The 144,179-nt window shown below is 48.2% G+C and overlaps 1 protein-coding gene across 1 annotated transcript; it reads left to right on the top strand.

Moving 5' to 3' along the window:
- The first annotated feature begins 51,832 nt into the window (after positions 1-51,832).
- GCHFR (GTP cyclohydrolase I feedback regulator) lies at positions 51,833-117,603 on the top strand. Its single transcript, XM_068130163.2, has 5 exons — positions 51,833-52,713; positions 57,727-57,821; positions 82,869-83,038; positions 83,178-83,226; positions 116,974-117,603. Exons 1-4 carry the CDS (start codon positions 52,678-52,680, stop codon positions 83,195-83,197), a joined length of 321 nt encoding a protein of 106 aa, XP_067986264.1. The 5' UTR covers positions 51,833-52,677; the 3' UTR covers positions 83,198-83,226; positions 116,974-117,603.
- Positions 117,604-144,179: the final 26,576 nt, after the last annotated feature.

The raw sequence follows: 144,179 nt of genomic DNA, 5'->3' as shown, positions 1-144,179 counted from the left end.
CTTCTGGACTTGGTTATGACTAACTTCCCTGAAAATGTCTGCTGCTCTTCTTCTGCTCCGATCGGATCATCTGATCATGTCCTTGTTAAAGTGGACATCTCTCTGACCATCCTCAGGGAGCCTGCTCAGCGTCGACGAGTCTGGCATTTCACTCAGGCCAACTGGCACGGTCTTCAAGCAGCCATCAATCATCTGGACTGGTCTCCCATCTCTACCACCTCTGACATCAACTCATCCTGGGAATTCTTCCAAAGTAAATTGCTCTCTCTCATGCACAGATTTATCCCATCTCGTCTTCAGTTGTCATACCCTTCCTCCCGTCCATGGTACACGGAATCTTGTGGTGAGGCTGTTGCCCAGAAACAACTTGCCTTCGTCTCCTGGAAAGCAAATCCAACGGAAGGAAATCTCATTTCCTTTCACAAAGCCCGAAACAAGTGTGTGTCCACCCTCAGGAGAGCCAGGAAACAATATCTCTCCGTTCTCAAGACCGAACTCTCTTATCTGTCTCCCTCTTCCAAATCCTGGTGGCGTCTGGTCAAATCCGTTTCTGGTGTTTGTTCCCCGTCCATCCCCTCCCTTACCTCAAACGGCTACACAGCTGACTCCGCACGTGAAAAAGCTGATGCCTCAACTCTGTGTTTGCCTCTAAATCTTGTGTCCCAAACCCATCCCTCTCTGTACCCACCATACCCAGTCGTACCCTGCTGCTCCTGGACTCCGTGTCCTTTCCTCCTGACAAGGTGGAAAAGTTTCTGTCAACCCTCGACTCTGATTCTGCAACTGTACCCGACGGCATCAGCCCACGGGTCCTAAAATCCTGCTCTGCTGCTCTATCTCACCCTCTCTCTGTTCTCTTCACCCTCTCTTTTGCTCAAGGTCAACTGCCATCTGCTTGGAAATCAGCCAACATCACCGCTTTGCACAAAAAAGGTGCAAAAACAGATCCTAGCAACTACAGACCAATCAGCCTTCTCCCAATTATCAGCAAAGTCATGGAATCCATCATTGCTTCGGATATGAAATCTTTCCTCTTCTCCAATGGCTTGATCTCTGATCATCAATTTGGTTTCAGACCAGGTCACTCTACTCTGGACATGCTGCTTCTGCTGTCTCAACAATGGATGGAGGTCCTCAATGCCAAACAGGAAATTAGAGCTGTCTCCCTCGACATATCACGTGCCTTCGACACGGTCTGGCACCCCGCTCTGCTCACCAAACTCTCCTCCTTTGGTATCCATGGAAATCTCCACGCATGGCTGGCGGACTTCCTCTCTAGTCGTCGTCAACGTGTGGCCCTGAATGGGTTTCTCTCATCTCCTCTTCCTGTTCAGGCTGGAGTTCCCCAAGGCAGTGTTCTGGGCCCCGTGCTTTTTCTGGTCTTCATCAATGATCTCTCTGACTCTCTCGAAAATCCTCTCTATCTCTTTGCTGATGACTCCACTCTCTGCCGCTCCATTCCTCTTCCCTCAGATCGGCAGTCTGCTGCCTCCTCACTCTCTGAAGACCTGGACAAAATCACAGACTGGTCAAACAAGTGGAACATGTCTTTCAATCCTGACAAATCTCACACTCTTACTATGTCTCTCCGAAAAGATCGACTGGACAACCCTCCCATCTACTTTCTCAACAATCCTCTCCAAGAAGTTCTGTCGCTCAAGATTTTGGGTCTCACTATCTGCCATGATCTTTCTTGGGAAAACCACATTTCCAAGCTGGCCTCCAAAGCCAGTCGCCGACTGGGCATCCTCCGTCGTGCGAAGTCCTTCCTCGGCACACCTGAGCTCCTCACCACATACAAGGCTTTCATCCGCAGCTCAATGGAATACTGTTCTCCCCTATGGGCCGGTGCTCCTGCCTCACACCTAGCTCGGCTTCACGCTGTTGAAACCAAAGCTTTCAGAATTATTGGAATCTCCCGTGATGAAGCTATCTCTGAGGGCCTTTCACTCACTCACCGCAGGCAGGTAGGTGGTCTTTCTGTCTTCTACCGACTCCTCTCCGGCCTTGCACCCCCAGCTCTCTCTGTGCTCTGTCCCCCAAATATTCCTACAGGTCGCACAAGATCTGCCAGCAACCCTCTGATGGTTAAACTGCCGAAATCTCGGCTCTCTGCTCACCTTCACTCTTTCATTCCTCTTTTCTCCCGCCTCTGGAACAAACTCCCTCACTCCCTTCAATCCCACTCCTCCCTCCAGGTCTTTAAAACAGCTGTTCACCACCATCTCTTATCTTCCCCCATCCAAAACCTTGATCTTTTCTACCCCCGCTAATTCACCCCAGATCCACCTTGTTTGAAATTCCAACTTCTTTCCTGGAAGTCCTGGCAGTGTCCATATGTTTTATACCTCTCCCACTGCCCCCTTCCCATGCCCCCCCCCCCCCCCAAAGCCCTCGCCCTCTCTCAGATCTCTCGATGTCTCCATGTCTCTCGGTCCCTGCTCTCAAATGTTGTGTTTGTGTCCTTCCCCCTCTCTCCCCATCTTGTCTACCGCTCCCGATGTTATATGTTTTATGTGTCGGTTTGTCTTTCTGTGTGATTAATGTTCGCTCTTTCACGAGCCTCGATCTTGTATACAAAAAAAACAAAAAAAAACAAAAAAAAACTAGGGTGCGACCTTTGACCTTTGGAAAACGGGGATATTTACAGGGAATTATTTACAAGTGATGGTTCTGAAAACCATAACAATACATATATATATATATATATAGATAGATATATATATTGTTACGGTCCGCGGATTAGGATGTTATTTTTACCGAGCGGAGGTATAACCGCGGCCGAACAGTTCTTCCCCGATTTACCCAAATGTTGGCCGTATCGCGCCACAGCTACTCAATGTGGGAAAACTCTAAAGCGACCGAATGCAAAGAGGAAGAAGACGTACAGAAGCGTAACGGGATTTATTACTATTTACACACATAAGCAAAAAGAGCAGTCACGATTATGTACAGGGACATGAGACGCAGGTGACACAGTGAATTCCTTATACAAGCTTAATTACCTACCCAGGACAGAACAAACAAAGACGACTCACACGGGGAATTGCAGAGTGGATTGGCTGGAAGGAGGTGTGTGGCTGGAGGGGGAGGACGGCACGGAGCTGGCTGGAGCTTGATCCCGCACGGGACGTCGGGCTGGACCTCGACGGCCGCTGATGCCACCGATCCTGTCGTGTGCGCGGGATCACGGGTTGGATCACGGTCGGAGCCGACGCGCTGGTGGGGGGTCTGGCGTGACGGGTTCTCTCCTCTCTCTTTCTTTTGTCCAACCACTCTTTCTCCAACGCAACCACTCAACGCAACCACTGACCACCCCTGACGACCAACTTAGCTCTTGTCATGGACCTCTCTTTTCAGACTCATCTCCTTGTCTCAGTAAAAGCGCATCTCTCTTGGGGGCGTCTTTCATGGGTTATATATAGCCCCACCCTTGAACCTTTGCGAACCTCCCCGATCGCTCTTCCTCCGCCCTCTCAAACCAAACCCCACATGCTCGGTTGGTTGTTCGGGGCTGGCTCACTCCTCCCCTCTATGACGAGGTGGAGACACGCCTTTCTTCCCCAACCCTGCCTCGTGGCCAATGGTGGTTGAAGAAAACCGCCCAAAATGCAGTTGGCCATTGAAATGAAATGAAAGGGGATCTACTCTTATTTCACTTGGTACAATGGAGTATTTAAATTAATGGGAGACACGGCCTTACCCTAAGACACATAATAAGATATAAGCTACTGAACAAGGGTTTTATCGGGTCCTGCAATGTGGTGTTTATGGAATAACTACCGAGACGCCCTTTGACCTTCACACTACGGAGGTATTTACAAGGAATCATTACATTTTACAGAGGGTGATATTTACAACAATTTACTATACAATACAACACAATAAAAAAAACCACAATCCTCATATCCGTAACACTGCACCCTCCTCCTCTTAGGCACGTCCCGGGCCTACAACTTAAATTTAGTGTGACACGTAGGTGTAGTTCCCTCTACTTTTAACCTGACCCTGAGTGCGACAGTTTTAAAACATAAATAAATGTGTCCCGCTGCTCCATTGCACCCTGCCTGACAGACTTACGCCCACAGCTAACCGAATTGCGGAATGGTCTTCAAACTATACATTGACGGTGGGGAGCATTATTTACAATTGACGCTACTTTTATTTACAAGACTAACCCAGGACCTGTAATTGTTCTTTCTGGGGGGGAGACAGTCTGCTCTGCATCAATGCACCATGAAAGCACCTATAACGCACCAACACACCCTCAAGCACCAATCGGTGCAGTCACCACAGTTCATCAGTGTTCATGAATAACCAAAATAAACGAACAACCCCTAACCCTGCAGGTGATCTCTTGCTCTTCGGCTCCCTCTGCTGGCTATTATTATTTCTTCCAGTTGTTGTCATTTTCTTTGCTGGCGGCCTATTTGCAATAAAACTTGCCCAAACGTGTCCATTTTATTTATTTTATTTATGGCCCACAGGGCCGACTAGTGTGGTTCACCTGTGCGGCATCGGTGCCCTGTGGCCAAGGTCCGCCAGCAAGATTTCGGGCCTTCATGGCCGGTTCCAGCAGAGGGGCCATGCCCCAACCCATGGGGTCCACCAGTGGTGCTCGGCCACAGACATGTGGTCCATAATGTGGTGCATCGATGCAGACAGCTGGTTCTGGGAGTTCCGGGCGCACAATGGAGGACTCACGCACGCTCCCCTCGTCGCCCAATGGCGCACAGGTCATGTGGGAGACAAAAGGGGGAAGACAAATGAGCGAGGGGTAAGGTCACAAGGGTACACATCAATAAGGCAATGCAAGGCGAAATGCGTACGGAGAGCAAAGTGAGAAAAGCTCGTCCCTACCGTACGTCACCCCCCCTGTCACCTACACTACCCTTGCCCTGACCCCATATGTACAAAATCTACACATTACAAATTCATCGCTACTGTCACGTCTTCCCCATATTTCCCCTACACCAAATTCGTCTCCACAATCCCTCTATCCAAAATTTGCTATCACCAAATTCATCATCAATCCTCATAAGGAGGAAGAGATGGAACATCAAGCACAATGTCACACCCACGTCATGATGCATCTCACAATCCAAAACATTTGCACATAAAAAATAATCAAACATGGCATGGTGTGGAGGTACCTGTCACCTCAGGTGAGTGGATGTAGATGGTGCGAGGAGACTCCAATCCTAACTATCCTCTAAATGACTTTAACACACTTTACTCTACCCGGGGTCTTTCCCTGCCAATCCATTGGCCACTTACACTATGGGTTCTAAAAACCAATTCCCATTGACCAAACTGTGGTGCTTCTCAATTTGGGGTCTCACTCCCCCGTTTCATCTCCCGGTGCCCTTGCACAATTTCTGGGCTGTGACGTGTAGCTCTCCCAGCAGGTCTACCCACCTGCACACCTCCACCACTGCAGTTGCCACCCGAGCTTACCTAGCTCCTCACCCTAACCTAACTAACTGGGGAAGGCCCCTCCTGGCTCTGTCACCCCTTGGTGCCCTCTGGCACTGGGCTACCCGGGTCCGTCCTCCGGATCCTCGGGCCCCATCCACAACAACCGGCTCCCAAAGCCCACCTGCGGCCTCACCTGGCCGACATCCTCACAGTGGCGGAGTGCCCAAACCAACTACACACACTAACAGGCTACACGCCCAGCCATTTCCACAACACTAATGCACCCATCCATATACCATTCTTCCACCCGCACCACAGATGCCAATATCCAACCACAATTTACCTATACCCTCTACCTAACACTTACACTACCCGCCCCGGGTACTCGTGATGGGGGTCCACTCTTCCCCCATTCACACCTTCGCACCATCCACTCCACTCCACAATTTCCATCATACTCACTCCACGACCATCCATTCCAATACTCCATATATTCCACACTCCATGTATTTCACCCAACCATTCTCCATTCACCTGTAGTTGCACACCTGTGCAATCATACCTGGTGCCACCTGCACCCTCCTCCTCTTCCTGGACCATTTGGTCAGCACAATACTCATCACCATCACTATCACTCTTACTCATACACTGCTCCACACACCTGTCCAGTTGCACACCTGTGCAATCATACCTGTTCCTTACACACTTTTCACAATACACTTCCGAATACACCTCCAACACTCACACGGCATCATCTGCACTACCTGTTGCCCTGGTAACTTAGTGCTCCCCGTCTTCCCTTTAAACTAAGCACATACCACGTCATTATCATCCACACTAATCTACCTGCGTCCCCACTACAGGTATCCTTGTCACTAACTAATCTTAACGTTACCTAATGTCATCTTCTCTAGATCCCTACACACTATCCAAACCCTCCTGGGCTAGTTTTCACTGCCATCAACCCCATAAACTAGTGCTCCTTTGCCCCCCCTGTGGTGTGAGATGGCAAGGTTGCCATCCCACCACATCGGGGAGGTCCCACTATAAATTTTGCTCGTCCAAATCCAACAAATCAAAAATTTGCCAATCATCTGCCAATCACTGTACCATTACCAATCATCACTCTGCCAATCCTTTGCCAATCATCAAATTTTGCCTTTTTCTAATTTTGGGTCCAAAATACTAACCTCATCACCCGTCCACTTACTAGATCCTCTCGGTGCGCCAATTCACTTTTAAAGCTCGGCTTCGTACAGCCGAGCAATGAATGCGGGTTGTTTGGTGCCGGCGGCTGGATGCGTCCGGCACTCGGTGCAGGGAAGGGCGCTTACCCGGGCCGAGATCCCACGCACCACCTCGGCACGGAGCCATCCAATTGCCCGATCTCGACCTGCCGGACCGCCTCAACAAAAAGGGGTCGCCATGACGACCCTTCCTATTGGGCTGCCCGCTCCGCCTAGTGGAGCACGGACGCGGCCGTTCAAAGCGAGGCCCAGCGTGGATCGTGCACGGCGGTCCTTTCGAACCCGCCATGGTTCGGATCCCCGCTGGTCCTCGCGGCACGCGAAGCTGCCCGACGCGCACCGAGGGCCCGATTCGGCTATAAGTCGCTCTAACCGCTAACCCGGTTACCGTCGATGCCTCACCTGCATGCTTACACGCATACGCTACCCCTTTCTTGCTCAAACATCCAGCTGTTCCCATGCTCCTCGTCATTGCACCTTCTCTAACACACCCAGGTACACTCATTCCGCTCACAGACTTGGTCACACACCTGACCACCGAACACCTTTGCACACACTCGTCGCTCGCACACCTCACCAACACACCTCTTCGCGCCCCCTTCTCGGTCACCTCCTCTGTGACAATCACAGGTGTGCTCTCACTCGCACACCCAACCACGTGCCTCACTACTAATTCCAGCGTGCATTCCCATACACGCTCTACCATTCCAGGTGTGCTTCCTTCCATTCCAGGTGTACATCCTCTCTCACCTGTCACAACCAACTCATGCTCCGTGTCACTCTCACTACTTTCACCACCACTCTTGACAGCGCACTCACCCTTACTCTCGACAGCGCACTCTTTCCTCATGCACCCGTCCGTTACACACCTTTCTCGCGCACACTCTTGCGCACACTCTCCCGTTACACCCTCTGTAACACTCACCACAGGCATGCATTCTCCCTCACTCTTGACAGCGCACTCTTTCCCCATGCACCCGTCCGTTACACACCTTTCCCGCGCATCCTCTTGCGCACACTCTTTCGTTACTTCCTCTGTAACACTCACCACAGGCGTGCATGCTTCCGTTACATCCTCTGTAACACTTCTCACTACGCGCTTCCATGTGCTCCCTCGCACACGCGCTACGACCGACTCACTCTCGACAGCACACTCACTCCTCGGCGCGCACTTTTTCCTCACACACCCCATTGTCGGACATTCTCGCACACCTCTTTTTTCGCACACCGTACCTGTCGCACACTTCACCAACGGCCTCTCACGAACACCCGGGTCCACATCAACCCCCAAGCCGACTGAAGCTTTCCTCACATCATGTACATTTCCACGTATATCGCCACTCACCTTGGCACCTCGTCTCCGCACCTCCTTCACCACCTGCAAACTCTTTATTGGTTAGTGAGCACACCATTATGAGTTGAGCACCGACCTTGCACATATTCCATCACCTCCTCCTGTACTTCTCTCTTAGTTTCTGTCCGTCTCTTCTTAATTTCACTCACCTCTTCTTCCACTTCCTCTAATTTCTGCTTCACCTCTTTTATTTTCCGGTGCGTCTCCTCAAGTTCGTCCTCTAAGGCTACCTTGACCGTCTCTATGTGCGTCCTCACTTGCTGGTCCTTCGTCTCCATTACCTCTGTCACCTCTTCCAACCTCAGTGTCAGTCCCTCACGTACCATCTGACATTGCCTCTGTGTCGCTATCAAATCATTTTTGATTTCTTTTTGTGTCGCTTTCAACCCTCCTAGTACCGCAGTGTTCTTTTGAACCTGTTCCACTAACTCCGTTTGTCCCTCTGTCAGCTGTTCCACCTCCTCCGTCAGATCTTCTATTCCCCCTTGTAACCTAGCCGTTTCTCACCTCTTTCTCTATACGCTTTTCTCCTCGCTTTACCTCCTCGCGTACCCCCGAGACCTCCTCACTTACACCTCGTCGTATCTCCTCTTTCATCTCCTCCCTCTCTTTTGTAGATGCCGCCCTCATCTGTCCCAATTCATCCCTCTGAGCATCCAGTTTGGTTTCTACCCCGATTTTCACCTCCTCTATCTGCTCTCCCATTTGTTTAATTTCTCGGGCGGATTGCTCCCCTATCTCGCGCAATTTGTCTTCCATCCTATTTTCTAACCCCATTAACCCGTTTTTCACCCCCTCTAACTGATTCTCCTGGGCAGCCATTCTATTTTCCACCCCCGTTAACCCATTCTTTACCTCTTTTATCCCGTTGTCTAACCCCTCAAATTTAGCTTCTAGCCGTTCCCCCATTTCTCCCATTTTGCCCCCCATTTCACCCCCCAATCGCTCACTATCAGCCCTCGCTCCGTCCCTCATTACCCCCATTTGGCCCTCCAATCGCTCACTATCAGCCCTCGCTCCATCCCTCATTACCCCCATTTGGCCCTCCAATCGCTCACTATCAGCCCTCGCTCCGTCCCTCATTACCCCCATTTGGCCCTCCAATCGCTCACTATTAGCCCTCATTTGCTCATTCTGAGCCTCCATCCGGTTCCCCATTTCGCTCCCCTGTAGTTTGAGGGACGCCTGCATTTGCGCCATAAATTGCTCCATGAGGGCCTGCATTTGGGCCATCCCTCCCACTTGTGCAGCGGGTGCGGCCGCCGTAGCCGTGTGCGAGGTGCCATTTTGCGCGCCTGAAGCCTCGTGAGCGAGGACGCCATTTTGCGCGCCTGATACCCCCTCAACCACATTGCCAATGTTCTCCTCCTCTCTTTCATCCACATACATTTCCCCGAGGTCCTGGGTCGGTTCTACCCCGTCTATCTGTATCTCTCCCACCGGCATCCCGTCGCCTTGACCAGCCATGGCACGATTTCAAAATTCGGGTTTTGCTTTACAACACAAATTTCCAGCAGCTCGTAATTTTGAGCGCGTTAAGCGCGCTTCGGGCCTCATATCTCACTCCCCGACACCAATTTGTTGCGGTCCGCGGATTAGGATGTTATTTTTACCGAGCGGAGGTATAACCGCGGCCGAACAGTTCTTCCCCGATTCACCCGATTTACCCAAACGTTGGCCGTATCGCGCCACAGCTACTCAATGTGGGAAAACTCTAAAGCGACCGAATGCAAAGAGGAAGAAGACGTACAGAAGAGTAACGGGATTTATTACTATTTACACACATAAGCAAAAAGAGCAGTCACGATTATGTACAGGGACATGAGACGCAGGTGACACAGTGAATTCCTTATACAAGCTTAATTACCTACCCAGGACTGAACAAACAAAGACGACTCACACGGGGAATTGCAGAGTGGATTGGCTGGAAGGAGGTGTGTGGCTGGAGGGGAAGGACGGCACGGAGCTGGCTGGAGCTTGATCCCGCACGGGACGTCGGGCTGGACCTCGACGGCCGCTGATGCCACCGATCCTGTCGTGTGCGCGGGATCACGGGTCGGATCACGGTCGGAGTCGACGCGCTGGTGGGGGGTCTGGCATGACGGGTTCTCTCCTCTCTCTTTCTTTTGTCCAACCATTCTTTCTCCAACGCAACCACTCAACGCAACCACTGACCACCCCTGACGACCAACTTAGCTCTTGTCATGGACCTCTCTTTTCAGACTCATCTCCTTGTCTCAGTCAAAGCGCATCTCTCTTGGGGGCGTCTCTCATGGGTTATATATAGCCCCACCCTTGAACCTTTGCGAACCTCCCCGATCGCTCTTCCTCCGCCCTCTCAAACCAAACTCCTCGTGCTCGGTTGGTTGTTCGGGGCTGGCTCACTCCTCCCCTCTATGACGAGGTGGAGACACGCCTTTCTTCCCCAACCCTGCCTCGTGGCCAATGGTGGTTGAAGAAAACCGCCCAAAATGCAGTTGGCCATTGAAATGAAATGAAAGGGGATCTACTCTTATTTCACTTGGTACAATGGAGTATTTAAATTAATGGGAGACACGGCCTTACCCTAAGACACATAATAAGATATAAGCTACTGAACAAGGGTTTTATCGGGTCCTGCAATGTGGTGTTTATGGAATAACTACCGAGACGCCCTTTGACCTTCACACTACGGAGGTATTTACAAGGAATCATTACATTTTACAGAGGGTGATATTTACAACAATTTACTATACAATACAACACAATAAAAAAAAAACACAATCCTCATATCCGCAACAATATATATATATATATATATATATATATATATATATATATACACACATATATACATATATATATATATATATATATATATATATATATATATATATATATATATATATATTGTTACGGATCCGGGGGACAGCACTCCCGTTAGCAAGGGGGGTTTAATCCCCTTGTCTTGTTAAGCTGGCCGTCCGACCGGTCCTGGGAGTATGACGTCACGCCCGGTCAGTGCTGAATAGGGTACTAGGCCGATTCGTCCTATGACCTAAGTACCAGCGCCTTCCGGTACGCAAGGAAATACTCCCACCCGGGCCGCAGCGTAATTGATGGATTGCGCCGAGCGAAACGAGCCGCGACGCAGGCCATTAACAAAAGACTAAACCCGATTATAAGCGGTTCGGCCGAAATCGCGCCACAGGTACTCAATGGGGAAATCACTAAAGCGATCGGACGAGAAAGAAGCCAAAGAATAAGAAGGAACAGGGATTTATTAATTACTATACAAAACCAAAGAAACCAAAGGAGAAACGAAAGCAATATACAGAAGAAGAAGAAGACACAGAACAATTCTTAAACACTCTTACTTATACCCAGGGACAAGACAAACAGAACAAACTCACGTACACTAATGGGGTTTTTAGGCAGGAATGGCGGGAAGGATGAGAAGGGCAGACAGTCCACAGAACTGGTGGGCAGGGAGGTTTGGGAATCGCGGCATGCCGTTGGTGGCCCACGTGCACACCCTCGCTCTTTGTTCAGCAGGAACCCGATCGTCAGCGCGTCTCTCTCCAGCGCTCCTTTCTCATGCGTCTCCAACACTTATCTCTCTCCACCTCATCTCGTGCTCCCTTGCTCATCTGCCTCTCACCGTGGCTCTTGAGTCTCCTCCCGCGTCTCTCGTGGGGGCCTCGCGCCAAGGGTTTTATATCAACACCCTTGGAACTATCTCGAACTCACCAGACGTTTCTTGCCACGCCCTATCAAGCCATGCCCACTGAGCCCTGGTTGGTCGTTAATGGCTCTCTGGCTCCACCTTTGATGACAAGGCAGTGCCACGCCCGTGCTCTGGTGGCTCCTCCCCCTTCTCGGCCTCGTGCGTAATGGAGTTTGGCGTCAGGCACCGAACGCTGCTGGGTGAGTAGAGGCAGTGTGATGCCCATGAAAACAGCCCAACTGTTACTGGCAGCGAACGCTGCCTTACCGCTACTGCACTTGAAGAGCGGGAGACGATTGGGGAAAATTGAAAGGGGACTATCTTATTTGATTGATGCAACGTAGAGTCAACTATTGGAAACACAGCCTTACCTGGAACACATAATAATGACATAACTATTGAGATCCTAAAGTGTCCTACGTTTGCTCGTGGACTAACTAAGGTGCAATATTTATTTAACAGTCAATTAAGGGGAAATGTACACAGGGGTAATTTATAAGGGAATTTACTACTAAATTTACATGTGAAGGTTCTAAAAACCGTAACACAGCACCCTCATTCCTCACGGCACGTCTGGGGCTGAAAAAAAACTTCAACTTAATGTGACACGCAAGTGTAATACCCCTCTACTATTAACCTTGCCCTTGAGTGCGACAGTTTTAAAACACAATTAAGTATGTCCCGCCTGCTACGTTGCATCCTGCCTAACAGATTCGCACCCACAATTAACTGAATTGCGGAATTAATTCGCAAACTATACATGTACGGTGGGGAGCATTATGTACAAGACACTATTTGTATATACACTGCAACCCAGGACCTGTCATTTTTGGGAAACAAAAAGAACCCTGTGGGAGGGAGGAAAAAGCATGCACTGCACCGATACACCACCTCTACATGCCCGGGGATGCAGAATTCATATTACAATGCATCCCCAAGCATGCAAGCACCAAAGCACCAATAATCACCATCAAGCACCATCCAGTGCTACATTGCACACAACCAAAAAAACAAACTGATGGTCTTCTTTCTGCTCCCTCTGCTGGCCGACGTTTCTTCCAGATGTTCTCTCTTTTCTTGCTCTTGTGGCTTGCCGCCTATTTGCAATAATAAAAAAGGCACACAATGCGTCCATTTTTTATTTATAGCGCACAGGGGCCCACTATGGGTGGTCCACCTGTAGGGCAAAAGGGGCCACCTCACCATGGTCCGCAAGCAAACTTTCTTGGGCCTTCGTGGCCGGTCCCAGCAGAGGGGCCAGGCCCCAACACGTGGGGTCCATCAGTGGTGCTCGGCCACAGTACCGTGGTCCATAGGGGTGTGGTGCTTAGCCACAAACGTGTGGTCCATAAGGTGGTGCATCGATCCAGGCAGCTGGCAGCGGCGGCTCGGGCACACAGATGCGGCTCCTGCACGCTCTCCCTCAGTGCCCAGAGAGCACGGTCCATGGGTGGGGAGGAAGACAAAGCAGAGTCAGCGATGGGTAAGAGTGCAAGGGTACACATCAAAAAAGGCAATGCAGAGGTGAGGTGCGCCTGGAGATCGAGCGGAGAAAGCTCGTCCCTAACGGACGCCACCCCCCCCCCCCCCTGTCACCGACTCTACCCTTGCCCTTACCCCATATTTACACAACAATTTACAAATTCGTCTCTATCGTCTCGTCTTCCCCATATCTCCCCTAATTCCAAATTCGTCAACAATCCCTCGAATCCAAATTTGCCATCACCCAACTCATCATCAATCCCTCTTAAGGAGGAAGAGATGGAACAACCAGCACAATGTCTCACCCACGTCGTGATGCGTCTCACATCCCAAAACATTTGCAACAAAAAAAAGAACAAACCATGGCATGGCGTGGAGCACTGTCGTCACCTCCGGTGAGTGGGTGTAGATGGTGCGAGGACATTTTAAATCCTAACTACTTTCTAAATGACATTAACACACTTTACACGACCCGGGGTCTTTCCCTGCAAAACCATTGGCCATCTTACTCGATGCGGTTCTAAAAACAAAACTCCCATTGACCAAACTGTGGCGCTCTCCAATTTGGGGTCTCACTCCCCTCGATTCAACTCCCTGTGCCTTTGCACAATTTCAGGAGACTGGATCGTGTGGCTCCCCTAGCAGGTCTACTCACCTGCACACCTCCGCCACCGCAGTTTCCTCCGAGCTTACCTGCTGCTTTACCCTAACCTATCTAACTGGGGAAGGCCCTCCCTGGCACTGGGCTACCCGGGTCCGTCCTCCGGATCCTCGGGCCCCATTCACAACACCACCGGCTCCCAGAGCCCACCTGCGGCCTCACCTGGCCGACATCCTCACAGTGGCGGAGTGTCCATTTAACCATACACACTAACAGGCCACACGCCCAGCAATTTCCACGTCACTAATGCACCCATCCAAACACCATTCTACCACACGCACCACAGATGCCAATATCCACCACAATTTACCTATACCCTCTACCTACTCTTAAACTACCCTCCCCAGGTATTCGTGATAGGGGTCCATCCTCCCCATCCACTCCCTTCGCACCAACCACTCCACTCCACGTTTTCCACCATACTCACTCCACACCATCCATTCCATACTCCATTTACTCCAGACCAATTATTTCATTCAACCATTCTCCATACACCTGTTCACTTGCACACCTGTGCTCACACACACCTGGTGGCTCTTGCACCCTCCTTTCCTCCGAGGCTTCTTGATTCACTACAATGCCATTCACCCACACTTACAATACTCTGCTCAATACTCTTTCTACACACACACACACAGCATCATCTGATCTACCTACCCCCCTTCTAAAACTCGCGCTTCCCAGTCGCCCCTTATATTATTGCGCTCCCTCGTCGTTATCATCCAACTAATCTACCTACGTCCCCTACTACAGGTACAATGTCGCTACTTAACTCTACAGTTACCTATGGTCATTTTTCTAGATCCCGAATCATTATCCTAACCCTCCCTCGGCGAGCTTACACTGCCAAAACCACATAAACTATAGCTCATGCGCCCGGGTGATGTGAGGGATGGCAGAGCTACAATCCCTCCACATCGGGCATCTTCCACGATCACCCCCCAGTCCTCTGACACTACGAGCCCCATTCGCAAGAGGTACTGGGTCCTGCCTCGGCATCTAAAGCCGAGGCAATCTGCGAAGGCGCCTGCTTGCCGGCGTAAGGTCTTATCCGGTCGGCATGGACGATCCGAGGGACGGCTCGTGGCCCCATTTTGATCTTTATGAACACGTCACAGACTTGCGACAGGACGACTCCCGGGCCTTGCCAGGGGGAGGTGAGTTTTGGGCACCTACCCTTCTGCCTCCGGGGATTAAAGAACTAAATCTTCATCCCCAGAGCGTACTGGCTCCCCTGGCTCCGGTGGTCGTACCTGCGCTTCATCTTGGCCCCCGCCAGGTGGAGCTGGCAGCGGGCGAAGGCATGGACCCGCTCCATGCCTTCCTCCAGGTGACGTGCGTAACCCTCCCTCGGCGGTGTATCTGTGGACTCTGGCACGGGACCGCATAGCAAGTCGGCGGCAGCCCGCAACTCCCGCCCATACATAAGCAATGCTGGACTGCATGCGGTGGCCCCGTGCTGGCTGGTTCGGTATGCCATCAACAAGTATGGTAGATGTTCGTCCCAGTCATCCTGACGGGTGGTGGTGAACAATGCTAGTTGTTGGATCAATGTTCTGTTAAATCTTTCCACCATCCCGTCAGACTGTGGCCGCAAGGGCGTTGTCCGTGTTTTCCGAATTGACAGGAGTCTGCACACATCTTTTAGCAATTGGCTTTCAAAATTACGACCCTGATCAGTGTGCAGCTCCTGTGGAATCTCATGCCGACATACAAATCCTTCCACGAATGCCTGCGCTACCACCCTGGCTTCTTGGTTGGGGAGAGCATAGGCCTCCGGCCACTTGGTGAAATAATCCATTACAACGAGGATGTATTTGTTACCTTGGCGGGTGCGGGGCAGCGGTCCTAGAATGTCCATAGCCACCCGCTCAAGGGGGGCCCCCACCTGGTGTAATTGAAGGGGGGCCCTCATCCTCCGTGCTGGTCCCTTTTTGGCAGAACAGGCATCGCATCTCCGACACCAGTCCTGTATGTCGCGCCCCATATTCACCCAATAGAACCTCCGGCGGACCCGAGATGTTGTTTTTGTCCTACCCAAATGGCCGCCGGAGTGGGTACCATGCACCTGTTGTAATATGACGTTCTTAAATTTGTCAGGGACTATCACCAGCCAGGAAGTTCTCTCAGAGGGAACCTCCACCCACTTGCGATACAAGATGTTACTTTTCAATTCTAGGGTCTGCCACTGAGCCCAATACGCCTTTGTTTGTGCCCCGAGGGGGTGACCTCTTCCCCCTTAGGTCTTTGCCCCAATTTGACCCATTTGTACACCGGTCCCAGAACGGGATCCTCCTGCTGGGCCGTGCTCCACGCCATTCCGAATTCTTCATCTGCGGTTAGTGGCAAAATTGGCCCTCTCACCCAGGTTGCCTGGACGACGAGGATCGGGGCAGAATCGCCCAATTGCTCCCTCTCCTCGTGTCTCACACAAAATTTACAGTTTTCCCCCAGACAAGGACGCCGAGAGAATGCAAACGCATTACCATGGGCCTTCCCGGCCCTATGGGTCACATTAAAATCGTACTGCTGCAACCTTTCCAACCACCTTGCAATTTGGCCCTCCGGTTCCTTGAACCGAAGAAGCCATTGCAGGGAGGAATGGTCAGTTCGAACCAAAAATTTCCGCCCGTGGAAATGGTTCATGGCAGCCAGCATAGCCGATAGTTCCTTGCGGGTGACGCAATAATTTCGTTCGGGCCTACTCAAGGCCCGACTATAATAAGCAATCACTCTCTCCACGCCCTCCTGTGTCTGAGACAAAACTGCGCCCAATCCTTCCTGGCTTGCATCTGTGTCCAGGGTAAATGTCCCGTCACTTGTGGGGTAAGCTAGAATGGGTGCGGATGTCAAACACCCCTTCAATTTTAGGAAGGCCTCTTGGCACTCCCTTGTCCATTTAAATCGCGTCCCCTTCTTCGTAAGCTGGTGAAGGGGCCGGGCCAACTCCGCAAATTTCGCCACAAAGCGCCGGTAGTAGGAGCAGAGTCCCAAAAATCCCTGCACCTCCTTGATGGTACGTGGTGCGGGCCACTCCTCTGCCGCCGTAATTTTGCCTGGGTCTGTTTTTACCCCCTCACGACCGATAACATGACCTAGTTAGGCCACCTCTCTTGCAAACAAGGTGCACTTACTCGGACTCAGCTTCAACCCTGCCTGTCTGAGGCACCCGAACACCTGGTCCAAATTAGCTATAGCCTGGGGGAATGTCTTGGCATGTACTAGGACGTCATCCAGGTACACCAGGCATGATTGCCATGGCATGCCACATAGTACATGCTCCATTAATCTCTCAAAGATGGCGGGGGCGTTACACAATCCAAACGGCATCAAAGTGAACTGATACAGCCCCTTACCTGTGGAAAATGCCGTTTTCTCCTTCCCTGCCCAATCCATCTCCACCTGTCAATACCCACTCTTGAGGTCCAAAGTTGAGAACCAATTTGAGCCCGCAACGGCATCGAGGGTGTCATCAATGCTTTGCACGGGATATGAGTCCTTGAGTGTCACGTTGTTTAGCTCGCGATAGTCCACGCAGAAACGCGTGGTCCCATCTTTCTTTTTGACCAGCACAACGGTGACATCCAGGGACTTCCCGAGGGCTCGTTGATGCCTGCATCGAGCAACTTTTCTACCTGCTCGTCAGATTCCTCCCTCTTGCTCCAAGGGAGCCGTCGGGCGGGCTGACGAATAGGCCGGGCCTCACCGATGTGGATCAGATGTTTCACCAGGCCCATATGTCCAATATCCTCGGGGGACAAGGAGAAGAGATCCAAATGGGATCCAATCAGTTTGTGTAAGGCCTCCCTCTGGGTACCTTCCAACTCTACGCTACTTCGATTTACCATCTCGCAAATGGGATCGGGCCAATTCCTAGTATTTATTGAAGGCTCCCCCTGGGGCCGGCTCGGCTGGACGTTCTCGCCCCTCACTAACGCGACTTCTCTAACTGGGGTGCAGACAGCTACCTTCGTGCTCCTCACTATAGTGCGTGGTTCCGTGCTAATATTAATTACACGGACGGCCACCACCGGCCCGTCCGTTTTTACAAGGGTGCGGCCCACGATTTAGCCAGGTATGGATCGCGCTGCCACCGGTTCGACCAGGCCGCAGGACTCCTGCCATGTTGGGCGAGCTAACCATCGGGCCGGCACTATGGCCTCAGCCCCCGGAGGGATGGTCACGGCCTCAGGAGCCTCCAGCTCCACCCTCTCGGCCGTACTCACCCCCTCCAATTGTAGCTCTTCCACTCTCACCTGCAGGATCCCCCGGCACAAGTCGATTTTACAACTGCTGGCAGTCAACAAATCCAACCCTATTAAGCATGAGTCGCACACTTCCGCCACCCAAACCTCTATCTCACTCTTTACCGACCCCAACTTGAGGGTCACAAAACCATGCCCTATGATCGGAGCCGTTGCCCCGGTAGCCAGCTGCAAACTATGATTTTCCAGACGCTGGATTTTATCCCAGCCGTCTGCACTCGAATTAAGGATCACAGGGCTGATGATCGTGGCGCTGGCGCCTGTGTCCACTACGGCGTCTACCCCCACGCCGGCAATTTTGCATCGAATTGTGAGGCTACCTGTACCAATTTGGCCAAAATGAATGACCTGTCGCGTCAATGAGGGCTCTCCTCCATCCCATATTGCCGAACACCGCCCTGCATGCTCGGCACCTTCTAGTTTCCCGGGCTCTTGCGGGGGGGTGTCTGAGGTCGGCTAGGCCGATCTATACGGGACGGAGTTGAGGATATCGGCTGTCAGGGAGCGTCCCGGCGCGGAGCTCGACACTCCCACGCACGGTGACCCAGCCGAGCACAATTATAACACCTCACCTGGTAAGGTGCTTGCCTCCGGTATTCCAAATTCCTCCCCCCCCCCCCCTAAATGTCCGAATTGGTGTACTCTGCCGTGGCCCACCGGGTGCCACCGCCGGGGCTGCCTGCCATGGTCCAGATCCCGCCAGGCGCCGGACCATGCTCTCCAGGTCAGGGCCCCCTTCGTGGGCGGGCCCCCTAGGGGGGCTGCCACCCATCACGGGCCCTACCTGATGCACCGCCACTGCATGGCGCTCGCCTCCCTGGGCCAGGGGCCTCGCTGCCTCCCAACGGGCTGCAGCATCGGCCACCTGGCTCATGGTCTGCGGGCGGCACATGGCGAGCTGTTGTCGGAGCTCCAGATCCGGAAGAGCCTGGATAAAGTGATCCAGCGCCAGGCTTTCCTGGGAACTCGCTGCCATGTCTGCGTGTGCGATTCCCACTGCGCGGCGAATGTCATGGGCAAGTTCCCCGATGGTCTCCTGGGGCTTGCGTTTTCACTGAGCAAGATGAGCTTTAACAAGCTTGCTTTGCTGTTCAATACCAAAACTATTAATTCAGGCCACGCGGAGGGCTGGCAGGGTGAGAGCACCCGGTGGTAAAGCTGTCAGCACCTCCGCCACCGCGCCGCGCAGTGCCGTGCCCCCACAAGGTGTACTCCACCTTCGTCTGGATTCCAACCGTTGCCTCTACATACGTATTCGAACTGCGCCAGATACGCCCTCATATCACTCATGCCATCATACAGCGCGAGTGGGACCTTGTGGGTTCCCGAAGGCCGGACCCAATGCGTCACTCCTTGCGGGGTCAGCGTGGGGCCGAACCGTTCGGGCCCCCACAGTACACTATTCCCAGGGGCTCTCGTGCGTCCCCTGTCCCTCTGAACACTACCCCTGTCGGTGTCGATGCCTGGGTCGCCCCTCCGCAACTCGCTGCCCACTCCATACCCGCACATCCTTGCTCACCAATACCCCTCGCATTCCCCATAATCGGACCTCCTCACACACATCCTATTTCCACACACTCTGCACCTGTTGCACACCTCACCAGCAGCCTCTCACGAATGCCCGGGTCTAGCCCAACACCCAAGCTCACTGAATCTCCCCTCGCACCATATACATTTCCGAGCAGATCGCCACTCAGCTCGGCACCTCTTCTCTTCCGCTCCTCCTCCGCCACCTGCAAACTCTTTATTTGGTCAGTAAGCACATCATCATGCTGTGAGCACAGACCTTGCACCAATTCCATCACCTCCTCCTTTATCTCCTTCTTAGTCTCCCTCCATCTCTTCTTAATTTCACTTACCCCCTCTTCCACTTCCTCTAATTTTTGTCTCACCTCCTTTATTTCCCAGTGTGCCCCTTCAATTTCTCCCTCTAAGGCCACCTTGGTCGTTTCTATGTGCGTCCTGACTTCCCGTTCTTTTGTCTCCATTGTCTCTACCACCTCTTCTAACCTCTTTGTCAGTCCCTCATGTACCATCTGACATTCTTTCTTTGTCGCCATTAACTCTTTTTTTATTTCCTTCTGGGTCGCTTTCAACCCTCCTATCACCGCCGTGTTCTTTTCCACCTGGTCCCCAAGCTCCTTCTGTCCCACTGTCAGCTGCTCTACTCCCCGCGTCAGGTCTTCTATGCCCCCCTGTAACCTAGCCGTACTGTTCCTCACCTCTTTCTCCATGCGCTCCTCACCCCGCTTTACCTCCTCGCGTACCCCCGCGACCTCTTCGCCCACTCCGCGCCTTATATCCTCCCCCATCTCTCCCATCTCTTTGGTAGATGCCGCCCTCATCTGCTCCAAATCATTCCTTTGGGCATCCAATTTGGTTTCTAACCCGATTTTCACCTCCTCTATCTGGTTCCCCATCCGTTTCATTTCCCGGGCGGATTGCTCCCCTATTTCCCTCAATTTGCCTTCCATCTTGTCTTCTCGCCCCAGTAACCCCTTCTTCACCCCTTTTATCCCGTTGTCTAACCCCTCAAATTTGTTGTCTAAACCTCAAATTTGGCTTCTAGCCCCCCGATTTGATTTCCCATCTCCGTTTTTAATCCACTAATTTGGCTTCCCAATTCATTTCTCATTCTGCCTTCCATTTGCTCAATTTGGCTTCCCAGCCCCCTGTTCTTTTCCATCTCCTCACCCGACTTGACCATGAAGGCCTGCATTTGCAGCATGAGTAGGCCCCAGTTCATCGGCGCCGCGGGCGCGGCTGCAGCAGCCACGCGCGAGGCGTCATTTTGTGAGCCTGAAACCTTGTGCGCGAGGCCGCCATCTTGTGCGCCTGCCGCCCCCTCTACCACATCCTCGTCGCTTTCCTCCTCTCTCTCTCCCAATTCCTCCCTGGGGTCCTGGGCTGCCTCTAAACCCTCTTCTTCTACCCCCACCAGCATCCGATCGCCTTGATCATCGATGGCACGATTGAATTTAGATCTTATAATAAAATTTCGGCCGCTCCAAATTTTGACCAAATTTTTTTAAAAAGATGTTTCGAATTTGGTTCGGGTCCAAATCCCACTCCCAGACACCAATTGTTACGGAATCGGGCGACGGCACTCCCCTTTGCAAGGGGGGGGGGTTAACCCCTTGTCTTGTTAAGCTGGCCGTCTCCGTTCCTGGGGGTATGACGTCACGCCTAGTCAGCGCTGAATAGGGTATTAGGCCAATCCTTCCTATGACCTTAGTACCAGCGCCTTCCGGTACGCAAGGAAATACTCCCGCCCGGACCGCAGCGTGATTAATGGATTACGCCGAGCGAAGCGGATTGCGGCGCGGCCCGTTAACAATGACTAACCCGATTCATGAGCGTTGGCCAAATCGTGCCACAGGTATTCAATCAGGGAAATGACAAGGACGATAGGACAAGAATGAAAACCAAAAGAGTACGGAGGAACAGGTATTTATTACTAATTATTTACACAACCATTTACAAGAAAGAGAAACGAACGTAATTTACAGAAAAAGAAACACAGTGCAATTCTTAAACAAGCTTACTTATTCCCACAGGACAATACAAACAGACTCACATGAATAGGGAATTTCAGGCAGGAACGAATGGCTGGAAGGAGAAGGTTCAGGTGGGACACAGGGCAGGAAGGTCCGGGCAAAATGCGCAGCAGAGAGGTCCGCTCCAGGTTCACAGTTCGGAAGCGAGCAGCCGGCGGCTCCACGTACTCGGCTTCACACGGCAGGGCTTTCTGCAGCAGCTCATCTCTCCTTACTCGTCTGCCTCATACCGACTCTCCCTTCCGTCTGCCTCAAAAGCTGCTTGCCAATCTGTTGCGTGGCGGGACGTATCTCTTCTCTCATCTGCGCGCGCGTCTCTGAAGCTCTCTCCTCTCTCAGGTGGGGGCCTCGCGCCAAGGGTTTTATAACCCCGCCCTTGGAACCCTCGTGAACTTGCCAGATCTTTCCTGCCATGCCCTCTCAAGCCATGCCCACCGAGCTCTGGTTGGTTGTAAGGGCTTTGACCCCACCTTTGGTGACGTGGTGGGGCCACGCCTGTGATGTGGTAGCTCCTCCCCCCTTCTTCTCCGAGATGACCTCGTGCGCAATGGGGTTTTGCAGACGCTGAAAACAACCCAAAGCAGTAACGGCCGCCGTACTGGCGCTTTTAGGAGGCCATGGGGATATCGCAAGGGATCCTATCTTATTTGATTTGATGCAATGGAGAGTCAACGATTGGAAACACAGCCTTACCTGGAACACAGAATAATGATATAACTATAGAGAGGTCCTATGGTTCGCTATGTGTTGCAATGTGGACTAACTAAGGTGCAAATTTTTTTTTTTTTTTTTTTTTTTTTTGTTGTATACAAGATCGAGGCTCGTGAAAGAGCGAACATTAATCACACAGAAAGACAAACCGACACATAAAACATATAACATCGGGAGCGGTAGACAAGATGGGGAGAGAGGGGGAAGGACACAAACACAACATTTGAGAGCAGGAACCGAGAGACATGGAGACATCGAGAGATCTGAGAGAGGGCGAGGGCTTTGGGGGGGGGGGCATGGGAAGGGGGCGGTGGGAGAGGTATAAAACATATGGACACTGCCAGGACTTCCAGGAAAGAAGTTGGAATTTCAAACAAGGTGGATCTGGGGTGAATTAGCGGGGGTAGAAAAGATCAAGGTTTTGGATGGGGGAAGATAAGAGATGGTGGTGAACAGCTGTTTTAAAGACCTGGAGGGAGGAGTGGGATTGAAGGGAGTGAGGGAGTTTGTTCCAGAGGCGGGAGAAAAGACGAATGAAAGAGTGAAGGTGAGCAGAGAGCCGAGATTTCGGCAGTTTAACCATCAGAGGGTTGCTGGCAGATCTTGTGCGACCTGTAGGAATATTTGGGGGACAGAGCACAGAGAGAGCTGGGGGTGCAAGGCCGGAGAGGAGTCGGTAGAAGACAGAAAGACCACCTACCTGCCTGCGGTGAGTGAGTGAAAGGCCCTCAGAGATAGCTTCATCGCGGGAGATTCCAATAATTCTGAAAGCTTTGGTTTCAACAGCGTGAAGCCGAGCTAGGTGTGAGGCAGGAGCACCGGCCCATAGGGGAGAACAGTATTCCATTGAGCTGCGGATGAAAGCCTTGTATGTGGTGAGGAGCTCAGGTGTGCCGAGGAAGGACTTCGCACGACGGAGGATGCCCAGTCGGCGACTGGCTTTGGAGGCCAGCTTGGAAATGTGGTTTTCCCAAGAAAGATCATGGCAGATAGTGAGACCCAAAATCTTGAGCGACAGAACTTCTTGGAGAGGATTGTTGAGAAAGTAGATGGGAGGGTTGTCCAGTCGATCTTTTCGGAGAGACATAGTAAGAGTGTGAGATTTGTCAGGATTGAAAGACATGTTCCACTTGTTTGACCAGTCTGTGATTTTGTCCAGGTCTTCAGAAAGTGAGGAGGCAGCAGACTGCCGATCTGAGGGAAGAGGAATGGAGCGGCAGAGAGTGGAGTCATCAGCAAAGAGATAGAGAGGATTTTCGAGAGAGTCAGAGAGATCATTGATGAAGACCAGAAAAAGCACGGGGCCCAGAACACTGCCTTGGGGAACTCCAGCCTGAACAGGAAGAGGAGATGAGAGAAACCCATTCAGGGCCACACGTTGACGACGACTAGAGAGGAAGTCCGCCAGCCATGCGTGGAGATTTCCATGGATACCAAAGGAGGAGAGTTTGGTGAGCAGAGCGGGGTGCCAGACCGTGTCGAAGGCACGTGATATGTCGAGGGAGACAGCTCTAATTTCCTGTTTGGCATTGAGGACCTCCATCCATTGTTGAGACAGCAGAAGCAGCATGTCCAGAGTAGAGTGACCTGGTCTGAAACCAAATTGATGATCAGAGATCAAGCCATTGGAGAAGAGGAAAGATTTCATATCCGAAGCAATGATGGATTCCATGACTTTGCTGATAATTGGGAGAAGGCTGATTGGTCTGTAGTTGCTAGGATCTGTTTTTGCACCTTTTTTGTGCAAAGCGGTGATGTTGGCTGATTTCCAAGCAGATGGCAGTTGACCTTGAGCAAAAGAGAGGGTGAAGAGAACAGAGAGAGGGTGAGATAGAGCAGCAGAGCAGGATTTTAGGACCCGTGGGCTGATGCCGTCGGGTCCAGTTGCAGAATCAGAGTCGAGGGTTGACAGAAACTTTTCCACCTTGTCAGGAGGAAAGGACACGGAGTCCAGGAGCAGCAGGGTACGACTGGGTATGGTGGGTACAGAGAGGGTACAGAGAATTATTTCAATTAACAGCCAATTAAGGGGAAATGTACACAGGGGTTATTTATAAGGGAATTTACTACTAAATTTACATGTGAAGGTTCTAAAAACCGCAACAATATATATATTCCGCAACAACAACAACCGCAACAACAATATAAATATATATATAATCAAATGTGAAACTAGGATGATAGGCTGTGAGAAATACTCAATGGAAATTACCGAAAGCAAAGCTATGGGGAATATCGAGAGAAGAATGAGTTTTTGCTGAATAAACCACGTGGAGATTGTCGGTTGGCATGGAAATAAATTCGGTGATCTGCGGTCAGGCAGTTGGTTCAAAACATCCCTCAATTCGTTTCCCAGCCCAGCTTCCATAATTTTACCCTCACTCGAAAGCAGTACTTCGGAGGTACAGCAAGCAGGGATTGGAAATCTTAGCTTGTGGAATGGAACATGGTTTCAAGGTTACCGGATCCACACACTGCGATGTCTGCTCACTGAATATTTATGCCGATTTCCCATTTCTTCAAATAAACCCTCCAAAAATTGCTCACTTGAGGTGAGACATCTACAAACCCATCGTACAAGGGTACCCTGATAGTCATACTACAATTCAATGTATGTTTACCTCCGCCACCAAAGGTGGATGGAGGTGATGTTTTCACCTCTGTCTGTCTGTTTGTTTGTCCGTTTGTGAAAAAAATATCTCAAAAAGTTGTGGACGGATTCGGATGAAATTTGGAAGAGAGGTCGTGTATGTGACAAGGACAAAATTCTTAGATTTTAGTAAATATCCGGATTCGGATCCAGCTCCTAGAATTTTTAAAGTGATTCTTCACCATTGGGAGATCGGGCCAAAAACGATACATAGCGGGGATATCTCAAAAAGTTGTGGATGGATTTGGACGAAACTTGTTGGACAGGTTGTGTGTGACAAGGAAGAATTGATTCAATTTTGGTGAAGATCTGGATCCGGATCCAGCTAGTAGAATTGTTTAAGTGATTCTTCATGGCCAACCAGGTGGAGGTATGCTTTCTACTGAGTGCTCTTCTCGTTCTTTGTGTGTTTGTTTGACTTGCGTGCACTCCTGAACCACGTGGACAGAGTGAGTTGAAAACTGCTGGTTGTGCTTAGGTTTTCCTGGCAAGGTTTAGGCCATAAAAATAATAAATTGTCTTTGGGGTTCAGTGGAGGAGGGAGTACTTCAATTCTCTCCTTGTAAATATGTATGGCATAGCCCCACTGAGCTTTGTGAAGGCTTAATGGTTAGGGTGGTTATCTTATAGGATCTCATGGTCTTGATCTCAAGCCTCAGCTGTGCCAAAATAACACCAGGTGGGTTGACTCAGCCTGTTATCCTTCCGAGGTTGGAAAAATGAGTACCCAGTTTACTGGAAGTGAGCCAGTTGAGTATGTTGTGTTGGAGGTGCGACCAGTCCACAATTGTGCACCCCAAACAATCAAAATGACTTAGCAGCCTTATGCGCCTAACAGCCCGAGGAGGATCATTCATAGTACTGCTCCTGCTGATAGGGGGTAATATGAGTCAATGAGTCATGCTAAAACATGCCACTTCTGGGGGAATTATCCTGTCAGTAATTCTGGGGGAATAAACCCATCAGTTATTCTGGGGGAAATGAACCTGCCAGTAAAGCTGTGTTCTTCACTAGTTGTGTTAACGAGGTGAAAAATTTCCATCAATGCAGTCCTTTAAAATTTCAATGAACTATTCAATTATTTTCAAGCAACTCAATAAGACATCTTAATTTTTATCATGCTTAAATTGAATCTGTTGCCACAAAAAAAAATCAGAACTTTCAGCAAAAACTGACGTTCGACAAATAACAATCAAACAATTTATGAGTTGTAGGCAAGGCTGCTTATACAAAGGCATTGATTTTGTTTTTAAATGCGAAGCAGCTGAAAAGTGAAGACAAAACATTGAACAGGAAATAGTGCCAAAAGTAATGTTTCGTTCATCGTCATACTACTCCACATGTTTTCGTTTCACACGTAATTCATCCTTTTTTCCAGGCTCGGCATTTACACCTTTTCATTACTTTATTGGTTGTGTTACATTGCTTTACTCCTGGGTGAAATAAGTCCGCATAACTTCCATTTCAGCAATCGCACTCTTTGCTGCGCACACATGTTCGACGTTGACCTGTGGGGTTTGTTTACAGAAGGAGAATGGATTGTGAACCCCGAGCAAAATTCCAGAGTTTCTGTAACCAGATTAGGAGCAGACCTCCCCTTGTTTAAAATGACTGTAATGTGGAACATTAAAATATTACTATATGTCTTTGGGGTAGATTTAAGTACCCACGATACAGTGTGTTATTGTACACCGCTCCTTTCCTATGCCATCTCCAGGCATTGCAAATCGTCATTGCCGGGCACCAAAGGGGGCTCGGCAGTGACGCACGCTGAAAGAGAGTACTCAGTTTTCACTCTGGTTTCTTGTTTGTTTGTTTTCTTGGTTGTCCGGGCGATATCTCAGCCATCCTTTGAGCTAGGAAGCTGAAATTTCGGCACAGTAGTGAGCAAGTCCTTTGTCAAATACGGTATTTTTTGTTTTTTGAATAATCAATTAATTGAGGAGTTATTTAATTATTAGCGTTTAATTAAGTACTTATTTAATTAATTAAATTTCATTTCTCTTCTGACCATTATTAACTCAGGCACCTTTTGAGTTAGGAAGCTGATATTTGGACATGCCAATGACCAGGTGATTTGGCTGCAAAGGATATTTTTGATTTATTAATTAATCAATTAATCGATTAATTATTTAATTATTCGATTAATGACAAAAAAAATTTTTTTTTTAAAGTTACAGATTCTGATGAAATAGTGGTAGTTTATGTGTTCTCTGACCAAATTGATTAATAATTTAATTTTTTTATGATTATTATTTATTTATTTTCATTATTAATCATTTATTTATTTTCTTTCTCATTTGGCCAATATCTCAGGCACCTTTTGAGCTGGGAAGCTAATATTTGGACATGAGTGACCAAGTGATGTGGCTATCAAGGATATTTTTGATTTATTGATTAATCATTTCATCTATTAAGTATTTATTGATTAATCGATTAATTATTTATTGAGTAATCAATTAATTATTTAATTTTTTATAAATGACTTCTTTAATTAAATTTCTAAAAGATACATCTTCGGATGAAGCACTACTGGTTTAGTTATGCGATTAGCCAATTGATTATGAAAATATTTTGTGATAATCTTTTATTGATTTTAATTATACAATTAATCAATCAATTAGTGTACACCTCTCCCTCCCAATGGAGCCTCAATGAGCTGTACTGCGGTATTGCCGGGCGCCAGAGGCGCCCCGGCAATGCCGCGCTGCAGCATATTTAATTATTTGGCATGGGGCGGTGTACTTTGAATGTATGTGTACTTGTCTGAAGTTTAGTCTCTCAAACAATTCTCAGAAATTTGTTTTGCAAGAAAATATTTCTCATTTCCAGCAACAATGCATTGCCAAATTGTTGAAAGAATTACGAAGTATGGAGGATGATTGCTTCGTAACCATTTCTTCTACAACTCCAAGTACTCGGCACCCTGCACGGGATGGCATAATAGAACTGCCTTGTATGGCACATCACCCTCTGCACGGTTCCACTTAAGCAGCCAAGTGGGGATGGAGAGGGAGAGGTAAGTAAGGGCTGGGGTGTATAATCATAAAAAAGGGGGCAGGAATGTGTATACACAAGTTTGTGAGAATGATTTGTAGCTTATAGTCCAGTCATTCTAGCGAACTTTTACCCCTAACCCACCACTAATTGCAAGAGAGAAAAAATGATATTTTTCTGAAACCTGTCGATCCTCTGAACAAATACATAAAATTATACTCAATTATAATGAGTGGATCATACTTTATTTTCAGATTGAACGAGAGCCATGAATGAGAGATGGAGTGACGCTTGCAGTGAGAGATTTGATCAGTGTGCTGAGGACAGTTAAACGCTGTGGTCATTGTGAATGTAAGTCGTATTATATTTAATTTATGCTTGTTTAAGGTTTTATTTTTATTTTTAAAAGCAGTTTTTTAACATTTAATTTTATAATAAACATGTTCAAATTTTGTATTTTTATGAACCTATACATTTATAGTAGGACAACACAGGGAATAAAATGTAATCCTAAGTTCCCTCTCTTTTCAGCAACATGGGTGATATCGACTGTGTCTTCTGTAAGAAACCCCTCTCCAGTGATCCAACCAGTACACTGTTGGATAAAGGTTGTACGAGGATCGAAGAAGCTGGACGTGAGCGTGGTGAAGAAGTCCAAGTCCATCCAGGACAGGCGGCAGTTCATACAGATTGTCGTCGGGTGTTCTGCAATGTGAGAGACATTGAAACTTCTTGGAAGCAAAAACGTGTTTCGTCTGAGGCAGACAACGGGAGGTGCCTTCGTTCAATGGATTCAGCGTTTGACTACAGAACTCAGTGTCTTTTCTGTGGTAATCCTGACAAGTACCAGGGGAGGAAAAAGGACCATATGTTGATCCAGGTTAAGACATTCGACTTCCAAAATCATGTGTCTGCTGACTGTGAAAATCGATCTGACAACTGGTCGGGTACTGTGAGGAGCAGAATGGCATTTGTTGGCGATCTACACGCAGCAGATGCGGTATACCATAAGGTGTGCAGTGTTAACTTTCATACAAAGAAACAGATACCACTCAAATTCCAATCGGAAGAGGCGTCTTCATCAAAAAAGCAGAAGCTTGGTCGACCCAAGGACCAGATCAGACATGAAGCGTTCCTGAAGGTGGCAAAGTACCTTGAGGAAAATGATGAGGAACTAACCACAATTAGTGATTTAATTGGGAAAATGGAGGACTTCCTAGTAGACACTGGCTGTGATGCATATGGTTTTTCATACATGAAAGATAACCTTTTCAATCACTTTGGTGATAAGATCATAATTGCAGACATTAATGGAAAATCAAATGTTGTGACATTTAGGGGTGTGGCATCGTCGATTCTTCATGACTTCTATCGTCAGCAAAAGGAAAGGGACCCTGAAACAGAAAAGTTGCGCCTGATCAAGACAGCTGCTGATCTCATTAGAAGTGACATAAAAGAGGTATCTCAAAATAAGGACATTTACCCGACTACTCTCGATATGTCCACTGTCAATGCTGCAACCAAGTTCCTACCTGAGTCACTAAAGCTCTTGCTCGAAATGCTGTTTGTGGGGAAAGGAAAAGACTTAAAAATCTGCTCACTGGGACAGGCGATCATGCAAGCCGCGAGGCCTAGGATCCTTCAAGCTCCACTGTTGGTGGGTCTTGGAATCCAAATGCACTTCCATTTTGGTTCTCGATTTCTCATAGACACGCTCTTTGCACATGGGTATAGTTGTTCATACATGGAGGTGCAAACGTATGAGCGCAGCGCAGCAGTCACGTGTGGAACAGACATCCCTGGTTTTACCCCTGGACATTTCATCCAATATGTGGCGGACAATGTTGACCATGACATCTGCACATTAAATGGGAGAAACACATTCCATGGTATGGGCATTATTGCGAGTGTGACCCCGAAAACAGTCCGGACACTTCAGATTGCCCGTAGAGCTGTCTCGGCAGAGGACATCGCACAAGTGGGGTGAATCAATATACGACCTTTCACATCAGCATGTGGAGGAATGCAGTCCTTGTTGGCGAAGACACTGACTTGTTGATACTACTGTGCTACTATTTTCGCAAGAATACTGCGCACACTCTCTACTTAATGTCGGAGCCGAAAAAGGGTTCATTGAATCCAAGACAATACTTGGACATTGGCAAAGTCAGAGAGGCTCTCGGTGATACTGTCTGTGAAAACATTCTCTTCATCCATGCGTACCTGGGATGCGACACGACATCAATGGTCTTTGGGATCGGCAAAGGCACTGGACTCAAACTGTTCAAGGACAATGAAATGTTCCAGCAAGAGGCCCTAATTTTCGGCAATAAAGAGTCAACACAGGATGAGGTCATTGCTGCAGGAGACAGAGCAATGGTTTTGTGTACGGAGGCAAACCATCAGACAATTTGAACGAATTGAGGGTAGCAAAATTTCATGCTAAGGTGACAACAAACAAAACATTGTTACACCCACGGGTACTTCCGCCCACGAGCTCAGCTTCCAAATATCACAGCCTACGGGTATTTCAACAGGTTCAGGAGTGGAAAGGACACAAACTCAACCCGCTTGACTGGGGATGGAGGATCATGGACACCAGGATGATCCCTATGCATTCTGACCTCGTTGCAGCACCAGACTATCTCCTAAAGCTGGTTAGGTGTTCTTGCAAGGGTGGTTGCAGTGATAAACGTTGTGGTTGTCGGAAACTTGGGCTGCCTTGCACATTTGCATGTCGGGAGTGCAGAGGTATTTGTGCAAATGCAGACGAATCAGTGGACGTTTTCGAGGATGCTGATGATAGTGACCATGGAGGAGACGAAGTGACGTGTTAAATATTGTGAACGGACAGAAGGACATTGGGTACAAATAGTTGTGGTAGTGTATTCAAACATGGTTAAATAAATAATTTAGAGTTGATTTGGTATATTATTAAGAGTGTTATTGTCATATAATTAATTTCCAAACATTGCGGTAGTCCGAAAAGTTCCCAAATCGGAAAGGAGCTGAAAAACCATGTTCCACTCAATATATTTAAGTATAATTTTGGGCAGATATTGAGTAGACATCAAGGTCTCAGAAAAGTATTACTTCGTTTCTCTTGCAATTAGTGGCGGGTCCATTCACATTTTGACTGGACTATTAATAACAGTCGGTTCAGTAGCGGACTGGGTCTTAAAACCGGCCCGGGCATCCTTCACCTAGGTCGGCCCATTATTCATTTATATGGTGCTTATCTGAGAAAATAGACGAAATGCTTGAAAAAAACAAAAACAAATAAATCCACTAAAAATTACATTTATTTTTAGTAACACAAGCACATGTCATGTCTAAGAGAGTAGGTGCCTGCGCAGTTTGCTGCTTCTGGCAGCCACACCATCAATGACATCCTTAGTTTCAAGTTTGGCCAGGATCCCTTTTTCCACAGACATCAACATGAACGCCTCAAGATGTTCTTGTGTCATTGTACTTCGCAGACGGCTTTTGATTCTCTTCAAAGCAGAGAAAGACCATTCACATGCCACTTGACACAGGCAGCGTTAGCAGCAGCTTGTAGGCCAGCCCAATGCTCTTGTAGGCATCAGTGAAGAGGTTCAACTTGAGGAGCACCTTGTAGCAGCAGAGAGGACAGGCTTTACATGACTTACATGTACTTAGCAGAGTCTTCCTGTCCTGTTCAGACTCACTGTTCTCCTGCACTGTATAGGCATCTGCTGCTGATAGTTTCAGTGTTGACCCTTGTTCTCCAAGGCTTCGCAGTTCTTTTCGTAGTTGTTCCGCAGTGACACCATCATCAAATCTCAGCAAATGTTTATGCAGCTCTTCCATAGCTCCCGATGGCACTTGATCAAAGTTCCTTGGGTGGAGAAGTGAGAGATCAGCATACAATGTTGATGTTGCTGATCTGTCAAACCGCTGCTCAATGCTGCTCACAATAGTGTCCACTATTCGGTTGTTCACTTCAATGCGATACTTCTTTACTGGGTCAGAAGCTGATGTAGCCTCATCTATCACAATAGTGTCCACTATTCGGTTGTACACTTCAATGTGATACTTCTTTACTGGGTCAGAAGCTGATGTAGCCTCATCTATGAACAGTTCGTCTTCAATGCGTTTGTGCCGTCTTTGCCGTTTTATAGGAAGGGACTCTTCCATAACAAGATTTACATCCATTTCATCCAGCTGGTCATTAGCCCATTGAACAAACTTTGCAGCTGCATCATGACAAGCTTGGAAGTCATCCCGTAGCATCTGCATATTCTCTAGCAATTCATCCACCATGCGGTGCACAGTCAGCAGATCCAATTGCACAGTTTGTAGATACCTGGAGAGCGCTGTAGTGTGGGAGAATACTTGCAGATATACTTGTGCAGTCAGAATTGTTTCAAACTGCAGGAGACTGGCAATGTATCCCTGCACCTTGGCCTTAACAGCTGCTTGGATCTGGTCAGCAACTAGTATGGCATTAAGAGTGGTGATAACTTCCATGAAAAGCGCTCCAGTTGGGTTGTTGAATGAACCAAAAACCTTCTTCAAGGCGGCATCCATTGACCACCATCTAGTTTCTCCGATAGTTCCCATTCGTTTCACAGTAGTGGAGTGTCGACTCCAGATGTTCATTCGCTGATAAGATTCCCAAAAGAACACTGCAATGTCATTCATTAGTGAGAACAGTGATGCGCTAGTGACCACAACACTTGTAGCTTCGGTCACAACAAGATTTAACACATGCGCGTGGCACCAAACATGGATCTGCATTGGAGCTTCCTTTGATAGCAGAGTACTGAAACCTTTGTAGCGCCCCTGCATGTTTGCTGGACCATCAGTTGAGTTTCCAACACAGTTCTTGAGGCCAAGATTCAGTCCTAACAAGACTTCAGAAACAAGTTGCACAAAAGCTTCACCAGTAGATTCCTCACATTTCACCACACTCACTAATCTTTCTTGGATAGTGCCAGTGCTATCAACATATCGAAGAACAACAGAGCACTGGTCTTGTGTTGAGATGTCTTGAGTGGTATCAATTTCCACAGCAAACATGTCTGTTACTTCTTCAGAAATCCACTGACTTATCTTATCCCGGATAACTGTGATAACATAATTCACTGTAGTTTTAGACAGCAAAGTTACCAAGGAGCCTCGACCTCGTGAACTCTTTGTCTTCTCATGTTGCTTCTTGCTGTTCTGGACAACGTGAAAGAGATGATCGGCTGTGCAGGATTCGTACTTCCGAAGTAGTTTTACAACTTCCAGAAATGTACCATGGTCGATCTCCTCATTGTCAAGTGTGTATGCTGCTTCTTCATTACTTCCTCTGTAGCTCAGTCCCCTCTTACCAATGTGTTTGACCACATCCACAACTCTTTCCATCACTCGTCGTCTCTTTCTAACCTCATCATGATGGCTACGTGCGAGCAGGTGAGAAACGCTGGACTGTTGTCGATCTACCAGGTATGCTGTAGAGCATCTCAAATGAAAAGAAGAGCGTTCATGTTCTTCAACACGTGTATGTACATGTCGCCAGTCAGTCATTCCCTCGATGAACGTGGACCAGTCTGAGGTGCTGGAAAACGCCAAGCACACTGAACAGTGAAGAGAATGATTGTCCTTGTTGTATGACAACCACCATCTGTTTGTACCATCTTTTCGCATGAAACACCTCTTGACCACTCGGTTGTCAGTTTTTTGATTAGGGTGGTAATTCCAAAACAGCAAACAATCTTCATCTCTACATGGTTTCTTAAAGTAGTTAATCGAGGGGTATCCCTCCTCTGCAAGTGCAACAGCTGCAGCAGGTACATCTCTCTCAGCTGACCGCACCTGTTCGTGTTCACCAATTTGCACAAATTCTGCCGATTCAGCTGCCAATTGGTCATCTACTGATTCAGCTGCCAATTGATCATCTACCAATTCAGCTGCTGATGGTCCAGCTACCGATTCAGTATCCTTATCCCCGTGTTCACTGACTTCACCAGGCCCAGTATTAGTACTCTTGAACAGATCCAAAAGGTTTGTGCACTTTGAAGCACTATCTGACAGTTTCTTTTTCTTTCGATCACACTCCTTCTCAGCACCTCCTTTTCTTCTCTTCTGGTTTGCTTTATCCATTGTTGGTTACAGATGCAGATGCTGAAAAAAAAATAATTAGCATCGTAAGTCAGTTCGTGACATTGTTATCAATACTAGATCAGTAGTCAGTAGACCTATCTAAACTTACTTGGCCTATCGGCTCAAAATCCTTTTTACTGTTGATTTGGTAGTTTTTACAATGAAGGAAACACGTATCGCGAGTACATACGACATAGCGATTGTGAATGTAACAGCTCTGAGGCGTCTTTCGCTTCGCATCGCAGTGACAGTGACAACCAACATGGCGGCTGTAAGACTAAAATCTGGCTTCAAACCCCTCACCTCACAGCCCACAGCCTTCAACCAGACATATTAACACGCTCCTCCCCCTTCATTCCCATTCTTCAAAGCAAAGCGGTATAAATTGTTGTGGCGCGATTTATTTTAACATCCGTTAAATATCACACGCAAATCATCAAAATCTAAACAGTGTTTTTAGAATCTCAATAAAAAAACCACATCACTGTTCATATCGGTAAATATTATTCCATTGTAGCAGTTACCGGACGCATACACAATCACCTTGCACCGGCCGATGACGCAACCGGCGAGCGGATACTTGTCTGGATGCCCGGGCGTGTCCACACTTGCCTTTCCCGGGCGAACACTTGACTTGCATACCATGCCCCGTTGAGAGGCGTGGCTTACCTATTTGCATACCCCGCCTGAGAGGCGTAGCTTTTGTGTGTTGAACTTGACATAAATTGCCGCCCGTTCGATCGGCTGATTCAGTGCTTTGGAGTTCGTTTGAGTGAGCTGGAAATAAATAGCTCAGTGAAACTTCATTCCTGGCGTCGTCCATTTTGTCCGGTTTTATCGTGCGAGCACAGCTGCCACACCATCGTGTTTCAAATCGTGATTAGTGATATCAACTGTACACTTTTCTTTAGGAAAAAAAATTGAATGATTTTGTACGGTACCTCTTCTTCAGCTCAGAACTTCAGGACACACGTCATTGCTGATAAAAGTTCCTTTTCTCTCTTTGAAGTTCTTGGCAAACATTTTGATATTGTCACTGCTGCCAACGCGACGCCATGGCATTATTCATAACATTCATTCATCGAATGATTATTAAACATTATTCTTACGTTCATTAAACGTTCATTAAACGATTACGAAAATAAAAACGAAAAACATTACGAAATTACGTTCACACCGTCACATCAAACACTACCGTGAACACAAAAGTCACAAACATCGTCACAAACGTTACGTTACGTAATTCAAACCGTGAACACATCGAATATTGGAGAGCCCATTGCGCAAACGATTTGTTTCCTCTGGTACGTGTTACTGGGCGGGTACGTTGCTAGTAATTATAATGAGGCGTCAGGGGCGACCTTTTGAACTTTTCATATTTAGCGGGGAATCCCCGGGGATGGAGGCAGAAGTTTTCCGTGACAAATTTTTTTTTCAGCAGTTTTTTTATCCAGCCCAGCAGCCCATTTTTTACCCAGCGGTCCCAGCCCACCGGGCATTGCCCAAATGCACTATGGCCAGTCCGCCCATGAGTCGGTTTCACGCACACAAGTCAAAGCCCTTCACATCAAGAATACAACCAGGACAACTCTTATTCACATAGATATACCACTGGATTTACTCCCACCATTATTATTCCATATTGTCTAAAAATGGAATATGTTCACAAGAGTATCACCTTTTGTGAAGTTTTGACACTGATTGTGATATCCAACTACTTTCAATAACTTGGTTAGAATTCTCAGGGCACCATAGCCAACCAGTACTTTGGCTTTTCCACGCAACGTTCTCTCTAATTCAAATATTAGGGGTTTGTATTGTACACCGCTCCTTTCCTATCCCATCTCCAGGCGCTGCATGACGTCATCACCGGGCACCGAAGGGGGGCGGTGATGACACGGGTTGAATGGGAGTACTCAGTTTTCACTCCGTTTGATTGTTTGTTTTCTTTCTTGTTTGTTTGTTTGTTTGTCCAGGCGATATCTCAGCCATCCTTTGAGCGAGGAAAATGAAATTTGGGCACAATAGTGAGCAAGTGCTTTGGCAAAAACTGTATTCATTGTTTTTTGATTAATCAATCAATTGATTAATTACCTATTTATTTTCTTTCTCATCTGGGCAATATATCGAGCACCTTTTTAGCTCGGAAGCTGATCTTTGGACACGACAATGACCAAGTGATTTGGCTATAAAGGGTAATTTTGATTTATTGATTAATCAATTAATCAATTAATTATTTAATTTTTTGATGAACTACTTAATTTTTTTTTTTAAGTTACAGATTCAGATGAAACGGTGGTGGTTTAGGTATGCCATTAGCAAGTTGATTGTAAGCAAGTTGTAAGAAATTATATCACTCATTGACCACTCTTTTTGGACTTGGCCTACCTACATATCACATCAAGGAATCAATGGAATTGCTGGGAATGCAAATACTTTCTTATACATCAAGTGATTAAGGAGCATGTTTTACAAGGTCTGCTCTGTTGGTTGAAGCATTGTTGACAAATGTGACTTGGGAAAAATATATTGCTGAATCCCACTTCAGACACAAACATTTGAATATTAGAACGTTTGTGAGATTTGTCCCTTGTGATGTAAACTATTATTTACACAGGTAACAGCCATTGATGGAGAATTTGCCTGCTCTGGCTGCACTACCCATTGTCTTGTATATATTTTATCTACATCTGAATATTTTGCACACATGGGGATGCACCATAATACTACAACGACATTCGGTAGAGCGCATTCCTCTGCCAGGTTGAACAGTTTACGTTTTGTATCCCACTGATAGACTGATAGACTGATCTGGATTCTGAACTGAATCAAAATTTAATAACTTGTTCTTGTTACTTACCCAATTCATCCACCAAGTTTTGTCATAAGTCGTCCACAACTTTTTGAAATATCATGCTATATATCGTTTTTGGCCTGATCTCTCAATAGTGAAGAATAACTTAGAAATTCTTGTATCCAGATCTTCACCAAAATCGAATCACTTCGTCCTTGTCATACACCCAACCTGTCCACCAAGTTTCGTCCGAATCTGTCCACAACTTTTTGAGATATCCTGCTATATATCGATTTTAGCCCTACCACTCAATGGTGAAGAATCACTTTTTTTAAATCTCTGATCCGGATCCAGATTCGAATCTTCACCAAAATCGAACCAATTCGTCCTTGTCACATACCCACCCTGTCCACCAAATTTAGTCTGAATCCGTCTGCAACTTTTTGAGATATCGTGTCATATATCGTGTTGGTCCCTATCACTCAATGGTGAAGAATCACTCAAAATCGCACCCATGTCCAAAGGAAGGGGTTCAGTTTGGCATTTTTATATGAAATAGGCAAAGCCTAGAAACGAATGAAACGATTTAGAATTACCCTTCAGAATTAGCCTTTAGAATCCATTAGAATTACCTTTCAGAACCCATTATAATTACCCTTTAGAACCCTTTAGAATTACCGTTTAGAACCCTTTAGAACCTATTAGCATTACCCTTTATATCCCATTAGAATTACCCTTTATAACCCATTAGAATTACCCTTTAGAAGCCATTAGAATTATCCTTCAGAACCCATTATAATTACCCTTTATAACCCATTACAATTAACCGTTATAACCCATTAGAATTACCCTTTATAACCCATTAGCATTACCCTTTAGAAGCCATTAGAATGATGTTTTAGAACCCATTATAATTACCCTTTATAACCCATTACAATTACCTTTTATAATCCATTAGAATTACCCTTTAGAAGCCATTAGAATTACCCTTTATAACCCATTAGCATTACCCTTTAGAAGCCATTAAAATGATATTTTAGAACCCATTATAATTACCCTTTATAACCCATTACAATTACCTTTTATAATCCATTAGAATTACCCTTTAGAAGCCATTAGAATTATCCTTCAGAACCCATTATAATTACCCATTACAACCCATTAGAATTACATTTTAGACCCCATTAGAATTACCCTTTAGAACCTTTTAGAATTACCCTTTAGAACCCTTTATAACCCATTAGAATTACCCTTTATAACCCATTAGAATTACCCTTTATAACCCATTAGAATTACCCTTCAGAACCCACTATAATTATCCTTTAGAACCCATTATAATTACGTTTTAGAACCCTTTAGAATTAACCTTTAGAACCCATTAGAATTACCCTTCAGAACCTTTTAGAATTACCCTTTAGAACCCATTAGAATTACCCTTTAGAACCTTTTAGAATTAAACACGGTGGGATAGAATGGTTCTTCTTTTTAAAAGACGGACAGACATAGCCAAATATTGAAGCGGCTTCACTGCTTTAAAAAATCCCAGATCCGGATCTTCACCAACATCTAATCATTTATTTTGTGTCACATACCCAACATCAGCAAATTTCGTCTGAATCCTTCCCCAATTTTTGAGATATCATGTTCACAAAGAAACAAAGAAACAGACAGACAGACACATGGGTGAGAATTGAACCTCCATCCACCTTCGGTGGCGGGAGTAACATGATAAGTTCCCTAAAAGGGATCTTCAATGCAGGAGGCCATTCGGCCCATCAAAGCCTGCGCTCTGATTGCCTATGGTTGTTTTGTCGATGCTCCATCGTTTTTAAATGTTTAGCATAAAGCAAGCAAGCAACACATACCATTTTCAAAGTATTTTTCTTACTCAACCAGAGTCCGAACCACCGACCTCCCAGATTCAGAGCAGACGCTCTAACCATTACGCCATCGAGTCTGCACTATGATTTATATTTCAAGCCAAGGTTGCTCACTCGAGCCAAAATATCCAGAAATGATACATGTGTTGCATGAATGCAGTGTTGGGATTCGCGCCAGAATGGAACAAACATTCGCTCCCACCAAGCATGTTACGACCATTGCTCGCAGATTCGTTTCAGCTAGGATAGGCCTTGTGGCAGCGTAGGGCATAATGTTATGCCAAATTAAATCTCACAGGAAAACCTAAAAATTTGCTTTGGCAGTGGATCCACAAAAGGACTTCAATGGAGTCAACATTATTTCTTTCAAATTCTATAAATCACCAAAGCAGGGCCAATTACCTGCAACTTTATAATGCAATATTGAACAACTGCTCCATTACTTCGTGGAGCAGAACGAATTTCAAGACGGTGATTAGTAAATTGCACTTAAAACAACAAGCATGTTTCATTTGCTAATGAAACATAAGACACTGAATGACAGGGTAATCAAATATAACTCCACGGGTTTAAACCTGGTGCCTGCGGAAGTATGCACACTCACTTCTGAGATGTCTAGCCTGAGTTTGAATCTTACCCCAGCTATAAACTGCAATCCTCATGCTTCCATCGACATTAAACTCGGTGTCTCATCTGTCAGCACTAGTCATTGGTGAACATTAACGAGCCCATTGTGTGCTTCAATAAAAAGTAGATGAATTAATCAGCGGCAGCCTGAACAATTATTACAAATTCTTGGACAAATAACCTTAAGTTAAATATCAGGTCTGGTGAGCTGGTTCATGAAAGACTCCGCTCAATAACTATCCCCATCCAACCCCACAAGAAGGTAGGAGTAAGTTAAGCTGTTAAATAAAGTAATCATGTGGTGAGGCAGTTGCTTCAAAAAGAAATTGCATTCTCCACCTGGAAGGAAATCTCACATCACACCTGCTACAAAGCCTGCAACAAGTGTGTCTACTCTCAGGAGAGCTAGAACACAACATCTGTCCAATCAAGACAACCTGGTGGCAACTTAAGCAGCTTGTCAAGTTGGTCTCTTGTGTATGCTCCCCTTCCATCCCTTCCCTCACTTCAAATGGAACGGCAGCCGACTCCGCTCGTGAGAAGGCCGAATGCTTCAATTCTGTGTTTGCTTCAAAATCTTGTGCCCCCAACCCCCCTCTCTCTGTGCCCACCCTTCCCAGTCGGATACATCTTCTCCTGGATTCTGTGTCTTTTGCACTTGAGAAGGTGGAAAAGCTTCTGGCAACCCTCGACTCTGACTCTGCAACTGGACCAGACGGCATCAGCTCACATGTCCTAAAAATCTGTTCTGATGCTCTTGCACTTCCTCTCTCTGCCCTTTTCACTTGGGTGTTGTTCTATCTGCTTGGAAATCAGCTAAACAACACAGAATTAAATAATAAGGTGAAAAAACAAATCCCCCTTAACTACAGACCAATTAGCTTACTTCCAATCATCAGCAAGGTCATATAATCCATCATCGCAGTTGACATAACATCATAAAATCATTCTTTTTCTCCAATAACCTCATCTCAGGTCATCATCTCAGATTCAGACCAGGTCACTCTACCTTGGACATGCTGTTTCTACTCTCCCAACAATGGATGGAGGCCCTCAATATCAGACATGAGTCCAGGGCCGTCGACCTGGACATATCAACCTTTTGATACAGTCTGGCATTCTGCCTTGCTCTCCAAACTGTCAACCTATGGAATCCAAGGCCAACTCCTCTCTTGGATTACTGACTTCCTTCACTCTTGTAGCCAATGTGTGGCTCTCAATGGAACCCTTTCTTCTCCTCTCCTTGTCAAGGCTGAAGTACCCCAACATTTCCCCAGCTCTCTCTCTCTCTTCCACAAATATCCAGCTGTCCACAAATATCCTGTTGTTCCCTACTGTTGTTATGCTTCCCTCTCTCGTCCCCTTGTCTCCCACTCCCTTTATTATATGTTCTATGTGTTAGCTCTTATACGCACCTCGACTTAGTATATGGTACAAAACACAATCAAATTGGGAGCATCTGTTGTAAGTATAGACCTAGCTACCTAAAGTATGAGAAGCAAAAACAGCCAGAGACATCAAAACAGAAAGGACAACTTGTTCCCCATGATGGAAAGTGTTCCTATAGATCATTGATGCAGGAAACATGGCTGTTACAATAACTATTTTGAAGTCAGAAAACGCAGCCTGTTGGTATCATGAGAGGTCCTCGTTCTCTGTGCAGGAATTTCCAAATACCCAGCCTCCAGTCCCTTGTGAAAAGCATCAATTATATGGGTGTTTTGGACGAAGAACACTTACATAGCACGCACTTATTTATTTCCAGTGAAGCGCCTTCCCAGCTCTGCACGCACGTACACCAAAAGTGAAAGCATGCTTCATCTTCTACACTGCCACCACACAGTCAACAAACCATGCTATACTTGTACGGATACCCGAGAGCTTAAATACCATGATATCATATCAGATATCAAACTGTCGTCACACTTTCACACTGCCAACAAACCACCTTTACACAACCATCACACCACCAATGCCAAGCCAAGCTCACTTGATGGTGTGCCACCATTCAGTTATCTGTCTTTCGAATCCCTACGGGGTCGGCCCGAAATGACAACTTCCGTTCTGGTGAAGATATAGGAGCAAGCGACAAATTTTGGAGCATGCTGTCCTTCAGATATTGACCTATATACAATCTGGACATAGGTTATAGACGTTAAGGATCCCAAGGGGTCTTTCAAAAAGGGAATGTCATTTGGTGGAAAAATTATGTGCTTGGGGTTAGCTGTATGTACAGTAATTAATGCTATTCACATAAGTCAGGAGTGTTTGGATATGGGATCGAAATGGTATCATGGCATGAGTGGCCAAACAATATGAACCTTGTTATTATAAAACACATCATTAAATTCGCAACTTATTGACACAAAATAATTGCCTTTCATATTGTCTTGAAATTCCCAACAATTCTACTTCACCATCAACACCAGGCCACCCCCACAATGCCATGATATATATATATATACGTATATATATATATATATTGTTGCGGATCTCCCGAAGCCCGTTCCCGTTACAATGGGGGGGGGGTTAAACCCCTTTTTTCCCCCTGGGTCTTCAGGTCCGCGAGGCCGAATAGCCACTTCCGGAGCAAGCGTGAAAAAGGGTATCGGGACAACTTCACACGTACCTTTAACCCACGCTGCCACGAAAGCGGGGACCGAACCTCGCACAAGCCACGCTTAATCGAGTACGCCCGAGCGGTATGCGTATCACGTGACTCGTGCTGTTACTTTTATGGAACCCGATTCGAGCGGTTCTATTCGTACCATGGGAAGCCAATGGATGGAAGGGACGAGAACGGTCAATTCAGAGGAAGAACACAATTTATTATTATTTACAATGATCAGGATGAAGGAAAGGGGACACAGAGCAGAAGCTTAATCGATCTTAACTTATCCCCAGACAGAGGGCCCACTCACACACACCGGGAGAAGAAGAGAAGAAGTTCGCACGCCAAGCGCGCTTTGCCGTCGGTCGCTCCAGGGCAGCTCGCCCGGCGTGGCCCTCGGATGTTCATGGCACGTATACAGGCGAAGGCAGTCAGGAGGAGATCGTGCGTCTGCGGCCCGGCATGGGTCGTCTTCTCGAGCGCGCAATTAATACAGCGCAGAGCGCAGGGCACGGGGCACGGGGAAAGTTCATGTACAATCTCGATCACCGCAATTCAATGCACTCGTTCTGCGGCGCGTTCTCGTGCGTGCTCAACTCAACTCCACTCACTCTCACAGGGAACTTGAACTCGTCTCACAGGGAACTGTAACTCAGCACTTGAACTCACGATACTCTCCGGCTCTGACTGACGTGCACACGACTCTGACTGACCTCTCTTCTCTCGTCTGAACTGAAGTGGGGGGGGGGGGGCTCGGAGCAGGGTTATATGGCTCCGCCCGGCCCTACTCGAATGTTCCAAAACCCAACCTCTCATCGTCGTGGTTAGCCACTCCCCTCGAGCCCTGATTGGCGGCTCGTGCTTACCGACCACTCCCTCCTGCAGCGCCTCCCTTCGGCCTCGCCAGACTTGTTCAGGCCTGCCACGTGGCATGCTATCGCCAAAAGAACCGCCCTACTGACGGGCCTGCTCAACACAAAACTAAACACAGGAAAAGGACTACGCTTACATTCACTAAGAAATAACTGAACTATCGCGAGGCTTCATGTTGTGGGGCGTCTACCTACGAGGGGGAATTATCCTTTATTCCAAAACCACAACAATATATACACATCATACATATATACAGGTTGTTCCAAAAAGACCAAGACAACTTTGGTTGTTAATATATTTAGAACCACAAATGAGACACCAATACCCTTTGGTTTATATGATACAGAAACTCAAAGTTTTGTGCACACCATCGATACACTTCATTGTGAGCTGCGTTTGTTGCATGCAGGACATCAAGTCAGTGCACGTGTTTTTGCCATGTTTGGATCAGCATGTTTGCGTCCAACAATGCACATGTAGCTGTGATTTGAGAACAAAGATCCTGCGGGTTTGCCACCTTGGTATTGTAGACAACATATTTGACAAACACCCACAGAAAAAAATCAAGGGGGTTTATTTCTGGTGATTGTTGGGGCCAGGCAGGCAGTTGGTCCGTCTCGGCCAATCCAGCGACCAGGATATTTTTCATTCAGGAAGGCCCAATGAGGGGGAGGCCCCTCCTGTTGAAAAATGATATAGGGTTGCAGGTCTTCAATCTGTGGGAAGGCAAATCCTTCCAACATGTTTATGTAAATTGTTGAGGTCACTGTATCCTCCAAAAAGGAAACAGAGTCACCAAGCAGTCATGGAGAAGGCCACACCACAATTGACCTTTGGACAGTCGCGTATGTGTTCAATGAGCACGTGATGGCTTTCAGAGCCCCAGATCCTCACAATGTGCCAGTTGACCTTCCCTGATACGTGAAAGGAAGCTTCATGTGTGAACATGACCTTTTTCAGGTAATCTTCGTCATCCTCTATGTATTTCCAAGGCAAACTCCTTGTGTTTGGGTCTGTCATTTGGTTTGAGTTCCTGCAGAATCTGCACCTTATGGTATACAGCTTCAGTCTTTCATGCAAAATCCTGTGTACAGTGGTGGTTGGTAGTCCCAGTTCTCTGGATGCCAGATTCAAGCAGTCGTTAAACGTCTACTGCACTTGTGCTTGTTCGACCGATATTTTTTTATGTTTCGGACAACTTCAGCCTCCTGAAATCTCTTGCACCACTCTCTGATACTAGTCCATGATGGAGGATTCCTTCCATGCCTTGAACGGAAATTACGCTGAACTTGCGTGTCAGATCTCGTCTTGATGAACGATTCAATGCATTGAGCTTTCTCTACCATTTTCTTTGACAGTAAACCACCAGACCTGAAAATGCAGAAAACTTTGTGAGTTTCTGTATCATATACAACAAAGGGTATCGATGTATCACTTGTGGTACTAAATATATTAACAACCAAAGTCGTCCATGTCTTTGTGGAACACCCAGTATGCATGTATATAGAGTACCGGCATCCAGCATTCCTCTATGTACACCCATTCATTTTTTTATTTATTAGGTTCTCCAATGATTACCAACAGAAATGGTTTGGTACACACGAAAAAAAATGTCAGCTTCGAGCGTACTCGTCTGCTTTCCCAAGCGTCACTCCGATTTGTAAAGCGCCTCTCAGCTTAGTATGCATGTTACCATTCTTACTCATCTGTAAGCGCCTTCTCAGAACGTCCACTCCAGACGAGACACTCGCAAGCCACTCTTTTTTTCATTCTGGACACTCCTGAACCACCTCTTGTTCCTGCTTGCCACGGGCGTTCTCTTTAAATCTATTTTTTTAAGTCTTATAAGTTATATACATGCGACATAACTTAGAGATTCTGATGCTATCATTTATAAACTTGATTTTCTACACTTCAATTTTGAAATCACAGTATTGTAGCGGTTACCGCTGGATGCACACAATCGCCTTGCACCGGCCAGAACACGGCCAGACGCGCCTCTCCCGGGCATGCCCGGACTCACTGTTCCCGGGCACGCCCGAACCTCCCGGGCACGCCCGGTCTCGTCTTTCCCGGGCATGCCCGCTCTCGCCTTTCCAGGGCTCGCCCAGAGCGTCCGGGCATGCCCGCTATCGCCTTTTCAGGGCTCGCCCAGAGCGTCCGGGCATGCCCGCTATCGCCTTTCCAGGGCTCGTCCAGAGCGCCCGGGCACGCCCAGCCTCGACTTGCCAGGCCGCAGCCAAACACGCCCGGGCAGGTCCAGACTCGCCTTTCCAAGGCTCGCCCTTGACACCCGGGCATGCCCGGTATAGCTTTTGTCGGGCAAACTTCCCGACATAAATGTGTATATATATTGCTGCCCGATAAACGGGCTTGTCAGAATACCTGAGCTGTTTTGTTTCAATAAAGCAACTCGGACGAATTCCGTCTTTGGTCGCGTCAATTCTTTCGACTCGCGTTGGAGCGCAGTTCCTTCATTGGTGACCTACCGACATGGATACGGCAGTGACGCTTAAATTGCCTACCTTCTGGGAGGCTCACGCAGCTGTTTGGTTCGCTCAGGCGGACTCTCAGTTCGCCCTGCGAGGCATCACCGCGGACGACACCCGCTTCCACCATGTTGTGGCGGCGCTCGGTTCCGCCACCGCGGCCCGCGCCTTGAGCCTCCTCGAGCACCCGCCGGCTGCTGACAAATACGACGCGCTGAAGACACTCCTCCTCGACGCTTTCGCCCTCTCACCGGCAGCACGCGCACGGCGCCTGCTCGCTCTGCCCGAGCTCGGCGACACGCGCCCGTCCGAGCGCATGGACTATATGCTCTCGTTGCTCAGTGAGCACTCTCCGGATTTTCTGTTCCGCGAGCTGTTCCTTCGCCAGCTGCCTCACCCGGTACGCCTCGCCCTGGCTGGCACATTGATCACGGATTCCCGCGCCCTCGCCAGGGAAGCCGATAAGATCTCCTCGGCGGGCCAGCACATCGGCGCGGTTACCTGGAGCCCGCCGCCGTCTGAGGCGACGCCCACGACACCCGAGCACCCTGCGCGGTTGGAGGCCGAACTGCCGGTGCAACTGGCGGCCGCCACGCCGCACCGCCTGCTTCCTACACGACGGCCGGGGCCTCCACCTGACCGGGCGTGGTGTTATTACCACGCCAGGTTCGGACCCAAGGCTCGGACGTGCCGGCCCCCGTGCACTTTCGGCAGGTCGGGAAACGGCCAGGCCGGCGTTCATTCCCAGCCATGAGCGCCGGCCACTCGGGCAACTTGCTGTTTATTCGGGACAAAGCGTCTGGGCGGCGTTTCCTGTGTGACACCGGCGCCCAACTGAGCGTCATACCCGCCTCCGAGCAGGACAGGCGGGATGCCGTTTGCGGCCCCTCTTTGGTCGCTGCTAATGGCTCGGCCATACGCACTTTCGGCCGACGCGTCGTCACCCTCTGCTTCGGCAACCAGCGTTTTCAATGGACTTTTGTGACCGCCTGCGTCCCCATGGCTTTGCTGGGCGCCGACTTCCTCTGTGCGCACGGGCTGCTGGTCGACGTCAAACGTCGTCGCCTTGTCAACGCCGAGACCTTCAGCTCCCTGGCGTGCACGATGAGCAGCTCCGCGCCGACCGAACTGGCGTGCGCCCTCCCGGCAGCGAACGAGTTCGCTCGCCTGCTCGCAGAATTCCCGGCCCTCACGCGGCCGACGTTTTCGGCCGTCGCGGTGCGGCACGGGATCGAGCACCACATACCCACTACGGGCCCGCCGGTCTACGCCAGGGCCCGCCGCCTCGACCCAGCCAAGCTCGCCGTGGTGAAGGCCGAGTTCGACGCGTTGGAGCACCTCGGCATCGTGCGGCGCTCCGATAGCGCGTGGGCCTCGCCACTGCACATTGTGCCAAAGCCGGGGGGTGGATAGCGCCCGTGTGGCGACTAACGCCGTCTCAACGACGCTACCACCCCCGACAGGTACCCGATCCCGCATATTCAGGACTTTTCCGCCCGTTTGGCGGGATGGGTCATCTTTTCGAAAATTGACCTGATACGGGGCTACCACCAGGTACCTGTCCGGGCGGCCGACGTCCCGAAGACGGCCGTCATCACGCCGTTCGGCCTGTTCGAATTTTTGCGGATGCCGTTTGGCCTCAAGAACGCGGCCCAGGCGTTCCAGCGCTTGATGGACGGCGTGCTGCGCAACCTGCCGTTTCTTTTCGTCTATCTGGACGATATCCTCGTCGCCAGCACGTCCCGCGCCGAGCACCTCCTCCACCTCCGAACACTGTTCGGTCGCCTCAGCGAGCACGGCTTAATTGTCAACCCGGTCAAATGCCACTTCGGCGCGACGACCGTTGACTTTTTGGGCCACCGCATCACCAAGACCGGGGCCGCGCCGCTGCCGACCAAGGTCGAGGCCATCACCACGTTCCCGCGTCCCCGTTCCATCAAGGCCCTCCAAGAGTTCCTCGGCATGGTGAATTTTTATCACCGATTCGTGCCCCGCGCTGCTCAGCTCATGCGGCCCCTTTACGAGGCCCTCCGGGGCAAGCCGGCCAAGCATGACATTGTTTGGTCCGCGGCCATGGACGTGGCCTTCACCAGCGCCAAACGGGCCCTCGCCGACGCAACGCTGCTGGCTCACCCGGTGCTCAACGCGCCCATCGCCCTCACTACGGACGCCTCCAACTACGTGGTGGGCGCCGTCCATGAGCAATGGGTGGACGAGGTTTGGCAGCCACTCGCTTTTTTCACCCGGCAACTCCGGCCGAACGAGTTAAACTACAGCACGTTCGACCGCGAGCTGCTCGGGCTATTCCTGGCCGTTCGCCATTTCCGACACCTCTTGGAGGGCCGCCCGTTCACGGCTTTCGTCGACCACAAGCCGTTGGTCTATGCAATGGCTAAGGTCACGGAGCCGTGGTCGGCCCGCCAGCAGCGCCACCTCTCCGCCGTGTCGGAGATCACCACGGACATCCGGCACGTCGCCGGCAAAGACAACGCCGTGGCCGACTGTCTTTCTCGGGCCAGCGCGAACGCGGTCCACCTCGGCGTGGACTTCGCGCTCATGGCGGCCGACCAGACCACCGATGCCTCGGTGCAGGCACACCGTGCGGCGGACACCGGCCTCCGCCTGGCCGACATTCCCTTCGCGGGCACCGTCCTGCTCTGCGACGTCTCCCAGGGCCAGCCTCGCCCCATCGTGCCCGTTTCCTGGCAGCGCCGCATCTTCGCCTCCATCCACGGCCTTTCTCACCCGGGCCGGAAAGCTTCTCAGAAGCTGGTGTCGGCACGTTTCGTCTGGCACGGCCTTCGACGAAACATCCGCGACTGGGCCAACGCCTGCACGGCCTGCCAGCGGGTCAAGGTCCACCGCCACACCCAGGCCCCGCTGGCACCTTTCGCCGTGCCTGAACGGCGTTTCGACCACGTCCACGTGGACCTGGTGGGTCCCCTGCCCCCCTCGCGGGGGTTCACCCACCTGCTCACCATGGTGGACAGGACCACCAGGTGGCCGGAGGCCGTGCCCCTCGCCTCCACCACCACCGCCGACGTGGCGCAGGCGTTCATCGCCACCTGGGTCGCGCGCTTCGGCGCACCAGCGGACATCTCGTCTGACCGCGGCCCACAGTTCACGTCTGAGCTTTGGGGCGCGGTCGCCCATTCGTTGGGGGTCACGCTGCACCGCACCACGGCCTACCACCCCCAAGCCAACGGGTTGTGCGAGCGGTTTCACCGCTCCATGAAGGCCACACTCATGGCCGGCCTTCAGGACGACGGTTGGGCCGACCGGCTGCCGTGGGTCCTTTTGGGCCTTCGCACGGCCCCCAAGGAAGACCTCCAGGCGTCCGCCGCCGAGCTCGTCTACGGCCAGCCGCTCCGCGTCCCGGGCGAATTCGTGCCCGACGCTACCAGTCCCTGGTCCGCCGCTCGCCAGCGCTCGGACCTCCAGGAGGCCGCCCGACGATTTGCCCCCGTGCCGACGTCCCGCCACGGTGGCCCCCAGTCCTACGTCCCCCCGGCGCTTCGCACAGCTGAGTACGTCTTTGTGCGTCATGACGCGCTCCGGGGGCCACTCCGGCCGCCGTACGACGGGCCCTTCCGGGTCCTGCGACGGGGCGACATGTCTTTCATCGTCGACTTCGGCGGCCGGCCGGACCGGATTTCTGTGGACCACCTCAAACCGGCGCACATGGACGTCGACCGACCACCACGGTTGGCCCTTCCTCCGCGGCGAGGCCGCCCCCCATCCACAGTTCCCCCCGCTCGACCACCCACCACCACGTCGGACCCCTCCCCACGACCCTCCAGGGGTCGCTTCGGCCGGGTCATCCGGACCCCCCTTAAATTGACCCTGCCGGTGCAGGTCGATTCTGGAGGGGCGTGTGTAGCGGTTACCGCTGGATGCACACAATCGCCTTGCACCGGCCAGAACACGGCCAGACGCGCCTCTCCCGGGCATGCCCGGACTCACTGTTCCCGGGCACGCCCGAACCTCCCGGGCACGCCCAGCCTCGACTTGCCAGGCCGCAGCCAAACACGCCCGGGCAGGTCCAGACTCGCCTTTCCAAGGCTCGCCCTTGACACCCGGGCATGCCCGGTATAGCTTTTGTCGGGCAAACTTCCCGACATAAATGTGTATATATATTGCTGCCCGATAAACGGGCTTGTCAGAATACCTGAGCTGTTTTGTTTCAATAAAGCAACTCGGACGAATTCCGTCTTTGGTCGCGTCAATTCTTTCGACTCGCGTTGGAGCGCAGTTCCTTCAGTATATCAATTATCAACATTATCAAGGAAGATTATTACCGACACTAGCTGGGAAAATCTTCCATCAAAAGCCTCTGTTGTGGTAGTTTTGTTTTTGAGCTTTCTTCGCATCTTCGAAGTACGCATTTTTTCTTACTGCACATGTGTACCTGCATCCCAGTTAAATATGAACCCCCTGATTATAGTTATTGTATGATACAAAACAGAACAGATTCCCAAGTTTGGACCATGTCCTGTGTCCAGACAGCTATTTTCATTTGTAAAAAGAAAAACTGCATAAAAACATTTTATTCAATCATTCTTTTTGGTCCGGTCAAGATCTGGGTCGAGGAGCAAATGCCTCATTTGCCCCCATTATAATCCGCCATTGTCTGTATCCCACCATACCTTTTCACCTCCATGTAGGATTGTAGATTAATCCACTCATTCTGACGATGCTTGTTTTTCGTTCGCTCATTCATCTCTGGGTCGCTGCCAGTTTACTGATTTTCCACCATCTGTCTGCCAGCTCTTCCCTGAACCTTAACCTCTGTGTTGAGAAATAATGGAATTTATGCAACGGATTAAAAGCTGCATCGGTAAATATGCGCCATGTTAACAAACAGTGTGCACGACGTACATATGAAGGGCAGCTTATGCTCCCAACCGAATAGAATGCGTGTGCTAACTGCTACCCTGGTGCTGAATGGCCCAGGCAGGGCAGGAATTGTTCATACTTATCCCACATGTCCTTCCGCTCTAGCTGTCCTCTCCCTCTATCTGTCCTCTCCTTCTAGCTGGCTTCTCCCTATAGCTGTCTTTAACGTCTTTAACGTCTAACCCCCACTCTAGCAGGGAAATGGCCTTAAAATGCCTGTTGTTGTTGTTGTTGTGTATCCCAGATAAATGTTTCAGGCTTTATCGAAGAATCTTGGCCAAAGGACGGTGAACTTGGGGGTTCCACATTGACCATTTGTGTGGTTGAAAATTTAAATGTGTCCAACCTACCAAAACGTGCGACAATCGACCACCGGTACTCGCAACGTCCACCATGGATTATTAACATTAAATATTCCAAGCTTTTTAAAAATAAAAATCGAGTTACCTAATTTTTGAATGGCCCAATATTAAGTTAAACAATCTGTGACTGTGTGACAAATCAGCTCGTTCTGATATAACCGTGGCGGAGGCTGACATGGATGAGAGGTGTGGAGTTAATTATTTAATAACACATGAAATGCATGTTTCCAAATCGTGCTGTTCATCTTTTAAAAGTGTTTTAAATGAGCGTTTTCCAATCAACCCATTTTCGGATTTTGTCGCAGGTTGTGACCACAGTGCGGTCTTTCTTGTTTTGACTATGGATTTCAGCTGGCCAAGTTTGCTCTGCAGTCTGCCACTTTGGCCCATTAGTCTTTGTGAATCTGCTGAACTATTGGGCCAGGGAAGAATGCAAGGATGTGCAGAAACTTCCAAGAATGCAGGAAATGTCTTTCCCAATGATCAGTATTTTTTAATCCCCCCACTTCCATTGGTGTTGAAATTATTGGATCCATCCCTGTAATACAAGGTGAAACAGAAACGACTAGATATTTTGAATATTCTGTAACTTTGTCACAATAGTGATTTGCAATTATTTTATCTGCACAATATTAAGCCAGTTTTATGTTATCCGAATGTCAAATAAAAAAGTTAAAACAGAATAAAAATGTCTAGTTCCTTCTGTTTCACCCTGTATATTCTTTCATATATGATTTTGAAACAGGAGGTGAGGTATTATTTTATTTGCTGCAATGTTGACCCATCTTCAAAGCGTTGTCATATGCACAATCACATGACGGTTGATGTTACCATATTCATCTCTATTCATAAACCAGATGGAAAAACGTCAACCTCTGAAAACGAAAATAAGATTAATCAAGTCCAAAATTAAGTCCAAACTTTTAATCCAAAAATATTGCTCGGTTACTAGAAACAGCAGTATGATGGGAAACATCAAGCAATTTCCTTTTTCCTTCAAGGACGTGATCAGCATCCCAAAACGGCACGTTTGAGTGATTCCAGATATAGTGCAGAACTTTCAGAAGGAAATCCACGAACAAAGGGTTCACTGTAAGAGCAATCAGCACGGATAATAAACTTTTCATGATGCTGCAGTTGCAGACGCAGGCACGTGACGCAAACGATGTGGCTGGGTCCGAAGTTCACTCCACCTGTTTACTTTTGTCTCCTCTCTCCGTCCTCTCTCCCTCTAGCTGTCTTTTCCCTCTAGCTGTCTTCTGTCTCCAGCTGTCTTCTCCCTCTAGCTGTCTTCTGTCTCCAGCTGTCTTCTCCCTCTAGCTGTCTTCTCCCTCTAGCTGTCTTCTCCCTCTAGCTGTCTTCTCCCGCTAGCGGTCTTCTCTCCCTCGAGCTGTCCTCTACCTTTATCTGTCTTATCCCTCTAGCTGTCTTCTCCCTCTAGCTGTCTTCTCCCTCTAGCTGTCTTCTCCCTCTAGCTGTCTTCTCCCTCTAGCTGTCTTCTCCCTCTAGCTGTCTTCTCCCGCTAGCGGTCTTCTCTCCCTCGAGCTGACCTCTACCTTTATCTGTCTTATCCCTCTAGCTGTCCTTCCCCTCTAGCTGGCCTCTCCCTCTATCTGTCCTCTCTCTCTAGCTGTCTTGTCCCTCTAGCTGTCTTGTCCCTCTAGCTGTCTTGTCCCTCTAGCTGTCTTGTCCCTCTAGCTGTCTTCTCCCTCTAGCTGTCTTCTCCCTCTAGCTGTCTTCTCCCACCAGGTGTCTTCTCCCACTAGGTGTCCTCTCTCCCTCTAGCTGTCTTCTCCCTCTAGCTGTCTTCTCCCACTAGGTGTCTTCAAACTCTAGCTGTCTTCACCCTCTAGCTGTCTTTTCTCTCTCTAGCTATCCTCTCTGTAAACTTCGTGGGAATTACCAACGAGTGATCACTGAGCCAGTGGAACTCCTTCTTCACTGTGGATCTCGCAGGAGCCAAGCGTAACTTCACAAAGGCGTGCCATGCCTTATGTACTGCTCAGCACACAGATTCGTACGGTCAGTGACGCCATGGCTTGATCATTAGGTGTTGGCACGATCGCAAGCCGATCAAGCCACGGCTTGATCATTAGGTGTTTTGAAGCCCACGTCAGTATGTCCAACAAAATGCTATAGAGATGTAGTGCACAATGCTGCATTTACCTTTGAGCTGTGCAGTCTGGGTTTGATTCCTCACTCAACTATAAACTGTCAAAAACTCTTCATAGGCAGGATGTTTCATCTCAAAGTTTTCTGTCCCTCAGCTGGTTCCTGAAAGAGCCGGATACCTTATCCGTCCCCATCTCACAAGGAGGGCATCATTGTTGTTGTTAAAGTAGTAGTTTGTGGTCCAGGTCGTTACCTCCCAAAGAGCAAGATCGTTTTGGTGGTTTCAAAGTTACAAATTTCCACCTGCAAGTCGTACAGAACTTCGGGAATCCGTTTTTGTTGTGATATGTGTGCCTCTGCCATGCATGCTTTGAGCGCGAAATTGCGTCCTCAAATCTGCACGGTTCGGCTTCAGTCTTCAATGGAATGTCATCACTTCATCAGGCAGGTTCATTCATTCCTGGCTGCCAAGTGAAGTTCGTTTCCAGATGTGCCATCCAATGCACAGGGTGGTCCACATGTCTCTTTACCCTGTGTATTTTCTCCAAACACCCCTCAAGGCTCAAAACAAGTTGAGGGAGACCTTCATCCTGCAGTGAAGTGAAGTAGGCTAGTTAGCCCGTCCCACGCGCAGCAGGAGACAGGGTTTTGCAATCACTTTTGTGTGTCTCGTGTATGTATGTGTGTGTATCCAGGCAGTAACTTTTTTTTTTACTATTTGAGCTATCGTCATCAAATTTTCACCAAAGCTTTATTATGATAAACGGAGAAAAAAAATTAATAATATTGTCAAAAGGTTAAAGGTCAGCATTATCTAAAATCATCAATTTTCATCCAATTGACTTGAAATTTGAATTTACCATTTGAGTTTTGTCGTCAAATTTCAACAAAGCTATATTATGAGAATATGAAGAAAGCAAATTAAGAATTTGGTCAAATGGTCAAAGGTCAGCATCACATAAAATTGTCAATTTAAATCCGATTGACCTGAAATTTTAAGAATTTGCAAATTGGGTCACTGCATTGGTTCACCAATCAAAAGTTAGAAGTTTATACATATTTTTTTTAGATCAAAAGGTCAAAAGTGGCATAAAATCATCAATTTTCATTTTGTATTATTGTACACCGCACCTTTCCTATGCCATCTCCAGGCATTGCAAATCGTCATTGCCGGGCACCGAAGGGGGCTCGGCAGTGACGCACGCTGAAAGGGAGTACTCAGTTTTCACTCTGGTTGTTTGTTTGTTTGTTTTCTTGTTTTCTTGTTTGTTTGTCTGGGCGATATCTCAGCCATCCTTTGAGCTAGGAAGCTGAAATTTCGGCACAATAGTGAGCAAGTCCTTTCTCAAAAACATTATTTTTTGTTTTTTGAATAATCAATTAATTGAGGAGTTATTTAATTATTAGCGATTAATTATGTACTTATTTAATTCATCAAATTTCCTTTCTCTTCTGACCATAAACTCAGGCACCTTTTGAGTTAGGAAGCTGATATTTGGACATGCCAATGACCAGGTGATTTGGCTGCAAAGGCTATTTTTGATTTATTAATTAATCAATGAATCTATTAATCGATTAATTATTTAATTATTCGATTTATGACAAAAAAAATTTTTTTTTTTAAGTTACAGATTCTGATAAAATAGTGGTGGTTTATGTGTTCTCTGACCGAATTGATTAATAATTTAATTTTTTTATGATTATTATTTATTTATTTTCATTATTAATCATTTATTTATTTTCTTTCTCATTTGGCCAATATCTCAGGCACCTTTTGAGCTCGGAAGCTAATATTTGGACATGAGTGACCAAGTGATGTGGCTATCAAGGATATTTTTGATTTATTGATTAATCAATTAATCAATTAATCGATTAATTATTTAATTATTCGATTAATTACTAAAAAAAAAAATTGTTTTTCAGTTACAGATTCTGATGAAATGGTGGTGGTTTATGTGTTCTTTGACCGAATTGATTAATAATTTAATTTTTTAATGATTATTATTTATTTATTTTCATTATTAATCATTTATTTATTTTCTTTCTCATTTGGCCAATATCTCAGGCACCTTTTGAGCTGGGAAGCTAATATTTGGACATGACAGTGACCAAGTGATGTGGCTATCAAGGATATTTTTCATTTATTGATTAATCATTTAATCGATTAATTATTTATTGATTAATCAATTAATTATTTATTTTTTTATTAATGACTTATTTAATTAAATTTCTAAAAGATACATCTTCGGATGAAGCACTAGTGGTTTAGTTATGCTATTAGCCAATTGATTAAGAAAATAGTTTGTGATAATCTTTTATTGATTTTAATTATACGATTAATCAATCAATTAGTGTACACCTCTCCTTCCCAATGCAGCCTCAATGAGCTGCACTGCGGTATTGCCGGGCGCCTTAGGCGCCCCGGCAATGCCGCGCTGTAGGATATTTAATTATTTGGCATGGGGGCGGTGTACTTTGAATGTACCTGTACTTGTTTTTAAACCGTTTTCATTATTTTGAGCATACAGAAGAAGAAGACGTCTGAAAACAAACGGACAAGGACGGGCTTTGGATTTTCAGATGCTTTCTAGTTTTATGTTTTTTTTAGGATACATATGAGGATGACAGACATGTAATACTGTTTTTACTCACAACACAAACAAACCTCAGGAACATAAACTGTAAAGGGAATGGTACTTGTTGGCAGCGTAAGTCATTGGTTTCAATCAAGCAGGGAATCCAAATGTGGAGGTTGGCCTTGTCAGAGTCAAAAATATCAGCCTTGTTTTCATTTTTTGGATTACATTTCACACAGAAGGTTGTGATTTTTTTTTTATGTGATTTTTTTTTCTCTTTTAAGCTTATGTACATGATGATGCCACACTTCTCCATTAGCCCAAAATTAGTATACATAACAAAGGAAAAACAAGAAAAAGAGCAATCAGAGATTGCAAACCCTCGCCAGGATGTATTTTCAATGGTTTTTAAGGCTTTTGTGTTAAAGCAAATATGGCGGCGGAACCACGTGACCTATGACGTTATCATTTTTTTTTCTCCACCAATTTATGCTTACAGGACGCTCAATAAATTTCATCTTGATCGGATGAAGTTTTGTACTGGTCGAATTATGACGTCATAATGGAGGCACCTATGACATAATTAACATATTTTATTCCGCATGGAGAGTTCTTTACAATGAGCCATTTCTCAATTTTTTTCTATTCAGCGCTTTCCGAGATATAGAGGTGCAAATTTTTTCGATTTTTCCAAGATGGCGGCCAAACCACGTGACCCATGACGTCATAATTATCATAAAAAATTATGCAGTTGGAGTTGCACCTATGGTGAAAATTTCCTGTCAATCGGACCAACGGTTGCAGTGAAAATCATATTTATTCTGTGCAGACAAACAGACAAACAAGGAGACGTCATGCGTAGCATGATACTTGCAAAATCCCCCCCCCCCCCCCCAAAGTTTTCCATTGATACAGCAAATTGTCCATTTGATGAAGATTAAAATTTACAATCTTGATCAAAGCTTGGGTCAACAGGATGAAAAGTGATGATTTTTCAGATGAAAAATGATGATTTTAGAAGTTTGACCTTGAGTTGACCTTTGACCTTTTGACCTCATAAATAGTTGGTTTCCCAATTCAGTGAGGCAATACACAAATGCTGTTCTATTTTCAAGTCAATCGGATGAAAATTGATGAGTTTTCAGATGAAAATTGATGATTTTGGAAGTTTGACCTAGAGTTGACCTTTTGACCTCAAGAATAGTTGGTTTTCCTATTTATTGACACAATGTGCAAATGCTGTTCAATTTCCAAGTCAATGGGATGAAAATTGATGGTTTTTCAGATGAAAATTGATGATTTTGGAAGTTTGACCTTGAGTTGACCTTTGACCTTTTGACCTCAAAAATAGTACGTTTCCCAATTTATTGACTCGATATGCAAATGCTGTTCAATTTTCAAGTCAATCGGATTTAAAATGGCGATTCTGGAAATTTGACCTCCAGATGACCTTTGACCTTTGACCTCAAAATCAATATGCTTCTCAATTGGGACGACCTAGACAACTTGATGAAGTTTCGTGACGATCGGTTTAGAATTGTGACCTGTAGGCCAGTGACAGACAAACAGACAGACAGACAGACAAACAGACAAACAGACAGAACCACAAACGCAACCGACCAATATACTTGAAAAATCTTCGATTTTGCAAGTAACAAACAGACAAACAAACAAACGGACTCAAATGCAATACCCTCTCCTCTGCCGAGGGTAACTAGATACCTCCACAAGAACAGTTTACGTCATATTCCTAATACTTTGGATATTGCGATATTTAAAAACAATAAGATTTAAAAAACAATCTCAATTTTATATATAGTGCTATTGAGGGTGGTGTGTTATGTGCTGTTAAGATAGCCTAGACTCTAGTGATGTGCACACTCGACTCAGAGCTATAAAATCTAAGTTTGAATCTCGACCCAGCTATAATCGGTCATCGAGGTGTTTTGCATGAAGGTCGAGGCAACAATGTGTGCACAGTCCCTCGGATATTAACTTGGAGCACTATCTGGAAACATTAGTTGGTGGAATTTAAAATATCCCACATTGTTCTTTGCAAAGAGTAGGCAAATTTTTGCTGGCATCCTAAACAAATTACAAATTCCTGGCCAAATTAGATCCAGTTGAATGTCACGCCTGGCCATGAGTGGCTGGCTTTGTGAGACTTGGGCGAAAAGGTTCCCTAGCTGACCCCACAACAAGATCGGAATAATTGGGGTCATTGAATAAGTAGTAGCGGTGTGAATGGTGGTGTTAAGGAATACTGTGTAGTGTAGTTTAATACGTCCTTCGACGTAAACCTGGCATGGAAAGATTGCAATAACACGTGGAGCTTGTTTGGGAACAGGAGACTGGACCCACCGTGGTTGGAGATGAAGCTTCTGACCCTGAACTAATGGACTATCTAGGAGCGACGAAGATACAAGCTCTTGGGAATAACTTGTGAGTATAAAATTTATGTACAAACTTTTAAAAATTATTTAATGGATTCATTTCCAAATGCTGAGATACAAATATTGTTCAAAAGTAAAAACATATTCATTCATTGCAGAAGATGTAACAATTACAAAAAACAATAAAACATCACAGTTTTGTGTTATTACTTATTGTTTATTATTATTATATTATAGTATATTATATTATATTATATTATGTTATATTATATTATATTATATTATATTATATATTACTACTACAACTACTACTACAACAACTACTACTACTACTACTACTACGACTACTACTACTACTACTACTACTACTACTACCACTACCACGCCACGCCATTTTTCTGCTCCTCGAGCCGTGCTATTTTCGACATTTCCTCCTCATCCTCCTCCGTTTTCGTTTGTATTTTTGGTTTATTTGGGTTATCTGAACCGAGTTGGTTCATTTTGTTATTTTATTTTGACGTCCCGTTTGAGTTATTAGTCCTTTTGTGTTCGGGCCTAGCGGCCGCGCCCTTGTGGGACTAGTTTTGCCGCGCCCGATTTGTGGCATATCTCAAAACTGTTTGACTTCCTTGTTTTTGCTTAATGACCCTTGACTTTCTGTGCTAAATTTGCATAGTTTTGGCAATTAAGCCGATAAGTTATTTGCTGAACGCCCGTTTGATTATCCTTTTGAGTTAATCATTAGCATACCGGTACGGTCGCGCTAAAATAAGCAAAAGCTCGCGAACGAGCTAATTGGTATTTTTTTTTTCATTTTCATTTGACGGGGAATATACCGTTAATAGTAATCATGCCTCTGGATGGTACATGGGCAAAAATAGCCGCGACTACCTCTTGTGCAGGTGGGAACCGCCCTGCCCACCCGTTTAAGGTGTTATTTTTAAGGTGTTAAGGAAGCACGGGGTGAGATGCGAGTTGGGACAAATCACCCAAATAGAGGCCTATGTATAAGCACTCGCTAGTGTGGTTGATCCAGCAACGATAGTTGCAGCCTCGAAAATGTATGGACAAGCTGTGCTCTTTCTTAACTCAGAGGCTGCAGCAAACAAGGCCATTGAGAAAGGGATTAGTGTGGGAGGACTCTATGTACAAGTCGAGCCACTCTCAAGTCTTGGTACAAGGATAATTATATCTAATATACCCCCTTATGTGCCTGACAATGTCGTGGTGCCTTTCCTGGAACAACTGGGAGTGTTGAGATCACCCATCAAGCCTGTGTCTTTGGGCTGTCATGAGCCCTCCCTACAACATGTCTGGTCTTTTAAAAGACAAGTCTCCATTGAATTGGGAAAGGATGCTGAATGTGAGGGGTCGTTTGTTATTCCTTTTGATGGAAAGAAATACAGGGTGTTTTATATGACAAACGAACCCCGTTGTTTTGTATGCAAAGCGAAGGATCACAGGAGAGCAGACTGCCCCACTATCATTAAAGAGGTTGCAGCTCCTCAACGCCCAGATCAGCCTCGAGAGGATCCCAGCGTCACTGAAGGTATCTTAAGAGAGGCGGCTGCTCCTTTGTGCTCGAGGGCAGTGGTCCCTCAAGATAGTTCTCTACCAGTTTCTCATCCCATCTCTTCCGCTGCCATAAATCAATGGCAGACAGTGGGAGCAGGGAAGGCAAAGAGAGCACAGAAGAGGAAATCAGAACCCGCAGAGGATGGGACCACGGAACACCCTGGTACAATTGAGGATGACACGGGAAGTAATGTGTCAAAGGGATTCGTAAGGCCGTGTATTCTGAAGGAGAAAAGAGTGGTAACCCAATCTGAAGAAATGGAAGAAGAAGAAGAGGAAACTATTCATCAAACGACAGGATATGGGGAGTCTTCTCTCTCAGATCCACCCAAAGACAGTTTGAAGAATGAACAGGAAGGGAGACCGTCAGGTAGTAAACCCAGCATGGTAAAGACAGACAACCTAGAGGTATCTGACTTGACAGGGCCAAACGATACTATGATGTTGGTTCCTGAGAAAATGCATCCAATAATAACAACTGCAACGAAGCTTCAAAATAAACCAGGGATTGAAACATCTACAAGAGCAGTTCTGAACCGAAGGATTAACACCGAAGTTTCAAAGGATGCTGAAGTAGCATTCATCGGTGGGACAGACAGAGAGAGGGAACCAGACACACAAGCATCAATGAAGTTGCTGGCACTGACTGACATCTCTGGTGATGTCACTTCACTCACTGTTGGCACAGAAAGGGGAATAGTTGAGCACATCTCTATTTTACCACCCCAAAAGTTTGGATCTCCTATACCAACTGAGGAAGAGGCATCCATTCCCACAGGTGAAGCAATGTCCGCCACATCAGAGCCAAAGGAGCGTTCCTCTGCACCAGAAGACTATGCCAAGTCAGCCTTGAGAGACGACATGGCAGAAGACTTGACACATTGTACAAGTTCACCAAAGGAGAAGGATCTTGAACCTCCAGACAGCGATGATGAGGAAAGTATTGGTGATGGGGAAGACTATCAAGGGTCACTGACTGGTTTAGAGACAGACCTACCTGCAGGACACCATTCCTGCATTCCCAGCCAGGAGATACTCGAGTTCCTGGAACAAAGCTTGCATAGCAGGAAGAAAGTGGAAAATGCGCTGAAATGGTGGAAAGATTATGACTTGCTAGTGCATTCCTTGTATGTACTAAGGAGAGAGGGACATAAAACAAGGACTTCAGGCTCGGCCGAACAAGCCCGAGTCAGGAAGTTTCTAGCAAAGTTGTTGAGTTACGGGCCTGAATATAAATTGGTTTAAGATGATGAATTTCACAGAAACAAAACTCTCAATACAATAATGACATCAAACTTACGAATAGGATCATTGAATGTCAATGGCTGTAAGGATGCATTCCGTGTGCACCAGGTATTGTCATTCTGTGTGAAGGAAAAACTTGAAGTAACCTTTCTGCAGGAAACCCACACAACCCCAGAGGCTGCATCACGATGGGAAAACCAATGGGAAGGTTTGGCCTTTTTCAGTCACCTAACGGACACATCTTGTGGAGTGGCTACCTTCTTTTCACCAAAGAGGAAACCTGAAATACTTGTCGTAAAGGAAGCCAGTGTGGGGCGGTTGCTACATATAAAAGCAAAGTTTGAAGAATTTGTTGTCAATTTCGTCAACATTTATGCACCTTGTGTAGGAGTTGCAAGGGGGATTTTCTTCAACCGGTTGCAGAGATTCATGCTCACCTTGCCTGGTGAAGAGTGTGTAATTCTTGGAGGAGACTTTAATTGCACTCTAGACCCCTCCCTTGATCGAATAGGTCAGGAGCCGCATAATCCCTCTGTTAGAATATTACAACAAACCATAACACTGTTAAACTTGAGAGATACTTGGCACATACAACACCCCACAGACAGAACATTCACGTATACGAGTATCAGAGGTGGTCATATATCACAATCCCGGCTCAATAGAATTTACGTGTCTCACCTTTGGTGTAAGAGTGTCAGTGACTCCGGCATAAAAGTTGCCCATTTCACAGATCACAACTTGGCCTGGATCAAGTTTTCCCTGGCGGAAACAAGGCGAGGCCCTGGCTTGTGGCACCTGAACAATGCTTTAAGTCAGGATGAAGCCTTTTTGTCAATCTTTTTGAATTTTTGGCAAGCCTGGAGGAATAAAAAAGGAGATTTTTGCTCACTTAGATTCTGGTGGGATGTAGGCAAAGTACGATTGAAATTGCTATGTCAAGACTACTCGTATGGTTCGAGCAAAACACTTGGGGTAGGGATCAAAAGATTGGAAGAGGAACTGCTGCACTTTGAGAAGCACCTGACCACCCTTACCTCTACTGAACTGCAGGCATACGAAGAAAAGAAGAGCACCCTTAAAGCATGTAGTCGTGTGAAGGCACGAGGGGCGTATGTGCGCTCTCGTTTGCAGTTTATTTCTGAGGATGAATATGTCCTGAATTATCTCAAAGGGGTGGAAAAACGCAAAGGTCAATTCACGACTATATCGAGTGTTCTCGCAGAAGATGGTCTCTTGCTCAATGGCTCGGAGGGTGTTCAAAAACGAATTAGAGCCTTTTACGCTCAGCTATATTCAGGTAAAAGCACAGGTGCAGGTGGCATTTTGTGGAGTAGTCTTCTTGAAGCCTCTGTAGAAGACCGGGAGCAGCTGGAGACTCCATTATCTCTGGAAGAATTGAAAACCGCCCTGCACAGCCCATCAAGAGATTAATCCCCTGGCATGGATGGCTTATTATGTGAATTCTATACAAAAGTATGGGACTTGGTTGGACCTGATTACCTAAGCGTAGCTCAGGAAGCATGTGATACAGGTATAATGCCCCTTTCTTGGTGTCGAGCGATTCTGGTCTTGATTCCCAAGGAGGGTGACTTGATAGATTTGAAGAATTACCGCCCTGTGTCTCTGCTGTGTGTGGATTATAAGGTCATGGCTAAAATGTTGTCACTCCGTCTCGGACCAGTCCTGACAAAATTAGTCAGCCCGGACCAATCTTATGCCATTCCAGGCAGGACAATACATGACAACATATCCCTTGTCAGAGACCTGCTATAGTATGCGGACATGACTCGGACTCAAGTCGGATTTCTTTCCTTGGATCAGGAGAAAGCCTTTGACCAGATGAACCATGAGTATCTCTTTGAAACCTTGCTAACTTTTGGGTTGGGGAGGAGATTTGTAGGCATGATTCAGACGTTGTACATGTCGGCAGAATGCCTAGTTAAAGTCAACGGTTTCTTGCTCGCGCCCTTTCCATTTGAGAGAGGAATAAGACAAAGATGTCCCCTGTCCGGCCAATTATATTCCCTATGTATTGAACCCTTCCTTTGTTTTATGAGAAGAAGGCTAACTGGCATTGTGGTGCCACACAACAGGGTCAACCTCAAACTTTCTGCATATGCAGATGACGTTCTCGTGTTTGCCAGTAATGCAAAGGATATGGAAGTAGTTTATGATTGTCAGCAGGTCTATTCAGCAGCATCGTCTGCTACAATCAATTGGAGGAAAAGCTCTGGGCTTCTAATTGGACAAATGCAGGTAAAGGAGTTACCAACACGTTTTCAGAAATTGACCTGGAGTCGCAATGAGCTCAAATATTTGGGGGTGCACTTGTCCACTTCCCATGGGTGCTCACCACTCATTAACTGGAACACTTTAGGGGACAAGATCGAAGCAAAGTTGAGAGACTGGAGTGGACTGCTAAAAGTCCTATCTGAGGGGAAAAACACTCCTTATTAAACAGTTTATAATTCCGAAGTTAGTATTCAGGCTCTCTTGCATAAGCACTCCAGAGGAGTTTCTGGTTAAGATGCAGAGGAAGCTATTGGACTACTTTTGGAATGGTAAACACTGGGTTTCCCTGGGCATTCTGAGCTTGCCTTTTGCAGAAGGTGGACAGTCTTTTCCCTGCCTTCGAAGCCACTACCACGCATCCAGGCTGAAGACCATACAACGTTACCTACATGTGAACCCTGCACCGCAATGGCGCTCACTTGCATCATACTTCTTCAGCAAAGTGCTCAATCTTGGGTACAAAAGGAATCTTTTCATCATTACATCAGCCTGTCTAGTGCTACATTGGCTCTTTTTTATCAAGAAATGCTGAAGGCTTGGAATGTAGTCGACGTACAAAGAACAGTTCCTTATCCAGGCAAGGACCTGTTAGAAGAACCGCTCATTCTCAACCCTCTTCTACAGGGCCCAACTCTGGCTTCCTTTTCAGTAAGAAGGAACCTCTTAGCTGGTAGCATATCCACAGTGGGAGACCTTCTGAACGATGGGAAGAGAAGGCTTATTTTACCCAAGGAACTCGCAGCGAAAATAGGCCTAAGGACAATCAGGATCCCCTCCAGGATACTTGAAGAGGTCAAAAGCTCCTTGCCTCCCGATTGTCTGAAATATCTAGGGAATCCCAAAGAGGGTGATGGATCTGGACAGATGTCCATCGGTAACTCCATGGATTTTAAAATCAGACCACGATGTTGCGAGCTCTCTCAGCCAATACCTGCAAACAATATGAGTAAGACCCCTGGCACAGTGGAAATATCGTTCTGTGGGCTATCAAGGAAAAATATATACCTGCTAGTGATCCACTCGCTCCATTATATCGCTCTTGCAACCCGACTGGATACTCCCTGGCATGAGATTCCTCCACTTCCTTCGACTGTTCATCCACGTTGGGATTCACTCTATCTCTACCTAACGCCAAGAATGATGGCAGACTTAAGTTGGAGGTTACTACATGGTGCACTGAGCTCTGGATCTATGATGCGGCATTTCACTAACTTCCCAGAGGAATGCTGCTTTTGTGGTGAAAGGGAAACTATATTTCACATATACCTTCAATGCCACCGTCTTGAACCAGTGTTCTTACTGATGAAAAATCTTCTCTTGCGCTTCTGACTTCACTTCTCTCCAACACTTTGTATCATCGGGCACCCGGTAAAGAAACTAAGCAAGTCACGTGATCTCCTTGTTAACTTTATTTTAGCCTGTGGGGAAATGGCAATATATAAAACCAGGAAGGGAAAAATTGAGAGAAATGTGGTGGAACACAGTTCTGTAGGTCTGAAGGGCTTAATACTGTTACAGACGTGGCTTAGATGTTAGTTTACCGAGCGGTTTTGGTATGACCACGTCTGCACAAGTTACCGATTATACTCGACGTTGACGAAGCCGCGCCACGCTGGCTCAATAAGAAAAAGAAGACACCCGGCTGGGTTATAAAATGACGACACCAGGGATACGGTTCTCAAGACCTCCGGAGGAGATTATATTCGTTACGGAAGGTCAGATTACAGGGACGAGAGGTACAACATAGAAAGACAAGCACTTAGACACAATCTTATATTATTCCCCAACAGACGACAGGCAAACGGGACAACGGCTGACTCACACGGGGGTTGATGGAAAGGACAGGCGGGTAGCGATGGCTCCAGGTGCACCTGTGCTCAAAGGTTAGAATCGACCCGGTCCGGTCCAGAGATGCGGGAGGTTTCACAGCGCTCGGAGGGGACGTTCTTTCACAGGCGGGCCTTTCTCTCTCAGCGCTCGCAGGTCCTTCTTTCTCCAGCTCGGGGCGCATCTGTCTCACATCCGGCGCGGGGCCGCGTATATCCGGCGGGGAGTGACACGCCCTCGGCTCGTTAGCGCCGCCCCAGATGGAATCGGCACGTTGCTTCTCATTGGGTGCGTGCGGGGGGGTTTACCAGGCTCCGCCCTTGACGAGGAGCTGACAAGGAGCCCCTTCGTGGTAACCCCGTGGAGCGCGTGGTCAATGGCGCTAATCGAGCCGGTGTGAGGACGCATCCTCCCCCGCTCCGCCGCCATCTCCTCTGTTGTTGTTGTAATTGTTGGGGAAGAAGATGGAAGGAGGTATGGGAAAGGTCCTAAACTCACTACTGATGCCATATAATCACATTCTGGTGCAACGAAGAGTCATAATTAATGGAAACGAGGCCTTAACTGACATAGACAAAGAATAACTAGGAAGATGTCCGAAAGTTGTCTACGTGTGGTGCGGTGGACCTGGGCACGACATTTAATGGGGGAAAAAGGGGAAGGTCAGCTCTACTGATTGTTATTTACATGCAATGGGACTAGGGAATGGGGGATTGGGGAAAGTTGGGGAGTATTGGAGAAAATAGGGGAATATTTACAAGCGGATATGGAGGCCAAATTCCATATTCGCAACATTGCACCCTTCTCTACCCTCGGGGCGTCCCGACCCGATAAATTTTTACCTACTTTAGTGTGGCACGCAATGTAGTTCCCTCTACTATTAACTCTACCCTGAGTGCGACAGTTTTACAGATATTCACAAATGAGTAAATATGTCCCCCTGCGACGTTGCACCCTTCTCCTCACAGAAACACACCCACAGGATAACCGAATCCGGAAAGAATTCGCAAACTAAACATACAGCCGGTAGGGAGCATTATTTACAAGATTACGCTGATATCTACACTACGATCCAGGACCTGTTTTTGGAGGAACACATGCAGATGTTATGCATAGAGAGAGCGCGCTTGCCAGCATCGATACACCAACCCACGAGTGCTCTGTGGCCGACGGCCTTTAATAACGTGCAGAGCACCCTTCCCGAGCATCAAAAGCACCACCCCACCACCAATCGGTGCAGTCACCATTGTTCATTGGAATAAAAATAAATTCGACAACCCCTAACCCTGCAGGTGTCTCTTGCTCTTCGTGTGGCCTTCAGTGGTGTTAATTAACAGTGGTTCACCTTTATGGCATAGGTGCCACGTTGACCCATAGGTCCATCCCCGGGTGGTGCTTGGCCGCAAACGAACTGCGGTCCATTGTGGGTGGCCACAAACATTGCGGTCCTTATGGTGTATCGATCCCGGCAGCAAACAGCGAAAGTGCAGGCCCACAACTGCGCAGCCAGCACCTCTCTCTCCTCTCTCTCTACCCCAAAGCCAGATCCTCGGAGGTGGGAGACAAAAGAAGCAGACAAGTGAGTAAGGTGGTAAGGGCGCAAAAGTGCACGCAATGTAAGGTGATGCACACTGGGGGCACATGGGAACCAGGTGAGACAGGTACGTTCCTATCGTACGCCCCCCCCCCCCCACCAGGTAACCTACATGGCCCCTCCCTTACCCCTTACTGTATCCACAAAACACAACACTACCCATAAACATCTACTTTACAAATCAACAAACATCCCTACTGTCTTCCCCGTTCCTCCCATATACCAAATTCGTCTTCTCTCCCTCCTAACCAATCAAATTTGCCATTTTCAACTCTCATCAAAATTTGCCATCTCCAACTCAACATCAAAATTTGCCATTACCAATTCATCATCAGTCCCTCCTAGGGAGGGAGAGATGGAATCACCCCAATGTCTCATCCACGTCGTGATGCGTCTCACAAATCCACACAGCAATCTCATTTCCTGCAACAAAACAAAGAAAACACAGGTGTGGAGTCATCATCATCACCACAGGTAAGTGGCTGCGTATGGTGCGACAGGTTCTTCAATCCTAACTATTTCCTAAATGACTTTAACAACTTTACACTACCCGGGGTCTTTCTCCGGCCAAACCATTGGCCCTCTTACACTATGGGTTCTAAAAACCAATTCCCATTGGCCAAACTGTGGTGCTCTTCAATTTGGGGTCTCACTCCCCCGATTCATCTCCCGGTGCCCTCGCACAATTTCTGGGCTGCGGCGTGTACCTCTCCCAGTGGGTCTACCCACCTGCACACCTCCACCACTGCAGTTGCCTCCGAGCTTACCTGCTCCTTACCCTAACCTAACTACCTGGGGCAGGCCCTCTGGCGCTCTCCCCACTCGGTGCCCTCTCTGGCACTGGGCTGCCCGATCCACACCCGGGATCCTCAGGCACCCACTCACAACTACCGGCTCCCAGAGCCCACCTGCGGCCTCACCTGGCCGACATCTTCACAGTGGTGGAGTGCCCAACCAACTACACACACTAACAGGCTACACGCCCAGCCATTTCCACAACACTAATGCACCCATCCATAACCCATTCTGCAACCGCACCACAGATGCCAATATCCAACCACAATTTACCTGTACCCTCTACCTAACACTTACACTACCCGCCCCGGGTACTCGTGAAAGGGGTCCACTCTTCCCCCATCCACACCTTCGCACCATGCACACCACTCCGTACCACTTACTCCAACTCTCTCCACACACCTGTATTTGCACACCTGTGCTCTCACACCTGGTGCCACCTGCACCCTTCTCTCCCCAAGCGCATTCGCGCTGATCCACACACTCACTACTCACACACTGCTCCACACACCTGTCCAGTTGCACACCTGTGCAATCACACCTGTTCCATCCTCACACACACACGGCATCATCTCATCTAACTACTCCCTTCTGAAACTTGCGCTTCCCAGTCGTCCCTTTAAACTATTGCGCTCCCTCGTCATTATCATCCACACTAAACTACCTGCGTCCCCACTACAGGTATCAGTCACTAACTAAACTTAACGTCACCTAAGGTCATCTTCTCTAGATCCCTACACACAATATCCTAACCCACCCGGGCTAGTTTTCACTGCCATACACCCCATAAGCTAGTGCGCATTTGCCCCACGCATGGGAAGGGTGGCAGATTTGCCATCCCACCCCATCGGGGGTCTCTCACTACCAATTTTGCACATCAAATTTCAACAAATTAAAAATTTGCCAATCATCTGCCAATCACTGTACCATTACCAATCATCACTCTGCCAATCCTTTGCCAATCATCAAATTTTGCTTTTCTCTAATTTTGGGTCCAAAACACTAACCTCATCACCCAGTCGACTCACTAATACCTCTCGGTGCGCCAATTCCTGTCCAAAGCCCGGCTTCGTAAAGGCAAGCCATGAATGCTGGTTGTTCTGTGCCAGCGGCTGGGTGCGTCCCGCATTCGGTGCAGGGAAGGAGGTTTACCCGGGCCGAGATCCCACGCACCATCTCGGCACGGAGCCATCCAATGCCCCGATCTCGACCTGCCGGCACGTCTCACCAAAAAGTGGTCGCCATGACGACCCTTTCTATCGGGCTGCCAGCTCCGCCTAGTGGAGCCTGGACGCGGCCGTTCAAAGCGAGGCCCGGCACGCACCGAGGGCCTGCTTCGGCTAAAAGTCGCTCTAACCTCTAACCCGTGTAACGTCGATGCTTCACCTGGACGCTTACACCCCGCAGCCCGTTCCTTGCTCACACATCCAGCCGTGCCCATGCTCCTCGTACCTTTCCTTACACACCCAGGTACACCCATTCCACTCACAGCCTTGGTCACACACCTGACCACCGAACACTTTGGCACACATTCGTTGCTCGCACACCTCACCAATACACCGCTTCGCGCCCCCTCCGCGGTCACCTCCTCTGTGACAATCACAGGTGTGCCCTCATTCGCACACCCAATCACGTGCCTCACCACCAACTCCAGCGTGCATTCCCACTCACGCTCTACCATTCCAGGTGTGCATCCTTCCATCCCAGGTGTACATCCTCTCTCACCTGTCACAACTAACTCACGCTCCATGTCACTCCCACTACTTTCACCTCCACTCGTGACAACGCACTCACCCTTACTCTTGACAGCACACTCTTTCCCCATGCACCTGTCCGTCACACACCTTTCTCGCGCACACTCTCCCGTTACACCCTCTGTAACACTCACCACAGGTGGACACTCTTCCTTACTTCTGACAGCGCACTCTTTCCTCATGCACCTGTCCGTCACACACCTTTCTCGCGCACACTCTCCCGTTACACCCTCTGTAACACTCACCACAGGTGGACACTCTTCCTTACTTCTGACAGCGCACTCTTTCCTCATGCACCTGTCCGTCACACACCTTTCTCGCGCACACTCTTGCGCACACTCTCCCGTCACACCCTCTGTAACACTCACCACCCCGCGCTTCCACGTGCTCCCTCGCACACGCGCTACGACCGACTCACTCTCGCCAGCACACTCACTCCTTGGCACGCACTTTCTCCTCACACACCCCAGAGTCGGACTTTCTTGCACACCTCCATTTTCGCACACCAGACCTGTCGCACACTTCACCAACGGCCTCTCACGAACACCCGGGTCTATCTCGACCCCCAAGCCTCTTAAATCACCTGGCGCATCATACGCACGACCATATTGGTCACGACCTACACCGGGTCCTCTTCCTCTTCGCTTCTCCTCCATCACCTGCGAATCCCTCATCCGGTTAACGAGCACATCACGATCCAAACACAGACTTTGGACCAATTCTTTTATCTCCTCTTTTATCTCTTTGTTATCCCCTCTCCGTCGCTTCTTAATTTCGCTCACCCCTTCTTCCACTTCTTCTAATTTGTGCCTCACCTCTTTTATTCCCCGGTACGTCTCCTCAAGCTCGTCCTCCAAGGCTACCTTGACCGTTTCCATGTGCGTCCTCACCTGCCGGTCCTTCGTCTCCATTACCTCTATCACCTCGTCCAACCTCGTTGTCAGTCCCTCACGTACCATCTGACATTCCCTCTTCGTCGCTACCAAGTCATCTTTTAGTTCTTTCTGTGTCGCCTTTAAACCTCCTAATACCGCAGTGTTCCTTTGAACCTGCTCCACTAACTCCGTCTGTCCCACCGTCAGCTGCTCCACCTCCTGCGTCAGGTCCTCTATGCCCCCTTGCAATTTTACAGTCCCCTTTCTCACCTCCTTCTCCATGTGCTCCTTACAGTGCCTCACCTCCTCGCGCACTCCTCCGACCTCCTCACTCACTCCTCTTCTGATCTCCTCTCCCATCACTTGCATCTCCTGCCCAGATGCCACCCTCATCTTTGGATCTTGGAGACGGCGGCAGGGATTTTCGAAGCTCCACACGGTCTCCACGTTTTTTCGAAGTTAAGTCTGTTCACAATTGTATTTTGTCGAAACTGTATTTATCTTTCGGTGTGTGAAGTTATTGTGTGCAACTTTGGTTGTTTCTCGGTGTTTATCTTTCATAAATTGATCGTCTGTTTGCCGTGTCGCGAGCAAGGCCTTGTACAGTGTGCACTGTACAACCTTGAGGCTTTGTTTTTCTCTCAGTGGTCCGTCGTTTGTGATCCAATAACTTTCGTTCTCTGTATTCCTAGTCATTTCACCCATAGCTTCCTTGTGTAAATCTCAACTCAAAAAAAAAAAAAAAAAAAAAAAAAAAAAAAAACATTTCCTTCTCTGTTCTCATTCGTTTATTCATTCTTATTCGTTGTTTCGTTCTTCGACCACGTGTTTCTCCCCCATTTCCCCAGATAGTTTTCACTCATTAACCTTCAATGTTTACACTTTCCCCTCAAGTTATGTATTCCGTCATATTTTATAACACCTTTTTCTTCTTCTTCTTTAAAAGGCTGCTTTCGACTTGCTCACCAAATCAATTCATCCCAAAAAAAATATCCATCTCCTATAGTGCCTTTTTTCTACATTCCCTAAACTCTCCTGCACTCCATCCTCCATCCAGCGTCCTTAAACGTATTTTTAACTCGAAGATCACAAGAAACTCATTTTGCAATAAATGTTCGTTTCCCATAAATCGTACACTTTCAAAAATCCAATCTCACCCCTCCCCTCCAAATCTTCCCCATAACCCCTCCCCTCCAAATCTTCCCCATCACCCCTCCCCTCCAAATCTTCCCCATCACCCATCCCTTTCAAATCTCCCCCCTTGCCCCCTCCCTCCTAAACTACCCCCTCACCCCTCCCCGCCAAGACGCCCCCTCGCCCCTCCCCTCCTAGACTCCTGCCTCACCCCTCCCCTCCAAATCTCCCCCATATCCCATCCCTTTCAAATCCCTCCCCTTGTCCCTTCCCTCCCAAACTCCCCCCTCACCCCTCCCCTTCAAATCTCCCCACCCTCATTGCTTCTCAATTTCCCCCCGCTCACTCCCCCTCCCCAAAGTGTCCTCCCCACTTCTTCCCCCTTCAAACTCTCACCTCCATCTCCCCCAACCTTCTGCCTCGCTCTTCCCCCTCCTCAAATAACACCTCATTGTGGCTCACCCAATCACCATCAAACCTTTTGTCCGCCCCATCCTTCCCTTTCTCCGAGCTATTCTGAAATCTCTGACACACCTTCAACAGCTCTCCCTACCTCTTCCACCTCTTCCACATCTTACCCTACCCCTCCTCCCCCCTGTTCTGTATCTGATGCTCCCCCTTCCTCTTCATTAACGGTATGGACCTCAAACATCCGGGGCCTTCGTTCAAACTTAACTGATCTCTCCATACAGGTTGCTTCTGTCAAACCAGACGTGATCTGCTTAACAGAAACTTTCCTCCTTTATGATGTCTCTGATTCCATAGTATCTCTCCCGGGCTACTCCCTCCTCCGGTATGATAGACCTGAGCCTCGTCCTGGAGGCGGGGTTGCTATCTTTATCAAAAACTCTCTTCCTCACTCGCCCTGCACTGCACTCTCTCCACCTCACCCCCAGGAATACCTCTGGCTACGGCTTCCCCTTCGCTCCCACCTCTTGTTCATATGTGTGTTGTACCGTCCACCAAACAGTGATGACTCCATCTACATCTCGCTGTCTGATGATATGGACCAACTTCTATCTACTCATCCCAACTCTCTCTTCCTCATATGTGGTGATTTCAACTGTCATCATGCCAGTTGGCTGGGTGTGGGTACCTCTCTCACCAGCCATGGCTCCTCAGCAAAGGACTTCTGCGACTCACTGGGACTGACACAATCTGTCAATTTCCCGACCCGGATCTCAGTCAACGGAACATCTTCTCTTCTGGACTTGGTTATGACTAACTTCCCTGAAAATGTCTGCTGCTCTTCTTCTGCTCCGATCGGATCATCTGATCATGTCCTTGTTAAAGTGGACATCTCTCTGACCATCCTCAGGGAGCCTGCTCAGCGTAGACGAGTCTGGCATTTCACTCAGGCCAACTGGCACGGTCTTCAAGCAGCCATCAATCATCTGGACTGGTCTCCCATCTCTACCACCTCTGACATCAACTCATCCTGGGAATTCTTCCAAAGTAAATTGCTCTCTCTCATGCACAGATTTATCCCATCTCGTCTTCAGTTGTCATACCCTTCCTCCCGTCCATGGTACACGGAATCTTGTGGTGAGGCTGTTGCCCAGAAACAACTTGCCTTCGTCTCCTGGAAAGCAAATCCAACGGAAGGAAATCTCATTTCCTTTCACAAAGCCCGAAACAAGTGTGTGTCCACCCTCAGGAGAGCCAGGAAACAATATCTCTCCGTTCTCAAGACCGAACTCTCTTATCTGTCTCCCTCTTCCAAATCCTGGTGGCGTCTGGTCAAATCCGTTTCTGGTGTTTGTTCCCCCTCCATCCCCTCCCTTACCTCAAACGGCTACACAGCTGACTCCGCACGTGAAAAAGCTGAATGCCTCAACTCTGTGTTTGCCTCTAAATCTTGTGTCCCAAACCCATCCCTCTCTGTACCCACCATACCCAGTCGTACCCTGCTGCTCCTGGACTCCGTGTCCTTTCCTCCTGACAAGGTGGAAAAGTTTCTGTCAACCCTCGACTCTGATTCTGCAACTGGACCCGACGGCATCAGCCCACGGGTCCTAAAATCCTGCTCTGCTGCTCTATCTCACCCTCTCTCTGTTCTCTTCACCCTCTCTTTTGCTCAAAGTCAACTGCCATCTGCTTGGAAATCAGCCAACATCACCGCTTTGCACAAAAAAGGTGCAAAAACAGATCCTAGCAACTACAGACCAATCAGCCTTCTCCCAATTATCAGCAAAGTCATGGAATCCATCATTGCTTCTGATATGAAATCTTTCCTCTTCTCCAATGGCTTGATCTCTGATCATCAATTTGGTTTCAGACCAGGTCACTCTACTCTGGACATGCTGCTTCTACTGTCTCAACAATGGATGGAGGTCCTCAATGCCAAACAGGAAATTAGAGCTGTCTCCCTCGACATATCACGTGCCTTCGACACGGTCTGGCACCCCGCTCTGCTCACCAAACTCTCCTCCTTTGGTATCCATGGAAATCTCCACGCATGGCTGGCGGACTTCCTCTCTAGTCGTCGTCAACGTGTGGCCCTGAATGGGTTTCTCTCATCTCCTCTTCCTGTTCAGGCTGGAGTTCCCCAAGGCAGTGTTCTGGGCCCCGTGCTTTTTCTGGTCTTCATCAATGATCTCTCTGACTCTCTCGAAAATCCTCTCTATCTCTTTGCTGATGACTCCACTCTCTGCCGCTCCATTCCTCTTCCCTCAGATCGGCAGTCTGCTGCCTCCTCACTCTCTGAAGACCTGGACAAAATCACAGACTGGTCAAACAAGTGGAACATGTCTTTCAATCCTGACAAATCTCACACTCTTACTATGTCTCTCCGAAAAGATCGACTGGACAACCCTCCCATCTACTTTCTCAACAATCCTCTCCAAGAAGTTCTGTCGCTCAAGATTTTGGGTCTCACTATCTGCCATGATCTTTCTTGGGAAAACCACATTTCCAAGCTGGCCTCCAAAGCCAGTCGCCGACTGGGCATCCTCCGTCGTGCGAAGTCCTTCCTCGGCACACCTGAGCTCCTCACCACATACAAGGCTTTCATCCGCAGCTCAATGGAATACTGTTCTCCCCTATGGGCTGGTGCTCCTGCCTCACACCTAGCTCGGCTTCACGCTGTTGAAACCAAAGCTTTCAGAATTATTGGAATCTCCCGCGATGAAGCTATCTCTGAGGGCCTTTCACTCACTCACCGCAGGCAGGTAGGTGGTCTTTCTGTCTTCTACCGACTCCTCTCCGGCCTTGCACCCCCAGCTCTCTCTGTGCTCTGTCCCCCAAATATTCCTACAGGTCGCACAAGATCTGCCAGCAACCCTCTGATGGTTAAACTGCCGAAATCTCGGCTCTCCGCTCACCTTCACTCTTTCATTCCTCTTTTCTCCCGCCTCTGGAACAAACTCCCTCACTCCCTTCAATCCCACTCCTCCCTCCAGGTCTTTAAAACAGCTGTTCACCACCATCTCCTTTCTTCCCCCATCCAAAACCTTGATCTTTTCTACCCCCGCTAATTCACCCCAGATCCACCTTGTTTGAAATTCCAACTTCTTTCCTGGAAGTCCTGGCAGTGTCCATATGTTTTATACCTCTCCCACTGCCCCCTTCCCACGCCCCCCCCCCCCCAAAGCCCTCGCCCTCTCTCAGATCTCTCGATGTCTCCATGTCTCTCGGTCCCTGCTCTCAAATGTTGTGTTTGTGTCCTTCCCCCTCTCTCCCCATCCTGTCTACCGCTCCCTATGTTATATGTTTTATGTGTCGGTTTGTCTTTCTGTGTGATTAATGTTCGCTCTTTCACGAGCCTCGATCTTGTATACAAAAAAAAAAAAAAAAAAAAAAAAAAAAAAAATCTGCTCCATTTCCTCCCTGTGAGCATCCAGTTTGGTTTCTACCCCCATTCTGACCCCCTCTATCTGCTGCTCCATTTGTTTAACTTCCCTTTCCGCTTGGTCCCTCATGTCCCTCAATTTGCCTTCCATACTGTTTTCTAACCCCTCTAACCCATTTTTCACTTCTTTTATCCCGTTGTCTAACCCCTCAAAATTATTGTCTAACTTCCCAAATTTCTTGTCTAACTCCTCAAAATTATTGTCTAACCCCTCACTGGTACCCCTCGCTTCGTCCCTCATTACCCCCAATTGCTCACTCCGAGCCCTCGCTTCGTCCCTCATTACCCCCATTTGGCCCTCCAATCGCTCACCCTGAGCATCCATCCGGTTCCCCAACCGCTCAATTTGGCTCCCCATACTCATCTGTACAGCTGCCTGTAGCTGCGCAATGAGGGCCTGTATGTCAATCGGCTGCATGTTAAAGCCCGTTGATACAGCGGGCTCGGCTACCGCGCGCTCTTGCGAGGCGCCATTTTGCGTGCCTGCTACCCTCGCTGTTTCGCTCTCCTCATGTCCCTCATGTCCCTCAATTTGGTCCTGGACCGACCCTGCTTCACTCTCCCCTACCGGACCCCAGCCGTCTTGATCCGCCATGGCGCGACTTTCAAAATTCGAGTTTCGTAACACAAATTCGAAATTTCGCCGTTATAATTTCGTCGAGCGCAGTAACCGCGGGACCGCGCTCCGGATCGATTTGGTCGAGCGCCGTACGCGCTCCGGCTCGATTTTCCCTCCCAAAATTTGGGCCTAACTAATTTAGTCCCGGGTCCGAATCTCACTCCTCGACACCAATTGTTACTCTAATAGTACAATTGGTGTTCCAAAATTTGGGCTAAATAAATTTAGTCCCAGGTTCGAATCCAACTCCTGACAACCAATTGTTACAGACGTGGCTTAGATGTTAGTTTACCGAGCGGTTTTGGTATGACCACGTCTGCACAAGTTACCGATTATACTCGACGTTGACGAAGCCGCGCCACGCTGGCTCAATAAGAAAAAGAAGACACCCGGCTGGGTTATAAAATGACGACACCAGGGATACGGTTCTCAAGACCTCCGGAGGAGATTATATTCGTTACGGAAGGTCAGATTACAGGGACGAGAGGTACAACATAGAAAGACAAGCACTTAGACACAATCTTATATTATTCCCCAACAGACGACAGGCAAACGGGACAACGGCTGACTCACACGGGGGTTGATGGAAAGGACAGGCGGGTAGCGATGGCTCCAGGTGCACCTGTGCTCAAAGGTTAGAATCGACCCGGTCCGGTCCAGAGATGCGGGAGGTTTCACAGCGCTCGGAGGGGACGTTCTTTCACAGGCGGGCCTTTCTCTCTCAGCGCTCGCAGGTCCTTCTTTCTCCAGCTCGGGGCGCATCTGTCTCACATCCGGCGCGGGGCCGCGTATATCCGGCGGGGAGTGACACGCCCTCGGCTCGTTAGCGCCGCCCCAGATGGAATCGGCACGTTGCTTCTCATTGGGTGCGTGCGGGGGGGTTTACCAGGCTCCGCCCTTGACGAGGAGCTGACAAGGAGCCCCTTCGTGGTAACCCCGTGGAGCGCGTGGTCAATGGCGCTAATCGAGCCGGTGTGAGGACGCATCCTCCCCCGCTCCGCCGCCATCTCCTCTGTTGTTGTTGTAATTGTTGGGGAAGAAGATGGAAGGAGGTATGGGAAAGGTCCTAAACTCACTACTGATGCCATATAATCACATTCTGGTGCAACGAAGAGTCATAATTAATGGAAACGAGGCCTTAACTGACATAGACTAAGAATAACTAGGAAGATGTCCGAAAGTTGTCTACGTGTGGTGCGGTGGACCTGGGCACGACATTTAATGGGGGAATAAGGGGAAGGTCGGCTCTACTGATTGTTATTTACATGCAATGGGACTAGGGAATGGGGGATTGGGGAAAGTTGGGGAGTATTGGAGAAAATAGGGGAATATTTACAAGCGGATATGGAGGCCAAATTCCATATTCGCAACAATACGCTCACGCATTATTTCGGAGTACAAGGCATCAGAATATAGTAACACTGTTCAGAAGTTTAAGGAAACCTGGACTATAAATGATGCACTTTGTACAGTCTCCCCACAAGATACTTTGCTCTTATTTGTATAAACTAGGGCGTGCCCGTACTATATATATATCTAAAATTATATCCCCCCCCCCCCCCCCCCCTCTATTTACATGAAATGGTTTGGTCCATTTGCAAAGCCAAAGCGAACGGCTTGCGAGTACGGTGACAATCCCCCCCCCTCTATTTACATGAAATGGTTTGGTCCAAAGCGAACGGCTTGCGAGTACGGTGACAATCCCCCCCCTCTATTTACATGAAATGGTTTGGTCCAAAGCGAACGGCTTGCGAGTACGGTGACAATCCCCCCCCTCTATTTACATGAAATGGTTTGGTCCAAAGCGAACGGCTTGCGGAGTTTGGTAAAGAAATCGCCATAGCGTGCACAAACGCGCAGGAAAGCGAAAGAATCGCAAATTAGTTTTAATTAGTTTTAAAACATAGTTTAACGCCAACATAGCGGCAACATAGTTTGCCAACGTGAAATAAATGAATACGCTCTCAAATGTGCCGTCCGAGGCAGAGTCTGTTCGCCACGTTCGGCACACGTGATAACTCGCTGCTCTCTGATTGGTTGAATCGTTTTTTGGACATAGCTCGGTAACTACTTGTCCGATTAATATGAAACCTTGAAAAGGCACATCCTCGGGTCCCCAGCAATATACCTGGCAAGTTTCAAGTATATCGGACCCGTGGTTGTCGAGAAACAGCGGTCACAGACACACACACAGACACACAGACACACAGAGATTACTGGAATTATAGATAGATGTGTTATTTGGCGTTCTTTTTTTTGATGTTCTTTGGCGTTCTTTTTTGGTGTTCTTTTACCTTCCCCTTACCTGTCTTGGTAGTGCTTTCTCTTCAAAATGCTCTACCTTGTCTACTGTAGTTCAAACCATGGACTTGCAGAGATGAGGAATTGAGCAACATTAAACTGGGAACATATGTTTGCCTGAGCTTGCATGAGCTCTGAACGCAAATCTCTATAGCCTTTCCAACAAAACAAAACAAAAGCAATACTACTACTACTACTACTACTACTACTACTACTACTACTACTACTACTACTACTACTACTACTACTACTACTACTACTACTACTACTACTACTACTACTACTACTACTACTACTACTACTACTACTACTACTACTACTACTACTACTACTACTACTACTACTACTACTACTACTACTACTACTACTACTACTACTACTACTACTACTACTACTACTACTACTACTACTACTACTACTACTACTACTACTACTACTACTACTACTACTACTACTACTACTACTACTTTAATGGTCCAAATAAATCCAACTTTAATTGTTATGGCACCGGCTGCATGAGCTTTCTCTCTGCACACCCCTCTATCCCGAAGATTTTCTATTTGCACCCCCACATTGTCTGTCATAAATAGTCGACCTTACTGATCAAACGATGTCTAAGGGGCCCTATATATATTACATACCACCAAAAGTACCCAGTGTTGTAAGGCAACGCAGAGTCACTTCGTGCCCTGAGGAGTGAGGGGTGGGAGGGAGGGAATGGGGGGTGGGAGAGAAGGGGATGGGGCGCAGGAGGGAATAGGTGAAGGGTGGTGGGGGAATAGAGGTAACAGAAGGGGGGAGAGGAGAGCGGAGAGGGGAAGGGGAAGTGAAAGGGGGAGGAGGAGAGAGCCCCTCAATGTGCTCAGATTTTGATGCGGTCAATACGCCTTTGTTAGGCAACAGATATAAAGCTTGCAGCCAAGTTTCATCAAAATCGTTTGTGTAATTTCGGAGAAAAGAGCAAATATCTATTTTGGATGGGGCCAAACCCCCCACAGAACACAATAGACCTTGATTTTTTATGAAGTGAACAAACATTGGTACATCATGGGTGATTAAGGTTGTGGGCAAGGTTCATCAAAATTGTGTGTGTAGTTTTGGAGAAGAGAGCAAATACCTATTTTGGGGGGCCCAAAAATCCACCCTAGTCCCCCACAATGAGCAAAGACTTTCAGGCCGTCAGTACACCTTCGTTAGGCATTAGATATGAAGTTTATGACCAAATTTCATCAAAATCAAGTGTGTAGTTTCGGAGAAGAGAGCAAATACCTATTTTGGGAGGTCAACCTCCTCCCCCACAACCCGCCCTGTAAACCCATTTAATGTGCTCAGATTTTGATGCGGTCAATACGCCTTTGTTAGGCATCAGATATGATGCTTGCAGCCAAGTTTCACCAAAATAGTTTGTGTAGTTTCGGAGAAGAGAGCAAATACCTATTTTTGGTGGGGTGAAACCTCCCCACAGATGACCTCATAGACCTTGATTTTTTAAATGCCGCGAACAAACATTGATACATCACGGATGATGAAAGTTGTGGGCAAGGTTCATAAACATCGTGCGTGTAGTTTCGGAGAAGAGCAAATACATATTTTATGAGGTCAACCACCCCTCCCCTGTCCAACCTTTGATGCGCAACGCCCACCCTTTGATGTGCACGGATATTAATGATGTGCTCGGATATGAACGCGGTCAATACACCTTCGTTAGGCATCAGATATGAAGCTTGTAGCCAAGTTTCATCAAAACTGTGTGTGTAGTTTTGGAGAAGAGAGCAAATACCTATTTTGGGGGGGTCAAACCAAGCCCACTCTCCCCCACCCCCGTATAACCCCTTAATGAGCGCAGATTTTGAATTTGTTTTGAAAGCCATTGATTAGCCGTATTGGCCAATGTATATTCCAAGTTTCAGCTAGTTTTAATGTATAGCATTTGAGATATGGGCTCCAACAAATTTTGGACGGATGGATGGACAGACAGCAATGTGAATTTGAGGGTTTTCTTAATGAAACAAGAATGCGGAAACGGACGTTGCTGAAACTTGGAACATATTACTTGGACATACAAAGCATTTACTTATGAAATTTTCAGCCGATTTCGTCCAGTCGAAGCCGAGAAACGAATTTTCAGTCCCTATGTCAATGTTGCATTCAGAGAAACGATCCCAAATAAAGGGAAGGGTGGGCGCTTGCGCCTCCCTTGCTAACGTTGAGCATGTAAAGGCCATAAATTAGTCAAAAGTTATCAGATTTTCACCAAATTTGTTTTACCGTGGCCTTTATCGATCTTAACTTGCTACTAAAACTGAAAACAAAAATTGAATCCGAGTTAAAATGAACTCTTGAGGTCACCTGCATTCACTGTCCAACCCTATATAATAGAACAAACACCATGAGGTAAATTAGTCGAAATTTATCGGATTTTCACCGAATTTGTATTGCAAGGGCCTTTATCAACCCTAACTTGTGCCTAAAACTGAAAAAAGAGATCGAATCCAAGTTGAAATAAGCCTGTGATGGCGTTCAAGCAAAAACCCCGTTTTTACCAGAGGAAAGTATTTTTAAAGTCATAAAACATGATTCCTAAGCCATTCAACGCCCATCCTAACATAAATCAAAAGTTTATAACCTTAGGCACACAATGATGTTCATAACATTAACCAAATTCTTCACTTAGACAACTTTATTCGCCAGAACCCGCGCCTACTGGCATCTAGCCAAGACCAACGGCCTACCGGCCATATTTTAAAACATTAATAAATCAAAAACTCCAAATCTCACAAACACAAGACTTACCATATTCTTCTCTGGACAACCTTGTCTTTCCAAATATCCACATGAATCTGCAGGATCGATGCAGGAAACCTGTCGCACGATGGTCTAAACCCAGCTCATGTTTCCTGTTCGTGATTGAACAATCTCAATCGGCCGAAACAAAATGGTGGCTTAAGAACCCAGCGATGAGACAGTGGCCGAATCTCAGCCACTGAATTGAAAATATATAGAACGCTCATACTCCATGAAAAGTGTAGCCGCCGTGTCGCCATCTTGGTAAGCACGACTCGACCGACTCGCTTCGCGGATCTCGTTTGTTTTGAACGTGTCCCAGATTTTAAAAGCCAGACAACTGTTAAAATGCCATTTTGTGCGGCAATAAACTGCTGCAATCGGTTATGGAAGGATTGTGGAAAGACGGTTCACAGCTGTTTCAAAGACGTTTAATTCACAGTCCATTGTGCTGTGATAGATAGATTGTTCTCGAATTTTTTTTCGTGAAAAGGAAAGGATAAAGGAAAGTGTTGTAGTAACTGTGATAGGTTTCCTATTGAAAAACGATCGCACAAAAGGTGAAAAAACGCAATCGCTTTTCGCTCTGAATTACGTGCAAACGCATGACGGAAATCACCATCGCCCAGCATCGAGTGCCAACCAAGATGGCGCCCGGTAGCTACATTTCCACCTGTGTGGTGTGAATGGCAATGGTCATTCTATATATTTTCAGTTCAGCGATCTCAGCCCACACAGTGGGATGACCAAAATGGTGGACTGTGGCGGACACGAAAGCACTGACATGGTGACATCACCCCGCACACCGAGTGGGGGTGGGCCACGCCCAGGAGAGAGGCGTGGCCTCACGATATACACGGGGCGCGCAGCCCTGAGAGTTCAGTGTTACAGTGAGCTCTTGAATAAAGACTCTTACAAATTACCGCGTTGTCCGCTTCCTCCTTGTTTACAAACAGCGCGCGTAACACCGCGCTTTAGGACCATCATTTTGTATGGTGACAGTGGCGTGACCAATATGGCGGCTTAAAAACCAAGCGATGTGACAGTAGCCTGACCAAGATGGCAGACCGAGATTTTGTGATGTGACTGTGGGCTAACCAAGATGGCGGCTTAAGAACCCAGCAATGAGACAGTGGACTGAGCAAGATGGTCACTTAAGGAGCCAGCGATGAGACAGTGGGCGACCAAGATGGCAGACCGCCATTTGGGTAAAGCTCTTTTCGATGTTTTGTTATGAGCACCTCGTTCATCATCTTCAAAAAGGGTGTTTAAACACACTCAGACACCCAGTTTTCAGTCATCCTGGAGGTTGAGAAGTATGCTTGCAAAGGTTGGCGCTGCTGGCTTGCTAGGTTTCATGGTTTTGGAGTTATGGAGGAGACACACACTAGCCTGGTGTTGGCTTAGCGGTTAGGGTGCCGGCTTGGGATCCTAAGGATCCTGGGTTCGAATCCCGGTCGATCGCTGAATTAACGCCAGGGGGATTGACTCAGCCTGTCATCCTTCCGAGGTCGGCAAATTGAGTACCAGCTTGCTGGGATGAATGATCCCGGTGTGTACCCCGGTTTGGAATAGGTACACCGTATCCCTGCGCATCGTAAGAGGTGACCAAGGGTTGGCGTCAGGAAGGGCATCCGGCCATAAAAAACATTGCCTCAAACAGGGAACCATGATTGTCATGGGGCCCGCAAGGGCCATAAAAAACATTGCCTCAAACAGGGAACCATGATTGTCATGGGGCCCGCAAGGGGCCCGCAAGGCTAACCCCCGCTCTAGTGGGGAAAATGGCCTTAAAACGATCATTCATTCATTCATTCACACACACTGCCTTATAATTATTATAGATTCACGAGATTAGAGCAAAAATGAGAAGATTTAAATTTATAATTGGAAGAGAATGTGATGATAATAGAGAGATTAGGAAGATTGGGAGATTGTATGAACAACGTAAAGAAAGAAGGAAGTCTGGGAGGAGGAGGTCATAAAAAGGAAAGGGGAGAGGGGCGTATGGAGCACACTGGGAAGAGGGGCGTGCAGGTATGGAGCACACTGGGAATCTGAGAGGGCTGTTTCAAAAGTGACATATTTACGAACTCACAAAACTGATGGCCGCTGATATCATTCAATATATAGTGCTATTTAACAATTGACGACTAAACATAAAGACTTTCGTAAAACATCAAGAAAATTGTTACTTACAGCTGCAGCAAAAATTAACTTCGGAATGCAACATGACAATGATTGGCCGAATGGTATCCTAATTTCCAGGTAAATAAGAAGCCTGCGACATACAGGTTTATGTAAAAAGGCAAAATAAATACAAAATATGTGGTCACGATAAATTACAGTTTGGGTGAATAAAATATTCATTCACCTCTGTCTAAGTATAATCTTGCTAATCTCAGCTTTTGGAAAGTTTTATTTCATTTTAGACGTTTACCCTTCCAGCTATGAATACAGAGTGTCAGATCCTCCGAGGATTGTTCTAGATCATCTGGATCGTCGTGGGTTCTGCCTCAAGCAAATGGCCGGTGTCGGACAGACTGTTATCTGGTGTATGTACAAACCTCCTGAGAACGAAGGACCTACTGTGGCCAGCAGTACTGACTCCAGTGCAAGTGTGTATATTGATCATCGATGGAATATAAGATTATTGTATTGAGAGGATGGTGCACAGGTAGTGTAATTACCTGTGAGAAGTCTAGTCTGCGTATGATTCCTCACTTCACTATAAAATGTGGGATTTGTGCTTTGCAGGCAAGGTGTTGAATCAATGACTGTGACTGTGACCTCCCTCGGATGGAAGGTAAGCTGACGTCAGCTGAATGATTTTACAAATCTCACAGAGTGTTTTGATGAAAAGTAGGTGAATTATTATCATCAGCACCCGAAATAAGTTCCTGCCCCAAGCACTTCCAGTAGAACGTTAGGCCTGGACAGGCAGTTTATGAAACACAATTAGAACAACAATAAACACTCTCTGTGACTTGGGCCGACAATAGTAGTGGCTAACCCCACAATATGGGATTAATTACGGTCATTATATTCTCTGCAACATTGTATTCACTGAGTGTAAAGTGTGGTGGCACGACCTTGTTCAACCTTAAACAAGGAATGATGATGACATTTGGCCAATCATTTCCATGTTGCAATCCCAAGTTAATTTTTGCTACAGCTGCAAACATCAATCTTCTTGATGTTTTACTAAAGTCTAATATATTGATCGGATGACACAACTTATAAGCTTTTCATTTTTAATTGATTTGTAAAAAAACAAAAAAAAAACACTTTGACATTATGGGGTATTGTGTGTACTAGCGTGACTCGACGCGCTCCGCACGCCTCACCACATGTCGTTTCAGAGGGATAGGCATCTTTGACCATTTCGGTGTCTTTTGGGTCTTCATGGTGTTTTGGGTCTTTGGGGTCTTTGGGGTTTTCAGGGGCTTTTGTTTCCTCTGAGTCATTAAGAGTCTTTGGGATATTTTGGTTATTCGGGGTATTTAAGGGTCTTTAAGGGTCTTTGGGGGTCTTCAGGGTGTTCAGGGTGTTTTGGGTCTTCGGGGTGTTTTGGGTCTTCGGGGTGTTTTGGGTCTTTGGGGTGTTTTGGGTCTTCGGGGTCTTTGGGGTATTCAGGGGCTTTTGGGTCTTCAGGGTCTTTTGGTTCCTCTGGGTCTTTGGTCTTCGGGGTGTTTTGGGTCTTCGGAGTGTTTTGGGTCTTTGGGGTCTATTTGGGTCTTTGGGGTCTATTTGGGTCTTCAGTGTCTTTTGGTTCCTCTGGGTCTTTAAGGGTCTTTGGGTCTTCGGGGTATTTTAGGTCTTCGGGGTCTTTTGGGTCTTCGGGGTCTTTTGGGTCTTCGGGGTGTTTTGGGTCTTCAGGGTATGTTTTGTCTTCGGCATCCTCTGGGCCTTTAAGGGTATTTTGGGCCGTTGGGGTCTTCAGCGTCTCTGTGACTTGGGCCAACAATAGTAGTGGCTAACCCCACAAGATGGTATTAATTACGGTCATTATATTCTCTGCAACATAGTATTCACTGAGTGTAAACTTACTTAGTGTAATTACTCAGGTGGCACGACCTTGTACAACCATAAACAAGGAATGATGATGACATTTGGCCAATCAATTCCATGTTGCAATCCCAAGTTAATTTTTGTTACAGCTGCAAAAATCAATCTTCTTGATGTTTTACTAAAGTCTAAATACAGTGCATTCAGAAAGTATTCAGACCCCTTCACTTTTTTTCACATTTTGTTATGTTGCAGCCTTATGATGAAATCGTTTAAACTCATTTTTTTCCTCATCAATCTACACTCAATACCCCGTAATGACAAAGAGAAAACAGGATTTTAGAAAGTTTTGCAAATTTATTAAAAATAAAAAACTGAAATATCACATTTACATAAGTATTCAGACCCTTTGCTATGACACTTGAAATTTAGCTCAGGTGCCTCCCATTTCTCTTGATCATCTTGGAGATGTTTCTACACCTTGAATGGAGTCCACCTGTGGTAAATTCAATTGATTGGACATGATTTGGACAGGCACACACCTATCTATATAAGGTCTCACAGCTGACAATGCATATCAGAGCAAAATCAAGCCATGAGGTCGAAGGAACTGCCTGCAGAGCTCAGAGACAGGATTGTGTCGAGGCACAGATCTGGGGAAGCCTACAAAAAAATTTATGCTGCGTTGAAGGTTCCCAGAGCACAGTGGCCTCCATAATTCTTAAATGGAAGAAGTTTGAAACAACCAGGACTCTTCCGAGAGCTGGCCGCCCGGCCAAACTAAGCAATCGAGGGAGAAGGGCCTTGGTGATAGATGTGACCAAGAACCCGATGGTCACTCTGGCTGAGTTCCAGAGATCCTGTGTGGAGATGGGAGAAACTTCCAGAAGGACAAACATCACTGCAACTCTCCACCGATCTGGGCTTTATGGCACAGTGGCCAGACGGAAGCCAAACAGTTCAATCTTGGTTTCATCAGACCACATAATCTTGTTTCTCACAGTCTGAGAGTCCTTTAGGTGCTTTTTTGCAAACTTAAAGCGGGCTTTCATGTGTCTTTCACTGAGGAGAGGATTCCATCTGGCCACTCTGCCATAAAGCCCAGATCGGAAGTTTCAGATCCAGATCCAGATCGGATTGGAAGTTTGGAATGTTTAGTTTAGCATGGGCCATGTGACGCGAAGTAGAAGCCCACCTCGATGTACATAAGTAGGGAATCTGTATAGAATAAGATCGTGTATGTGTCTCCATTCGAGGGGTGGAGCTATGCTAATTAGGTAGGGCTTAAGGATAATCCCCAGTGTGTAATTGCCCTTGCTATTTTCCCTACGTTTTATTTCATCTAAAAAGGGCCGCCATAACACCAACAATTACAACAACGGCCATTAAATCGACATCGCTGACAGTATAACAGGACATTACGATCGGCAAGGGAACACCGCCCAGCCGAACATTCCCGAAGGATGACTAGACTCTGCCCTTGATGACTCGTGACGTAGCAACCACACCCCGAGCTTCGTGAGTAGTTAAGGAGCCATGGGATGTGCGGGCTAAGAAGTAATAGCAAACACCATACAGGTCCCTGAGAATAGTTATTTCATAGTAGACCATTATCTTAGCCCCTTCCCCTTATTTCAGGTCAGTATGTCTTTATGTGTTATGGAGAGAAAGACAGGCCCTCCACTCATAAGGGATGCTTGGCCAGGCAGTTGCACCAGGATTGCATCCACAGTTGTTGATTCAGGGTCTTGGAGGACAGAAGACAGGCCAAAGGCCTCCAGAGTGGTGATGAGATGCGGGGATTGGTCGAGTGTGACGTCAGCGAGGGACAAAGGAGGATGAGTCCTTCCTCCCTCTCACACTCGTTCTGGTGCAGGGCGCAGGCGGTCGCATTTTTGGCTCTCTCTGATTCTGGCGATCGGATCGTGCAATCGTTTTTGTCCTCTGTCCCTGGCTGTTCCTGGCTCCTGTGTGATCGAGGAGAGGAGGAGGAGGAAGAATCTATCTCTATCTCTATCTATCTATCTATCTATCTATCTATCTCTCTCTCTCTCTCTCTCTCTCTCTCTCTCTCTCTCTCGCCGGCTTTGGGGTCGAGCAGGGGGGGGGGGGGGAATTTGGCTGCTTGCTGCACGGCTCGGTGTGCGGGCGTGCTTGACCGGCGCCATTGTGGACGCGTCAACGCTCAGTCCTTTCTCCGATGGACCGGATCCGTTCAACGAACACCAAGCCCCTCGTTAAGACAGAGCTAAGTGCCGGTCGGCATGCAGCTATTTGATACAGCGTTTTCAACATATTTCAACATACAGCTATTTGATCTTCATTTCAACAATATTGATAGATAAAGGTGATATAATATAACAAATATCATGAAACATTTACATTTTGTAGTCCATTGTATAATTTAAATAAACATAAATGCAAATTTCGCATGTGGAAAAAGTAAGTACACCCCTACATTTATCACTACTTCAAACACCTAAAATTAGAATCAGGTGCACCAGCTCAGGTGCAAATGATTAGAACATCATCAGAGAGGATCTTGGAGGAACCTGTCTTATTTAAACCTCAGACATTTCGTTTGGTTTGCTCCTTGTTGTTGAAGTGTGCGGCGTTACCATGCCTAGATCAAAAGAGCTCTCTGAGGCCTTCAGAAAGAAGGTTATAGATGCCTACGAGTCTGGGAAGGGATTTAAAAAAGATCTCCAAACAATTTGATATCAATCATTCGACTGTCTGGAAGATGATCTACAAGTGGAGAAGATTCCAAACAACTGCCAACTTGTTCAGGCCAGGCCGCCCCAGCAAGTTCAGCCCGAGAGCAGACAGCAAGATGCTGAAAGAAGTCTCAAATAACCCCAGAATGTCATCTCGGGACCTACAGGTAGCTCTTGCCACTGTTGATGTCAAAGTGCACGAGTCTACCATTAGAAAGAGGCTGCACAAATGTGATCTACATGGGAGGTGTGCCAGGAGGAAACTTTTGCTGTCCAGAAAGAACATCAGGGCAAGACTAAAGTTTGCCAATGAACACCTTGGGAAAGACCAGCACTTCTGGATCAATGTGCTCTGGACAGATGAGTCAAAGGTAAAGCTATTTGGCCGCAGTACCAGAAGACATGTTTGGCGAAAACCAAAGACAGCATTTGACCACAAGAACCTGATACAAACTGTAAAGCATGGTGGTGTAAATATTGTTACAGACGCGGTTGTGGATGTTAGTTTACCGAGCGGTTTGGTATGACCGCGTCTGCACAGTTTACCCGATTATGCTCGAACGTTGACTAAGTCGCGCTATGCTAAATCAATGATGGAAAAGACACAACGGCTGGATTAAAATGACACGACACCAAGGGTTCAGTTCTCAAGACCTCCGGAGGAGGTTATATTAGGGCGGAAGGTCAGATTACAACGACAAGAGGGACAGCATAGAAAGGCAGGCACTTAGACACACTCTTATATTAGCCCCGACAGACGACAGATAAACGGGACAAAACTGACTCACACGGGGATTGATGGCAAGGAAAGCGGGTAGTCGATGGCTCAAGGTGCACTCTTGGCTCAAGGACAGAATCGACCCGCTCCGGTCCAGAGATGCGGGAGGTCTCTCTCAGCGCGAGAAGGTGGTGACTGGCTCTTCTTCAAGCTCGGGGCGCATCTCTCGTCACGTCCGGTAAGTCGCTGCGTATATCCGGCGGGGAGTCACACGCCCTCGGCTCGTTAGCTCCGCCCCAGATGGAATCGGTCCGCCCTTCTTATTGGGTGCGGGGGGGTTACCAGGCTCCGCCCTTGACGAGGAGCTGACAGCCAGCCCCTTCGTGGTAACCCCGTCGGAGCGCATGGTCAATGGCGGCTAACCGAGCCGGTGTGAGGACGCACACTCCCCCGCGCCGCTCCGCCCCCATTCTCCTCTGTTGTTGTAGTTGTAGTTGTTGTTGTTGTAGTTTCATGGGGAAGATGGGAGGAGGTATGGGAAGGTCCTAAACTCACTACTGGTGCCATATAATCACATTCTGGTGCAACGAAGAGTCAGAATTAATGGAAACGAGTCCTTAACTGACATAGACTAAGAATAACTAGCAAGATGTCCGAAAGTTGTCTACGTGAGATGCGGTGGACCTGGGCACGACATTTAATGGGGGAAAAAGGGGAAGGTCGGCTCTACTGATTGTTGTTTACAGACAATGGGACTAGGGAATGGGGGATTGGGGATAGTTGGGGAGTATTGGGGAAATAGGGGAATATTTACAAGCGGATATGGAGGCCAAATCCCATATTCGCAACATTGCACCCTTCTCTACCCTCGGGGCGTCCCGACCCGATAAATTTTTACCTATTTTAGTGTGGCACTCAGATGTAGTTCCCTCTACTATTAACTCTACCCTGAGTGCGACAGTTTTACAGATATTCACAAATGAGTAAATATGTCCCCCTGCGACGTTGCACCCTTCTCCTCACAGAAACACACCCACAGGATAACCGAATCGCGGAAAGAATTCGCAAACTAAACATACAGCCGGTAGGGAGCATTATTTACAAGACTACGCTGATATTTACACTACGATCCAGGACCTGTTTTTGGAGGAACACATGCAGATGTTATGCATAGAGAGAGCACGCATGCCAGCATCGATACACCAACCCACGAGTGCTCTGTGGCCTTACGGCCTTTAATAACGTGCAGAGCACCCCTTCCAAGCACCAAAAGCACTACTACACACCCAAACACCAATCAGTGCACCAATAAAATGTTTAGTGATCATGGTGTGGTGTCGCAGCCGGCCGATGGTCTGCCGCTGGTCTTGCCTTCGTGTGGTGCACTTGGCCTTCGTACTTCTTTCAAAAATAAAGAAAGGCGCCAACCGCGTCCATTTCTGTATTGTGGCCTTCAGTGGTGTCAACTAAAAGTGGTTCACCTGTATGGCATAGGTGCCACGTTGACCCATAGGTCCATCAATGGGTGGTGCTTGGCCGCAACAGAACTGCGGTCCATGGTGGGCGGCCACAAACATTGCGGTCCATATGGTGTATCGATCCAGGCAGCGAGCAGCGAAAGTGCAGGCCCACAACTGCGTAGCCAGCACCTCTCTCTCCTCTCTCTCTGCCCCAAAGCCAGATCCTCGGAGGTGGGAGACAAAAGAAGCAGACAAGTGAGTAAGGTGGTAAGGGCGCAAAAGTGCACGCAATATAAGATGATGCACACTGGGGGCACATGGGAACCAGGTGAGACAGGTACGTTCCTACCGTACGCCCCCCCCCCCAACCAGGTAACCTACATGGCCCCTCCCTTACCCCTTACTGTATCCACAAAACACAACACTACCCATAAACATCTGCTTTACAAATCAACAAACGTCCCTACTGTCTTCCCCGTTCCTCCCATAAACCAAATTCGTCTTCTCTCCCTCCTAACCAATCAAATTTGCCATTTTCAACTCTCATCAAAATTTGCCATTTCCAACTCAACATCATAATTTGCTATCACCAATTCATCATCAGTCCCTCCTAGGGAGGGAGAGATGGAATCACCCCAATGTCTCATCCACGTCGTGATGCGTCTCACCAATCCTCACAGCAATTCTTATTTCCTGCAACAGAACAAAGAAAACACAGGTGTGGAGTCATCATCATCACCACAGGTAAGTGGCTGCGTATGGTGCGACAGGTTCATCAATCCTAACTATTTCCTAAATGACTTTAACAACTTTACATTACCCGGGGTCTTTCTCCGGCCAAACCATTGGCCCTCTTACACTATGGGTTCTAAAAACCAATTCCCATTGGCCAACTGTGGTGCTTTTCAATTTGAGGTCTCACTCCCCCGATTCATCTCCCGGTGCCCTCGCACAATTTCTGGGCCGCGACGTGTACCTCTCCCAGCGGGTCTACCCACCTGCACACCCCCACCACTGCAGTTGCCTCCGAGCTTACCTGCTCCTTACCCTAACCTAACTACCTGGGGAAGGCCCTCTGGCGCTCTCCCCATTCGGTGCCCTCTCTGGCACTGGGCTGCCCGATCCACACCCGGGATCCTCAGGCACCCACTCACAACTACCGGCTCCCAGAGCCCACCTGCGGCCTCACCTGGCCGACATCCTCACAGTGGTGGAGTGCCCAACCAACTACACACACTAACAGGCTACACGCCCAGCCATTTCCACAACACTAATGCACCCATCCACAATACCATTCTGCAACCGCACCACAAATGCCAATATCCAACCACAATTTACCTATACCCTCTACCTAACACTTACACTACCCGCCCCGGGTACTCGTGAAAGGGGTCCACTCTTCCCCCATCCACACCTTCGCACCATGCACACCACTCCGTACCACTTACTCCAACTCTCTCCACACACCTGCACTTGCACACCTGTGCTCTCACACCTGGTGCCACCTGCACCCTTCTCTCCCCAAGCGCATTCGCGCTGATCCACACACTCACTACTCATACACTGCTCCACACACCTGTCCAGTTGCACACCTGTGCAATCACACCTGTTCAATCCTCACACACACGGCATCATCTCAGCTAACTACTCCCTTCTGAAACTTGCGCTTCCCAGTCGTCCCTTTAAACTATTGCGCTCCCACGTCATTATCATCCACACTAAACTACCTGCGTCCCCACTACAGGTATCAGTCACTAACTAATCTTAACGTTACCTAATGTCATCTTCGCTAGATCCCTATCAATATCCTAACCCACCCGGGCTAGTTTTCACTGCCATACACCCCATAAGCTATTGCTCCTTTGCCCCACCAGGGGAAGGGTGGCAGGGATGCCAGCCTTACCCACCGGGCCCATCGCTCACTACCAATTTTGCACATCAAATTTCAACAAATCAAAAATTTGCCAATCACTACCCATCATCTGCCAATCACTACTGCCAATCCCTTGCCAATCATCAAATTTTGTTTTTCTCTAATTTTGGGGCCAAAACACTAACCTCATCACCCAGTCTACTCACTAATGCCTCTCGGTGCGCCAATTCCCGTCCAAAGCCCGGCTTCGTAAAGCCAAGCCATGAATGCGGGTTGTTTGGTGCCAGCGGCTGGACACGTCCCGCATTCGGTGCAGGGACGGGGGCTTACCCGGGCCGAGATCCCACGCACCATCTCGGCGTGGAGCCATCCAATGTCCCGATCTCGACCTGCCGGAATGCCTCAACAAAAAGTGGTCGCCATGACGACCCTTTCTATCGGGCTGCCCGCTCCGCCTAGTGGAGCACGGACGCGGCCGTTCAAAGCGAGGCCCGGCACGCACCGAGGGCCCGCTTCGGCTAAAAGTCGACCTAACCTCTAACCTGGTTACCGTCGATGCTTCACCTGGATTCTTACACCCCGCAGCCCGTTCCTTGCTCACACATCCAGCCGTCTCCATGCTCCTCGTACCTTTCCTTACACACCTCGGTACACTCATTCCACTCACAGCCTTGGTCACACACCTGACCACCGAACACTTTGGCACACATTCGTTGGTCGCACACCTCACCAACACACCTCTTCGCGCCCCCTCCTCTGTCACCTCCTCTGTGACAATCACAGGTGTGCTCTCATTCGCACACCCAACCACGTGCCTCACCACCAACTCCAGTGTGCATTCCCACTCACGCTCTACCATTCCAGGTGTGCTTCCTTTCTCACCTGTCACAACCAACTCACGCTCCGTGTCACTCTTACTCCTCTCACCACCACTCTTGACAGCGCACTCACCCTTACTCTTGACAGCGCACTCTTTCCTCATGCACCCGTCCGTTACACACCTTTCTCGCGCACACTCTTGCGCACACTCTCCCGTCACACCCTCTGTAACACTTACCACACCACGCTTCCATGTGCTTCCTCGCACACGTGCTACGACCGACTCACTCTCGCCAGCACTCTCACTCCTTGGCACGCACTTTTTCCTCACACACCCCAGAGTCGGACTTTCTCGCACACCTCCTTTTTCGCACCCCAGACCTGTCGCACACTTCACCAACGGCCTCTCACGAACACCCGGGTCCATCTCGACCCCCAAGCTTCTTAAATCCCCTGGCGCATCATACGCACGACCATATTGGTCACCACTTACACCGGGTCCTCTTTCTCTTCGCTTCTCCTCCATCACCTGCGAATCCCTCATCCGGTTAATGAGCACATCATCACGATCCGAACACAGACTTCGGACCAATTCTTTTATCTCCTCTTTTATCTCTTTCTTATCCCCTCTCCGTCGCTTCTTAATTTCGCTCACCCCTTCTTCCACTTCTTCTAATTTCTGCTTCACCTCCTTTATTCCCCGGTACGTCTCCTCAAGCTCGTCCTCCAAGGCTACCTTGACCGTTTCCATGTGCGTCCTCACCTGCCGGTCCTTCGTCTCCATTACCTCTATCACCTTGTCCAACCTCGTTGTCAGTCCCTCACGTACCATCTGACATTGCCTCTTTGTCGCTACCAAGTCATTTTTTAGGTCATTTTGGGTCGCTTTTAACCCTCCTAATACCGCAGTGTTCCTTTGAACCTGCTCCACTAACTCCGTCTGTCCCACCGTCAGCTGCTCCACCTCCTGCGTCAGGTCCTCTATGCCCCCTTGTAACTTTACAGTCCCCTTTCTCACCTCCTTCTCCATGTGCTCCTTACAGTGCCTCACCTCCTCGCGCACTCCTCCGACCTCCTCACTCACCCCTCTTCTGATCTCCTCTCCCATCACTTGCATCTCCTGCCCAGATGCCACCCTCATCTGCTCCATTTCCTCCCTGTGAGCATCCAGTTTGGTTTCTACCCCCATTCTGACCCCCTCTATCTGCTGCCCCATTTGTTTAACTTCCCTTTCCGCTTGGTCCCTCATGTCCCTCAATTTGCCTTCCATACTGTTTTCTTTTCTAACCCCTCTAACCCATTTTTCACTCCCTCTATCTGATTCTCCTGGGCAGCCATTCTATTTTCTACCCCCGTTAACCCCTCCTGTATTTCCCCTAATCTATTGTCTAATTTCCCAAATTTCTTGTCTAATCCCTTAAAATTATTGTCTAACCCCTCACCGGTACCCCTCGCTTCGTCCCTCATTACCCCCATTTGGTTTCCCATTACCCCCAATTGCTCACTCTGAGCCCTCGCTTCGTCCCTCATTACCCCCATTTGGTTCTCTAATCGCTCACTCATTTGTTCCATAAGGGCCCTCATTTGCAGGAGGAAAAGGTTCGAATCCACCAGGGGCGCTGCCACGGTCGCGGGCGCGGTGACCAGCGAGGCGCCATTTTGTGCGTCTGCTACCCTCGCTGCTTCGCTCTCCTCACGTCCCTCAATTTGGTCCTGGACCGACCCTGCCTCACTCTCCACTACCGGACCCCAGCCGACTTGGTCTGCCATAGCGCGACTTTCAAAATTCGGGTTTTTATTTTCGTAAAACACAATCAAATTTCGCCGTTATAATTTCGAGCGCGTAAAACGCGCTCCGGGTCGAATTCTACTTCCCAACACGAAAATGTTACCCTAATGGTACACTTGGTGTTCCAAAATTTGGGCTAAATGAATTTAGTCCCAGGTCCGAATCCGACACTCCTGACACCAATTGTTACAGACGCAGTTGTGGATGTTAGTTTACCGAGCGGTTTGGTATGACCGCGTCTGCACAGTTTACCCGATTATGCTCGAACGTTGACTAAGTCGCGCTATGCTAAATCAATGATGGAAAAGACACAACGGCTGGATTAAAATGACACGACACCAAGGGTTCAGTTCTCAAGACCTCCGGAGGAGGTTATATTAGGGCAGAAGGTCAGATTACAACGACAAGAGGGACAGCATAGAAAGGCAGGCACTTAGACACACTCTTATATTAGCCCCGACAGACGACAGATAAACGGGACAAAACTGACTCACACGGGGATTGATGGCAAGGAAAGCGGGTAGTCGATGGCTCAAGGTGCACTCTTGGCTCAAGGACAGAATCGACCCGCTCCGGTCCAGAGATGCGGGAGGTCTCTCTCAGCGCTAGAAGGTGGTGACTGGCTCTTCTTCAAGCTCGGGGCGCATCTCTCGTCACGTCCGGTAAGTCGCTGCGTATATCCGGCGGGGAGTGACACGCCCTCGGCTCGTTAGCTCCGCCCCAGATGGAATCGGTCCGCCCTTCTTATTGGGTGCGGGGGGGTTAACAGGCTCCGCCCTTGACGAGGAGCTGACAGCCAGCCCCTTCGTGGTAACCCCGTCGGAGCGCATGGTCAATGGCGGCTAACCGAGCCGGTGTGAGGACGCACACTCCCCCGCGCCGCGCCGCCCCCATTCTCCTCTGTTGTTGTAGTTGTAGTTGTTGTTGTTGTAGTTTCATGGGGAAGATGGGAGGAGGTATGGGAAGGTCCTAAACTCACTACTGGTGCCATATAATCACATTCTGGTGCAACGAAGAGTCAGAATTAATGGAAACGAGTCCTTAACTGACATAGACTAAGAATAACTAGCAAGATGTCCGAAAGTTGTCTACGTGAGATGCGGTGGACCTGGGCACGACATTTAATGGGGGAAAAAGGGGAAGGTCGGTTCTACAGAGTGTTGTTTACAGACAATGGGACTAGGGAATGGGGGATTGGGGATAGTTGGGGAGTATTGGGGAAATAGGGGAATATTTACAAGCGGATATGGAGGCCAAATCCCATATTCGCAACAATATTATGGTTTGGCGCAGCTTTGCTGCATCAGGGCCTGGGCAGCTCACCATCATAGAATCCACTATGAATTCTTCATTGTACCAGAGGGTGCTTGAGGATAATGTGAGGCTATCTGTCGGAAAGTTGAAGCTCAACCGAAGGTGGACCTTGCAACATGACAATGACCCTAAACAGACCAATAAATCCACCAAGGAATGGCTGAAAAGAAAGAAATGGAGGGTTCTGGAATGGCCAAGTCAAAGCCCAGATCTAAATCCCATCGAGATGTTGTGGGGGGATTTGAAACGAGCTGTACATGCAAGAAACCCCTCAAACATCGCACAGCTGAAAGAATTCTGCATGGAGGAGTGGGCAAAAATTTCTCCCAGTCGATGTCAGAGACTGGTAGACAGTTATAAGAAACGCCTACTTGAGGTTGTTTCTGCCAAAGGGGGCAATACCACGTATTAGAGCCAAGGGTGTACTTCCTTTTTCCACATGCGAAATTTGCATTTATGTTTACATAAATTTTACAATGGACTACAAATTGTAAATGTTTCATGATATTTGTTATATTATTATGTCGGTGGGGTAGAGCAATATCTAGAGTCAGGTAGATCTGAATAGGAATCATGCTTTGCTTCATCTGTCGCGATAAGGAATCTGCCCTGTAATAAGTTCTGTGTGGTTAGTCCGGTTTGTCGGTTAAGGAGTATACCTGTGAACACACCGGGATGTTCGTGTGCTAGGTAGTTGTAGGGATTAAAGATAACAGCCCTTGTGTGTCACACCAGGGAATCAAACCTTTGTCCCTTATGGCAACGCACACCTGTAAACACTTAGATAGGCCCTTTATTGCACACAGTAATTAAATTCCCTTCCCTGACAATAACTTCGGAAGAAAATGGGCAGGCGGCCAGTTCGGGGCACCGCCGCATGGGCCGCAGCCGGCTACACCTCCAGCTGGCCTGGAATGGCCTCGTGGCAAGGCCGGGGGCCACGCACGGGATGACGCTTGGCTGGGCAGGGAGGGGTTCGAGCAATACCACCAGCGGGAAGCACTCGACCAATCAGAGGGCGCACCGAGATGGACGTCACAGGCCAGGCCATAAAAGGGTGGGCTGACGAGATATTGAAGAGAGATTATCGAGCCGCATTATGCAGAGGTCTTATTGAGCAGCTCTGATTTTCAGCAGCGCTTGGTTCCGAGCAGCAGCTCTCTTGGGTTTTCTTAGCGGTGCAGTCGCATTCCTCCCTGTGGCTTTCCTCGTCAAGATGCTGTTCTCTCTCCTGTCTCTCCTCACGGTGGACCTCGTGTGGAGATCGCTGGCAGTGCTTTGGGCCGCGTGGTGCTTTTAGGGCGTTGGACGCGTGGTGCTTGGAGCGGTGCTCGGTGCTTTGGAGCTTTGAGCGAGAGACCTCGTGGTGTGCCGCTGAACAGACGAGGCCGGGGCGAGCGGATTGCTCGAAGCCTGGTGGCGCACGAGCGGGGGCCGGACACCAGCCGCATTGGTTGACGGATGCAAGACGACAAGACAGATAAGGACGCATCATTTCACAAATACACGACGAACGTGTTTCTTTGGTAACTCATTCCCTCATCTCGTATCTGCAGTCTGGTGTGTGGGATCCCAATTTAGAATTAGAGTTAGTATCGCGTTTACCTGTCCCTACCTTTTATTTTAATAAACCCTTGTATTATTTTCCATTCCCTGCAAATCTTGTGCCCGTTTGAGTTAATTCCCCTTCCACAGTTACGTGCTCCCGCTTCTTCCTCTTCCCTTCTTCTCTTCATGCGTTTGATAGCAAAATCCGTGTTTGATCGTCGCCTCCAGTAAAGCCGTTATGGTCCATCCGCGGTCCCTGGTCAAGACCAGAGGGTCCGCGCAACAATATTATATCACCTTTATCTATCAATATTGTTAAAATGAAGATCAAATAGCTGTATGTTGAAATATGTTGAAAAAGTCAAAACTTTACATGGGGTGTACTTACTTTTTCACGTGACTATATATATTGTTGCGAATATGGAATTTGGCCTCCATATCCGCTTGTAAATATTCCCCTATTTTCTCCAATACTCCCCAACTTTCCCCGATCCCCCATTCCCTAGTCCCATTGCATGTAAATAACAATCAGTAGAGCCGACCTTCCCCTTATTCCCCCATTAAATGTCGTGCCCAGGTCCACCGCACCACACGTAGACAACTTTCGGACATCTTCCTAGTTATTCTTATTCTATGTCAGTTAAGGCCTCGTCTCCATTAATTATGACTCTTCGTTGCACCAGAATGTGATTATATGGCATCAGTAGTGAGTTTAGGACCTTTCCCATACCTCCTCCCATCTTCTTCCCCAAACAACAACAATAACAACAACTACAACAACAATTACAACAACAACAGAGGAGATGGCGGCGGAGCGGGGGAGGATGCGTCCTCACACCGGCTCGATTAGCTCCAGACCATGCGCTCCACGGGGTTACCACGAAGGGGCTCCTTGTCAGCTCCTCGTCAAGGGCGGAGCCTGGTAAACCCCCCGCACGCACCCAATGAGAAGCAACGTGCCGATTCCACGAGGCGGAGCTAACGAGCCGAGGGCGTGTCACTCCCCGCCGGATATACGCGGCCACGCGCCGGATGTGACGAGAGATGCGCCTCAGCTTGGAGACTGGAGAGAGAAGCCACCGCCACCCCCAGCGCGACGATACCTCCCCGCATCTCTGGACCGGACCGAGTCGATTCTGCCTTGAGCCAAGAGTGCACCTTGAGCCATCGCTACCTGCCTTTCCTTGCCATCAATCCCCGTGTGAGTCAGCATTTTGTCCCGTGTGTCTGTCGTCTGTCCGGGGTTAATATAAGAGTGTGTCTAAGTGCCTGTCTTCCTGTAATATACCTCTAGCCCCTGTAATCTAACCTTTTCCGCCTTAATATAACCTCCTCCGGAGGTCTTGAGAACTGAACCCCTGGTGTCGTATTGTGTGATTGTAATCCAGCCGGGTGTCTTCTTTTTCTTATTGAGCCAGCGTAGCGCGACTTCGTCAACGTCGAGTATAGTCGGGTAATTTGTGCGGACACGACGGCCATTCCGCTCGGCCCACTTTAACATCAAAGTCGTGTCTGTAACAATTGGTGTCGGGAGTGAGATTCGAGGCCCGACCAAATTTTGAAAAAAAAAAAACGAATAGAGGAAAAAAAAAAATTTGGTCAAAATTTGGAGCGGCCGAAATTTGTTTTGTTTTACGAAACTCGAATTTTGCAAGTCGCGCTATGGCGGATCAAGACGGCTGGGGTCCGGTAAAGGAGAGTGAGGTAGGGTCGATCCAGGACCAAATTGAGGGACAAGAGGAGAGCGAAGCAGTGAGGGCGGCAGGTTCGCAAAATAGCGCCGTCACGCACGAAGTAGCGGGCGCGCAAAAAGGCGCCTCGCACGAGCGTGCGGTAGCCGAGCCGGCTGTATCAGCGGGCTTTAACATGCAGCCGATTGACATGCAGGCCCTCATTGCGCAGCTACAGGCAGCTGTACAGATGAGTATGGGAAGCCAGATTGAGCGATTGGGTGAGCAAATGAGGGTTGATAGTGGGCGATTAGAGGGCCAAATGAGGGGTACCGGTGAGAAGTTAGACAATAATTTTGAGGAGTTAGACAAGAAAATTGAGAAGTTAGACAATAATTTTGAGGAGTTAGACAAGAAAATTGGGAAGTTAGACAATAATTTTGAGGAGTTAGACAAGAAAATTGGGAAGTTAGACAATAATTTTAAGGGATTAGACAAGAAATTTGGGAAGTTAGACAATAATTTTGAGGGGTTAGACAACGGGATAAAAGAGGTGAGAAATGGGTTAATAGGGTTAGAAAACAGTATGGAAGGCAAATTGAGGGACATGAGGGACCAAGCGGAAAGGGAAGTTAAACAAATGGAGCAGCAGATAGAGGGGGTCAGAATGGGGGTAGAAACCAAACTGGATGCTCACAGGGAGGAAATGGAGCAGATGAGGGTGGCATCTGGGCAGGAGATGCAAGTGATGGGAGAGGAGATCAGAAGAGGAGTGAGTGAGGAGGTCGGAGGAGTGCGCGAGGAGGTGAGGCACTGTAAGGAGCGCATGGAGAAAGAAGTGAGAAAGGGGACTGTAAAATTGCAAGGTGGTATAGAGGAGTTGACGCTGGGAGTAGAACAACTGACAGTGGGACAAAAGGAGTTGGGGGACCAGGTAAAGAAGAACACAGCGGTAATAGAGGGTTTAAAATCGACACAGAAGGAGATGAAAAAGGACGTAGGGGTAATTAAAAAAGATTGTCAGACGGTACATGAGGACCTGACGAGGAAAATGGACAAGGTGGTAGAGGTAATGGAGGTTAAAGAGCGGGAGGTGCGGGAGCACATAGAAAAAAATTAAGTGGAGTTAGAGGAAGAACTTAAAGGGGCGCACGAAGAGATGAAGGAGATGAAGCAAAAATTAGAAGAAGTGGAAGAAGGGGTGAGCGAAATTAAAAAGCGACGGAGAGAGGATAAGAAAGAGATAAAAGAGGAGGTAAAAGAATTGGTCCAGAGTCTGTGTTCGGATCGTGATGATGTGCTCATTAACCGGATGAGGGATTCGCAGGTGATGGAGGAGAAGCGAAGAGAAAGAGGACCCGGTGTAAGTGGTGACCAATATGGTCGTGCGTATGATGCGCCAGGTGATTTAATAAGCTTGGGGGTCGAGATAGACCCGGATGTTCGTGAGAGGCCAAGAGTGAGGTGTATGGCTGGTCCGGAGGGTATGGAACGAGAGGTGCGAGGTGTGGGTGAGCAAGGTTGTGGTGGTGGTGGTATGGAATGGGTAGCGGGTTGCGGAGGTGTGACCCATGCATCGACACCAACAGGGGTAGTTGTTGGAGGGACCGGGGAGGCACGAGAGCCCCTTGGGGGTAGTGTACTGTGGGGGCCCGGCCGGTTCGGCCCCGCGCTGACCCCGCAAGGGGCGACGCACGGGGTCCGGCAGGCGGGCAACGACTCACATACGAGGTGGTCCCACAAGGTCCCACTCGCGCCGTATGACGGCAAGAGTGATCTACGCGCGTACCTGGCGCAGTTCGACTGTGTGTGTAAGGGCAACGGTTGGGGTGAGGACGAAGGTGGAGTACACCTGGTGGCCGCATTGCGCGGCGCGGCGGCGGAGGTGCTGACGGCATTACCAGCGGGTGCTCTCACCCTGCCAGCCCTCCGCGACGCCCTAATTAATCGATTCGGCATAGAACAGCAGAGCGAGCTTGTTAAAGCTCAGCTCGCGCTGCGAAAACGCAAGCCCCAGGAAGCCATCGGGGAACTTGCCCACGACATTCGCCGCGCAGTGGGGATCGCACATGCTAGCATGGCAGCGGATTCCCGGGAAAGCCTGGCGCTGGACCATTTTATCCAGGCCCTCCCGGATATTGAGCTCCGGCAACAGCTCGCCATGTGGCGCCCGCAGACTCTGAGCCAGGCGGCTGACGCTGCGGCCCGTTGGGAAGCAGCGAGGCCCCTGGCCCGAGGGGGCGAGCGTCTCGCAATGGCGGTCCGCCAGGTGGGACCCCCGATGGAGGGCGGACCCCTTAGGGGGCCCGCCCCCGACGTGGGTCCTGACCTGGCGGGCATGGTTCGGAGGCTGGTGGACCAGCGCCTGGCGGGACCTGGACCATGGCAGGCGGCCACGGAGGTGGCCCGCGGTGGACCACGAGCGGGTAATCCAATTCGGACCTACAGGGGGGGGAATTTGGAATTCCGGAGGCAAGCACCTTATCAGGTGAGGTGCTATACCTGCAACCGCCTGGGTCACCTGGCGCGGCACTGTCGAAACGCGCGCCGGGATGATCCCCGGCAGTTGAGGTCCTCAACTCCGCCCAGGGGGGAGCGGGTTAGCCGACCCCAGACACCCCCCCGCCAGACCCCGGGAAACTAGAAGGTGTCGGGCACGTAGGGCGGTGTTCGGCAGCAGAGGATGGAGGAGAGCCCTCATTGACGCGACAGGTCATTTATTGTGGCCAAATTGGAACCGGTAGCCTGACAATTAGATGCAAAATTGCCGGCGTGGGGGTAGACGCCGTAGTGGACACAGGAGCTAGCGCCACGATCATCAGCCCTGTGGTCCTTGATTCGAGCGCAGGTGGCTGGGATAAGATCCAGCGCCTGCAAAATTATAGTTTGCAGCTTGCTACCGGGGTAACGGCCCCGATCATAGGGCGTGGTTCTGTGACCCTCAAGTTAGGGTCGGTAAGGAGAGAGATAGATGTTTGGGTGGCGGAGGTGTGCGACCCATGTTTAATAGGGTTGGACCTGTTGACTGCCAGCGGTTGTAAAATCGACTTGTGCCGGGGGATCCTGCAGGTGGGAGTAGAAGAGCTGCCGTTAGGGGGAGTGAGCACGGCCGAGAGAGCGGAGCTGGAGGCTTCCGAGGCCGTGACCATCCCCCCAAGGGCCGAGGCGATAGTGCCGGCCCGGTGGGCAGCTCGCCCAACATGGCAGGAGTCCTACGGCCTGGTCGAACCGGTGGCAGCGCAGTCCATACCGGGTTTAATCGTGGGCCGCACCCTTGTAAAAACGGACGGACCGGTAGTGGCCGTCCGAGTAGTAAATGTGAGTACAGAACCACGCACTATAGTAAGGGGCACGAGGGTAGCTGGCTGCACCCCAGTTGAGGAAGTCGCGACAGTGAGGGGCGAGAACGTCCAGCCGAGCCGACCCCGGGGGGAGCCTTCAATAACAAGTAGGAATTGGCCCGATCCCATTTGCGAGATGGTAAATCGTAGTAGCGTAGAGTTGGGAGGTACCCAGAGGGAGGCCTTACACAAACTGGTTGGGTCCCATTTGGACCTCTTCTCCCTGTCCACCGAGGATATTGGACGTACGGGCCTGGTGAAACATCAGATCCACACCGGTGAGGCCCGGCCTATTCGTCAGGCCACCCGACGGCTCCCTTGGAGCAAGAGGGCGGAAGCTGACGAGCAGGTTGCAAAAATGCTCGACGCAGGTGTGATCGAGCCCTCGGGAAGTCCTTGGATGTCACCTGTTGTGCTGGTCAAAAAGAAGGATGGGACCACGCGGTTCTGCGTGGACTATCGCCAGCTAAACAACGTGACACTCAAGGACTCATATCCCCTGCCAAGGATTGATGACACCCTCGATGCCGTTGCGGGCTCAAATTGGTTCACAACTTTGGACCTCAAGAGTGGGTATTGGCAGGTGGAGATGGATAGGGCAGGGAAGGAGAAAACGGCATTTTCCACAGGTAAGGGACTGTATCAGTTTACTGTGATGCCGTTTGGTTTGTGTAACGCCCCCGCCACCTTTGAGAGATTGATGGAGCATGTACTAGGCGGCATGCCATGGCAATCATGCCTGGTGTACCTGGATGACGTCCTGGTACATGCCCAAACGTTCCCCCAGGCACTAGCTAATTTGGACCAGGTGTTCGGGTGCCTCAGACAGGCAGGGTTGAAGCTGAACCCGAGTAAGTGCACTTTGTTTGCAAGAGAGGTGGCCTATCTAGGTCACGTGATTGGCCGCGAGGGGGTAAAAACAGACCCAGACAAAATTAAAGCGGTAGAGGAGTGGCCCGCACCACGTACCATCAAAGAGGTGCGGGGATTTTTGGGACTCTGCTCCTACTACCGGCGCTTTGTGGCGAAATTTGCGGAGTTGGCCCGTCCCCTCCACCGGCTTACGGAGAAGGGGACGCGATTTAATTGGACACGGGAGTGCCACGAGGCCTTCCAAAAATTGAAGGGGTGTCTAACATCCGCACCCCTTCTAGCTTACCCCACTAGTGACGGGACATTTACCCTGGACACGGATGCGAGCCAGGAAGGATTGGGCGCAGTTTTGTCTCAGACACAGGAGGGCGTGGAGAGAGTGATTGGTTATTATAGTCGGGCCTTAAGTAGGCCCGAGAGAAATTATTGCGTCACTCGCAAAGAGTTATTGGCTATGCTGGCTGCCATGAACCATTTCCACCCGTACTTGTACGGGCGGAAATTTTTGGTTAGAACTGACCATTCCTCCTTGCAATGGCTCCTTCGGTTCAAGGAACCGGAGGGCCAAATTGCAAGGTGGTTGGAAAAGTTGCAGCAGTACGATTTTGATGTGGCCCATAGGGCCGGGAAGGCCCATGGTAATGCGGACGCACTCTCTCGGCGTCCTTGTCTGGGGGAAAACTGTAAATTTTGTGCGAGACACGAGGAGAGGGAGCAATTGGGCGATTCCGCCCCGATTCTCGTCGTCCGGGCAACCCGGGTGAGAGGGCCAATTTTGCCACTAACCGCGGACGAGGAATTTGGAGAGTTGGCTTGGAGCACGGCCCAGCAGGAGGATCCTGTTCTGGGGCCGGTGTTCCAATGGGTCAAATTGGGGCAAAGACCAAAGGGGGAAGAGGTCACCCCCCTCGGGGCACAAACAAAGGCATATTGGGCTCAGTGGCAGACCCTGGAATTGAAAGGCAACATCTTGTATCGCAAGTGGGTGGAGGTTCCCTCTGATCGAACTTCCTGGCTGGTGATAGTCCCTGACAAATTCAAGAACGTCATATTGCAACAGGTGCATGGTACCCGCTCCGGCGGCCATTTGGGCAGGACAAAGACAATATCTCGGGTCCGCCGGAGGTTCTATTGGGTGAATATGGGGCGCGACATACAGGACTGGTGTCGGAGATGCGACGCCTGTTCTGCCAAAAAGGGACCAGCACGGAGGATGAGGGCCCCCCTTCAATTACATCAGGTGGGGGCCCCCCTTGAGCGGGTGGCTATGGATATTCTAGGACCGCTGCCCCGCACCCGCCAAGGTAATAAGTATATCCTCGTTGTGATGGACTACTTCACCAAGTGGCCGGAGGCCTACGCCCTCCCCAACCAAGAAGCAGGGGTGGTAGCGCAGGCCTTCGTGGAAGGATTTGTGTGCCGGCATGGGATTCCACAGGAGTTGCACACCGACCAGGGACGAAATTTTGAGAGCAAATTACTAAAAGATGTGTGCAGTCTCCTGTCAATTCGAAAAACCAGGACAACGCCTTTAAGACCTCAATCTGACGGGATGGTGGAAAGATTCAACCGAACTTTAATCCAACAACTGGCACTGTTCACCACCACCCGTCAGGATGACTGGGACGAACATCTCCCTTATTTGCTTATGGCCTACCGGACCAGCCAGCACGGGGCCACCGCATGCAGTCCAGCGTTGCTTATGTATGGGCGGGAGTTACGGGCTCCCGCCGACTTGCTATGCGGTCCCGTGCCAGACACAGTGGTTAACCCGCCGAGGGAGGGGTACGCACGTCACCTAGAGGAAGGCATGGAGCTAGTCCATGCCTTCGCCCGCCGCCAACTCCATCTGGCGGGGGAAAAGATGAAGCGCAGGTACGACGACCGGAGCCAGGGGAGTCAATACGCTCCGGGGATGAAGATTTGGTTCTTTAATCCCCGGAGGCGGAAGGGAAGGTGCCCAAAACTCACCTCCCCCTGGCAAGGCCCAGGAGTCGTCCTGTCGCAAATCTGTGACGTGGTCTTTAAGATCAAAATGGGGCCACGAGCCCTCCCTCGGATCGTCCATGCCGACCGGATAAGACCTTACACCGGCGAGCAGGCGCCCCCGTGGATTGCCTCGGCTTTAGATGCCGAGGCGGGACCCAGTACCTCTGAATAAGGGGGGCTTATTAGTGCCAGAGGACTGGGGGATTGAGGAGCGATAGGCCCGGTGGGAGAGGGTGGCATCCCTGCCACCTTTCCCATGTGTGGGGCAAAGGAGCAATAGCTTATGGGGTGTATGGCAGTGAAAACTAGCCCGGGTGGGTTAGGATATGGCGTGTAGGGATCTAGCGAGGATTGACCTTAGGTGACGTTAAGTTTAGTTAGTGACTGATACCTGTAGTGGGGACGCAGGTAGATTAGTGTGGATGATAATGACGTGGGAGCGCAATAGTTTAAAGGGACGACTGGGAAGCGCAAGTTTCAGAAGGGAGTAGTTAGCTGAGATGATGCCGTGTTTGTGAGAATTGAACAGGTGTGATTGCACAGGTGTGCAACTGGACAGGTGTGTGGAGCAGTGTATGAGTAGTGAGTGTGTGGATCAGCACGAATGCGCTTGGGGAGAGAAGGGTGCAGGTGGCACCAGGTGTGAGCACAGGTGTGCAAGTACAGGTGTGTGGAGAGAGTTGGAGTAAGTGGTACGGAGTGGTGTGCATGGTGCGAAGGTGTGGATGGGGGAAGAGTGGACCCCTTTCACGAGCACCCGGGGCGGGTAGTGTAAGTGTTAGGTAGAGGGTGCAGGTAAATTGTGGTTGGATATTGGCATTTGTGGTGCGGTTGCAGAATGGTGTTGTGAATGGGTGCATTAGTGTTGTGGAAATGGCTGGGCGTGTAGCCTGTTAGTGTGTGTAGTTGGTTGGGCACTCCACCACTGTGAGGATGTCGGCCAGGTGAGGCCGCAGGTGGGCTCTGGGAGCCGGTAGTTGTGAGTGGGTGCCTGAGGATCCCGGGTGTGGATCGGGCAGCCCAGTGCCAGAGAGGGCACGGAGTGGGGAGAGAGCCAGAGGGCCTTCCCCAGGTAGTTAGGTTAGGGTGAGGAGCAGGTAAGCTCGGAGGCAACTACAGTGGTGGAGGTGTGCAGGTGGGTAGACCCACTGGGAGAGGTACACGCCGCAGCCCAGAAATTGTGCGAGGGCACCGGGAGATGAATCGGGGGAGTGAGACCCCAAATTGAAGAGCACCACAGTTTGGCCAATGGGAATTGGTTTTTAGAACCCATAGTGTAAGAGGGCCAATGGTTTGGCCGGAGGAAGACCCCGGGTAGTGTAAAGTTGTTAAAGTCATTTAGGAAATAGTTAGGATTGATGAACCTGTCGCACCATACGCAGCCACTTACCTGTGGTGATGATGATGACTCCACACCTGTGTTTTCTTTGTTTTGTGCAGGAAATGAGATTGCTGTGAGGATTTGTGAGACGCATCACGACGTGGATGAGACATTGGGGTGATTCCATCTCTCCCTCCCTAGGAGGGACTGATGATGAATTGGTAATGGCAAATTTTGATGTTGAGTTGAAAATGGCAAATTTTGATGAGAGTTGAAAATGGCAAATTTGATTGGTTAGGAGGGAGAGAAGACGAATTTGGTTTATGGGAGGAACGGGGAAGACAGTAGGGATGTTTGTTGATTTGTAAAGTAGATGTTTATGGGTAGTGTTGTGTTTTGTGGATACAGTAAGGGGTAAGGGAGGGGCCATGTAGGTTACCTGGTGGGGGGGGGGGCGTACGATAGGAACGTACCTGTCTCACCTGGTTCCCATGTGCCCCCAGTGTGCATCATCTTGTATTGCGTGCACTTTTGCGCCCTTACCACCTTACTCACTTGTTTCTTCTTTTGTCTCCCACCTCCGAGGATCTGGCTTTGGGGTAGAGAGAGAGGAGAGAGAGGTGCTGGCTGCGCAGTTGTGGGCCTGCACTTTCGCTGTTTGCTGCCGGGATCGATACACCATATGGACCGCAATGTTTGTGGCCACCCACAATGGACCGCAGTTCGTTTGCGGCCAAGCACCACCCGGGGATGGACCTATGGGTCAACGTGGCACCTATGCCATACAGGTGAACCACTTTTAGTTGACACCAAGTGCACCACAAGAAGAGCAAGAGACACCTGCAGGGTTAGGGGTTGTCGAATTTATTTTTATACCAATGAACAATGGTGACTGCACCGGATGGTGCTGACTGTGTGGTGGGGTGGTGCTTTTGATGCTGGGAAAGGGTGCTCTGCACGTTATTAAAGGCCGTCGGCCACAGAGCACTCGTGGGTTGGTGTATCGATGCTGGCAAGCGCGCTCTCTCTATGCATAACATCTGCATGTGTTCCTCCAAAGACAGGTCCTGGATCGTAGTGTAAATAGCAGCGTAGTCTTGTAAATAATGCTCCCTACCGGCTGTATGTTTAGTTTGAGGATTCTTTCCGGATTCGGTTATCCTGTGGGTGTGTTTCTGTGAGGAGAAGGGTGCAACGTCGCAGGGGGACATATTTACTCATTTGTGAATATCTGTAAAACTGTCGCACTCAGGGTAGAGTTAATAGTAGAGGGAACTACATTGCGTGCCACACTAAAGTAGGTAAAAATTTATCGGGTCGGGACGCCCCGAGGGTAGAGAAGGGTGCAATGTTGCGAATATGGAATTTGGCCTCCATATCCGCTTGTAAATATTCCCCTATTTTCTCCAATACTCCCCAACTTTCCCCGATCCCCCATTCCCTAGTCCCATTGCATGTAAATAACAATCAGTAGAGCCGACCTTCCCCTTATTCCCCCATTAAATGTCGTGCCCAGGTCCACCGCACCACACGTAGACAACTTTCGGACATCTTCCTAGTTATTCTTATTCTATGTCAGTTAAGGCCTCGTCTCCATTAATTATGACTCTTCGTTGCACCAGAATGTGATTATATGGCATCAGTAGTGAGTTTAGGACCTTTCCCATACCTCCTCCCATCTTCTTCCCCAAACAACAACAATAACAACAACTACAACAACAATTACAACAACAACAGAGGAGATGGCGGCGGAGCGGGGGAGGATGCGTCCTCACACCGGCTCGATTAGCTCCAGACCATGCGCTCCACGGGGTTACCACGAAGGGGCTCCTTGTCAGCTCCTCGTCAAGGGCGGAGCCTGGTAAACCCCCCGCACGCACCCAATGAGAAGCAACGTGCCGATTCCACGAGGCGGAGCTAACGAGCCGAGGGCGTGTCACTCCCCGCCGGATATACGCGGCCACGCGCCGGATGTGACGAGAGATGCGCCTCAGCTTGGAGACTGGAGAGAGAAGCCACCGCCACCCCCAGCGCGACGATACCTCCCCGCATCTCTGGACCGGACCGAGTCGATTCTGCCTTGAGCCAAGAGTGCACCTTGAGCCATCGCTACCTGCCTTTCCTTGCCATCAATCCCCGTGTGAGTCAGCATTTTGTCCCGTGTGTCTGTCGTCTGTCCGGGGTTAATATAAGAGTGTGTCTAAGTGCCTGTCTTCCTGTAATATACCTCTAGCCCCTGTAATCTAACCTTTTCCGCCTTAATATAACCTCCTCCGGAGGTCTTGAGAACTGAACCCCTGGTGTCGTATTGTGTGATTGTAATCCAGCCGGGTGTCTTCTTTTTCTTATTGAGCCAGCGTAGCGCGACTTCGTCAACGTCGAGTATAGTCGGGTAATTTGTGCGGACACGACGGCCATTCCGCTCGGCCCACTTTAACATCAAAGTCGTGTCTGTAACAATATATATAGATATAAAAAAAACTTTTTCTTTTTCTTTTTCTTTTTTTTTTTTACATACACACACATATATTGTTGCAGTTTTGGGAAACCGCTAAGAAGTAATGGCAACCACCACACATATATATTGATGCGGTTTTGGGAAACCGCTAAGAAGTAATGGCAACCACCATACAGGTCCCTGAGAATAGTTATTTCATAGTAGATCATTATCTTAGCCCCTCCCCTTATTTCGGGTCAGTATGTCTTTATGTGTTCGGGAGAGAAAGACAGGCCCTTGACTCATAAGGGATGTTCGGCCAGGCAGATGCACCAGGATTGCATCCACAGTTGTTGATTCAGGGTCTTGAAGGACAGAAGACAGGCCAAAGGCCTCCAGAGTGCCTGCATTACTGTCGCTTGGCCTTGGACTTTGTTGGCTGTGCACATGGGCTCGAGGCTGGACCCTCTCACAGGTCTCTGCACGTGATTCACTCTCTTGGCCGGTCTCTCCCTGCTCTCTGTTGGCTGCTGGACTCACTCTTGGTTCACGTGTACATGACAGAAAAGCCTTGGACTTTGTTAGTTTTGCACGTGTTGATTGCTCTCAGTGCACGGGTTCATCGGACTCTCCTTCCCGCTGCACGTGTGCATGACCTGGACTCTCCCTGTACGTGCCTTTGCCTGCTCCACTCGTCCTGAGGATTGCCTTTACCTGCTCAAGTTTGTGCTGACGATCGCCTTTGCCTGCTCATGTTCATGCTGGGGATCGCCTTTGCCTGCTCATGTTGGGGACTGCCATTTTCCGGCCTGGTGATCGTTGGTTAGGTCCAGACAAAGGTTGTTGAGAGAAGCATCTGGTAAAATTGTAACCATTTTGCTAACAGGATCCCAACGTTCGTTCCCGCACCCTCCTCCCCCGTGAATGTGTGATGGGTGTCCTTGTTGTGTTTATTCGTAGTAATCGTCATAAGGCATAGAATAAGCTACATTTCTGCCTCTTGTCCTTTTTTCTTTCCTCCCGATAAGTTGCACTGAACATATTTGTAAATAAATCAAATCGTTAAACATTTCCTTTCACTCTGTCCGTGAATGTCTTTTCTTTCATTGGTCCGCCATTGCGCAGAACTCGCACCCAGAATAACGATCGGCCGTAACAAAATTAGTATCAACCTGGCGGGCACCAACGGTTGCTCGGCCTTCTAAATTTTCATCCAGGCACAAAAGAAAGTGGTACACCGCCAGAGGGAAGGTATGTTCCCCGATTGAAACCGGCACGTGGTACAAGTAAGCGGAGTTATACGATGGACCCTGCTATTGTGCGACGGACCAATTGGCATTCATAGTTGCTGGTTCGCAACCTGCCGAAGTACGAAGTCATTCATGCGTGGCAGCCTCAGGTCCGGTAAGTTCGGGAGGGAACGGAGGCTAACCCCCTCGTAGTAGACCCGAACCCCGGGCCATAACAATATATATTGAGGTTACCATGAGGGGGTTCTTCAGAACCGCTCCCACACCTCCAGGTCTGAGGCCACCAGACCACGGAAAACAATGTGGATGTTGGTTGGGATAATCAGGTCTAAAAGGGTCCCCTTGTCTTTATGCTGTGTTACCTGTTGGTGACCTGATCACCTCAGCTAAGGAACGTGCCCTCAGCGTTCACCGATCTTCAAACTACTTTACCACCATGGTCGAGTGAGCCATGAGTGAATACTGGCTAAACACTACTGAAGCGAACAGTGGGGGTAGAACTCCCGGCTATCCATTATGCTCACCCCGTGTCTGATCAATGGAAGAAAGGACAAGAACAAAACAGATGGAAAATGCACAACTATTTCTTTACAAAGCAATGGTGTAAAGCACGTTATTTACAGCTCTTATTTCACCAAAGAAAAATCAAAGGCAAATGGGCATGTATTTATCGCAAAACCAATCAAAGTAAAAAGACATAAAAGACATGGAGGGAAGAATGAGATTGAAGAGGATGTGGAAGTCGATTCCACAGGTCGGAAAAAGAGGAACAAATGAGTGGAGGTGAGCAGTGATCCTGGATTTTAGTTTCTCCGGAAGAGGGTTGATGGTGGACCATGTGTGCCCTGCAGAAACCTTGGGGACGGGGCACGAAGCATGGAAAGAGCAAAGGTGCAAGACCAGAAAGGAGATGGTAGAATGCAGAGAGACTATCGACCTGTCTGCAATGCCGAAGTGATAAGCCCATAGACGCAGCTTCATCGCAGAAGATTGCAATGATCTTGATGGCCTTGATGCAATGATAGTTTCCATAGAGTCAAGTTGAGCAAGATGGGAGGCATGTGAGTCAACCCAGAGGGGAGAGCAGTGTTCCAGCAAGTTGAAGTGAAGGCCTTGTTGGTAGATAAGAGTTTATGGATGCAAAGGAAGGGCCTTGTATGATGGAGGATGCACAGTCAGTGGCTGGCTTTGAAAGCCAAGGGTGAAATGTGGTTTTCCCAAGAAAGATTATGGCTGATAGTGAGACTTAAGAGTTTGAATGACTGAAGCTCCTCAAGAGGTTTGCGAAGAAAGCAGATAGGAGGGTTTGCCAGATAGTCCTTTCAGAGAGAGATAATGAGAGTGTGAGTTTTGTCAGGATTGAAAGACACATTCCAAGTGTTTGAGCATGTTGTGATTTTTTTCAAGGTCTGAAGAGACGGAAAGAGGCTGCAGCCTGCCTGCTTGAAGGATGAGGGATGTCACGGCAGATGGTGGAGTCATTAGACTGACGCGCTTGACCACTGACTCCACGATAACCACTGACTTCACTGATTTACTCACCTGCTTTAACCTCACTCAACATGTCATCTTTCCTACCCATAACCGTGGTCACATTTTGGACCTTGTCTGCTCTACTGGACTAATTTTGCACCATCTCTCTAGCTCCGACCTCACTCTCTCTGACCACTTAGCCGTCACTCTGACCATCAACATCCCCACCCCAGCACCAAGGCATTATCGCACTATCAACTTCCGTAAGCTAAACGCTCTTTCACCTACCTCATTCTCATCCACCCTCTCTGAAAAAATGTCCACTTCTCCCTTCGTTGAACTCCACACCCCTTCTGACCTCACTGACTACTACAACCACACTCTCTCCTCCTGCCTTGACCAGCTTGCGCCTATGAAAACCAAAACAGTTTCTTTCACCCATTCTGCTCCCTGGTTTACCCTTGAACTCCACCTGATGAAAACTCGTGCTCGCCAACTTGAAAGACTCCGCAATAAAACAGGTCTCACAGTTCACTCCCAGGCCTACAAGGACCACCTACAACACTATAAAGATGCCCTCTCCCATGCCCGCTCCGCCTACTACTCTCAAATTATCCACTCTGGCTCCGGAAACCCAAAAGCACTCTTCTCTACAATAAACAAACTCCTCAGCCCCCTGAATACCACCACCCAGTCATTCACAGTAGACAACTGCATCTCCTTCCTTTCATTCTTCCAACGCAAAATTGAAAACATCTACAACAGCTTGACCACCGCTGCACCCGCTCCCCCTCAAACCACCTGCCCCCCCTTATCCTGCCATCCCCTGTCTCAATTCTCCCCAGTCTCCCCTACTGACCTCTCTGAACTCCTCATAGGAATGAAAACTGCCACCTGCACTCTTGACCCCATCCACTCCAGCTTTGTCAAGGCCTCCCTTCCTGCTCTCTCTCCACTTATCATTGCAACAATAAACTCCTCCCTGTCTACAGGCATCGTCCCACCGTCCCTCAAAATTGCTGCTGTTACCCCCATTCTGAAAAAACCTGGACTAAACCCCGACACCCTAAATAACTTCAGACCCATCTCCAACCTACCCTTTCTGTCAAAAGTTTTGGAACGCGCTGTAGCCACTCAACTCAAACATCACCTCTCTGCCAATAACCTGTATGAAACATTCCAATCCGGATTCTGCTCCAACCACAGTACTGAAACTGCTCTCCTCAAAATCACCAACGACCTTCTCCTCTCCTCTGACGCTGGCAACCTCAACATTCTCATCCTCCTCGACCTCAGCACCGCCTTTGACACCATCGATCACACCATCCTCCTCACCCGACTTGAAACCACCTTTAACATTACCGGCACTGCCCTCTTTTGGATTAAATCATACCTCTCTGACAGACGCCAGTTCATCTCCATCAATAACTGCAAATCCCCCACTGCTCCCCTCCCCCAAGGTGTCCCCCAAGGTTCAGTTCTTGGCCCCCTCCTCTTCATCCTTTACCTGTCCCCCCTCGGTCACTTAATCCGCCGTCATGGTCTCCAATTCCACTGCTTCGCCGATGACATCCAGCTTTTCATCTCCACCAAGTCCATCTTCACCACCGCCACCCACTCTATCCTGACAAACTGCATCACTGAAATAAAATCCTGGCTTCAAATCAACTTCCTCAAACTTAACTATGATAAATCTGAAATAATCATCATTGGCCCAAAAACGCTCATAAAATCCACCCATAACTTTGCCCTCAACATCGACGGTATCCCAGTATCCACCTCCCCTCACATCCGGAATCTTGGCATCATCTTTGACCAAACCCTCTCCTTCCAAAACATCACTCAAGACCCACCTGTTCAACACTGCATTCAACATTTAACCCACAGCATCTAACCCCTGACACTCTCCTCTCCTTCTCCCTCCTTTTGCTTTAAATATTTCCCTATTGATTCTTCTTTTTTGCAATTGTTTTTATGTTTTGCTATGCATTATGTTTTGCACTCTGTCAAAGCGTCTTTGGGCTTCCTGAAAAGCGCTATATAAAATAAATGCATTATTATTATTATTATTATTATTATTATTAGCAAATAGATGATTTTTAGATGGATTTTTCCAGAAAATAGATGATCAGCAAAAAGAGGATTTTCCAGAGAGTCAGAGAGATCATTGATGAAGATAAGGAACAGGACTGGCTCCAGATCACTGCGTTGGGACACACTTGACAGGGAGAGGAGATGAAAAGATTCTGTTGAGTGCCACACATTGGCTACGAGAGTAGAGGAAGTCAGCAAGCCTTATATGAGTTGACCTTGGATGGCATAGGCGGAGAGTTTGGAGAGCAATGCAAGTTGCCAGACTGTATTGAAAGCACAAGATATGCCAATAAAGACGGCCCTGATCTCATGTCTGAAATTGAGGGCCTCCATCCATTGTTGGTTGAGTATAAGCAGCATGTCCAAGGTGGAGTGAACTGGTGTGACACCAAGTTGGTGATCTGAGATGAGATTGTTGGAGAAAAGAAAGGTTTTCATATCAATTGAGATGATGGATTCAATGACCTTGCTGATGATTGGAAGTAAGCCGATATGTCTGTAGTTGAGGGGACCAGTTTTTGTACCTTTTTATGTAGTGCAGTGATGTTGGCAGATTTCCAAGTAGGTGGAAGATGACCTAGAACAAATGACAGGGTGAAAAGGGCAGAGAGAGGATGTGCAAGACTAGCTGAGCAGGATTTTAGGACACATGAGCTGATGCCATCCGGTCCATTAGCACAGTCAGAGTTCAGGGTTGAAAGAACCTTCTCCATCTTCTCAGGTGCAAAATATAGAGTCCAGGAGCAGTTGGATATGACAGGGAAGGATGGGAACCGAGAGTGAGGGATTGGGGACACAATATTTGGAGGGAAACACCACAGAATTGAGGCATTCAGCTTTCTAATGAGCGGAGTTAGCTGTGGTGCCATTTGAAGAGAGGTAAGGGTTTAAGGGATGGAAGGGGAGCATACCCCAGAGACAGATTTAACAAGGCACCACCAGGTTTTAGAGGAGGGAGACAAGTTTGAAAGTTTATTCTTGATGTTGGACAGATGTTGTTTTCTGGCTCTCCTGAGAGTGGACACTCACTTGATGCTGACTCTTTGGAAAGCAATGAAATTGCCTTCATTTGGCTTTGCCTTCCAGAAAGAGAAGGGAAGTTGTTTCAGAGCAACAGCCTCACTACAGGATTCAGTGTACCATGGGTGGGAAGAATGGTAAGAGAATTGAACATGAGATGGGATGAATCTATGCATGAGAAAGAGCTGGTTTTTGTGGAAGAATTCCCAGGCTGAATTAACATCAGGGGCAGTAGATGTGGGAGACCAGTCCTGAAGAGAGATGGTTGATTGCAGTCCCTACAGATTTGCTTGATTGAACTGCCAGACTTGCCAGCATTGAGTCGGCTCTCTGAGAATACCCAGAGATACGTATGTATAATCAGATGAACCAATTGGAGCAGAGGAGGAGCAGGAGACATTTGCAGGAATGTTAGTCATCACCAATTTCAGAAGGGAGGATTTGCCATTTGGAGAAATCCTGGTTGGGAAGTTCACGGATTGAGTCAGTCCCATGGAGTCACATAAGTAATTTGCTGAAATTCCATGGCTGGTGAGAGAGTTACCAACACCCAGCCAAGTTGCATGGTGACAATGCTTGTTTATGTTTGTTTGAAAGGTGCCAAGTGTGAGTATATGCGTATGTATTTTTGTATTCTTTTTAAGAGTAAATGTCATGGTACCTACACATTTGTTTTTGTTTTTGTTTTTATAGTACATACTCCATATTAGAAAAATCTTTCTGTATTTCATTAAAAATGAACTTGTGAAAATGAAGACCATTGCTCTATAAAATAGACCATGAAGACGTCATCCATTGCATTAGACTAGACGGATTTATGGAAAAAGGCCATATGTAAGCTTCACGGTGCATTTTGGGGTAAAAGTTGGGAACCTCACTTTTTAACATAATTAGGGTATGCTGAATTCGATTAACCCGGTTCCCAAGCCAAATTTTGAGGGATTGTTTTGAGTTTTGAATAAACTGCTGAAGAACTTGGGCATTGGTGAATTCACAGAGCAGACAATCAAATCTGCAGAAGCGTTCGTCTGCAGAATATATAATGTGCACAGAACAACCTCTGTTGATTCAGCACGACATATGTTGTTCTCCAAGACTGGTAAACCAGAAGCAATGTCACCGACAAGTGATGCTCTTCATTTCTATTTGATGCGAGTACACTATCAAGCCATGGTATGGAGAAATGCTCGTTGTGCCATACCTGACCTTGGTGGAACCTGTGGAAATGGGACGGAAACGTGGTGATTCAGGACTAGAGCCTATTCTGATGTCACGGAGTCCAATCCCAGAAAGTTGCCTCGAGATGATTTGTTGTGCATGCCAGAAGCAATGTAAAACTCGACGCTGCAAATGTCGCTATTCAGAGTTGAGGTGCACATCAATGTGTGCCTGGCAGCAACAAAGTGATGATCAGACCCCTTGTATGAATTTGATGTAGTTTGGTAAAACAACATGTGTGACATTCCTGAATGTTTGTGCTTCATGGCCATGTATACTTAATTTTAGAATAAATGGTTGTATGAAACATTGTCTTATTAAAACCATTTCCCATTTTATAGTGTCCGATTTCAATATCAATTTGAATGTCTCTTTCAATATGTCGCCAACCATAATATAGACCAGACTGATTTATGAAAAAGGCCATGTATAAGCGTATAGGTACATTTTGGGGTAAAAGTTGTAAAGTTAAAGTAAAAGAGCTGCATGTATATACGTGATATATAAATGCTTGTTCAAAGAAATTGTCCAAAAATGGCAATTTTGCGGCCATTTTGTTTATGCTAATTAGGTCAAAAACTCAAAATTCGGCTTGGGAACCGCATTAATCGAATTCAGCATACCCTAATTATGTTAAAAAGTGAGGTTCACAACTTTTACCCCAAAATGCACCGAACATTCACATTTCTCAGAAATCCGTCTAATCTACATTGCATATGGAGAAAATGCAGTCAACAAAAGATTGCTGGCATACCAATAAAAAAAACAACCTACTCAAAAAGGGAAGGATGCTTCGTAACACAATTCCACTTCGGAATCAAACCCAGCCTTAACTCAGAGGTCTGCGCATCACAATATACTGAAGGATCATCTAATCTAATCCATGTCACTTCAGTTTTCTGATTACTGGATCTACAAGCATGACCCCAATTATCCCTACCCTCTTGTGGGGTTGGCCAGGGAACACTGGCCAACACTGGCCACTGGCCCCGCTAATTTCACCCCAATTCCACTTTTTTGAAATACCAACTTCTGTCCTGGAAGTCTTTGGTGTCCTTGTGTTTTATACTTCTCCCACCCCCCCCCCCCCCTTCCCACGCCTCCTCCCCCCAAGCCCTCTCCCTCCCACACATCTCCCTGCTCTTAAATGTTGTGTGTTCTCAAGTGTTTGTGTGCTTCCCCTTCTCTTGTCTTCCGCTCCCTCTTTTTATATATTTTGTTTGTCTGGTTGATTTGTTTGTGAAGTAAATGTCAGCTCTTTCACGAGCCTCGATTCAGTATACAAAAAAAAACAAAAAAAAAAACACTTTCGGCCCGAGTCTTTCACGAACCAGTTGGCCAGGCCTGACATTTGACAGAAGGTGACAGGCATTTTTTTTATTTTTTTGGGTTCAGGGTGCCTGCAATAACTTACCGACTCGACAAAGGTCATCCTGTCCTGATTACTTATTGCTATCTGTTATTTCAATCAGTTTGATAATATGCATACCTTGTTCACCATTCTTGAATCATCAATTGCTCTGTAGAAAATTCTGTTCAAGAATGTATGTGTGATAGATTGCTCTATTTTCAACATGAGACGATTTTAAAATTAAATGTGATGATGTTCTGTGACCTGCAGATCAAGGAACGATATTAGAAGGTGCAACAGGCCCGAAATACACGCACATCTGGAATCACATGGAACCAATCAATGAGCATGCGCTGCTTGAAACATAGTTTTTAATGATGTTATAAAGGACACAAACAACATGCACGAATAACTAATGTCGTGTGTTAAACAAAGTGATGTAAAAGCCACTGTGTCAATGGTGGTAAAATTCCGGAATTTTTTTTTTATATGAACAATCTTTATTTTATTTCAATTTAATTATACTCTACATAACCCTACCAGTTGCAATTTTACATTTCTCATGTATATGAAAGTTATTTTAAAGATATACAAGGACACAATATACAAGTCCTTTGATATTTTACACCTACCGGTACATAATATGGTATTGTTTTGACATTTCACTCACTAACTAGAATTGAAATTTAGTTTCCTTAACTACTTAAAAGTGAATTGAGCCCCCCTGAGGCACCCTCTCGTTGTGTTGAGTAGGGTATTACAAAGGCTCACTATAAGTATTTAACTGGCACACAATGCCTAGAACATTACCGACATCTCCCTATCTATTGGTATTCTTCATTTATCATTAATTCATTTGGAAAGAACATATACATTAAACTTTTTAACATATGCACAAAATGGTGGAAGTTTTGACTCAACACACCCCCGCAGCTGACATTCTCATGTCGCGTGTCCCATTAATTAATCTTCTCTTACCTTTTCCTTTTATCTCCCCGAGCCTTCTTTTCCTCCTCCTTCCCCACTCACTTATCTTTCTACTTTTTTAAATTCCCTTCTTCTTCATTAAATTGCTCCTCTGCCCATCTTCAACATCCATAGGCAATATGTAAAGTCTTATTATTTCTTCATCTGTAATTCTCATTTAAGTTATAGTTAGGTTGCCTTGTTTGGTGTTCCTATCTGATATAGGAGGTATCAAGGGGACAAAAATCCCCTTCACCTATCACATGGGGGAAGAAACCTACATATAGGCCTTCCACAAATTTTCTCAATGGTAACATCACTGGTATGGATTACAAAAGAGATGGTTCCCCTGAAGACTTTTTCCCTTTTTCCCTTTCCTTTTTTTAAAACCCATTTTCCCTTTTTCAGACCTTTTTTCCCTTTTTCACAAAACTGACTGTTTAATCTGTCAAACATGAGCTCAATTCACAAAGAGACTTTTATCCCATCCATATTGGTTATTTTAGGCCTGGTGTTGGCTTAGCGGTTAGGGTGCTGGCTTAGGATCCTAGGATCCTGGGTTTGAATGCCGGTCGATCGCTGAATTAACGCCAGGGGGGTTGACTCAGCCTGTCATCCTTCCGAAGTCGGCAAATTGAGTACCAGTTCACTTAGTAATTCCCTGTGTGTCGCAAGAGGCGACTAACAGGGCTGGCGGCAGGAAGGGCATCCGGCCATAAAACATTGCCTCATAAAAGGGGACCACGGTGCCTGACAAAGGCCAACCCCTGCTCTGCGGGGGGAAATGGCCTCTAAAGGTGGTTCTTGTTTCTTCATATTGGTTATTTTATCATAATAGATGTCACAAAAAGTAAATTCTTAATTGTTATCAACATTGGTTTCTACAGATATACGCATTACACAACAGTACATAAAATGAAGCTTAGAAAAAAATCAACTTAATAATCATGAAGTGTGAGTCGAATCAAGAAACAATCCTGAGTTTCCAACTTGTTGCTAAATTGATAGCTCAGATGGATGCACATACTATGCACCCATAATATAAACCACGGTGCCAATGAAAAAAAATATGGGATAAAAAGTTTCTCCAAACTGTCCCTATTTCTTGTTTATTATTTTTTTGTATTAGTGACTGTCCCTATTCACCCGTAAAACGGGGTGAATAGGGACAGCCATAAAAATCCTATTTATTCCTATTTAACCCATATATGGGGTTAATAGGGACTATAAGTTGCTTTTTAAAAAAACAAGAGAACACTTTCAACCCAAATATCAACAAATCAGTATGGTTATCAATTTTCAGCGAAAAGAGTTTCCGAACTTTTTTTCAGTTCGTGTCCCTATTCACCTTGCTGTCCCTATTCACCCCATTTCACGGTATTCAATGACAAAGGACGGACTATAACCGAAACAAGCCCGGACAGGCAAGGCCTGGAAATGTCAAAACGAAGGTTAATGACCTTGAAATGAGATAGAAAATAATGTATAATCAGTTATGAGGTTAGTTAACAACACAATACCGAAAATTCGGTAAAAAAATGAAATGAGAAAAAATAATAATAATAAATAAATAAATAAATAAATAAAATGAAAAAAATAAATAATGATAAATCTAGCTCCGTGGAGCTCGACACATGACATTGGCCTAACCAAATATCGAAACCCCTGTCAGATTCCACCAAACCCTTCGGAGAAGATGTAGCTTGAACTCGATTACCCCCTAAAAAGACATCTTTTTCGGGCGTGGCTTCGCCCACAATAGGCGCAATACGCCCACTCTCGGCAGAACACAACTAGATCATGATATCAACCTCCCACCCAAGTTTCATCAAGATCGGATGATATCATCAGGTAGTTATGCTGCGGACAGACACACACACACACAGACAGACAGACACACACACATGACGAATATAGTGGTCACTTGATAACTCGTGAACCAACAATAGACCTAAATGTAACATCGATTTGTTTTTGCTCCTTAGTGTTAAACCGAATTTGTTTTATTTGTGTGTACAATAAAATATATGATAGCATACTGTTGTTTTTTGCATCCACTTTGCTGTGTTGGCAATAATTGTGCTGAGCAACACTCTCCTGACACATGTATATTCAAAGAACCCACAGATCCCTGCATGTCATGGTGCTATATATGTTCGATTGGCTATAGGTCTGTGTGCTGTATATAGGTTTATGTTTGAAACAAGAAAACACATATACACGTGCACGCACAAGCATGGCAATACAGATTGTCGGCCTTGCCTAATACAGCATGTTCCAAAAAGACACGGCCAATTTTTGGTTGTAAATATATTTAGAACCACAAATGATACAACAATACCCTTTAGTTTATATGACACCGAAACTCATACAGTTTTATATGAGTCATGCCTTGCGTTTGCGTTTGGGTACATCATTTGGTTTGAGTTCCTGCAGAATCTAAACCTTATAGGCATAAAGCTTCAGTCTTTTATGCAAAATCCTGTGTACAGTGGTGGTTGGTAGTCCCAGTTCTCTGGACGTGGGTCGGATTGATTTTCTGGGACGTTGTTGAAATGTTTCACGCACTCATTCAACGTCTGCTACACTTGTGCTTGGTCGACCAGTTCTTGTGTTTCTGACAACTTCCAGAAGCATTCAACCGCTTGTACTTCTCTCTGATACTGGTCCGCAATGGCGGATTCTTTCTATACGTTTTACGGAAATGACGCTGAATTTGTGTGTCAGCTCTCATCTCGATGAACCATTCAACGCACTGAGATTTCTCCTGTGGAGTCGCCATTTCCCTTTACATTAAACCACCAGACCTGAAAATAAAGAAAACTATGAGTTTCTGTATTATGTAAAACAAAGGGTATCGTTGTATCGTTTGTGGTACTAAATATATAAACAACCAAATTTGTCCACGTCTTTTTGGAACATCCAATGTTATTACTTATCCCCACAATACTTGCCATGGACCATTTGTCAGTGATGGGTAATGCGGTGTCAGAGTTCAAAATCAAGAGTTGTACCTTTTAGAGCTATAGTTGTAGCTACAATTTGTCATTTGTTCGGTGCTGGTGATAACCGCATACTCTTTGCAAAATACACCATGGGATATTTATCTTCCACTAACTAATGCTAGCAGACAGAACACCCAGCGTAACGTCCATCCAAGGGACAGCAGGCATTGTGACACAATACACCAATTGTAAAACACCAATCCGATAATTTATAGTCGGGTGAGAAATTTAACCCACACTCGACAGCTCAAAGGAAGTGCACTATTTCTGCATCATATCCTGTCAGAGATGGTGTCTTTTAAATCAAAGTATGAACTTCAAAGACTTTTGGACACACCAAGCAGTTCTGCAGCTTCTGGAAACAGCATCTCATCAATCTTGAATATTTTAAATCTATTTCACAGGCATGCTTTTAGTAGAACACATCTCTCGAGCAATAGAATAGGAAACCTGGATAATCCAGTAGAATAAAACATATTTCTAGAAAGTAAAAGGAGGTGTATCCCAGCTAGTGAGGTGACATAGAACCATGTTCTTTCCTTTGTCAGTGAATCGGAATTATGATTGATAAACAATTATTTGAACGTTTTGTTTGCTTCAAGACGTTTTTCTTGTCTCAAGGTTCTGCAACCTCATGTTCATATGAAAGATCAACATTCTCAAAGAAACCTCCAGGAGAATCCTCAAATAAATTTGATCCACAAATGTCTACGAATGTAATGCATACGCATTATGCCAAAACCAGCAACTAGTGTATGCGCATGAAACTTTATTAAGTGGTTTTATGTTTTACGTTCTCTGGCCATTGAATTTCACCCATGGGATGCGGTTGTGCTTCTGGAGTGCGGTGAACCTTATGTGGTCCTGTGTGTGGTCCTGAGTTACCGCCAAAGGAGACGTGGCTCTCTGCTGGAGTGGGGCATAAAACTTGGCTGACTTCAGCTGAAACCCACTATGGGACAAGAGGAATTCGGCGTCTTTTTGAATCACCATAGCCAGAAATATAAGAAACGGAGAAAGTTCACATCTGGAAAGAAACTATTTTGGATCAAATACACTTTCAGAGCAGATTTGAGCATTAACAGCTGCGCTGCATCTGTCAATAGTGCGAAATAACAAGAGTGAATAACATTGCTGGTGAGAGAGATAACTTTACATTCAAAGTTAACATCTTTTGGAAAAATGTATGCATTTATTTTGATCACTTTTAATAATAAAAGTCAGCAACTAGAACGGCACTCAGTAGAGAGCATATCTCTGCCAGGCTGAACAGTTTACGTTTTGTATCCCACTGATGGGTCGGATCTGGATCCGGACCTGAACCAAAATCTAATCGGCTTAGTTTTGTCACTTACCCAACTCATCCACCAAGCTTTGTCATAAGTCATCCATAACTTTTTGAGATATCCTGCTATATATCGTTTTTTGCTCTCTCAATGGTGAAGTATCACCATTGGTGTTGGGCTAGCGGCTAGGGTGCCGGCTTAGGATACCTAGGATCTTGGGTTCGAATCCCGGTCGATCGCTGAATTAACGCCAGGGGGGTTGACTCAGCCTGTCATCCTTCCGAGGTCGGCTAATTGAGTACCAGTTCACTGGTAATTCCCTGTTTGTCGTTAAAGGCGGCAAAAATGGTTGGCGTCAGGAAGGGCATCCGGCCGTAAAACATCGCTTCAAAAAGGGAACCAAAAAACAACAACAACCACGGTTCCCGAAAAAGGCCAACCCCCGCTTTGCGAGGAAAAATGGCCTCTAAAGGTGGTTATTTTTATTTTTTTTTTATGGTGAAGTATCACTTTAAAAATTCTCGTATCCAGATCCAGATCTGACAAACAGACAAACAAACAAACAAACAAACAGACAGACAAACAAAGAGACAGGGGTGAAAACATTACCTCCATCCACCTTCGGTGGCGGAAGTAATAAATTACAACATATACACATGGAGAAAAGTTAAGCATACCTACAAAATATTTTTGTTTGTGAAAAAACAAAATTGAATTAAATTCAAATTTTCTTCAAAGGAGTGTCTCATAGAGGCCAGATATATCCAGAGATATCGAGGAAGAATCCTCTGTGCACAAACTGTGTTTTCCATTCTTCACAAGACCAAGGAAATTTTGCACACCCAGCAAGGGGTATCAACTTGGAAAAACAATTTCAACTGGTCAATGTTTGGAGAAGGTAATGGTATTGTTGTGTACCTCCATTGGCGGACTCTGTTACTCTGGCCTGTGTAAGACAGGCTTTATTTATAGGTGATCTAACAAAGATGATCTCGGGAAGCTCTCAGGGCACCCCAAAATAGATGTTCCAAGATTTCCTTTGGCCTTAGCAGCGAGGGTTTTTAATGCAGGAAAAGGTGATCCAAATGTCTTCTGCTCAAAATGTGTGATTCATCCTCGCTGTGTCGTTTTCTTTGGCACACACTTTTATTTTGGTTTCGTGGGTAAGTCATCCTCATCTCAAGCCCAGAAGATAGAATATCATATAATGAATTGTAAGTATATAAATATATATTTTGCTTTAGATTACTGTGATTATTACATCTGGAAGATGCGAGGCGATATCTGGATGAATCTTGAAAATCTTGCAAATGAAATGGCCGACGTGCAAAAGAAAAGTGATGGATCTTTCACCAGAAGTTCCGTTTCTTGAGGTGCCAATGAAGAGGCGCCTCAGCAAAGGTTTGCGTTTATTGAACAAAATTGGTGATTTTAGAGTGCCCCGAGAACACATTGCAAGGTGTACCAAATTGGGGGCACCATGAGCCTGGTTTGCATTCCAAAGAGCAAATAAAAGGTGATCTTGGGTCACCTTTGGTGATTTCAGAGTGCTCCCAAGATCACCAATTTTTGTTCTTAAAACAGGGCCTAGGTGAAGCTCAGAGATGGCAAATTATTTGAATCAACAATACTAGGAGGTCCTACAGTGAAATTTGTGGTCCATGACTTCCATTGGACTGTTATCAGCAAATTGGTCTTCAAGAATCGACAAAAAATGATTTTAACGAGAGGGTATTCATAGAATACTTACCCTACACAATCAACTTGGTGCAAGCCAACTTTACTGTTTTTGAAAGGTTTTCTTTTTTCTTTGATCCAATATGGCTGCCAAACCACGTGAGCAATGACATCATATATTTATATTCTCTAATAGAATTGTTGCATAGATCACGATCAAGAAATTTCAAACTGATCAGACTAAGCATTGACCCTGTCGAATTATAACATAATCATGAAGGCACCAATGATGTCATCGTTAACAACACTTATTCCCCATTTGGAGTTCTTTACAATGTGCCACGTTAAAAAAATTTCCATGGAGTGGTTTGGAGAAATAGAGGTGCAACATTTTTCGGTTTTTCCAAGATAGCGCCTGTACCACGTGACCGATGACGTCATAATTATCATTAAAATATTCTACAGTAGGAGCTGCTCCTACGGTGAAGATTTCATGTCCATCAGACCAACCGTTGCAGAGAAAAAAATATTCATACTGATTGGATGAAGTGATACTTGTCGAATTATGATGTCATAATGAAGGAACCGATGTCGTCATTACTAACATATCTTATTCCCCATTGGAAGTACTTAACAATGAGCCATGTTTCAATTTTTTCCATGGAGCGGTTTCATAAATATAGAGCTGTGAAATTTTTCCAAGATGACACCTGTACCACATGACCTATGACGTCATAATTATCATTACAATATTCTGCAGGAGGAGATGCTCCTATGGTGAAAATGTCATGTCCATCAGACCAACAGTTGCAGAGAAAAAAATTTTTCACACTGATCAGAACAAGCAAGCGTTGTACTTCTCGAATTATGACATCATAATGAAGGCACCAATGATGTCATCGTTAACAACACTTATTCCCAATTCGGAGTTCTTTACAATGTGCCACGTCTAAATTTTTTCCATGGAGTGGTTTGGAGAAATAGAGGTGCAACATTTTTCGGTTTTTCCAAGATAGTGCCTGTACCACGTGACCGATGACGTCATAATTATCATTAAAATATTCTACAGTAGGAGCTGCTCCTACGGAGAAGATTTCATGTCCATCAGACCAGCCGTTGCAGAGAAAAAAATATTCATACTGATTGGATGAAGCGTTATACTTGTCGAAAACACGTTTCATGTCATAATGAAGGAACCGATGTCGTCATTACTAACATATTGTTACAGACACGACTTTGATGTTAAGGTGGGCCGAGCGGAATGGCCGTCGTGTCCGCACAAATTACCCGATTGTACTCGAACGTCGACGAAGCCGCGCTACGCTGGCTCAATAGGAAAGAGAAGACACCCGGCTGGGTTATAATGACACAATACGACACCAGGGGTTCAGTTCTCAAGACCTCCGGAGGAGGTTATATTAAGGCGGAAGGTTAGATTACAACTACAAGAGGTACATCATAGGAAGACAGGCACTTAGACACAACCTTATATTATTCCCGACAGACCACAGAGAAACAGGACAAAAACTGACTCACACGGGGGTTGATGGCAAGGAAAGCGGGTATTCGATGGCCAGCACAAGGTGCACCTTGTGCTCAGGGACAGGATGGCGCGGCCCAAAAGATGCAGGAGGTCTCTCAGCGCTCGAGGTGGCGTCTTGTCGTCTCAAGCTGGGGGCGCATCTGACGTCACGTCCGGCAAGCGGCTGCGTATATCCGGCGGGGAGTGACACGCCCTCGGCTCGTTAGCTCCGCCCAGATGGAATCGGTCCGCCCTTCTTATTGGGTGCGGGGGGGGTTTACCAGGCTCCGCCCTTGACGAGGAGCTGACAGCCAGCCCCTTCGTGGTAACCCCGTGGGGCGCATGGATAATGGCGGCTAACCGAGCCGGAGGGAGGACGCACACTCCCCGCGCGCGCCGTTGTTGTATTTGTAGTTGTTGTTGTTGTTGTTGTAGCTGTAGTTGTTGTTGTTGTTGTTGTTGTAGCTGCAGTTGTTGTTGTTGTTGTTGTTTGGGGAAGAAGATGGGAGGAGGTATGGGAAGGTCCTAAACTCACTACTGGTGCCATATAATCACATTCTGGTGCAACGAAGAGTCATAATTAATGGAAACGAGGCCTTAACTGACATAGATTAAGAATAACTAGGAAGATGTCCGAAAGTTGTCTACGTGTGGTGCGGTGGACCTGGGCACGACATTTAATGGGGGAATAAGGGGAAGGTCGGCTCTACTGATTGTTATTTACATGCAATGGGACTAGGGAATGGGGGACTGGGGAAAGTTGGGGAGTATTGGAGAAAATAGGGGAATATTTACAAGCGGATATGGAGGCCAAATTCCATATTCGCAACATTGCACCCTTCTCTACCCTCGGGGCGTCCCGACCCGATAAATTTTTACCTACTTTAGTGTGGCACGCAATGTAGTTCCCTCTACTATTAACTCTACCCTGAGTGCGACAGTTTTACAGATATTCACAAATGAGTAAATATGTCCCCCTGCGACGTTGCACCCTTCTCCTCACAGAAACACACCCACAGGATAACCGAATCCGGAAAGAATTCGCAAACTACACATACAGCCGGTAGGGAGCATTATTTACAAGACTACGCTGCTATTTACACTACGATCCAGGACCTGTTTTTGGAGGAACACATGCAGATGTTATGCATAGAGAGAGCGCGCTTGCCAGCATCGATACACCAACCCACGAGTGCTCTGTGGCCGACGGCCTTTAATAACGTGCAGAGCACCCTTCCCGAGCATCAAAAGCACCACCCCACCACCAATCGGTGCAGTCACCATTGTTCATTGGAATAAAAATAAATTCGACAACCCCTAACCCTGCAGGTGTCTCTTGCTCTTCTTGTGGTGCACTTGGTGTTAATTAACAGTGGTTCACCTTTATGGCATAGGTGCCACGTTGACCCATAGGTCCTTCCACGGGTGGTGCTTGGCCGCAAAAGAGCTGCGGTCCATTGTGGGTGGCCACAAACATTGCGGTCCATATGGTGTATCGATCCAGGCAGCCAACAGCGAAAGTGCAGGCCCACAACTGCGTAGCCAGCACCTCTCTCTCCTCTCTCTCTACCCCAAAGCCAGATCCTCGGAGGTGGGAGACAAAAGAAGAAACAAGTGAGTAAGGTGGTAAGGGCGCAAAAGTGCACGCAATATAAGGTAATGCACACTGGGGGCACATGGGAACCAGGTGAGACAGGTACGTTCCTATCGTACGCCCCCCCCCCCCACCAGGTAACCTACATGGCCCCTCCCTTACCCCTTACTGTATCCACAAAACACAACACTACCCATAAACATCTACTTTACAAATCAACAAACATCCCTACTGTCTTCCCCGTTCCTCCCATAAACCAAATTCGTCTTCTCTCCCTCCTAACCAATCAAATTTGCCATTTTCAACTCTCATCAAAATTTGCCATCTCCAACTCAACATCATAATTTGCCATTACCAATTCATCATCAGTCCCTCCTAGGGAGGGAGAGATGGAATCACCCCAATGTCTCATCCACGTCGTGATGCGTCTCACAAATCCACACAGCGATTCATCTCCCGCAACAAAACAAAGAAAACACAGGTGTGGAGTCATCATCATCACCACAGGTAAGTGGCTGCGTATGGTGCGACAGGTTCATCAATCCTAACTATCTCCTAAATGACTTTAACAACTTTACACTACCCGGGGTCTCTCTCCGGCCAAACCATTGGCCCTCTTACACTATGGGTTCTAAAAACCAATTCCCATTGGCCAAACTGTGGTGCTCTTCAATTTGGGGTCTCACTCCCCCGATTCATCTCCCGGTGCCCTCGCACAATGTCTGGGCTGCGGCGTGTACCTCTCCCAGTGGGTCTACCCACCTGCACACCTCCACCACTGCAGTTGCCTCCGAGCTTACCTGCTCCTTGCCCTAACCTAACTACCTGGGGAAGGCCCTCTGGCACTCTCCCCACTCGGTGCCCTCTCTGGCACTGGGCTACCCGGGTCCATCCTCCGGATCCTCGGGCCCCATCCACAACTCTACCGGCTCCCAGAGCCCACCTGCGGCCTCACCTGGCCGACATCCTCACAGTGGTGGAGTGCCCAACCAACTACACACACTAACAGGCTACACGCCCAGCCATTTCCACAACACTAATGCACCCATCCACAACACCATTCTGCAACCGCACCACAAATGCCAATATCCAACCACAATTTACCTGTACCCTCTACCTAACACTTACACTACCCGCCCCGGGTACTCGTGAAAGGGGTCCACTCTTCCCCCATCCACACCTTCGCACCACGCACACCACTCCATACCACTTACTCCAACTCTCTCCACACACCTGTACTTGCACCCTGTGCTCTCACACCTGGTGCCACCTGCACCCTTCTCTCCCCAAGCGCATTCGCGCTGATCCACACACTCACTACTCATACACGGCTCCACACACCTGTCCAGTTGCACACCTGTGCAATCACACCTGTTCAATTCTCACACACACGGCATCATCTCAGCTAACTACTCCCTTCTGAAACTTGCGCTTCCCAGTCGTCCCTTTAACTATTGCGCTCCCTCGTCATTATAATCCACACTAATCTACCTGCGTCCCCACTACAGGTATCAGTCACTAACTAATCTTAACGTTACCTAATGTCAATCTTCGCTAGATCCCTACACACCATATCCTAACCCACCCGGGCTAGTTTTCACTGCCATACACCCCATAATCTAGTGCTCCTTTGCCCCCACATGGGAAGGATGGTGGATTTGCCATCCCACCACATCGGGGGTCTCTCACTATCAATTTTGCACGTCAAATTTCAACAAATCAAAAATTTGCCAATCACTACCCATCATCTGCCAATCACTACTGCCAATCCCTTGCCAATCATCAAATTTTGCTTTTCTCTAATTTTGGGTCCAAAACACTAACCTCATCACCCAGTCTACTCACTAATACCTCTCGGTGCGCCAATCCCTGTCCAAAGCCCGGCTTCGTAAAGCCAAGCAATGGATGCTGGTTGTTTTGTGCCAGCGGCTGGATGCGTCCGGCACTCGGTGCAGGGACGGGGGCTTACCCGGGCCGAGATCCCACGCATCACCTCGGCGTGGAGCCATCCAATGTCCCGATCTCGACCTGCCGGAATGCCTCAACAAAAGGTGGTCGCCATGACGACCCTTTCTATCGGGCTGCCAGCTCCGCCTAGTGGAGCCTGGACGCGGCCGTTCAAAGCGAGGCCCGGCACGCACCGAGGGCCTGCTTCGGCTAAAAGTCGCTCTAACCTCTAACCCGTGTAACGTCGATGCTTCACCTGGACGCTTACACCCCGCAGCCCGTTCCTTGCTCACACCTCCAGCCGTTTCCATGCTCCTTGTACCGTTCCTTACACACCCAGGTACACCCATTCCACTCACAGCCTTGGTCACACACCTGACCACCGAACACTTTGGCACACATTCGTTGGTAGCACACCTCACCAATACACCGCTTCGCACCCCCTCTGTGACAATCACAGGTGTGCTCTCATTCGCACACCCAACCACGTGCCTCACCACCAACTCCAGCGTGCATTCCCACTCACGCTCTACCATTCCAGGTGTACATCCTTCCATCCCAGGTGTACATCCTCGCTCACCTGTCACAACCAGCTCACTCTCCTTGTCACTCTCACTACTCTCACCTCCACTCGTGACAACGCACTCACCCTTACTCTTGACAGCACACTCTTTCCTCATGCACCTGTCCGTCACACACCTTTCTCGCGCACACTCTCCCGTTACACCCTCTGTAACACTCACCACAGGTGGACACTCTTCCTTACTTCTGACAGCGCACTCTTTCCTCATGCACCTGTCCGTCACACACCTTTCTCGCGCACACTCTCCCGTTACACCCTCTGTAACACTCACCACAGGTGGACACTCTTCCTTACTTCTGACAGCGCACTCTTTCCTCATGCACCTGTCCGTCACACACCTTTCTCGCGCACACTCTCCCGTTACACCCTCTGTAACACTCACCACAGGTGGACACTCTTCCTTACTTCTGACAGCGCACTCTTTCCTCATGCACCTGTCCGTCACACACCTTTCTCGCGCACACTCCTGCGCACACTCTCCCGTCACACCCTCTGCAACACTCACCACACCGCGCTTCCACGTGCTCCCTCGCACACACGCTACGACCGACTCACTCTCGCCAGCACCCTCACTACTCCTTGGCACGCACTTTTTCCTCACACACCCCAGAGTCGGACTTTCTCGCACACCTCCTCTTTCGCACACCAGACCTGTCGCACACTTCACCAACGGCCTCTCACGAACACCCGGGTCCATCTCGACCCCCAAGCTCCTTAAATCCCCTGGCGCATCATACGCACGACCATATTGGTCACCACTTACACCGGGTCCTCTTCCTCTTCGCTTCTCCTCCATCACCTGCGAATCCCTCATCCGGTTAATGAGCACATCATCACGATCCAAACACAGACTTTGGACCAATTCTTTTATCTCCTCTTTTATCTCTTTCTTATCCCCTCTCCGTCGCTTCTTAATTTCACTCATCCCTTCTTCCACTTCTTCTAATTTGTGCTTCACCTCTTTTATTCCCCGGTACGTCTCCTCAAGCTCGTCCTCCAAGGCTACCTTGACCGTTTCCAGGTGCGTCCTCACCTGCCGGTCCTTCGTCTCCATTACCTCTATGACCTCGTCCAACCTCGTTGTCAGTCCCTCACGTACCATCTGACATTCCCTCTTCGTCGCTACCAAGTCATCTTTTAGTTCTTTCTGTGTCGCCTTTAAACCTCCTAATACCGCAGTGTTCCTTTGAACCTGCTCCACTAACTCCGTCTGTCCCACCGTCAGCTGCTCCACCTCCTGCGTCAGGTCCTCTATGCCCCCTTGTAACTTTACAGTCGCCTTTCTCACCTCCTTTTCCATGTGCTCCTTACAGTGCCTCACCTCCTCGCGCACTCCTCCGACCTCCTCACTCACTCCTCTTCTGATCTCCTCTCCCATCACTTGCATCTCCTGCCCAGATGCCACCCTCATCTGCTCCATTTCCTCCCTGTGAGCATCCAGTTTGGTTTCTACCCCCATTCTGACCCCCTCTATCTGCTGCTCCATTTGTTTAACTTCCCTTTCCGCTTGGTCCCTCATGTCCCTCAATTTGCCTTCCATACTGTTTTCTAACCCCTCTAACCCATTTTTCACTCCCTCTATTTGATTCTCTTTTTTTTTTTTTTTTTTTTTTTTTTTTTTTTTTTTTTTTTTTTGTATACAAGGTCGAGGCTCGTGAAAGAGCGAACATTAATCACACAGAAAGACAAACCGACACAAAAAACATATAACATAGGGAGCGGTAGACAAGATGGGGAGAGAGGGGGAAGGACACAAACACAACATTTGAGAGCAGGGACCGAGAGACATGGAGACATCGAGAGATCTGAGAGAGGGCGAGGGCTTTGGGGGGGGGGGGGCGTGGGAAGGGGGCGGTGGGAGAGGTATAAAACATATGGACACTGCCAGGACTTCCAGGAAAGAAGTTGGAATTTCAAACAAGGTGGATCTGGGGTGAATTAGCGGGGGTAGAAAAGATCAAGGTTTTGGATGGGGGAAGATAAGAGATGGTGGTGAACAGCTGTTTTAAAGACCTGGAGGGAGGAGTGGGATTGAAGGGAGTGAGGGAGTTTGTTCCAGAGGCGGGAGAAAAGAGGAATGAAAGAGTGAAGGTGAGCAGAGAGCCGAGATTTCGGCAGTTTAACCATCAGAGGGTTGCTGGCAGATCTTGTGCGACCTGTAGGAATATTTGGGGGACAGAGCACAGAGAGAGCTGGGGGTGCAAGGCCGGAGAGGAGTCGGTAGAAGACAGAAAGACCACCTACCTGCCTGCGGTGAGTGAGTGAAAGGCCCTCAGAGATAGCTTCATCGCGGGAGATTCCAATAATTCTGAAAGCTTTGGTTTCAACAGCGTGAAGCCGAGCTAGGTGTGAGGCAGGAGCACCGGCCCATAGGGGAGAACAGTATTCCATTGAGCTGCGGATGAAAGCCTTGTATGTGGTGAGGAGCTCAGGTGTGCCGAGGAAGGACTTCGCACGACGGAGGATGCCCAGTCGGCGACTGGCTTTGGAGGCCAGCTTGGAAATGTGGTTTTCCCAAGAAAGATCATGGCAGATAGTGAGACCCAAAATCTTGAGCGACAGAACTTCTTGGAGAGGATTGTTGAGAAAGTAGATGGGAGGGTTGTCCAGTCGATCTTTTCGGAGAGACATAGTAAGAGTGTGAGATTTGTCAGGATTGAAAGACATGTTCCACTTGTTTGACCAGTCTGTGATTTTGTCCAGGTCTTCAGAGAGTGAGGAGGCAGCAGACTGCCGATCTGAGGGAAGAGGAATGGAGCGGCAGAGAGTGGAGTCATCAGCAAAGAGATAGAGAGGATTTTCGAGAGAGTCAGAGAGATCATTGATGAAGACCAGAAAAAGCACGGGGCCCAGAACACTGCCTTGGGGAACTCCAGCCTGAACAGGAAGAGGAGATGAGAGAAACCCATTCAGGGCCACACGTTGACGACGACTAGAGAGGAAGTCCGCCAGCCATGCGTGGAGATTTCCATGGATACCAAAGGAGGAGAGTTTGGTGAGCAGAGCGGGGTGCCAGACCGTGTCGAAGGCACGTGATATGTCAAGGGAGACAGCTCTAATTTCCTGTTTGGCATTGAGGACCTCCATCCATTCTTGAGCGGCCATTCTGTTTTCTACCCCCGTTAACCCATGTTTCACTCCCTCTATCTGATTCTCTTGAGCGGCCATTCTGTTTTCTACCCCCGTTAACCCATGTTTCACTCCCTCTATCTGATTCTCTTGAGCGGCCATTCTGTTTTCTACCCCCGTTAACCCATTCTTTACTTCTTTTATCCCGTTGTCTAACCCCTCAAATTTCTTTTCTAATCCCTCACCGGTACCCCTCATTTGGCCCTCCAATCGCTCACCCTGAGCATCCATCCGGTTTCCCAACCGCTCACCCAATCGCTCATTATTAGCCCTCGTTTCCTCCCTCATTTTCTCGCTATTCTGGGCCATAAGGGCCTTCATTTGTATGAAAAAAAGGCCCCAATCCATCGGGGGCGCTGCCACGGTCGCTGGCGCGGTGATCAGCGAGGCGCCATTTTGCGCGCCCGCTTCTTCGTGCGTGACGGCGCTATTTTGCGAACCTGCCGCCCTCACTGCTTCGCTCTCCTCCTGTCCCTCATTTTGGTCCTGGATCGACCCTACCTCACTCTCCCCTACCGGACCCCAGCCGTCTTGATCCGCCATAGCGCGACTTGCAAAATTCGAGTTTCGTAAAACAAAACAAATTTCGGCCGCTCCAAATTTTGACCAAATTTTTTTTTTTTTTTCCTCTATTCGTTTTTTTTTTCAAAATTTGGTCGGGCCTCGAATCCCACTCCTGACACCAATTGTTACAGACACGACTTTGATGTTAAGGTGGGCCGAGCGGAATGGCCGTCGTGTCCGCACAAATTACCCGATTGTACTCGAACGTCGACGAAGCCGCGCTACGCTGGCTCAATAGGAAAGAGAAGACACCCGGCTGGGTTATAATGACACAATACGACACCAGGGGTTCAGTTCTCAAGACCTCCGGAGGAGGTTATATTAAGGCGGAAGGTTAGATTACAACTACAAGAGGTACATCATAGGAAGACAGGCACTTAGACACAACCTTATATTATTCCCGACAGACCACAGAGAAACAGGACAAAAACTGACTCACACGGGGGTTGATGGCAAGGAAAGCGGGTATTCGATGGCCAGCACAAGGTGCACCTTGTGCTCAGGGACAGGATGGCGCGGCCCAAAAGATGCAGGAGGTCTCTCAGCGCTCGAGGTGGCGTCTTGTCGTCTCAAGCTGGGGGCGCATCTGACGTCACGTCCGGCAAGCGGCTGCGTATATCCGGCGGGGAGTGACACGCCCTCGGCTCGTTAGCTCCGCCCAGATGGAATCGGTCCGCCCTTCTTATTGGGTGCGGGGGGGGGTTTACCAGGCTCCGCCCTTGACGAGGAGCTGACAGCCAGCCCCTTCGTGGTAACCCCGTGGGGCGCATGGATAATGGCGGCTAACCGAGCCGGAGGGAGGACGCACACTCCCCGCGCGCGCCGTTGTTGTATTTGTAGTTGTTGTTGTTGTTGTTGTTGTTGTAGCTGTAGTTGTTGTTGTTGTTGTTGTTGTAGCTGTAGTTGTTGTTGTTGTTGTTGTTTGGGGAAGAAGATGGGAGGAGGTATGGGAAGGTCCTAAACTCACTACTGGTGCCATATAATCACATTCTGGTGCAACGAAGAGTCATAATTAATGGAAACGAGGCCTTAACTGACATAGATTAAGAATAACTAGGAAGATGTCCGAAAGTTGTCTACGTGTGGTGCGGTGGACCTGGGCACGACATTTAATGGGGGAATAAGGGGAAGGTCGGCTCTACTGATTGTTATTTACATGCAATGGGACTAGGGAATGGGGGACTGGGGAAAGTTGGGGAGTATTGGAGAAAATAGGGGAATATTTACAAGCGGATATGGAGGCCAAATTCCATATTCGCAACAATATCTTATTCCCCATGGGAAGTACTTAACAATGAGCCATGTTTAAAAAAATTTTCCATGGAGCGGTTTCAGAAATATAGAGCTGTGAAGTTTTTCCAAGATGACACCCGTACCACGTGACCTATGACGTCATAATTATCATTACAATATTCTGCAGGAGGAGCTGCTCCTACGGTGAAAATTTCATGTCCATCAGACCAACAGTTGTCGAGAAAAAAAAATTCATACTGTTTGGCTGAAGTGTTATACTTGCCGGATTATGATGTCATAACGAAGGCACCGATGTTGTCATTACTGACATATATTATTCCCCATGGGGAGTACTTAACAATGAGTCATGTTTCAATTTTTTCCATGGAATGGTTTCAGAGATAAAGAGGTGTGAAGTTTTTCCAAGATGGCGCCCATACCACCTGACCTATGATGTCATAATTATAATTAAAATATTATACAGGAGAAGGCCTCCTATGGTCAAAATTCCGTGCCCATCGGACTAACAGTTGCAGAGAATTTTTTTTTCATACTGATCAGATCAAGCGTTGTACTTCTCGAATTATGACATCATAATAAAGGCACCGATGACATCATCATTGACATATCTTATTCCCCATGAGGAGTATTTGACAATGTGCCATGTTGAATTTTTTTTTTCCATTGAGCGGTTTCGGAGATATAGAGGTGTAACGTTTTTCCTAGGTGGCGTCCGTAACACGTGACCTATGACGTCATAATTATGAATAAAAGTTATACATGCGGAGGCTCTCCTATGGTAAAATTTCATGTCAATCGAACCAACAGTTGCCAAGAAAAATGATTTTTAAAATGCACACACATACGTATGCCACACGTACTCAACCGAATGCCTAACCATGCTTTTTGCTTCGTGAGCGCGGGGTAAAGATAGGCCTCAAATTAGGTGACACAGGATGACCTCAAACAGAAAGAAATGGAACTCTGATCAGGCTTGGTATATGCATTCCTTTTGCCACGAGCACAGTGTTGTGGCGAGAGTAAGCTCCCTCGGAGGTTATCCATAACAACTGCTCAGAACGCACTTCCTTCTGCAGGTTACAAAGCCTGGAGACCAATACGATGCCCTCTTCTCACCACAGAACGAAAGGCAGCCCACTTGTCATGGTGCTAGAATCTAGCATTTTGGAGGAAGATCCATTGCTCTGATGGAACACGATTTATCCTGCATACAACTGATGGTAGAACTCAGGATTGGCAGCAACCTAACATAGCCTGTAAATCCAATAACATTATAGAGTCCATCCCATTTGGTGTAAAATTTGTTTTAACATGGGGGCTGCCTCTCATACAATTGTGAACTTGACCTTGTTCAGGGTAAGCTGACAGGTGAAAAGCATTGTAGAGAGATATTGTATTGTGTAATTGTTCCAGACTATTCATGAATTCCAATGCCAGATCCGACCGTTCGCACGCACAGTTACCGACTTATTGTGAAATTATGCCATCACAACATTGCCCTGACCAGAAAGGAGTCCTGATTAAAATCCAATAGAGCATATTTGGGATATTCTTGGATATACAATTAAGATAATGGGCCCTCCTGTGAAAAATATGGTACCATTGGAGGCTGCTTTACATGAGGAAGGGCATCATCTCCCTTTCAATTTGGTTTCTTCAGGGAAGGAAACAGACGGGTGTAGCAATCATTGGTTCTTAGACATACTGTATTATTGACCTTTTTAGATATTGCTTCCATTGTGACATTATTGGATGTCATTTTTGCTGTTTGAGCCATATTCCCCCAAGCCCTCTCCCTCCCACAGATCTCCCGATGTCCCTGCTCTCAAATGTTGTGGTTGTGTGCTTCCCCTTCTCTCCCCATCTTGTCTACCGCTCCCTTATTATATACTTTGTGTGTCTGTTTGATTTTTTTTGTGTGATAAATGTTAGCTCTTTCACGAGCCTCGATTCTGTCTTCAAAAAATAAATAACATCACATGCTTTGGAGAGAGAGAGAGATAGAGAGAGAGAGAGAGAGAGAGAGAGAGAGAGAGAGAGAGAGAGAGAGTGAGAGAGAGAGAGAGAGAGAGAGAGAGAGAGAGAGAGAGAGAGAGAGAGAGAGAGAGAGAGAGAGAGAGAGAGAGAGAGAGATCTCTTCTTCTGTCCCCAATGTTTCACTGCCATGTGCGGTCACGGCCTTTAACACCTCTAGGACACCCTTCGTCCGATCATTCTCTGGGACCGCTTTTGTCTCATTTAGTTTATTACTCCATGCATAGGAAGCGTGCTTCAGCCGGGTTAAACAATAGATTCACTTCAGTCTGTCCATAAGTCCATCTACAAATGTCAGTTTATGATCGAAGAACAACTTAATTTAGATTGAATGTTTTATTTTGAACATGAATCGGAAAACAAACCTGTAGTTTAATAATATTTTGTCTCTCAATTCATCCCGATCACACATGCACAGAGAGGATTGAGATAAATTTTTAAGCGGTGAAGCCTCTTCAATATTTGGCTATGTCCTTCCAGCGGTGCGTCAAAATGAAAAAGAACCTTTCTAACTCACTGTGTTTAATTCTAATGGTTGTAAAGTGTAATTCTAGGGGTTCCAAAGAATAATTCCAATTTGGTTCTAATGGGTGATTCTAATGGGATCTAAAGGGTAATTCAAGAGGGTTCTAAAGGGTAATTCTAAAGGGTTTTGTTCATTACGAGTCTTTGTCTATTTCATATTAAGAATGACAAACTGAACTTCGGACATGGGTGCGGTTTTTCTTTTTACACTGTCTGCCTGTCTGGTAGTCAAACAAATTTGAAAATCATTCCAAACAGGAAACTTATTGTTTTTAAGCATGTTATAAAGGACATAAACAACAAGCATGAAGAATGAATGTAATGTGTTAAATAATGTGGTGTAATTTAATAGCCATTGCATCAACGGCAGTAAACTTCCACAATTGTTTTATACAACCTTTAAAATGTTTTTTTTTTCACTTGAATTACAAACCTTAACACTGGGTGGGGTAAAGTGTTCTATGAACTTTCTAGTTTATATGCTGTACTGTAAACTGTTGCGCACATTCTCTACTGTTTCATACAAAGTTGGTGTTCATGGAGGAGCAAAATACACGAGGATTCAGAGGGTTTAAATTGACAAAACAGGGGAAAAACAGACAATATGTGGGCACAGGACATACAAACATGATAAGGGGGGTATATTAAGTTAGTGGGATTTTAAAAAAGGATCTTCAATATAAATGGGAGACAAATCAGATTGTGATGAGCTTCAACATGGAAGCAGTGGAAAAAGAAGATATTTGTACAGAGGAAGCCGAATCCCCAGGTGGAAAAAGAGAAGGAAAAAGGAAAGCAGGTGAGCAATAACCCGAGACTTTGAAAGGTTGAGAAGAAGGGGGTGCTTAAGGAAGGTGTTGTTTCAGGTTGGGCTGGGGATCACGGGAGCAGACAGGTGAAAGCACAGGTTCAGCAAGACCAGTGTAGAGATGGTAGAGTATCAAAGACAGCAATCAGTCTACCGTGAAAAATCAGTAGGCTCTTTGTGCCAGCCTCTTGATGTGTGATGCCAATGATATTTCAGAGCCTTGGCTTCCATTGTTTTTTGGAGGGAGAGTTGGGATGCAAGTACACCTTCCGACAAGGGGAATACGTCAAGGTGCTTCAAAAAATGCTTTGTAGGCCATAAGTAGTTCTGCCGAACAAAATAAACATCTTGCCTGTCAAATAACACTCAGTCGCTTTGCTTATTCCTAAAACTTCCGAGCTCAACAAGTCGATGCAAAAGTGAAGCTTAGTCATAACTAACGTAATTTCACAAGTACCGGTAGCAGATATTTTAGAGGTGAAACGGATAAAGGGTTAGAGTCAGCAGAAGATCTGCTGTAGAAAAGATGCTTTCAGAGCAATATGTGGCCAACTCCTACCCCTGCTGGTCCATTGAAGAAAAACAGTCTAAATAATTAATGTTAGAAAATTATGTAATTACATATATGCGCAGTAATTCATCAATTTTCTTTTTTTTTTCTGTTTTTATTATTTTTAGCATGCAGAAGAAGAAGCCGACTGAATACAAACGGATGCAGACGGGATATGTCTCCAATTAGTTTTAACACATAAGCCTTTAAAACCACTAAAAACACATCCTGGCGAGGGTCTGCAATCTCTGAATGCTCTTTCTTGTTTCATTTATGTTGCCCAATGCTTGCTTTTGATCCCACTTATGATACCATCCCATCCCATTAATTTTTCTTGATGAAAATGCTTGTTCTACAAGCAAATAAGTGTATCACTGTTATTAGACAATTCCTACGACTGGCCGGAAAACAATCATCGACCTAAATCTGAATTAAATGTAAAACAAAATGTGAAATATAGAAAACCACTGCGTTTTGCAATCAGGTGTTTGTGTGTGCTGTGACTTTTTATCATTTGGGCTTTTCTCATCAAATTTTCAACAAATCCTTATTAGGATAATAAGGACACAGATGAATAATTTTGTCAAAAGGTCAAAGGTCAGGGTTACATAAAATCGCCAATTTTCACCCGATTGACCTGAAATTTTAAGAATTTGCATATCGGGTCACCGATTTGGTTTACCAACTAAAAGCTATATGCCGATTGTTTTTTCTTATAGAACAAATGATCAAAGGTCAAGGTTGCATAAAATCGTCAATTTTCATCAGACCAAGTTGAAATTTGAGAAGGGTTTGCATATTTGGGTCACGGAAGCCTATTGCCTTTGTGGTCAAAATGTCAAGATCGCCTAAAATCGTCAATTTTTTGTATCTTTTTTTTTTAGCTGTTTTCCTAATGTTTAGCATATGGAAGAAGAAGAAGTCTGAATGCAAAGCTGGATGTGGACGGGTTTTTAATATTCAGATGCTTTCTAAAGCTTTTCATTTAACTAGTTAAAGTTGATACATTGTGGCGGGCACAAGGGACAATAATTCCGCGCACCAGTGGGTGGCGCGAGCGTCCAGGCGGGGAACGAAAACGCATGCCCCGCCTTTCGACCGATCGGCCACGCCCGGGGGTAAGGCGTGGCCTCGGGACATATATGCGGGCTCGAAGATCGAGCCCGCCCAGTGCTGAAGTGCGAGCTCTTAATAAAGACTCTTTGTTTGTACCAACGTGTTGTGGCCTACCTCTCTGGCAATCGAGTCGTGTGTGCACAGCACCACACTGGTGACCCCAATTGGTTCAGCCATTGCTGACCCCCGAACGCGCCATGGCTACCAACGCCGTCGCCGTCAGACTCCCCGAGTTTTGGGAAGCGCAAGCCGACGTTTGGTTTGTGCAGGCCGAAGCTCAATTTCAGCTCCGAGGCATCACGGCGGACGAGACCCGGTACTACCACGTGGTCGCCGCCCTCGGGCCCGGCACTGCCGCCCGAGTCATGTCCATCCTTCGGCGCCTGCCTGGCGACCACAAGTACGAGGCGCTCAAACATCTCCTCCTCGCCACGTTCGGGCTCACAGAGGTCGAACGTGCCGACCGCCTCCTGGACCTTCCCGCCCTCGGCGACACACGACCATCTGTCCGGATGGATTTCATGCTGTCCCTGCTTGGAGACCAGCGCCCGGATTTCTTATTCCGAGCACTTTTCCTCCGCCAGCTACCTGCACAGGTGTGCCTCGCTCTGGCCGGATCCAAACTAACGAAACCCCGCGCCCTGGCTGGAGAGGCCGACAAGTATTTCGCGGCCTGCGACATGCGGTCGGTGTACGGTGCTGCCGTAGTGGCTCCCGGTGCGGAGACTCCAGCGCCCCCTGCTTCCCTCGTGGCCGCTGCTACGCCCCGCCCACTACTGCCGCCGCCACCACCACCGCCGCCGACACGGCCGCCGCGGGGGCCACCGCCGCAAACCTGGTGCTACTACCATGCCAGGTTCGGCCGCAAGGCTAAAACGTGCTGCCCGCCGTGTTCTTTTGACAGGTCGGGAAACGACCGGCGCTCACTTGCGGCCATGAGCGTCGGCCATTCCGGCAGCCTCCTGTTCATCACGGACACCTTGTCCGTGCGCCGTTTTCTTTGCGACACAGGAGCGCAGGTAAGCGTCCTTCCTGCCTCCACGTCCGACAAGCAAGCCGCGGGCCGGGGCCCCGCTTTGCTTGCCGCCAACGGTACACCCATCAGCACATTCGGGAAACATTGCCTCTCACTGCGGTTCGGAGGGCAGCGCTTTCAATGGTCGTTCGTGACCGCCAGCGTGCCAATGGCCCTGCTGGGCGTGGACTTCCTCTGTGCGCATGGGCTGTTGGTCGACGTTAAGCGCAGACGTCTCGTCCAGGCCGAAACCTTCAGCTCGCTCGCTTGTTCACTGAGCGGCTCGTTGAGCGGCTCAATGAGCGGCTTGCCAAGCGGCTTGCTGAAGGGTTCCGTCCCGGCGAGTTTAGTTTGCACGCTTCCGGCAGCGGATGACTTTACCGCCTCCTAGCCAGTTTCCCGGCCCTCACGCGGCCCACCTTCTCAGCGGTGGCCGTTAAACATGGGGTGGAGCACCATATACCCATGGTCGGGCCGCCGGTCTATGCCCGGGCACGCCGACTCGAACCCACGAAGCTCGCCGTGGCGAAGGCGGAGTTCGCCATGCTGTAAAGGCTGGGTATCGTGCGGCGCTCAAACAGCGCTTGGGCCTCTCCGCTGCACATTGTGCCAAAGCCCGGCGGAGGATGGCGGCCGTGCAGTGACTACCGCCGGCTCAATGATGCCACCACCCCCGACCACGACCCGGTCCCGCATATCCAGGACTTTTCCGCCTGGTTGGCAAACACGACCATGTTTTCCAAGGTGGACCTCATCCGGGGCTACCACCAGGTCCCCGTACAACCGGGCGATGTCCCGAAGACGGCCGTCATCACCCCTTTCGGCCTCTTCGAGTTCCTGCGAATGCCTTTCGGGTTGAAGAATCCGGCCCAGGCATTCCAACGGCTTATGGACAGCGTCTTGCGTGACTTACCTTTCCTCTATGTCTACCTGGACGACATCCTAGTCGCGAGCGTGTCCTGGGAGGAGCACCTGCTCCACCTCCGCACGCTTTTCGAACGCCTGGGCCAACATGGCCTAATCATCAACCCTGCAAAGTTCCGTTTCGGCGTCGTCACCATCGACTTCTTGGGGCACCGCATCACTAGGCACGGGGCCGTCCCTTTACCGGCCAAGGTGGAGGCGGTCAGGGATTTCCCGTGACCCCACACGATCAAGGGGCTCCAGGAGTTCCTGGGCATGGTAAATTTTTACCACCGCTTCGTGCCCCACGTCGCCCAGCTGCTCCGCCCCCTGCACGAGGCCCTCCGGGGCAAGCCGGGCAAAGGTGACATCGCCTGGATGGAGCCGATGGCCGCGGCGTTTGCGGGCGCAAAGCTGGCCCTGGCCTATGCCACCATGCTTGCGCACCCGGCGCCCGATGCGCCGATCGCCCTCACCACCGACGCGTCGGACTACGCGGTGGGTGCGGTGCACGAGCAGTGGGTGCGTGGTGCTTTGCACGGGCTGGCGTTTTTTAGCCGGCAGCTTCGCCCGAACGAACGCCGCTACAGCACCTTTGACCGCGAGCTGCTCGGGCTCCACCTGGCGGTCCGACACTTCCGCCATCTGCTGGAGGGCCGCCCGTTCACAGCTTTCGTCGACCACAAGCCCCTTGTGTTCGCGATGGCCAAGTTCGCCGAGCCATGGTCGGCACGGCAGCAGCGCCACCTCTCTGCCGTGTCCGAGTATACGACGGACATCCGTCACGTGGCGGGTAAAGCCAACCCGGTGGCGGATTGCCTTTCCCGGTCTGTCGCGCACGCGGTCCACCTCGGGATCGACTATGCCCGGATGGCGGAGGACCAGACCGCCGACCCCGGCGTACAGGCCTTGCGGACCGCCGTCACGGGCCTCCGCGTCACCGAGGTGCCGTTCGACGCCGCGGGCGTGGCCCTCCTGTGCGACGTCTCCCTCGGCCGGCCTCGCCCCATCGTGCCCGCTGGCTGGCAGCGCCCAGTGTTCAACGCCATCCACGGCCTGTCCAAGCCGGGCACGAAGGCCTCCCAGAAGCTCGTCGCGGTGAAGTTCGTCTGGCATGGCCTCAGGAAGGACGTCCGCGACTGGGCCAGGACGTGCCTCGCGTGCCAGCGCGCAAAGGTCCACCGCCACACCCAGGCCCCATTGGCCCCGTTTGTGGTGCCCGAGCGTCGGTTCGACCACGTGCACGTCGACTTGGTGGGATCTCTGCCCCCCTCGCGGGGGTTCACCCACCTCCTCACCATGGTGGACCGCACCACACGGTGGCCGGAGGCCGTCCCATTGGCGGCGACGTCTGCGGCTGATGTGGAGCAAGCCTTCATCGCCACTTGGGTTGCCCGGTTCGGTGCCCCCTCGGACATCTCGTCCGACCGCGACCCCCAGTTCACCCTGGAGCTCTGGTCTGTGGTGGCGCAAGGGCTCGGCGTAAAACTACACCGCACCACGGCCTACCACCCCCAGGCCAATGGCCTGTGCGAGCGCTTTGATCGCTCGATGAAGGCCGCGCTCCGGGCCAGCCTCCGCGACGGCAGCTGGGCCGACAGGCTCCCCTGGGTCCTGCTGGGCCTCAGGACGGCGCCCAAGGACGACCTGCGCGCGTCCTCGGCAGAGCTGGTCTTCGGGCAACCACTGCGGGTACCGGGCGAATTTATCCCCGACTCCACGGCTCCTTGGTCTGCGGCGCAACAGCGCTCCGCCCTTCAGGAGACCGCCCGGAGGTTCGCCCCGGTGCCGACGGCACACCACGGTTGCCCGTCTTCCCACGTCGCCCCGGAGCTTCGCACGGCGGAGTACGTCTTCGTCCGGCACGATGCCCACCGGGCACCGCTACGGCCCCCGTACGACGGGCCCTTCCGCGTGCTGGAGACCGGGGACAAATATTTCACCGTCGACATCGGCGGTGCCCCGGATCGCATCTCCGTGGACCGCCTCAAGCCGGCCCACCTCGATCTGGACCACCCCCTGCAAGCAGCTCTGCCTCTGCGTCGAGGCCGCCCCCCGGCGGTCTGACCCCCGGCACCCCCCAGCCCCGCCGTCCCGCTACCCCCCAGCCCTGCACGCATCGCCAGGGGGCATTTCAGCCGGGTCATCCGGCTTCCCCGCAAACTCACCCTTCAGGTGCGTGGGAGTTCTGGGGGGGGGGCGCGTGTGGCGGGCACAAGGGACAATAATTCCGCGCACCAGTGGGTGGCGCGAGCGTCCAGGCGGGGAACGAAAATGCATGCCCCGCCTTTCGACCGATCGGCCACGCCCGGGGGCAAGGCGTGGCCTCGGGCCATATTTGCGGGCTCGAACTTCGAGCCCGCCCAGTGCTGAAGTGCGAGCTCTTAATAAAGACTCTTTGTTTGTACCAACGCGTTGTGGCCTACCTCTCTGGCAATCGAGTTGTGTGTGCACAGCACCACAAGATACTGTATAATGGCCTCGTTAGGGTCGTTTCGACATTTTCTGGGCGGGGTACTGTTGCTAAGTGTTGATTTCAAACACCAAACAAATCACGAAACATATTGACTCGGGGTGCATCGAAATATAAAAAAAACTGCAAATTGTCCCCAGGACTATCATACTTCTCCTGCTCTGGTGAAGTCAGACTGCAATCCACCGCAAATCCGCAAGGAGTGCTGCAGTCTTCATTTATCGCTCAAAGTGATTTATGTATGTTGACTGTTGTCACGTGTTATTCCTTTTCTCGGAGCCACAACCATATAGTCCTGGCTTCTGCAGAGGCTGGCAGGGTATCCTAGAGAACTCACCTCTGAGCTATCTAGCCTGGATCCGAATCTCGACCTAGATAACAACTGTCATCCTGGGGTGTGTTCCATTACCAATCAGCTTGTAGAGCGCTCACCAAGTCACACAAGTGGCTCGCTTGATTTTAAGCCCTTAGACAAGCACTCCATCGAAACGGTTGATAATGAACGGCTGGGCTTGGCAAGCGATA

This window comes from Myxine glutinosa, chromosome 1 (assembly GCF_964187855.1).
Source record: "Myxine glutinosa chromosome 1, kmMyxGlut1.1, whole genome shotgun sequence".
In the NCBI taxonomy this organism is placed as follows: domain Eukaryota; kingdom Metazoa; phylum Chordata; class Myxini; order Myxiniformes; family Myxinidae; genus Myxine; species Myxine glutinosa.
Note: the sequence above shows the minus strand (reverse complement) of the source record. Positions and strands in the feature narration are given on the sequence as shown.

Bases quoted from the DNA above. Each gene is read 5' to 3' on its own strand.
- GCHFR (XM_068130163.2), top strand. From the start codon at position 52,678: ATGCCTTATGTACTGCTCAGCACACAGATTCGTACG. The intron at 52,714-57,726 runs GTCAGTGACGCC...GTTTGGGAACAG, and splicing joins TCAGCACACAGATTCGTACG to GAGACTGGACCCACCGTGGT. The intron at 83,039-83,177 runs GTGTGTATATTG...TGTGCTTTGCAG, and splicing joins CAGTACTGACTCCAGTGCAA to GCAAGGTGTTGAATCAATGA.